This window comes from Onychostruthus taczanowskii, unplaced genomic scaffold (assembly GCF_017590055.1).
Source record: "Onychostruthus taczanowskii isolate IOZ18803 unplaced genomic scaffold, ASM1759005v1 scaffold15, whole genome shotgun sequence".
Classification (NCBI taxonomy): Eukaryota; Metazoa; Chordata; class Aves; order Passeriformes; family Passeridae; genus Onychostruthus; species Onychostruthus taczanowskii.
The window spans coordinates 6,983,752-7,104,984 of NW_024498685.1; the positions used below are offsets into that span (position 1 = coordinate 6,983,752).

Here is a 121,233-nt window from a genome sequence, read left to right on the forward strand (position 1 = left end):
TAGTCCCGCTGGAATGCGGCTGTCCCCCACCTCGCCCCGTCCCTGTGCTCGGGGGGTGCCGTAACCCCGCTCACCTCCCTCCCTTCGGGAGCCCCCCCGGGCCGCGCTCCCCGCCGGGGTTCTGCCGGCTGCGGAGCTGCCGGGGGTGTGCGCGATCCCGCCCGGCACGGGAGAGCTGCGCGCCCCCGCCCCTCCGCTCCCGCCCTCCCCGACGGGAGCGGTGCCGGGGGGCGGGCGCTGCGCCGGGAGCCGGCCGGGCACGGCGCGGGAGGAGGAGGAGAAGGAAGAGGAGGAGGAGAAGGAGGAGGAGGACTGTATCCCTGCGCCTGTGCGCGCCCGGCGGAGGCGGAGGGTGGATGGGGGAAGGACCGCGGCGGTCGCGGTGAGGCGGCGGCAGCAGCAGCAGCCGGCATGGAGGGCAGCGCCCACTCCCGCGGCGGCACGCCGGGGCCAGTGGCCTGCTAGGGACCGGCGAGGGGGGATCTCCGCGGCCGCCCTTCCCCGCCTCCCGCCCTCCCCTTCTCCGCCGCCTCCCCCGCCCGCCTGGAAGCATGAACTGGCAGCGGAGGTGCTGCTCCCCGCCGCCGCCTCCCCGCCGGTGAGAGCGAGGAGGGAGGGAAGATGGGGGCCGTCCTGCGCAGCCTACTCGCCTGCAGTTTTTGTTCCCTGATGCGAGGTGAGCGGGGCGGGCGGCGGCGGGAGTGGCAGGGGGAAAGTTGCCGGGTTGGTGGCGAGGGGCCATGTTTGGGCGTGCGGGAGGGGAGCGGCGAGGCCTGGCTGCCGGCGGGGCGCGGGGCCCGGCGCGGGGGCAGCGCTCCCTCCCTCGCTCCCGGCCGCCGCCGCCTCCCCGGCTCCTGAGCAACTTCCCGAGCCGCGCCGGGAGCAGCCCGCCCTGCCAGCGGCCACCGGCCGCGTCCCGAGCCGCCCCATTGTTGTTTTCAAGTTTTTTTTTTTTTCCTTCCTTTTTTTTTTTTTTTTTTTTTTCTCTTTTAAGGATCCCCCTAAACTATCGCACGCTCCCCCCGTGTCTCTCTGCAAGCCCAGCAGCCCGCGGGCACCAGCGGCTCTGGGGCCGAGCTCGGCCCGGCGGTGTCCGGCTGGTCCCGCGGTGCCCATCGCCGGGCCGGTGCCGCTCCCCCCGCGCTTCCATCCTGCGGGAGCGGGGAATGCCCGGGGAGCGCTGCTGCACCGACCCTCGCTCTCCCCGCAGCCGAGGCAGCGAGGGCAGCACTGAAGGCTCAGCTCTCAGCTAGGCTGGCGCTGCGCTGGGACTTGAGAGAAGTTTGTGTTTCTCTGGTGAGCCACCACGGATGTTCATACAGCTTTAAAGCAGCAGTCGAGTGCCTTACGAGGGCACGTTACTTAAAGCAGCTGAGAATTTTGATTCTACTTCCTGGCTCCAACAGAATTTCTTGTCTTGCAGGGCACAATCTGAAAGAAAATTGGATTTTTAATTTTTTTTTTTATTTTTTTAAATGCTGTAAACCTAACTACAGTAACTATTATCTGTGTTCAGTCTTTCTGGGAAGAAATCCTCTGTGGTGCTTGCATGCATAATGATTCTGTTTAGTTGATTTTCACTTTTTTCATACTAGATGGGCAAGAGATTAATTGCTAACAGTTAATCAACCACATTTTGATTTAGAGAGTTCCTCCCCATTAGAGTGTTTTGATGAAAGTTAGTCTAAAGGTGGTGTAGGTTGAAGTAACTGCTCAGTCTCCAGTTGCTCAGTAATCTGGAAAACAAAGATTTTCATCTCATCCATAGCCTTTTTTTTTTTTTTTTACGCTGTGCATCTGTTTGCCATATTGTATCCTGTTTGCAGAGATACAAATATACTTATTTAAATGGCATGCGTAACTTTTCATACTTATGTTGTGGCTGTTAAACCCCAAATTTTAAAAGTTAAGTTGACTCTTGAGTATAGGGAGAAACTGTTTCCTGATTAGTTTATTTTAATAAATAACAATCATACCCATGCTTAATATACCATGTATTTGGCTTTAATTTGATGTTCAGTCTAGTTCAAATGACAGCACAGAAATAGCTGTTGTTTGTGATGTCACAGAATATTGTTTTTTGTTACTGCAGAAACAGTAATTTCTGCAAATTAGCCTCAAAATAGTGGCTTCTGCAAATTTTTGTATACTTCATGCTTAATGGGACACTTTGAAGAAGCATTAAGTCTATACATCATATGGCTGTCATTTCTTTTCTCATCTCTCACCTCTGTCTGTTGCCAAGGACATTTGTATCCCAGCAGCATTTCTGTTTCTTCTGTGTTCATGGTGCCCTGCTGTTTGATTGCCTACCTGAAGTTGTAATCCTCTGTTTGTGGCACGATAGTAATTTTCCTACTGGCTAATTGTTACTTTGGATAGAGATAAACAGCAGGAAGAGCTGAACCGTGAAGAAACAAAAATCAAATTTTAATGCATACGTCCTCCCTAATAAACAGCATCTATGCAAGTGGAGTAGGTTCGAGTAAGATGTGTTGAGTTCAGAAGAGGTGTCAGCAGTTCCTTAATGAGGAAAAAGCAGTGCCAGCATGAGTATGAATAAGCTTATACATGAAAGTAGAGTTGAAGTTAGGAAGTTCACTGTTTAGTTTGTCAATTCAGTGCTGCAGAGGATGCCAAGCCAACAGTGCTGGGACAGAAACTCAGCAAATGTAGTGATGTGTGATTGCAGCATTCTCTCTGCTTCCAGAGCCAGCCTCCCATTCTCACAGAAAAGGCAGATGGACAGAGGTTTATGACAACTGAACTATTACTCTGAAGAAACTGTGGTAGACTTCCTTACCAGTCTGGAAAGGAAAAAAATCTGTACTCTGGAAATGCATAAGGGCTTGAAGTATGAAGCTCTTACTGGCTAGAAATGGATGCACAGGGCGAGGCACCTGTCTCAGAAATTATCCAAGGACTGCAATAAACCAGATCCTACTGATGTTGTCATGGCAAGTGTTTGAATTTCTGAGACAGGAGGTTACCATTATGACAGCATGCTGTGGAGGTTCTGTGGTTTGGTCTTGGGGTTTTTTTAATATTATAGCTGCTAGAAGAAAGATGTCCCTGCTCTCTGTTCTCTCCTCTTGGCCCATGGTTTGGTTTGGGAGATTGGGTTTCCACCTCTCTGACCAGCAGCGCTTCTTGAAGCCACTCCCTTAGGGTATTCAGAGGAGTGGAGTTAGAGCTGCTCCATGGCAGCTTTGAGGTGTTCTTCAGGAGAGCTGTGAAACCAGTGAGAGAGATGGTTGTTAGATAACTGACAGCTGCAAAGAGGCAAAAGCAGTGTCATCACATCTGTCAGGGCACTACTGTGAAACTGAGCTTTCAACTTTTTCAAAAGTGATAAATAGAGTTCTTCCTCCACCATGACTTGCTTTCTTCCTGAAATAGCTCTCCAGTCAGCATGCAATTGCTGTTTTGTTTTGGCTTTAAACCCTGATCATGCAGGCAGTGCATAAAGCTCTTGCTTGAATAGAAATCTTATAAAGGATATTTGTGCAAACCTGCTGAATGTTGCAGACCTCTGTGTTTAGGGTCAGGTAGTGAAGAAATTAAAATGTCTTTTTGATAATGGGTATTTTCAAACTATGTTTTCCTAGAGTTCAGAAGAGAGTTTGTTTGAATCCATTATTATTGTTGTAATATTGTTATTGTTTCGATTTATTTTAATCCATTGTTTCTGTTTTCATAAACAGATCCTTGGTTTTTTGTGGTTTTGGGTTTTTCTTTTAAGATAGATCCATTTGCATGTTGTTCAGAAGAGTTTAATGTTCAAAACTTTGCTAAGCAGTGGTGTGTTTGAAACTTCGCTAAACTTTGGTGGTGTGTGTGCATATTTTTCTACCAGAAGTCAGAGAAGGGGATAAAGAATAGGTTTTTACTCCTGAAGCACTCAGGTTGGATACCAAATGTGCCATTTCCAGGTAGAGCTATGTTTTTGCATTCAGGTGAAGGGTCTCTTCACCTAGAGACTGTACAATACTATGACAGTAAGACTTGGAAATATTTTTTTTTTTTAATAATCATGGTCTATTTCTTCACCCAAGCTTGAATCAATCATTTTCTAGTCATGTTTCTTCATTGTATGATTCCTCAGAAATCAGTGTGCCCTCGTCTGCCATTTTCCTCTTTCATCTTTTCATACAATAATCTAAAATTAGTGTGATCTAAGGTGTTCCAAAACCCACTATTAATTTTACAGTTTTTTCAATTGCATCTCTGTGATACAGTTTAGTTATCATTAGATTGCTTTAGCTTTTATTTAAAACTGAAAAATTAGGACTTAAAAAGTTTGATGGCAATTTTTGCTGTCTTGAAGGTAAGGTAAAGTAGCATTTTTGACAAGATACAGAGAAGTTCTGAATATGTAGGGAAGGCCTGGTCAGAGGTATATGCAGGTAAAGGATTTCTTGTATCCTTCAGCATGAGTTATATGAAGGTATTCAGGTGGAAAGCTTTGTTTTTGTTTCACAGCAATACTGATTAGAGGGGCATGAACTGTATTCGTGTTTCCTTTTCCCCTATAGAGTTGCTTCAATCTGCATTCCCAGAGTTCTAGGTAAGGAATTTGGCTATAAGCTATAGACTATGTAGAAGGTTTTTGTTTTTGTTTTGGGTTTTTTTTTAAGGATTGGGCATACAGGAGCCTTTCAAGCTCTGTCTTTGGGAGCTGGAGAAATCTGATTCCTTTGGACATCTCTAATTCACCTTTGTGATGATGTTGCATTTCAAAAATGCCAGTTTCAAAAATATCTGCTGCAGTGCATGTAATATGGGATTTACTAAACTAGTTAGTTCAACTAGAGTGAAGATATTTTTACTTCCCTCTGTGGGAGTGGGCTAGGGCAGGAAAAGAGGGAGAAACTGGACTCAGTTTCTGATTTGTCATCGTTCATCTCCTCTGGCAGCAAGTCTGCAGACTTAAATATTATATTCTTTGTCCCCATCATATTTAACCTCATTAATTTCCTAAGAAATGTTAAACACTTGGGTTGCTTTGCTGGTGCCATCTTCCAGAGTTCCTTGTACTGGAGGGAGGGTCCACATTACTGTTGGGTGGTGCCAGAAATGCAGTTGGAACTAAAGCTTTGTTGCACACTCCTGCTTCTGGCTGAGCTGGTGGCTCTGCTGTGTCTGGGAGCCTGCTCAGCTCCTTCTCCTGTTCTCCTGCTGGGGAGCCTCATGCCTCACCCCCCTCACCTGAGAGCTTGGGGCAGAATTTAGGTTGATAAGGAGTTTACCTCAGATGGACTTGTACCAGTTAGAGGTGTAAGTTAGAAAGATGTGGAGGGGGATGCAGCTGCCCTGCAGGCTTCAGGGATGGTTTGTTCGTGTTCACAGGTGGTGCTCCCCACTTAAAACTGAGCCCTCAAGTTTAAAATGCTGTGGCTCAGCAAGGGTGACTGTTGGTGTGTGCACATGAGGTTTGGGATGAGCCAGCAGCCAGTGATTCCACTCCTTCTGTGCCAAGCACTTTGTAGTGATGACTCTTCCAAAGTGTAATTGCTGTTCAGTGAACGAAGTACATGCTCTCCTAATAACCTTGAGTTTTTTCAGCTCACACATCAGGTGTGGCTTCAGAGTGTGTACCACTTGCAGAGTTACAGAATGCACAGTGCTCCAAACTAAGAGGCTGTGTCATTCTTTTGTGGTAATTGTCCAAGGCTTGAAAGGGGAAAGCTTTGGATCTTTAACAGATTACACATAAATGCTGGGTATTGACACCCTAAGTATTAATCAACCTTTTCCAATTTATGTATTACTAGGCAAGCTGACATAGAGAGCCTTCGTTAAACTATCTAGATATCCTTGTAATTTATAAATATTTATGTCAGGACATTCACAATGTGAAAGGCTTATTGTTTGCTCCACATGGACTAACTTACTCAGAACACAGTGCCTGCATTGCAAGTAGAAATTATCTTGTTGTCCTTTCTGCTTTTTGATATAGTCTCTGGTGAAATGGTTATGAAAATAGGGTGGGGTTTTTGTCTCATTATTGTCTTGCTACAGACCTTTCAATTTCCATGTAGTTGGAACAGTTCCCCACCAATTTTGAAATGGAGTCAAACATACCAGTCTATGAATAGAATGGGAATACTGTTAATACCTTTGTCTGTAATACTTTATTCTTAATAGACTTAGGAAACTAACCAGTCAAAGTCTAGGTTAAAAGAGGCAATGCTTTATTTAGTAAAACTTTGTTTCCTTTGCAAAATATTATAAACTACTTGGAGATAGAAGCATGTTAGTTTAAAAGCTGGAATGCTTTTTGAGCTTCAGTATTTATAAGGAGAGAACAATAAGGAAATGTTTTTAGTATAAACAGACATGGAAAATGGCAACATTCATACAGATTTTTTTAGTATCTTGTTACAGGATCACATTACCTAAATAGAATTACTCCCTTGTGATATAATCAGTGCAGCAATAATGGGATTATAGTTTTAATTCTGTTTATGAGGGCCATGTGTGATGTCCAATTCGAAAAGTAATCATATTTGAGACAGAAAATTTTAATCAACTAGCTATATAATTTTGCATAATCAAAAATGGTTTGTTTTCTTCTCTATGATACCTTTATATTTTTCCCGTTATTCCTCCCCTCTCTACCCAGTTAGTTCCCAGAGGAAAAATACAGTTGGTATGTAGTGTGCTGGGGTTTTAAACCATTTGTGCCTCTAGAATTCCTTAATAACAAAGATTCTCCTCTGTCCGTTGTCAGAGTTCAGGCTTATAGAAAGTAGCTGATATGTTTGCTAGAATTCTGGAAGTTAAGGATGACTTTCCTGTGGAAAGTAACAGAAATTTAAGGTGTTACAGAATTTTAAACTTTGTTCCCTTAGTTGTTCTGTCAAAGCAGGGAATAAAACTCCTACTTATACTCACAGTATTACTGTTAATTAAAATATTAACACTTTGGAAATCCAAAAATCCTCTTGTCCATACACAGATTAATACAGAAAGAATATTAGGAATAATAGAGGAGTAGGAATTTGTAGACCTTGTATTTTATAAGGTCTACAAATTATAAGACCTTGACTGTTATTATGTCCATTTAGAAAATGCAGTGATGTTCTTATAACTCAAAAACTTAACTGCATCTCAGCAGTTACCCTTTTACCCTGTAGGTAATGATAAAATGAGTAATGTAATTCCAGGTTGGGTGGTTTTGTGTTTATGGGTTTATTTGTTTTTCTTTTGAATTTCCAGAAATGAGTCCCATTCAATTGGAAAAAGACAAGGTCGTTCACCTTTTCCAAGGGATCCTGCACATATATATATGTGTGTGTGTGTGTGTTGTTTCATGGGATGGTTTGTTTGTTTTTTTTCATATGTGTCATTGCATCTAATGTAAGCCTGTTGAACAATTCACCTTTTCCAAGGGATCCTGCATATATATCTGTGTGTGTGTGTTGTTTCATGGGATGGTTTGTTTGGTTTTTTTCGTATGTGTCATTGCATCTAATGTAAGCCTGTTGAACATGTGACATTAGCAGTGCTGGGATATTAAAAGCATGAGAGTTAAAAGTATGCTACAACAGTTTTTTTCACAAAATGAAAGTTAAATGTCCAATAACTCTCAAAAATTATTGAAGTATGTGCTCATCTTTCCTTACCCATTAAAAATAGTCCATAGCTATTAATTTGAATTGGGGTTTTTTGTGATAAATTCTATGTTCCTGCTTTACAGCAACTTCCTGATAGTGCTTAAAAAATGTAAACTAACAAAAAAACTTAGCCTCAAAACAGAATAAATAAGCTGTTTTGTTTGATTTGGTTTTTACCTGGTGAGACAAACTGACACACTTCAGGAATTTTTTGGGTATCTTTTAGACTGGTGTGCAACCTTGGATAAATTGTTGGAAAAGTCATCTGAGAGTAGTTAATTGCCTCTGAACTTCTTGTCAGTGTGGAGAAAGGCCTTGTTTGTTGGAAGTGCGCTGCTGTTGAGGGTGTGAATTCTTTGATCCATGTGGAACTAAGAGCAGTTGGGATAAGACCCCACAGCTTGGGCTGTTCCCATGTGCTTGGGTTACACTCTAGGGAAGGAGGCGAGTGAGCTGGTGGGAGTGACAGAGAGTAACACTTCCAGGCCATTTCTGACTGGATGTGCACCCTCAAACGTGAGCTCTTTAGGTTGGAAGACATCATTAGCTGCAATTTCTCCAGAGTAGCAGCAAACCTTGGGGCATTCCCACCTCAGCTTGCCAGGGTCGTACAAGTGTGTCTTCTGGTCTTTAACCTTCCTAAAATTTGGGAAATGGGCTCCAGCTGTCCCAGCACTGCAGTGTTGTGTCTCAGTGCTGTCCTTCAGTGGAGTGACTCAGCTTTAACAGCTTCCTGAGGAATGTGATCAAGGTTTTTGGCTTGTTTTCTCACTGTTAGAAGCACTGTAGGAAAAGGTGATGCCAGAAGGTGTGAAGGGCAGTGTTTTGTTTCAGTGTGATCCAGTTCTCCCTGTCTTCACAGCTCTTAGCTTAGCTTGCAGAATACCATCCCTACTGAGTTGTGGGAGTCTCTGTGCTGGAGCCAAACAAGACTTTTCTGCAGCAGCAGAGGTGTTTGCTAACTAACATTTTCATTGAACAGATCGTGTCGATTTAAACATGGGTGTTGCCGGTAGAACTGGGGAAGTATTGCCAATGAGTGTGGAACTGGTGTGACTTCATCTGCAGTGCTGTGTGTTATTCTGACAACTGTTTGAGGGGCTGGAAGAGACTGAAGGAAGATTGAGGACACCTGAGAAAATGAGCTGTATAATGTTGAAGTTCTGGAGACATGAATGTGGGTCACGGAAGTACTTGATTGCACATCCCTAAGGAGCCTTCCTGCTTTCCATAGCCTGCAGTTTGCCCTGGAAAGTGCCAGGTCACCATTGTTTTGCTGCTGCTCTGTATCCAGAAGGGTCATGGAAGAAGGTGATAGTGTTTCATGGCAGTGCAGCTGCAAGATGATGCATCAGCTCTCTGCTCATCCTGTCGTCAGCCAGGTAGATTCAGAATATAAAGTTAGAAAAATGTCAGAGCCAAAGTGTTCCACCCCCATGAGAGTGCAATCAAAAGAACTTCAGAACAGGGCAGTCCATGTTACAGAAAGGTGTACAAAAGATCTGTGTGAGTGTGCTACCTAGCACTGAGAAGAGCCACGCTCTGGTAATCCTGCTGTATGGCTTTGTTGCCAGCAGGATGATTTGGCAGGTGATACCTGCTATTCAGAAGGTTTTTTGCCTATCATAGGCTTGGGACTTCGTGGTGTATTTCAGTCATGAGTGCTTTTGCTATGATCTGGCAGGTCTATTGGCTTTTTATGCCTGGACCTGGTATTTCTGTTCTTTCGTGGAGTCCTTTTTATTTTCTTTTTTCTTTCTCATGTCTCCAGCCTTCTATCTTTAGTAAGGTAATTTTTTCCCTGAATTTAGCAGGCTAAAGGATGACTTACTGCCTCTGTACCAGCTAGCCCTGCAGGATGTCTTGGTCTGTAAGGCTAGTATCTGGCCAAAGGCCTGAAAACAGTAAAGTTTAATGCAGAATTCAAATGCTGTTGTTGCCTAGCTTGGTGTCTTTGCTGTTGCACTGATATGGCTACTCATGTCCTTCACTGGCCTGCTGCTCCTGTGACCTTTTGAGTTACCATAGCCTGAGGAATATATTTAAGGTTAGCTGAAAAGAGGAGAAAAATCCCTTTCTGCCAAGTTTGGGCTGCCTTATGCTTGTTACTAAATTCCTGGTTGCCTGCTGTGTCCTGCAAGTGTATTTGTGAGAATCAGGAGTTTCACAGAGAAGAGTGCTCTCTGTTCACACTGAAAGAGGAATGGGGGGCATTAGAAAGTCAGTTAATTATCTTTATTTAAAAAAAAATATATGGAATTGTGTCTTGTGTGGAAAAAACTGGGAAAGTGCTGTGACAGAGAACTGGGTGCAAAATCCTGGCCTGTTGCTTGCTGTGCTTTAAAACTCTTAAGTATTTCCTGGTGATTTTATTGTTTGCTTGAAAAAATAAACCATCTCTATATAGTTTCTTGAGGCTGGCTCCCTGCTATTTGGAAAAATTTATGTTAATTTTCAAATTGTCTCTCTTCTTATTTGATACAAGTCTCCCAGCCTTTATTCCCAATGCTAAATCAATCTTTTCATTCTTGCTTCTCCAAACTGAGCAGCAAAACTCAAAAAAAAAATTTGCAGAAAATAAATATACAGAATTTCTTAGAAGCATGAGCAGTGATGAAGAAATTTGAAATCCAGGGAGTGAAGGGACAGTCCTCACAACTGATTGCTCCTGAGTCCTTGTGCCAGACCAGAAACCTTTCCTTACTAGTGCTGGTTATCTGTGGGACATCTTGGGGATGAATATTGTATTGCATACAAGGAGTTTTGTGTATTGAATGGTTTTAGGGAGGTTGCAATTAATGTTCTTTGCTGGTTATCTCTATCCATTTCTCTGCTTTTCCCTCTCTCGTGAGCTGAAGGTGAGTGCGTTGTCATTCTGTGGAGGCATTTGGAGTCCTTGCTTACTGTGCCTCATCCAGGTCAGCAGGTATTTGTTTGGTACATCTCATCGCTGTCTCCTCTCCAGTCCTCACATTTGCTGTCCTCATAGCAGTGTGCTTGGCAGTGCCAATTCACTTTAGACACTCAGAGTTCTTCAGCAAGACTTTTAAAAGATGGGGAGTATTCCCTTCCTAGCTCAACGACATCATCTTTCAGTGTGACAATCCAGGGGGTTTCTTCCCGTGACTTCAGTGTGGATATTTCTTTCCACAATGTCTGCAGTTGCTCAGTGGTATCCACGCTGTGATTCTGTGGCAGGTTGCCACAACTTATCAGTGGCCACCTTTGCTGTGAGTCCTGTTCCTTAACTGGAGGTTCATGAGGAACTGGTTCAGCTAATTACTCAATGCTGATGCAGTCCTTCCTTTCCCTGCTGTGCTACTGCTTATATTGATTTGATTTTTGGTCTGAACAGATTCTGGATGATGGCTGGCTAAAAATTACTTTTTGGCAGGTGATGGGGAGAGCTCAGTAGCCTTCTGCTGGTTTAGCTCCCTGCATTGTCTCGCCTGCATTGTGGCACGGGACAAGTGCTTGAGCCAGCGCAAAAGAGGGGTCGGGAACCGACTGCTGGAAGTGAAGCTGGGGAGAAAGGAGATGGCTGCAGCAGCATCTTGAGCAGATACTGCACGCTGCCAGTGGAGGGGGGAGAGCTGCTCCCCCTTCCAGCTCCCTGCTGCTCGCCTTATGTCAGCTTTGGAGTTTGCTGAACCACTTCTTGAGTTGATTCAACTTGCTAACCCAGTCAAACCTTTCGCTGACGTAGTGATTTGAATCAGCTTGGGAGGGGGCCCTTAACTGGGGGAGGGGGTGGAATAGCTGGGGTTTGGGACTGAGAAAAAAGGATTTGGGGGAAATGAGTGTCTGCTAATTGTTTTAGCCAGGCTAAACTGCATGCCAGTGAAAGAGAATGAGCCTGTTGAAGGGTAGCACTGCCCTTGCTTCATGGCACCCAGAGCTGTCCTGAATCACTGACTGTAGAAAGGAAAAAGTGGGAATTTGTGGAAAAGGCCACTGGACTAGTTAAAGAAAAGCATGATAAATTCTGATAGCTTAAAATTGCCACTGAAACACCAAAAAGATCAAAAATTCTTTTTAGCTGCTGAAGTGCTCATTTTATGTTGGTTCGTCACTTTGCATCCTGTGGGCAGCAGCATTTTTATGCCTGTAACAGATGCCCATAAGTCAGATGTATAAAGCAAGACTTGAGTAAACAAGTGCAAAGGAAAGCAGACTTGAGTGTCTTGGGGATTAGCAACTTTCAGTAAGAGACACAGGAGTTGCAGCCAAGAGAAATATGTGGTGTAAGAACTGGAGTTTGGCAGTAGGAAGAAGGATGCTAGTAGAATTCTATAGAATAGCATTGCTGGGGTTTGGGACTGAGAAAAAAGGATTTGGGGGAAATGAGTGTCTGCTAATTGTTTTAGCCAGGCTAAACTGCATGCCAGTGAAAGAGAATGAGCCTGTTGAAGGGTAGCACTGCCCTTGCTTCATGGCACCCAGAGCTGTCCTGAATCACTGACTGTAGAAAGGAAAAAGTGGGAATTTGTGGAAAAGGCCACTGGACTAGTTAAAGAAAAGCATGATAAATTCTGATAGCTTAAAATTGCCACTGAAACACCAAAAAGATCAAAAATTCTTTTTAGCTGCTGAAGTGCTCATTTTATGTTGGTTCGTCACTTTGCATCCTGTGGGCAGCAGCATTTTTATGCCTGTAACAGATGCCCATAAGTCAGATGTATAAAGCAAGACTTGAGTAAACAAGTGCAAAGGAAAGCAGACTTGAGTGTCTTGGGGATTAGCAACTTTCAGTAAGAGACACAGGAGTTGCAGCCAAGAGAAATATGTGGTGTAAGAACTGGAGTTTGGCAGTAGGAAGAAGGATGCTAGTAGAATTCTAGTTGTAAAGGTAAAGAAAAAAGAATTAAAGTCTGGGTAAAAGAGACTGAAGTCTGGACTTTAATACGGCATGTGGTAAACTTAGGAAAGATCTTACCTGAATATTGGAGTTTAGAAACTGTTAGAGGCTCAGTGACCACTACTGTCAGACGTTTCTTACCATGTAAATTGTTTTTGTTGGGGTTGAAATGCATTGAACTTGAGTTTTTGTAACTTTTGTGTTCTTTAAGGAAATACTTTTTTCCCTGCTGGTAGGTGCAAAAAAATCCCTTAGTTTGTAACTAAGCATAACTCTTACTCTGTATTGGGTACTTTAATTAGAAGAATTACCTGCATGTAGACCTCTCAGGTCATAGAGGACATAGTAATAGTTTCCATTCTTGGTTTCCAGGATAGGTGTTTTTATCTTTCATGATAAAACATGCTTCTCTTCAATGTATTGTAGTTTGTGGTAGTTACACTATATTTTGTTATTATGTCTATATAAAGAGAAATAAAAACCTGTAAAGAGTTCAGCTTCTTAAAACAAAATCTGAATTATATCTTTTTGCCCCTTTATAACTTAACTGCCAAATAGTTGCCCAGCTTTGAAAGGGCATGCTCTTGGACTTCTTCCCAGGTTATTAGCAGAGTTCATAACTTCGTTATTCAAGAAAACCATCTCTTCAGTGTCCTGTGCTTTCGAAGCTGGGACAGGGTGGGATCTTCTGGCACAATTTTGCTCTTGGCGCTGCTGCCTGGGTGAAGTAAATGCAGAGATGATACTCGGTCCTAATGCTGCCAACTTCAGTAACTGGGTTTTATAGCCCATTGAAGCCTTAGTGTGTTCTGGGAAGGGCTGGAGGCAGTGGGTAACAAACCTGGTTTTTATTATTTTGGTGATGCAGGCTTCATTCCTGAATGTCGCAACAAATTGGAAAGCTTAACATGCTCATCTGCCAGCCCTTTGGAATGTGTTACAAGTTGAGGCTTTGTATCAATCTGCATGAAGCTACACATCCTAGATGTAGCTGTGTTTCTCCGGAGCTGTCCTTGAGCTGAGCTGTCTCATTGATGCAGAGGTGTTTGTCTGCGGTCCCTGCTCAGCCAGGCTGAGCTCCAGCAGGGAGTGAGTAACCCCTGCAGCGTGGCTGTGAGGCTCAGCACTGCCTCCAGACCTGGCTCATTACCTGGCCTTCCAGTTCAGTGCTGTGTCCATGTTGCACATAATAATGAAGTTTGTACTCACTGGTGTGTGGATTTACTTTTCTCCAAATGCTGTGCACGCTGTCTTACTAGAGAAAGCTGTGCCAGCTGGCTGCACACTCTGTGTGCACTAGATGACACTGAGCTGGCTGTTAACTAGATTTTTTAGGTTACAGTTGTAGGCTTTAAAAAGTAAAGATTTTTATTGTATTACAAATTTTACACCTTGCAGTTTATTGAATACTTTTTTCTGAAACATGTGGTCTTCATAAGCAATCTGCCCTTCAACAAAATATACTGTAATTAATTTTCAGTCTTAGGGCGTGGGAAATTGTGCAAGGAAGGGAAGGAGATAGCAAAGTAAGTTAATAATAAGTTCTTCATATAAAGGTTCTCCATCTTTAAAGAGTCTACCCCTTCTCCATGGGGAGATAATCTCTAAATTTGCATGCTTTTTTCCACAATAAAAATTGCTTTCTGGAGGAGGGAATACAAATACAAATTTGGTATTATTAAAACCAACAAAGTTTCACCCCTCCTCTGCTCTATCTAAAGTTCAACGTAAATCAAGTTATATTCAGTGTTTCTAAATCTAGGATGACATTCTAAGCAATTCAGTTTTCTTAAAAACCAACAAAACTCCCACCACCCCAAAACATATATAGAACTCATTTAATTGCAGGTAGATGAAGGAACATTGTTACTTCTTTCAGCTTCTCCCAATTCACATGTGACAGGGTCTTTGAGAAATTGTTTTGTGATAAGATAATGAGGGGAGTAGTCCAATCTTGGAAACCAGCTTTTGAATTTGCTGAAGTCTGTGAGTATTTCCAGTTTCAGTGTGAGTTTGGCATACAGGGAGCTGTTCCTCTTCTGGCAGGGTGGCCCTTGACATTACTGAGCCATGCATGTCCTCGGCTTTGTAAATTTTGACCTTTTGGTTAGGATATCCATTCTGCTGCACATTTGAAGTGTCCACCCATGCTGAAGAATAAATCTGCAAGATCCCTGTGAAATTTGTGTGGTGACAGGTAGAGGAGCATGTATAGATCTAAATGCCTCTGTAGAGCTCTGGTGCTACAGTTTCTGAGAAATGCAGGGAAAGGTAGAAATGTTTTCTGGTAGTGGGTTTTAAAGGGTGTCATTATCTGCCTTGTACAAATGTAGTATTTTTCTGAACCTTTTGTTGAAGTAGGAATGAGGCTGGAATTTTCATAATGCTATATATAGCTTGTGGTTAAGGACAATTAAGCAGGCATATTACATTTAAGAAGCTGTCTTTTTTCATGGTTACTGCTTTACATTAGTCATCTTAGGTGTTATGAAAAATATACAGACTGTGCAAACTGACAGGGTAAGCAAATAAAGCATATAAAATGAAGGCTTTGTGTTAGAGAACTAAGCAGGAATGGTAGAGCTGAGTTTGAAATAACTGTGTTGTCCATTCCTGTAGAATTGTTTTTCTCCCTACCTCCTCATAATACCTTCAACACTCTAAACCAACATTTCAAGGAATTTTTTATTTTTATGTACTGTGTGTAAAATGTCTAAGATTCATAATTTCAGGTAATATTGACATGCAGGTGGCTCTGATACCTTGACATGAATTAGGTTTCTCTAGAGGTGGGGTGTATATTACTAAATTCTATCAAGAAAAGTGATCCTTGCTCAGGTGAGCCAGTACTGAGTGCTTAGAAAACTGCTTTAGTTTTTCTGATCCTTCTCTACAGAGCAGTGTCATTTGGGCACTTCAAACCTCCATTTTCTTTGTTCTCTCCCTTCTTCTTTAATGTTATTTTAATAATGCACAACCCAGCATAGTGAGCTGCCCATTACGAAGACTTGTAACCAAATTGAAAAGGTCTGAGTCGGTGCTTTTTAGTCAAACCTCAAAATGGCTCTCCAGTATTTCTCAGTTTTGTAGAGATACTCTTAAATCTGTAGCTACTGATGACGTGACACACCGTCACAGTGCAGGCTGTGCTGGACACGAGCGATGCTAACACCCCTGTCCGTGTGTCCCCTGTTTCTGTCCTGTGCCAGCTGCCCCGCTGCTGCTGTACGCGAACCGCCGGGACCTGCGGCTGGTGGACGCTGCCCACGGCAAGGAGAACGCCACGGTGATCGTGGGGGGCCTGGAGGACGCGGCCGCCGTGGACTTCGTGTTCCTCAAGGGCTTGATTTACTGGAGCGATGTCAGCGAGGAGGCCATCAAACGGACAGAGTTCAATAAATCCGGCAGCGTACAAAACGTGGTCGTTTCTGGACTTCTGTCGCCCGACGGGCTGGCCTGTGACTGGCTGGGGGAGAAGTTGTACTGGACAGATTCGGAAACAAATCGGATTGAGGTTTCTAACTTAGATGGATCACTGAGGAAAGTTTTGTTTTGGCAAGAATTGGATCAACCCAGAGCGATTGCCTTAGATCCTGCAAGAGGGTAAGTCTTTTTTAAAATAGTTACAAATATCAAAATTTGTACTATTTATTGTTTGTTGAATGATTTCAAACGCTGTTGTCAAAGTTACCCTAGGCCATTTTGCATCATTTGTTTCTCTTTCTATTGGTGTGGTTTGCAGACTTGTGAAGTTCCATTCGTATTGGTTTGTGAACAATCAGGAATCATCAGACTTTAGGAAACAGTACTAGAAACTTAGTTTGGCTGTAGTGCAGAAGATTAGCAGAAATTGAGACGTTCTAACCTAAAACTCAATAAAATATGCTTTCCTTAAAAAGCTGTGTCAACTGCCTGTGAACAGACAGACTTCTGTCTCTCTGAAGTGTCAGGAAATGAAATTTTTTGGAGCTTTATTCATTGTTGATATTCATGCTTTATTGAAGCATCTGAAGAGATGGGAGAAATCAACATACTGTATTAGTAACAACTTGAGATGTGTTTTGAAGCTTAATCAGAAAATGTACAAAAGAGGCTCCTTTCCCCACCCTTGGGGGAACTCCTGTTTTACAAAACCTGTGTTTTTGTCTCAGCTCCTTCTAGAACTGATGTTGTATTCTCAGCTCCCATTTGAGTCCCTGGATGTGGCTCTTTTTGTTCTGTTCTTGGGACAAAGCAGCGTTTGCCAACAATGGAAAATTCAGTGGAGTTTTGGTGATGTTATGTGAATGGCTGGCTTGAGGTTACCCCAAATGCAGTCATCTGTGACAAAGTGTTTGGGGGAGAGCCAAAGTGGAATACTGATGGAATGTCCTTGGTGCTGTGTAACCTTTTGAAAATATTTTATATCTGTAGTATAGAAAAAGTTTTTACCGTATTTTTTTTTAGCTTGAACAAGCAAGTTAATCTACTGTACTGCCACTTCACATATGTTTTTCAGCCAACTCTTTTTTGGGGGGGTGACAAATTAGTGCCTTGTTTTTTTGGAAAGATGAGGGTTGTGTTTCACTGCTTGCCATTTCTTTGCATTATAATTTTTGTTTGGCTTTTTTCCTCCAAAAGAAGAAAATCTCTGCAAATCATGGCTTCTTTCCTGAACTTCATAGAAACACTACATCTTGAGTATTTTCTTCTACAGTTCCAATAGTTCTTTGACAATTGTTTGACAAACAGAAGATCTGTTTATTTTCCTGTACCTATATTTCAAGCTTTGGAAATAACAAAAGTATGGATGTATGTTTTTTCCATGCATTTGCAACTTGTAAATTGGAAGCAATGATAATGTTAGATGTATTCTATTAGATTCTAAAACCCTTTAAGAGTGTAAGGAAAGTTTAATGTTCTTGTCTTTTCTACCCACCATCCTGAAAGTGAGATAAAAAGGAAGCATACATTTAAAGTGGCTTTGATTTGGCTTGTAACCAGAAAGAAAGAGATTCTTGTTGGTTAGGAGTAAAGCTCTCTTGTGGAGCCAGTTGGTCATTTTTTAGAGCAGTGTTTGTATTTTCTGGACGTGCAGAGTAGTATGCTCAGCAATCCCAGCTTGATGTTTGCATACTCCTTACTTTTTCTTAATACTTTACAGCAAGAGCAAAATACAAGAAAAAAAAAAATGAAATAGGTCAAAAGTAAAGCAAACCTGTAACATTTCCCATACTGATGATCTGTTAAAGCAGTAGGAGTAAACACTCCTAAAAACATGCTGAAATTTAAACCAAAACAAGCAAAAAAAAAAAAAGCAAACACCAAACCACCTTCCACAACTCAAATAAAACTCCTCTAACCAAAGCAAAAAAAAATCCCTCCAACAACTGTAATTTAAGGACAAAATATTTTCTGTCTTCCAAGTTTTTGAAGGTTGCTTTCTAAGTTGTTAGGTGAAGGGTATGTTTTAAGAGGGTGATACAGCAGTCCACTTTCTGGTTTACCATACTGCAGGTGCAAAAATTGCAGTTCTCATGTGCAGTTTTATAGCAGAAAACCTTTCAGCTTTTAATAAATTTGGTTACATTTGAGAACAGCCTCCAAAACTTGAAATATAGGTGGAAGGGTGACATGAGCACAGAGATGTAAATTTAAAAAGAAAAATAATTCCTCAAACTGTTCTTGTATGGATGCTTCTTGCACTAGTATTTACATTTTTTCTTAGTCCTGTAATTGTCTTGTAGTTTCAAGATGTTGTCTGGCAAATAGGGGTAGGAGTAAGCCAGAAAAAATTCTAAGAGCAGTTAATAAAACATGAAACCTGGAAAAGCAAACCCCCTCAAGTTTTCCTGCAGTCTAATCCACCTCCTTTTATGCTCAGATGATGTTTGTTCCAGATACAATTGTTTAAACTTTCAATTCATGAAAAGAAATAAATTAGCAGCAAAACTTAAACTGTACTAATTGGTAAAGATGACCTTAGTATTTCATCAAAGTTAAATTGTGAAAAATAGTTTATCTAACATAGGATGTATCAAGTGTTAAATGAAAAAGCTGAATGCTGATGTAAGTCCCAAACTATTAGTCTTTTCTGGGGTTGGGTGTATATTTATTAAATGTATCTGTCTTGCTGAAAACATGAGAATGCCTACATGAAATGAAATGTTAACAGTATAAGCTAGCAGAGATACATAGTGATGAATGATGCATTATCTTGGAAGTGTCCCACATAGTGAAATTTAGTAAAATTTAAATGTTTCACCAGTGCTCTGGTCACTCTCACAACTGCTGCTGTAGGATACTCCAGGGTTGTGAAGGTCACTGCTTGGTGCTGTGATGCTTTGGAGGAATGTCATTGGGCTCTTTGAGAGCACATTTCAGAAACAGTTCAGGCATTAAAGAATAAGTGGTTTGGGCAGCCTTTACTTCACTGCCAAAACCAGCTGGTGATTGTGTGTGAAGTTCGATGTGTAACTGAGGTGTTGCAGTAAAGTTAGACTTGGTTCCCATGTCTGTTATCAGTAATAAGAAATGCAATGGATTTACTAATGGAAAATATTTCTTATTTGATAACTGAGGCACGCAGCCAAGTCTGGGATTTTTTTTTTACTTACTGTAGGAAGGCATTAAAATCTGAAACATCTGTATTCTCAGTGGCCATCTCCTATGAACATTCTGAGGTTTGAGCTTCTCATTGCTCATGTTCATACACTACAACTTCATTGTTTCACTTGTCTTGATACTCAATAAAATACTCTGTGTGCAGCAGGAGAGAGAAGGGCCCTGAGAAGAAGGTGAGGGTGAATGGGTTGTTAGTTTAGCCTCCTTTTGAAGTGAGCTGGCAGGTTCCAGGAAGGCTTCTTGTTCCTATCCATCCTTTCTGGAACTCTTTTCCTGGCTGGTGTTAAACACAAGACCTTTTTTAATAAGATCTGCAGCTGGGGATAACACTTAACACTTTAGTGGTGGCTTTTTCCAGGAGAAGACCAGGTGTTAGATCACCAAGTGCATGAGAGCACTGTATTTAAGAGCAATTCACATGAAAGTTGAGCAAGTAGTAAAGAGATTTTTCTGCTTCAGCACTCAAGATGAAAAAAAAAGAAAGGCATATCCAGATTATGGAGCAAGTACTGCTTTAAAGTGAAGCATTGTATATTGGTACTGCTGTTTTCTTGTTGTGTTGGGTTTTTTTTGTTGTTGGGGGGTTGGTATATTTTTATTTTTGCTTTTTAATTTGAAAAGCCCTTTTGTCCTTATGGTAAAGGTTTCATCATCATAGTTTCAATTCCCCAGAAATTACCCTGTAGACAATCAACTTTCTTCATAAGGAGCACTATCAGAATGAGCTGGCATTTCTCACTTCTAGTGTATTGTTCACCACAAAGGGAATTTTAAGTGTCTCCTAGAAGTGGTGACTAATTGCTTGCTTTTCAGTACATGTTTTAAATCAAGTGACTATATAGAGTTACCTTAATTGTTAAGGTCTTGTAAAACTTTTGAGTTGTAAAGGGTTTTGGTTAATGAATGGAATTAGAGTACAAAGAGCTACAACACTTTTTATGGCAGCTGAAGTTGATTTCTGGATGAAGTGCTTTGAATGCTGGGGAAGATCTTCAGGTTTAATGGGTAGTCCTCCCCCAGCAGACTTGCATTTTTTTTCATGCAAAATTTTTCAGGGTACATATATTTTTATTATGAACCTACTACTTTTGGTTTTTTGGAAGTTGAAAACTGGTATCTGAGCATGTCAAGCACAAAAGCAACTGTAGTACAGGGCTTACATCTTAGCATTGCAACAAAAGATTTATGGGAACTGGTAGTACTTTTGCTGAGTGGTAGATGTTATACAACAGAATAAGAAAAGAGAAATGGACAGTTCTATTAATAGTTGCAGTACCTTTGATTTGGGAAAAAACATTTTAAAAATAAAAAAAAATCTGAATTTCTCAGTAAATTCACTTGTACAGTATATTTTCGTTTTCAGAAAAGTTAGCATTATATAAAATGGCACTTTGGATGTAAATTCCCAAAATAATGCAAATAACTTAAGATTTTGCTTCATACCTTCTCTTGCTCGATGCCACCTCTCCCTTGAGCAGATGATTTCTGACTGTAAATCTTTGTGCTGCTCCTCTGCTGACAGTAATGTTTAACAGGTGACAGATCAGTGCACTCAGCTGATCGTTTGCTGTATAGCCTGGGCTGTGTACTAAGGAGGTAATTTTGAGGTTTTACAGTTGTCACGTAGGCAAGTGATATGAAATCTGCAGACTCCTATGATTATGGCACAGAGCTTTATAAGGTGTATTTCATCTTTCTTCACCTAAGGAGGCTCTGTTGATCAGATGATGTTGATGATTGCAAATCCATCACTAAATTCGGGTAATAGCTGGGATATGAAACAAACCACAAGGTACTTTTTCATTACTTAAAGATTGCAACAGTTTTGCAGAGGTTGTCCTGATGAAACTGCACCAGGAGTGGCCTACCTTGCCTCTTGGGGCTGCATGTAGCTCTGGGAAGATCCAAAATGCAGCTCTGTCACTCGTAGGTGGGTGATCTTTGCACTGCTGGTTGGCCTTAATCTCCAGGCATGGCCTTTCAAAGCAGAGAAGGTTGCCCAGGCCAGGATTATACTGCCAAGAGCCTGGCACAGCATCTGCAACGTCCTTGCCATCTCCTGCCCCAGAACTACTGTAGCTCCCTTTGCTTCTCAAGTACAAGCTGTTTGGAGTTGGTCCTATGAAGGTCTTTGTAGCCACTGGGAACAAGAGCAGACATTATTCATTTACTGTAAGAGCCTTGAATTTTAACTCTAGGGGGTTTTGTTATTCTTTAGGGGTTTTTTGCTTAGTTTTAATCTCATTGACAGGCAAAACTTTGCAGTTTGTTGAGATTGGTCCTGTATGGTCTATATGGTGCTAGTTTCTAGTCCTATGCTAGAATATTTCCATGTTGGATAGATGCAGAAATTGTAAAGGTGTCATTTTATTGCACAGCTAAAAATGTTAGTTTCTTCCTCATCATCTTCTTTCTCCTCATGTGAAGGAGGAGGTGAAGGAAGGTAACCAGAAACCCACATACTTAAAACAGTGAGGACTTGTAGAGGTGACCTCTCTTGTAAATCTTGCTGTGCTGGTTTTAGATGTTACTGCCACTGTCTGCCTGTCCTCACCCCACTGCCAGAGGTTGCCAAGAACTCAGAGGAACAGACTTGCTAATATATTTTCTTTATTTTGTAGTGTTTTACCTAGTTTTTTCTTTGTGGGAGGAGATGGGAGAGATTTGGCTTGCTCAAAATCAAACCAGAGTGCACAGAATTGATTAGTGCAGGACAAACATTTTTCTTAGAGACTCATGTAACAAAGTTGTAGATGCTTTTAGCTGTAGGCAGTCTTACATCCCTACCTCCTTCATTCAGTTCTTGGGCTAGAAAATGAGACTGTGGAGGGGATCAGTTGAGAGCTCTGCTTTCCAGCTCCTGCAAACCTTTCTGTGAATGTCAGTAGCATCTTGCAGCACTATAGCGTTTGTCAGGACACTTCAGTTCTTTGGCTTTTTGTTCATTTTATCTTTAGTTTCAGACTGTGTGGGTGAGACATGTAAATATGATAGGCAGAGTGATGGTCTATTGGCAATTTAAGGTAACTTTCAAGAATATTATTTGTCCTGTCCTTAACAGATCAGTTCTGTAGTGCTAAGGGTGACAGGAATTAGTTAACTTCATGCATCTTGCTATAAAGTATTCATGTATCAAAGTATGCTTCAGATTTGCATGCAGTGTTTATTAAATAAGTTAGAACGAAGTATTTAAAGTGAGGTGGTAATTTCTGCTCAGCATGAATAATGTCTGGTGATGAGTCCTTGGGCAGGCTTCTGTATCTGCATTTTCGGTCTCTGCAATTATAATTTAGCATCCAAGTCTAGACTATGAAAACCTGTTGTATTTAAAAAAAGAAAAATCATGATTTTAAGCTTCTGTTATGCATTATGTTAATTAAAAATATTTTTTCACACACTTCTAAAAATGAAAATAGTTCTGAGATAACTTTTAATAACAGGACCTCAAAGAGACCATATTAATTTACAGCAGAGAGTTATAGTCTGGTAATTTTTTCATTCCATGTTCTTGCTTGAGAAGTCCAAAGTAGCATTGCTTGTGAAGGAAGTGGAGAGGCTTTAAAGCAAAGTCCATGCAGTTTCTGAGGAAGGGGCCAGAGTAAACAAAAAGTAAAAAAAACCCCAAACAAACGTTTGTAGGGTTACAGAATTTGTAACCCTACAAATAATCCTTCTCTCCCCCAAATGTAACTTAGAGAAGTTGGCAGTGTTTGTGAGGAAATCATCACTTCAGAATCCATGACAGCTGTTACGACTCATAGCCGGGAGCTTGTGATTGCTCAGTACAACCACTGCAGCTGACTGAGCTCAATAATCACAAGGAATTACTTTTATAATTCATCTTGGGAAAACGTTTTGTTTGTAATCTCTTTATTATCTCAAAGCAGGGTATTACAGAGGGGATTTTTAAAGAAATTATGATGAGCTTTGCAGACAGTGTGTCTTAAGGCAGATCTGCACCAGGAGACAAAATTAGCCTTTAGTGATTACAGCTCATTGCAACGCGGTTTAAACTTCTTTTCTGCATCCTGCAACCATCTTCTTGCCTTTCTGGGTGGGATGCAGCACCACAAACATACTTTCTGCCATAAGATGAAATTATACTCCTAGTTCTTGCAGTGCTGTATCAGCCAATGCACCTGTGCAGCTGACCAGGGGCATTTGTAGCCGTGCAGAGCCAGCGTGAGTTGCAGTGGGCCAGAGGAGCTTGGTGGTGTCTGGCCTTTTCATGGGCTGCACAGATGGAAGAAATCTTACATTTCCTTCATTTAAAATCAAAGTAGGGCTGGTTGGTTGTGGATTGGGTGTGTCCTCCATCCATGTTTTGGGGAGTTACTGAAATGTGTTCATTTTAGAGCGTAAAGTTTGGTCCAAACTTTAGGACAAAGGTTTTGGTCTGTGTTGTAAAAAGTGGAGCAGAAAGTTGCCTTTGTTCCTCTGGAGGAGATTGATAACTGGATTTATGTTTTTGACAAAAAAAGATGGATATATGGCTTATTTCTTGAAGAAAGCTGATAAATTCTTTTGCCAGAATGATTTGAAACAGACTGATAATATTCTTTAAGTAAACTTTGGGTTACATTTGTTTAAAAAATGAAAATCAAGCACTCAGCTGTATGAAATTTCGGCATGATTAACAAAGAAAATAGTCTGTAGAAGAACCATCTTTATTTGGCTGCATTCCTGGAAAAAAATAAGACTATCCCTGTGGAGAATGAATGTGTTCCAGTTCTGACATCTCTGTAAAGTGGTCAGATAAAATGTTACAGGATAATACATTGTATGGAGGACATTGAGCAAATGCAGCTTTTGCAGTGTAGCCAGTGAGAAAGGAGGACACACCAGGGACAAACGTTGAGGTGGCCTAATAAAGTACCTAAATAAGCATTTTGAGAACTTGTGCAGTGACCCTGGGACAGGAGCAGATTAGAGCTGGTTCACATTACAGGGTGTCAGGGTTGTTAGTTGAGCCTATATCTGAACAGTACTATTTTACCATTTTAGGATCTGTGTATATTTGTCCTGAAAATCAGCTTGAGCAAAGCAAAAGTCATTGCTTTGGATTTCTGCTTGACACTTGGAGAAAGAAATTACTCCTTTTAACTCTTTGCTGTGCAGCTGTAACCTAAGTTGTGAGTTTCTGGTTAGTCTGTTTCTTTGGTAGTGGATTACCCCTTCTAGGTTGTTTTTAAAGGATCTTGGCCCAGTTGTGGGTGTTCTGTAATGAGGGAAAGCAATAGAAAAAACCTGAGCCTTGTCAGTGGTAACAGAATCATTTCAGATTGGCCAGTGATGCTGTTCCCTGGTATTGCTGTAGATTTTTAGCCTGTGTACTTTAAATGCATATGTGTGGGTGAGAATGTATATGTAATATGTGTTTGTGGTGTCTGTGTCTAGTTAATTGTATCTCATGCTTGAAACAGTCTAATTGTTTTGTACCTTAAAACCTAAAATACAAACAAATTGACAGAACATCTCCTTCCCACCCCCCAAAAAAACCCCAACCAAAAAGCCAAACACAAACAGCAAACCATAAGCGTCAATAAATATGGAACCCTTTTTTTCCCCTTGAACTGATGAGTAGAAATACAAAGAATAGTAACACATTCTCTGGACCTTAATGGTTTAATTAGAATCCTCCTAATACCACTCTCCTAAAAAAAAAAAAAAAAAAGTCAGCACTCTGGGCCTCTCTCTTCTACCCTCCTCCCCCGCCTCCTTTCTTTCCCCAGGGTTGTTTAACACATACTTTACATTTTCATTTCTCATTTTCATTTCTCATGGGAACCGTGTAGTTTCTCACTTTTACATCTTAATTTCATGTTTCAGCATAAAGTATTAGTTGTATTAAGTTTTCTCTGTCACTTCAAGCAAGAAGTAGTAAAGATAAGAAATTGTGCAGCTAAGAGCACTGTTATGTCTAAGAGCTTTTTTCAAAATAAATCTGTTTTAAGTGCAAAACTTGCTTTTCTTACTCAAAGGATAAGCAAGATCTCTGCTCTAGCCCATTGTTTAAAAATTCCTTTAAAATTCAAGCAAACGGTCTTGCTTGTGTGATTGTGTAAGCTTGTGTGATTCTTTTGCCGTGTATTGTAGCAAAGCATATAAATGTCGTTAATTCTCAATTAGAAGCAGATTCTTTTACTGTAAACAAGATGCTTGTCATAGAGTAAAACTGTGCCTTATATAATGAACTAACCTGCAGGTTAAATTCTGACAAATTTACTCTTGTACTAAAAGATACTATCTTGATATTTCTATGATTTTTTTAGCATCTATTTTTCTTGTATATGCTAAAAAAAAAGTTTCTGTGAACTACATGTTTAGATCTGGTTATAAGCCTGGCTAGTCTGGCGTAAAAATTAAGCAGGGGAGGGAAATTACTCAAGAGGGATATATGATTTATAAAGTAGTGGTACTGTAAGTACATCCTGGAAGAACTTTCAGACATGTAAACAAAAACCTGCCTATTTCTTTCTGTAAACACTTGAAATGTGATGGAGCTTGAGCAGTTCTTAACAGTCCAGAGCTGTCTGGTTTTATTTTCCCTGCTTCACCTGATCATGAGATGTCACACAAAGGCTCTATTAGCTATATAAAAAGTACAGGTTGTGCTGTAATTTTACTGTGCCTTCCTGATTAACCAATTTGTTGTTTTATTGCAATAGGATGACACACTGTTTTAATCAGTATTTTATAATGTGCTTACTGTGGCCAGCAGTGGTAGCTGGAGGTTCTGGCTGGGCATTTCTGTTGCCCCCTCTCTACACACGTGTAAAGGCAGTCTCTTGGAGCAGGATCCTTGCTGGATGTGGTGACCAAGCCAGCCCTCAGCGCTGAGCTGGCAGGCATAGGATGGCTTGGCCAACCAGTCTGCACTGTAACCAGAGATTTGTTTTAGTAAAGCTCTGATTGCTGCTCATGACCACTAAAAGCTTTAGCATTGAATAAATTATATAGTCCTAATCAACATTTTATAACTACAAACCAAATTTGGATTTAAATGATGGATACTATGAAAGCATGAAAGTACAATGTGTTCTTGAGGTTTGACAGAAATGCGTTATTTAACTTGAGAAGAATTGTCTCCTTGCATAAAAGAATGTTGTTCTATTTAAAGAAATGAGACTTGGAAAACTGAGTCCTTAATATAAATGTATTTGTTTTAATGTAATAAAAAATGGTGATCTTTCATCAGCTTGTATGATTAGAGTAGTACCCACTATTTAAGTAGACAAAGGGCAGCCTTATTGATAGCCACGAAATATAAACAGGTTCCTCTTGCTTCCAGTCACAAGTTTCCCTGTCTGAGGCAGATTCTTATTAAACTGTGGCCCTATTGTTGCAAGTCCTGTCTTCTCTGTATCCCTCTTCAGAATAAAATGGTTGTCATCACACACAGATAATTAGCTTGTGAAAATTAAGAAAGGAGAATCCAGAATGTGGAGGATTTCTATGCATCAGCAGTTTTAAATGTCCAGCAGGACGCACCTGAAATAGAGCCAAACAGTGGCTGGAAGAAAGGCTTGGTAATTTTTGTGTTTTGGGGCTTTATGGTCATCCATAAAGAGATAGTCTTGATGTTTTCTCCACTATGAATAGGATTCCAGATGCCAAAGGGCCACCTGTGCAACTGGGTGGGAGGTTTTAGATTTTTGAGCTCTGGCTGCTGTTAAAGTTTTTTGTCACTCTTCTGCTTGCAAGGAGTGACCTCTGCAAACAACTGCTGAATATTTTATCTGTAGAGTTCACCAATATTATGTTAACAGTACATACACCAAATGATCTATGAATAAGAAGTGCCTGAAATGTGTTACAGAAGCCAACCCATTAGAAACAGAATGTCGTTGCAGAACAACTTGGTTTGGGTGTAGGTATTTCAGAGTCTACAAAGCTTTTTTTTTATGTGGAAGCCTTCACAAGCATGCTTCCTTGATGCTTGTTTTACCTCACACTTCGTGGTCCTGGACCTAGGGGATTGGAACAGCTATCAGGATGTTTGGAAAAGATGGAGGAGAGTGAAACTCCTTAAGATACTCTAAAAGTAACTTCATGAAGATGAGAAGTAAAATTTGTTGTATTGGAAAATGCTGCCTGGCAGCTCTTTATAGACTAGCAGAAGTCCTATATTTAAGGTAAGAAAACACAAAACAGAAGACAGCAACCCTAAACAATTAAACAGGCTTGATGAGAGCACACCTGAAATCAAGTGGAAAGTCATCTATGAGAATTACTTGATGCTTAAACCTTGCCTAGAGTGCTGCCTGTCTAATCGTAAACTCATGAGTGACTTGGCATCATTCTTCTATTGCTGATTTTCAGGACTATATTTGATTGGGGATTGTTGTTCCTAAATTTACAACTACCTGCTTAACTAGAGAAAATAATGTTTTATAGCAGTGAAAGAATCTGCAGAGCCAGTTATCTATAAACTAAATTTATGGAGTGAATATACTAAAAGTAAAAATTCTGCTAATGGAAAAGCATGCAGTGTTTTGAAAATAGGGTTACTCAGTGAATTTTCTGCATTAAAAAAACCTAGTTAAAAGCAAATATGTGGATTTTGAGGTGGAAGAAGATGAGACTTTTTTAGAATACATATTTATCAAGATCATCTAATTGTGCCATTCTTTCCTTTTCTCCCCTCCATTTACCTCTACCATCCACTTCTCCACCTTTCAAAGTGTGCTTTGCCATCAGCTTTTGGAGGGAATGTGTGTAATGTAAGCATTAGGGCTATCCTTTGGGGTTGTGGCTTTTAACTGCTTTTCTTTCTCAAGTTCTGCTTTCCAAACTATATATAAGATGCTCCTTAGAATCTGTCCTGTGAACTGTCTGGTTTTTCAGGCTGGCTGGTTGTGGTAGACCATGCAGCTTGGACAGATAAAATCACAGTATTAATCATTATTTTGCCATAGCAGTGTTGAGCATGCTGTTTAGGTAGAGAGCTCTGGTTTTGTACAAAGAGTTTGTGGCATTCCAGTGTCCAGACTTGAATGATTGTTTTCTTAGTGCAGGACCCTAGATACCATATAAAACTCCTTTTCAGGATCTGCTGAATATGAACTTCAAGGGTTTTCCCCTTGAGAATGGTAAAGGATATAATTAAACTTTATGTATTTTTTCTGGCCAAAATCACATTTAAAACAGTGGGATGACTGCTCTCCCCTATGCATGTGCCAAAATTGGTTAATGAAGTAGAGTTTAGCTGGGAATTTGAAAAATGCCCAAGCTACGTAACGAGAAACAAGTATGTAATTAATTTTATGCTTGAAATTTTAAAAAATTCATTTCAACAAAAGGAATGTCTACCTTTTTCTTTTGCACACGTATCTTTGTGGCAAATGTATGGTTCTTGTGAACCATGAAACTTGCCATTTTCATGATATTCTGTAGCTTCTAGGTAGGTTTCCTTTGGTGTGAGCATGGTGAAGAAGTTCACATGAATGTAAGACAAAGCTTGTCAAACATATATTGAGTGAATGCTTGACTAATGTTTTTATGATGGAAAAGTTCTGGGTCCTTTTTTACAAAACAATAAGAAAAATCTATGGGAACAATTAGCCTTTTTATGTCTGACTTTGAAGATATTACATGACTTGTTTCTTCATTTCAGCCTGTCCCTCTGGAATTACAAAGTTGCTGGCATCTATTTTCTCAATACTGTTGAGAGCTGTGTACTAATCTTCACAGAGATAGTTTGGTGTTTTCTTTGTGTCGCTGACTGTGAAGTTTTAAGGATGTAAAAAAAACCAGTTTAATGCTCCAAAATCATAATGGGATATGATTCATATATTGATGGATATATCCAGAAAGTCAACAGAAATTCTTAGGCAACCTGTGTACATAAAGCTTTTGACTTTCAATAGTTTTATTTCACCTAGAATTACCCTGTCTTGCATAACTGAGGACAACACCATTTAAATGTAGTTGTGTTTCCATGCCTGATGAGAAATCATGTATGTTGAGAAAGTGGTAATTTAGTACCTGATGCAGTCTCCACCTAGACATTTGTAGACTGAGTTATGCAATTCACATGCCCTGTTATATAGTTAATTTGGTTACAACACCTTATTCAGTGTTTCAGCAGTAGGAACTGTTTGACAGGAACGGCCATGCCCAGTTTTATTTCAGAGTGTCTTATTTTTCCTTGACTTTTTTGTGGATAGACTTGTTACCGTCTTTAGGATTCAAGGTGCTTTAAGTAGTTTTCAAATACTGAACTTCTCTGTAGTCAGCTGGTGATTTTGGAGACAGTAGTGGGCATGGACAGCAGTCTGGCTTGGGGCAGAGTTGCTCTTTGGTGAGGGTATGACTGCAGTTTAATGGTGGAGTTGAATTGGCTCTTTTACAATTCAGCTTTATTTTAGTCCTGGTCTATTTTTCACAAGTTTCACTGAATTTAAGTTTGTCTATTACCATGTTAAGAAGTGGGAAGGTGTGAAAGTGGAGTGAGAAGATAGGAGGTATTACATTAAATAAAAATAACTAGTAGTGAAGGTAGTGTGACCTGATAAAGGTGTTTTTCACAAACATACATGAACACCAAGCTGTGTTTTTCCTCCTTTCTACCAGTTCTTTTCAACATCAGTGTTTTGCTACTATTCCTTTTGTGAGAAGTAGGGTTGCTTTCACATATCATGAGAGGAAGCAAACTTTTTTCTTTTTTTTGCCAATCACTTTTTAAGAGTTCCCTCTGCTCTTTCAGCCTTTTAGTCTGCATTGCTGCATTGTAGTGTTTTGTCTGTGTCACTCTTGACGTGTTCCAGAGTGCATTGGATCAATTTGTTTAGAGAAGCAGTCCTTTTATTTATCTCTTTGGAAGCACAAGAATGGGCAAAATGTGTCAGCAAAAGTAAGCTGAATGATCCCCCAGACAAACTTTTGTTGCTGCCAGAAGAAAACTACCATTTGATTGAATTGGCATTTTGACATGTATTTTCAGTCATAAAATCTGTGACCATTGCCAAGGTGACTGTGAGGTAAATGTACTCTACTGGGAGTGCTGTTCACATAGTCTTAGGCACTTTATTTTTTTTAATGTAGGTTCTTTTTTGCATAGAGACACTTAGCTGTGTGATTTGTGGAATGTTTGTGTTAGTAATGTGTACACCAACACACAGACATGGTGGCTGCTGGGCTGGAACCAGGGTCCACTTGGAGGCATCTGTTGTCACATGCACTTGGTTCTGAGTTGGTGGGTAGTGGTTTTACATCAATGACAGCTTAAAAATCACAGCACAGCACAAAGCCTCAGACAATTGCTTAAGGGAGCATTTAATTGATGGTTTGTCACCCAAAGGGCACAGGCTGCGAGGTTTTGGTGTTGTAAAGGTCTAAATGTAACCTGGGAAATGAAGTCAGGAAATCTAGCAACTGAATATTTTAGTTGATGGTGAGATGCTATTTAATTTAAGCTAAAAGCTGTCAAACCACTTGCATAGATAAATAGATGATGTCTCAAAGGAAGGTTTCTGTGTGCAGCTCCTGGTATAATGAATGCTCAGCTCCTGTGATTAGCGGCAGAGTGGGCCATGATATAAAATATCAGGCATCCAGACAGTATAGTTGTTCTGAAAATGCCAACAGCTGGTTTCCACAAGGAAGTCAGTATGTAGAAAATAACTGTATATGGTAGCATTGCATCATTTGAGCTTCAGAACTTTAGATAAGGAATGTTTAGGTACTGATTAAGTTGAAGACTATATATCCTGAAATGGCAATAGTTAAAAGCATGTAAATTTACAAAAGCCTCACATATTCAGTGGTGTAATATGTCTGAAAAGACAAGAGCTTTAGTAGTGGTGCAGTCTGCCTTATCACTATAGTTGAGTGGAGTGATTTGTGTATCACTGAGTAGATACTCTGTGTACTGCAACATTTTTCAAGGGGTGGATAACTGAGAATTTTGTTTCTGCTTCTTTTTTGTGGTGTGTTGTGGTTTTGGTGGTTTTTTTGATGACAAATCTTGAGCAAATCACTATTTCTGACTTAAGTTTCTTTTTCAAGACATTTGATGTTATTTAACTGGTTTGTGAGCACAACGTGGTTCTCTGTTTTTCTTTTTCCTGTCTTCCACTCCTGCAGATTCCTGCAGGAGGAGGTACTGAGATTCTCTCTGCCTAAATGGGATAGACCTGGGCCAAAGCTGTGCCAGCCTTTTGTGATTGTTATAAAATGTGTGGAGCAGCAGCTGTGCTGTTGTATACTCGTTCTAACAACACTGCTTGTCAAACAGTTAGATGAATTAGAAAGGCAAAAGTAGAAATGTGTTTTGAAACCTAGAATTAGTGTAAATACTTTTGGGAATGCTTTGGGAGATTCCGAGATGAACTCTAGGAATGTTTGTGATAAAAGCATTCTTCCCCATTTCTGCATCCTTAAGACTAAAAAACATGGTGCTAATGTGCTGCTGAACTGTATATAAAGAAACAGAGGTGCTGACCTGTCTTAATTATATGATTTATCTTTCCTCAATGAAGTGATAAATCATATAAACTGCATTAAATGGTGAAGGCTAACACTTTCATTAAAGGATTTTCAGTTAGTTGAAGTTGGTGTAGAATTATTTGACCATTTTTTTTAGTTGGAATGCTGATTCATCAAAATTGACATTTTTAGTGAAACATTTGTTTTGACAGCTTTCCATAAGGCTGACATCCTGGGTCACATGGTTGGAGCTTTGAGTTTCCTATAATCTTTCAGTCATTCCACAGTGGGTAGCTGGTAAGGTGGATGAGGATGTTCAGCTGTAGCAGCATTGTGATCTTATTCTTCTTAGGTGTTTCTATCCACACAGATCTTTCTGTTTTAAATGTTATTGTCACATGCTGTTCCACTGCAGTGACAACTAAGCAATGAATGCCTACTTCTAAAAAAACATACTGCCCTTTCCACATCCCCAGTCCTCGTTCCTTTGTCAGCTGTTCCTCATTCTGGCTCTGTGGTTTGTCCTACACTGTGTGTTGCCTCGATGGAAGACAGGATCAAGGCTTGTCAGGCTCACCAGAATTTTTATACCCGTCTTGTAGACCCTAGAAGGCAAGAGGGTGATAAAAATATAGGTTTGAGGTCTTTTTTCATGAGATAGAAACAGAACGGCTTAAAAGAGATGGAGCCTCTTCCTTGGCAGAAGTTTTAGCTTCCTGTGCTCATTGACCTGTTTACTCCCATTGTATAATCTGGTTGACATACAGGAATGGTATTTTTCTGTTTGCTGTTCTCAGAGGCAATCTTTCTTTTAATAGGTACTAAGCTGTCATATCAGTTTTCTAATTTTTGGTCACTGGTGGTTTTTCTCTAAGGTTGTTACAGACTTGAAGACACTTTAGTTACGTGGTATCCCTGTTTAAAGGTCTGATTTTTCTTGTTGTTTTACATAAGTCTACACTATGAAATGCAGAAACATCTAACTTTATTACTTGTCAAAAGCAATGTCATTAAATTGCTACAGCAGCCTTCTATTTCACTCTGTGTTTTTTTTATCTTTTGTCTCTAAGCAGCTTACTTTGTATTAAGTAAGTATTCTCCTTAAATATAGGAACGGATGCAAAAGAGGAAATATATACAGTTATTAACAGACCCTTTTTATCATTTGGTAGATGTTCTTGCTCCATCAGCTTATTCACTCTGTGGTTTTTTTTCATCTTTTGTCTCAGCACTCAGCAGCTTACTTTATACAAAGTAAGTATTGTCCTTAAATATAGGAACAGATTCAAAAGAGGAAATATATGCAGTTATTAACAGACCCTTTTTATCATTTGGTAGATGTTCTTGCTCCATCAGCTTCTAGCACAGGATGCATTCTTGCTTCTGTAGGTGGGACTAGGAGAACAGAAGAGAAGTAGCATCACTTTACTGCCAAAATAAATAGGTCATAGGCCTCGTGTACCATTCCAGTCTTGTCAGAACAGCTGTTAGCTGAATATTTGAGATGCTTAATGGTGAAGTGGCATAGTTAGTGACAGGCTATTCTGCAAACTAATACCTCTTTTCTCTGATAATTTTGTCTTAAAGATGCACAGCTCAAAAACAGTGGCACAGATTAGTGCTTCCCGTGGAGGGTTCAACCAAAGAGCAGCAAGCCATTCCCATGAGAGCACTACAAGAGCTAATGTTGCTCTGTCCAAAAAGTTTCATCAAGAACTCTGCTGGCTGTCCAGCTTTCCACATAATTAATGCATGGATGTCTAGAGCCTCTTGCTACCTCTGCCAGTGTGATTAAAAACCAAATGTTGTTAGTTGGTGATAGATGGCAATTTTCACTCCTGACCTTGGGTCAGAAGAGTGCAAAGGAAAGTGTTGCTGCACACCTTTGTGGTACTCTTCACTAGCTCCTCTGAGGTTACAAGTTTATGCATCTGAGGTTTGTGCAGCTGAGAAAAGCAGTATTCACAGCTTTTCACACTGAGTGTATGAGATTGGGTTGTGTTAAACTAACACTGAGCACATGCGTACAATAAGCCTGATGGATCTGGGAGCTGGCAGTAGCCTAAAAATAGGGATAAAAGCACCATTAGTAGCTAATATATGATGCATGTGTGAATACCGCACGTATCTGTGTCACTCCCAATTTGACCTTTGCAATTTGTTGCTCAATTTTGGTCAAGCTGGGCCCCAGCTTCATCTCCCAGTGGCCTCCCAGTCCGGTGGCATCCTGCATGTTTGTAACAGGGCACCCATATGGGACAGGCACTGCTCTGAGTGCTGCACCCGCTGGATGTGCTTCATTTAGTGCTTTTGTTTTCATTAAACTTCGAGGAATCTAGCTTGATGTGCCTCTTTCTAGGTGATCAAATTTTCTTCCTTCTATTGTTCACAGAGAAAGTTCCTGTGGGCTTTTTCTGTTTGTTTTCAGGGGTTTTGCCATTAGTCAACATGAGTCAACATCCACTTCATTGCAGGGGATGCACAACAGGAAAAGCAATACATAGATCTCTATGTATAAACCTGCTATGTTTTCTTGTAACAGTCTCTTTGTGTGAACTTTATTTAAATGATCTAGGAAAAGTTTTCTCGGGTTTGGTAAAACCCCCTAGTCTCTGTCTTGACAGAAGTTTCAATACCTCTCTAGGAGGAGCTACCTACAGAGGAGATGATGGCCCTGCTTAATTACAGAAGTTGGTGACTTCATTTAATCCAGGTATAACTGCCTCAGTGACATCAGTTTGGATGTCTCTCTTGCCTTTGGAAAGAACAAAAAAACCCACGTGGTTATCTCTCATTAGGATATAAATGAAAGTTCAATTCTTGCCAAACTGAGCAAGCCTTATTTCTTTCACAGTTATCTGGGACCTCAAGAAAGGCACAAATCCTATTTTTTTTCTGTTTGACAGTCAGAAAGCAGTTTTTGAGGGGAGATATTCTTTTGCCAAACTTAGGTGCCCAACTGCCTGAGCTGAGCTGGCCCCTCAACTCCCTTTACAGCCACCTCAGTTGCCTTTACAGTCACTGGAGCAGGGTGGCTTTCTCCTTGGGCTGAGTCAGAGCAGTACTGTAACCTCTGCAAAAAGCTACTTCTTTTCACCTTTTGTTTGAGGAGCCTAGCTGGTGAGCTCACCCTTTGAAATTGGGTTTTAAAATTGGACCTTGTGATTAATCCCACTTAGCCTCAAAGGACTCTGATTATTTAGAATTAATAACTATTTGTTTCAGTGCCAGATTTGCTGAGCAGAGTTTCTTCTATGGACTGTAAAAATGATGGATGAAAAATGTATGTTCTTGTTTTGAAAAATTACGATAGTTAAACAATTGAATTGCAAAACTGAAATGCCCCTACAATAAAGCAAACACCATAAATGTGAGTTTATGGTGTTGAGACAATTTCTTAACGTGATGTAAAAGACTGAACAAAATGGTCATCTTGCTTTCTTATTCCTCTTCAAGAAACTGGAACTTCCCAGACAAACAGGAGGAACTGGAGATGTATGTGCAGCCCAAGGCTTTGGTCTCATTGCAGTTATGGGGATGTGGTGGGACAGCTCCTGTGACTGGAATGCTGGCATGAAGGGCTGCACACTGTTTGGGAGAGACAGACCAGGAGGGAACAGTGGTGAGGCAGCACTTGGACTGTGTTGAGCTGTGTCTTGATGAGGAGGATGAGTGAGTCAAGAGCTTGTGGCTTGGGACAAAAGGACAAGCATGACACTGTTGTGGCTGCGTGCCACAGGCTGCCCAGTCAGGAGGAGCGAAGTGGATAAGGCAGCTAGAAGCAGTCTGAAAGTCACAGTCCTTGGTTCTTTCTGGGGATTTTTAGCTGCCCTGGAATCTACTGCAGAAGCTACACAGCAAAGCACAAACAGTCCAAGAGGTTCTTGGGAAGCCTTGAGGATAACTTCCTGTCAGTAAGAGGATCCCACAAGGAATGTGTGGTCCTCGACCTCATACCAGCCAACATGGAAGGCCTTGCTGGAGATGTGAAGGTGAGAGCATCCTTGCCTGTAGTGACCATGAGATTGTAGAGTTCAGTGTTGAATGAAGAGGTAGCAGGACAGTAAGCAAGATTGAGGGAACCTAACTTAAGCCTCTTTGAGGATATTCTTGGAAGAATCCCATGGAAGTAGGCCCTGCAGTGAAGAGGGGTTCAAAAGAGTCGGTCAATGTTCAAGGCTCACTTCCTTCAGGCTCAAGAATTATGCATTCCAGTGAGAAAGAAAGAAGTCAGGCTGAGGGTATGAGAACCTCCGTGGATGAATAAAGAGCTCCTGTAATTGCTCAAGTATAGGCAAAATGTTCACAGGAGATGGAGGCAAGGCCAGGCCACTTGGAGTGAATATAGAGTGGTAGTCAGGATACGTAGCAATGAGACTAGAAAGGCCAAGGCTCATCTAGAATTAAATCTGGCCAAGGATGTCAAGGATAACTAGAAGGACTTTTTCAAATACACCAACAAAAGGAAAATTAAGGATAATATGAGCCCATTATTAGGTGACACGGGGTGGGGGCTTGGTAACAGAGGACACAGAAGAGGCTTATTGAATGCTGCCTTTGCATCAGTCCTCACCAGTAAGACCAGCCCTCCAGGATCCCTGACCCAGGAGACCAAGGTCAAGGAACGTCAGGAAAAACTTGCCCTTGGTTAAGGAGGGCTGGGTCAGAGAACACTTAAACAAACCTGAATGCACAAGTCCATGGGCCCTGACAGGATGCATCCTTGAGTGCTGAGAGTGCTTCACCATAGTGAAGCCACTCATGATCACCTTGGAGAGGTCATGGAGATCAGGAGAGGTGCCTTGAGGACTGAAAGAAAGCAAATGTCCCTCCAGTCTTCAAAATGGGCAAGAAGAAGGGCTCTGGGAGCAGTGCCTGGGGGACAAGAGGGCCACTGGAACCCTGGGCTGCATCAGGAAGAGCAGTGCCAGCAGGTCAGGGAGGGATCCTGCGGCCTGAGCACTAAACAGATTGTACAGAGAGGGTGTGGAGACTCCCCATCCGCTTTTTATTAGGAGTCCTTATGGTTGTTATGCGCTGATGTCTGAATTTGCTTTGGAAAATCTTATTTTAGGCATTGCAACCCAGTGTAGAGGAGCACTGAAGAGCTCTGATCCCCTTTTTATTAGGAGTCCTTATGGTTGTTATGCGCTGATGTCTGAATTTGCTTTGGAAAATCTTATTTTAGGCATTGCAACCCAGTGTAGAGGAGCACTGAAGAGCTCTGAGAAGATTTTTATACAGAAAATCTTAAGGGGATAATAAAGTCATCAGTATGTACAGCCCTGTAATTTTATGTATTACTTGGAATTTCAGCTTCTTAGTTTCCCTGACTACAGAGCATGGTATTGAATACCATCCTAGAAAAGGGCTTGTTTACAGAGTGAATTCTTGCTGCACTGGAAAAGCCCTTTCTCAAGCAAGTAGTTATGTCAGCTCGCTCAGTTGATCCTGTAGAAATAAGTCAATTAGATTTGAGGTGGAAAAAGTACCTTGATACCCCTATCCCCCTTTCTTCAAATTTCTGAGTTGTGACTTAGGGATTGGCATTGTTACTGGTGTCGGAAGGAAGTTGATTGGAAGAAACTTTTAGGAGGTGTCTACTGCTGTGGGTAAGTCAACTCTCTTTCCTCATGTTGTGACAAAGCTGCAGTGCCTGTTTTCTTGGATTTTTAATTAGTAAAGTTAAGCTAAATATGCATTTGTTTCCACTACCAAGTAACAGAATTACTTTGTGGTGTAGCCATCCCTTTTATACAATTGGTGTGATTCTCTCAAGCTGTTAGTGGCTGGTGTTGAGGGAAGTTCCCTGTTGGACCATCCAGGACCACTCTGGCAGTCACTCTTGTACCACCTGAGCTGGACCAAACCTCCTTCCAGCTGCAGCCCCACACTCACCCAGGCAGACCAGGTTTCCCATAGCACAGTGTCACATGCATCAATCCTTAAAATAATTTTCTCTTGGTGCAGTAGCTAAATAACAGCTGGAGCTGGGTCTCTGAGGCCCTGAACAAAGGTAACCCTGGCCTTTTATAACCTCTCAGTCTAAGAGCAGGAAAGTCTGGGGGCTGTCACTGCTGTCTCTGAGTGTCTGGTCACCTGGCTGTGTCACAGGTCCCTGTGCCATTTGTTATCTGAAGGTCGGTCCTCTGTCTCCTCTCTGCTAATCCTGCAAAACCAACCTATCCTGGCAGCTCACGGCAGTACACGAAACAGAAAAGCAGCAAAGTTATAGTTAAGTCTCTTGAATTAACCATCTATATTTCTTCCACACTTGAGAGAAATTCTTGCTGTTGCTACCACTTGTGTATATTATTAGAAATACTCTGTTTGAATTGCTTAGTATAATTAATTTTCTAAACATATTTTTGTCCTCAACGGTAATTCTAAACTCTGGGTTGTTTGTTGATTTGTTTGGGTTCTTAGGGTTTTTTGTTCAGTTGCAGAACTGGAGATCCATTTTACTACAATTCAGAGAAGAGTAGTAAAGAGTTATTGTCAATAAAGCAGATTAAAGCCTTTGGTAAAATTGGATAACAACCATGAAGGGATTACTGTTCATGACTTATAACAAAGGAAAGTATTATCTGAAGCAGACCATGGAATGGACAGACTAAAAGGGGACCTGATATGAAAGGAGTAAATTAAATGTAGAGCAAAAGACAATTTTTTTGGAAGTGTATGCAGTCAGTTTTCAGAAATTGTTTCACTTGAGATTTGATTTGATCACTGGTGGGCATAAACTCAGCTCCTGAGGAGAAGAACATCTATACAGATGCACATATCATGTGGGATTTTGTTTATGTTTTTCTACAAGCACTGGCTGAGCATGTTACACATTTCCATGAAAGATGTAAGCTTAAAGGGAACCCCAGAATACAGATGTATTAACCATACTTTGCTTTTGGACAGAAACAATATACAGCAAAACCTGTAAGTTATATGGTAAGCTATATAGTTTGGTTGCAAATCTGAAGACTGTGACTGTAAGAGTCTTGGAATGCAAGTGCTTTGTACTCTTCAATGAAACAGTACTAATGCTGTCCTGATTCCAAGAGTGTGAATCATGCTTGCTTGGTGGACTTGGATTGATAGCAAATAGATGCTGGGTTCAGTCAGCTTGAGAAACAACTAATTTATAGTGGAGAGGAACAGTGTTACACCGAGTGCTAAAACATCTGCTTTTGGGTGTAACAGGGATATAGTGGGAGAGAGATAATAAATAAAGTGAGGTTTGAGGGATGAGAAATTTGACAATTTGTATCCTTCCACTCAGTCATCCCAGTAATGCAGGCCTGTAGTGGAAAAAGGACAGCACCTCACCATTGTGTGTCAGTGGTCAGGAAGGAGTTCTGTGGCACCTCTGTTGCTGCATTCACACCCTGGGGTGGGGTACCATTGTACCGTAGAGAACAGTTCATCTTTTCTAGCATAAAGACTACATGGCAGACTGAGACACAAGTTTATGTATTGGGAAATGCAATTTCTCTGCAAATTAAATTACTAATCATTGAGTTGGCATTTTTTCTGCTTAGCTTTCCCTGTTGAAGTGCAGTTGTTCTGGGGGAGTGTATCAAGATGTTTTCAACGCAAGATCGTCAGTAGCGATGCCTCAGGTTTTAGCTTTTATATTTTTCAGATTCTGTACTGCTCTAGTATGTAGTTCTGAGCTGGGGACCAAGGACAACTGATCCAAATGTCGGGCCCAAGAGCATAAACAATGGCAGATGAAGAGAGAAAAACAAGAAGGATGGGACTTCATAACCTAAAGCTATAATTGGACAATTAACTCCAGTATGCTAATGAACCAGAACTTATAAAAGTGAGAGACCTCATGACCGGTCTTTATATTACCATTTTGGTTCATAATGCTTTTTATTACCATTTTGGTTCATCTTGGGTGTAGCCCTGGCTGGGCTCTTGTACTGCCCAAGGTGTATTCACCGAGGCCTTTTAACAAATACCTACTTTATTCTTTAATTCCATCTAGCTTCTGTTCTAGATCAGTCTTCACAAGGCATCAGTAGTACCAGCTTTTCACAGAATATTCCCAGTTGGACAGATGCACAAGGACCAACCCCTGGCCCTGCACAGACATCCCGACAGTCCCACCCTGTGCATCCCTAAGAGGATGCACACTCTCTAATGGCTTTGTGTCTCTGATATTGTGGCACCCAAAACTTCACACAATATTCCAGGTGATGCTGCCCCAGAGCAGAGCAGCGTGGGACAATCCCTGTCTGGCCCAGCTGTGCCTGATGCCCCCAGGACAGGGATGTCCCTCCTGGCTCCAGGACACTGCAGCCTCATGTCCAGCTGGCCATTGACCAGGAGCCCCTCCAGGTCCCTTTCCCTGGCACTGCTTTCCAGCCTCTCATTCCCAGTGTGTCCAGGGCTGCCCCATCCCAGGTGGAGCATCCAGCACTGTCCCTTGTTGAACTTGAGAGGGTTGGTGATTGCTCAGCTCTGTCTAGGTCTCTCTGCAGGGCCTTTCTAAATGTGTTAGATTGCCACTAAATGAAGTATCAAGTTTCACCAGAGAGCAAAATGAAAACTAAAAAAAAAAAAAAACAACCAATTTGCAACAAGGACTATCCACATACAAGCAGAAATGCCTTTCCTTGGATTGTTGGCTTAAATCCTGCATTTTGTGAGAAGGTGGCTGTTCCCCTTCCCCTTTGATGGTGACCCATAGTGGTGGCGTCTCCAGTGGCCTGTTCCAAAGGGTAAAGTACAGTGAATATATATTATTCTTACAAAGTGAATTGCCCATCATTGTACCCACAAAGTTACTAAAACCACAAATGTAACAGGAACTATTTTTTCTTTTGGGCAAGCTGTAACTTGGTGGGTGTCATTTTTTTCCTTTAAAAGTCTAAAGCATACAGGACCTGTAAGGAGCACAGTAAAAGAGGCACTGTTAGAACTCCCCTCTTGCAGCCTATTCAAACAGGGTTAGTGCCTGGACTCCTCCTGTGCTCCTCAATTTCTGCAAGCAGATGTCTCCCACTGGCTCAGGGCAATAAGAAATTTTCCCCTGCCTGTGCATATTGGATTTTGAAAACTGTAGGGAGAAAAGCTAATGACTTGGGTTTAAAGCTGTGTTAATTGATTTTTAACTTCAGAATTCCAGGTGTGTAATAGCTGCTGTAGAATGCATAGCCATTTTTTCCATAAAAATTGAATCCAAGTACTTAATATTTAGCTGTTTACAGTAGGAATGGAAAACTAGAAGCATTCTTACTTCCTTTATAACAAAATCTAACCTAGAAAAAGCTTGAGTGAAGTGTCAGACATCGCAGTTAGTTTATAATAATGTTTTCAGTACAGAAATGAAGTGGTGTTTGTTCCATCTGAGTACAAAGCCTTTGGCCAGTATTCAGACCACATCTCGTGGACCTTTTTAAATGCTCTGGGCATTTTTTCTCAATAAAAGCCAAGTCTACCTATGTTTGTATATCCAGAATTAGGTCTCTAACCAAACCTTGTGTAATGTAACCTGTCTCATATGCATTAATTATAATTCATCTCTTTATTTCTGTTCTTCTTACCTGCTATAGAGAAATCTCTCCTCTTCCTCCCACCCCCTTTTTTGGTGGTTTGTTTTGTAATGAATATCTTGTAGCTTTTGGTTAAAAACAAGGCCATATTTCATGTAATTTTGTGGTGTGAAAAGATTAATTGGTGTGTGCCACTTTCTTATAAGAGAATAAGTGATTTAGTGATTCTGGTGGAAGATCAAAGTGGCATCAGGTTGGTTTCCATATCAACAAACTGATAAATCACAAGGACGGGAGCTGAACTGAAAATGTACTGAACCCCTAGATGACGTGAGTTAATTGAATTTTAAAAAAAGCCTAAGGAATGATGGTTACGTGTAAGTAAGCCTGATTTACATAGCAAACAATAGGATGAAAACTATGAAAGAAGAATTAGCAGGGTGCTGAAATGTGATATGGAGGGTAAGATTCAGCATGGCTTGGCAGAACATTCAAGTTCTGTAGGGCTTCTTGGAGGAGTCAGGAATCAAGAACTTAAAAATCATCTGGTTGGTAGCTGTGTACTGAGAGAGGGGCTGGCTGCATAACCTGGAGATATTTTACTGGTTAAAGTCGTGGAATGATAAAAAAGAAATCTCACAAAGGAAAAGTTGCAAAAAAATCTCATGATACTGAACATGCTGTTCCCCAATTTCAGTTGATGGTAGACACATCATATCTCTGATAGTTTTTTTTGACCTAATCTTCTCTTGTTCCTGGCTGTGCTGTCCCGCCCATCCATGTTTTAGCACAGGTACCCTCTTGATGTTAAGGTGAACTGCAGCTGGGTTGATGGGACTCAGACTAGAATAAACATCCATTAAATCAGTTGAGTGAGTGGTCATGGTTAAAAACTGTTCTAATTGAAAGATGACTCTGCATTAAGGATTTCAGGGATGGTTAAAACAGTGTATTCTGTTTGCTGGGTGTAGGTGATGTGTCTGTGGAGTACCTGGAATGGAGGAGTTCATAACTCCAGGCCTTGCACGGCTGTGGGCCATGCCTAGATTGTTGTTTCTGAGAAACAGCCCAGAATGCCAAATGGCAGATTTTTTATCTCTTGCCCTCATTCACTGAGCAACACAACTGGCATAAATGACTCTGCTGTCTTGCCATGGAGAAGTTGAGGGGCTTCAATTCTAGAAGTTTTAGGGCTTCAATTTAAGTTATAGGGAAGAATCTTTCTGCCCTTCCTGCATTCAGGATGTATAGGGAGATATGGAGAACAATTTTCCCAGGTTTTTTATTGAAGTATAAGAAACAAGTTTGGTTATGACTGAGCTGAAAAACTAAGGAGTGAAAAATTATTGTAGCTGCTGACTTGTCTAGTTTCAACCCAAAGCTCTTTGAAATTACAGAATTCTAAATCCTCATTTACCAACTAAATATGTGCAATGCAAATGTTTATATCCTTAGTGGAAGTCCCTGTAAAGAAACAGATTATTTTCATTGTACGAAGAAGGTAAATTTTATCTGAGAAATATGAAGAACTGTGATCCCACCATTTTCTCACTGCTTTCCCCCACTTGTAATTTTAAAGTAGCTAAATATTCTTTTGTACTAGCTTTCACAATTTTGTTCAGTTCACAGGTACATAGAGATCTGCACCTTTTGGTAGGTTCTTAAAGAACTATTTTGAAAGTGTCTTTCTGTGTATGTGGGCTCCTCCTGGGCAATTCTGGAGTCTCTGTGAGACTCCTCAGCCCTGCAGAGTTACCCAGCACATGTTCCTGGCTCAGCTTCTCTCCTGGCCTCTTGAGAGACTCTGTCACAGTTGTTGGTTTGTAGTATTTTTTGTTTGTGTGCTTGTTTTTTTGAAAGTCTGTTGAAACTGCCAGCTGGTTTTCTTTCCTCTATTTTCCTGTTATATTTGAAGAACCAAGGTAGGTTGGAAGGCAAGGAATTTTCTTCTTTTATTTTGTCTGTCTCCTTTTACATTAATAATGCTTTGTTTTTCTGTTGGCTTACCTGCTGTGTGAACTTGGCAGGGTCTGGTGTATAATATCTGGAGTGGTTCCTGTGCAAGGGGCTAGCTGGAGTCTTCCAAAGCACATTTGGATCTTGCTTCTGTCTTGAGGTCAGCAGGGGTCTAGGGATGGTGTTAATCAGAAGCAGAGAGAGGAAATTTTATCCCTCTCTATTTTTTTGGCATAAACTAGGGAAATTGTTGTTTCAAATGCTGCTAAGTTGTGACAAGCTTTATTTCCTACTTGCTCTGGGAGAAACCAAGAAATAGCTTTTGTTTCCTAACTGTGGAAGGCATGTCATTAGACCTTTTGTGTCAGGAGATAGCAAAGGTTAATTTACAAGTTCAAGGAGCAGGAGACCTTTCCACCTGCTCAAACAATTAAAATTCTGCCTTTGTGAGCATTCAGCAAAAAAAATAGCTGTTTCTTGTTTTTTAATGAATATCTTTCTCTTTTTCCTGGGGATCTGTGGCCAAAAGGACAACCATATGCATGGGACTCTGCAGTGCATCAGTGTATGTTTGGTTTGACAGCTAAGTCAAACCTTACGTCCTACAGACCCTCAGAAATGTCTGAGTGAAAATGAAAAACAATCTCTCTGTTTTGTTAGATTGCCCAGCATCTTCCTTAAATTGGAACACTTGAAAACAGAGGCCATGGTAACTAGCTTGAACTGAGTTGTTTCTTTTTGGTTATAAAATGAGAGTATCATGTAGGTTTATGCTTCTTATGAAAGACTTTCAGTGGCTTTTCTAAAGCATTATTTTCAAGGCTTATGAATGCCATCTAAAAAAATCTCATTCTAGTTTTATACTTTATTCTTGATACTGAGCTAGAGACAAAGCATCACCTTTTGATCTCTTCATCACAGCTTTTCTTCATTCCAAAAGTGGAATGTTTGCATTTATCCCTTATTTTAGAAATGGATTCCAAGAAAAGGGAAGGTCTGGTGATGATTTTATTTCTCCTGCTAGATAAGGTCTGAGTAGGGGAGTAAAACCAGCTCCAAAGTGGAAATCCTCACATTTCCATTCTGGTTACAGACAGCTTTTGCTTGATTAGTATCCTGCCTGATGTCCTAGGATAAATGCAGACGTTTGCATTGAAGTGCTATCACCAGAACAGCATCTTCATCCTGAGGGAACCAGTATGGAGTATACTGGGCAAAATATTTCTATGCCTTACAAAATATAAATCCCACTAGAGCTTTTCCTGGTTTGTATAGTAGACTTACACGTGGAATTTTACACATGGGTTTCTCCCACTTGTCAGTCGAGTCCTTTAGCATCCCTGACAAGTGAGCTGCAGAGGCTGCAGTAATTTATCCACAACGACCCCTGTTCCTGTACAGGTTAGCAGTGGTGCCATATTGAGGTGTCCCTGTCACAGATCATTGTGTTCCAGTCATGGCACAGAGACCCCTGTCTAGGACTGATGCTGATGGTCTGGGCTGTGAAATTCAGTAGCTGAGATCCAAGCACCTATGCAGTTGTGCTCAACCTCCACCCTCCCCAAGGTGCAAGGGATGGGGATGGAGGGTCAGGGTGAGGACAATTGCAGAGACACTGCTGGGCCCACTGGTGCTTGCTCATCAAGATTTTCAGCGCATCTGGGTTGTTTAGTCATTTATTAGACACACTGATGCCTTGCAGAAGAGTGAAATAAAAAAGGCTTGGTTTTCAGTGTAAGAAATCTTGGTTTGATTTTGTCCAGTGTACATAGCAATGCTTAAGGCAGGTGGTTCAGAGCCAGCAGTGCCTGCCTGAAATGGGAAACTGCAGCTCTCTTGGGAACCCTTTGGGTTCTGAACCCAAAACAAGGTTAAAAAGTAAAATATTCAGTGTGTTAGCGTCTTAACAGTTCCCTGCTTAATTCACATCCATTTCTCACATAGCTGCTCTTAGTATGTGCAAGAGTAGTGTAGAGGCAACCAAAAGGCTGCAGATAGGGTAATTTGCACAGAAAATTATGTTGACTGCACTGAATATTAACATAAGATATTATTGTAAAGCAGCTCTGAAAATTACATTCAATGAATCTAGTCAATCAACTAATATACTTATTTAGAGAGACAAGCTATTGTAAAAGAGCACAGTTCTCAGCTAGCTAAAAACATATTTTCTCTCATGTTTATCTTGATTGTATCCCCAAAGGATATTTCTTCCTCTCTTTTATGAAGAATTATTTCCATATTTAATTTATGTGTATAGTTTTTGCTTTTCCTGGAGGACTGAAAATATTTTCTGACTTTTGCAGTCGGTTGAGAAACTTGTTATTAAAACCTTCCTGTCATACTTTTAGACCCCTTATTTGAAAATCCATTTTCTGTGTCTTTCATTACTGCTGTGTGCTTCTGGATTGCAGTTTCCCTCCCTTTGTGAACTTGCCTCAGAAAGAGTCTCCATTCATCTACCTGGAGGGTCGCTTGATTCAAATGTCTTTGTAAACGTCTGAACATTTCTTCTCAAGTCAAGAGCTATTTTCAATAACCAAACATACTTATTGTGCGTAGTTTTCCTGAACTACTCCAGTGCCTCGTGTTTAGCTGTGTATTTACTGGTTACAGGAGTGCCAGTCCTGTTTGGAGCTGGAGCAGGCTGTGTTTCACAGGGTCCACTCGGAGTTGAGGAGTTCCACAGGGGCTGCTGCAAGCTCTGAAGTTTGGCAGCTCCATGTAGAGCTCAGAAGTTCTTAGGGCCCTGAACCAAGCATAATTGCAGGGTTGGGGCCTTCACTGTGAAGGACCTCACCAAATAATTAGCTGCCCTAATTAAGCAGCTGAGTAACATTCAGGAAAGTGAACATTTGTGGATGAGAAAGTTGCAAAGCTGATGGGTGCTGGCAATAAATTTCTCTCCTTCTCTGCTTACTGTTGGAATTGCTGCTAAATTGTAGCATGTGATCTTGGCATGGATGGCCTGTGAGCTTCCTTCTCTGGATGGGGGATATTCTGCCATCAGAGTGCCTAGACTTTATGGGCTGTTTGGAAAAAAGCTCTGTTACTTATTAGATTTGTTCATCAAGCAGAATGAACAGTGACATGCTGTTTCATCCTGTTGTTTGGTTGGGTTTTTGTTTTCCTATGCCAAAACCTTCTATTTGAGGCAAATCAAAACTGTGAAGTTACAACTGTACAGTGCAAAGTGGCCTCTTAGAAGGAAGTTTTATTGCCTGGATTCACCTTAGGCACCAGAATGCAAAAACCAAAAAATGCGAGATTTAAAGAGGCATAGAAAACAGCTTGTAGGGAAAAACTATCAAAACTCTTCCTCTATCTGTTTGTAATTTTTAATGATGGGATAAACTTGAACATAAACCAACATTTTCGGCCATAGTCAAACAAAATACCAGCTAATATTTTTTTCTTAATTTTATTTAAGTCTAAGAACCTTCCTCTCTTCTATAAGTGTATATCAAATATTGGATGTTCCTTAACTCTTTGGAGGGGAGCATGACTCTAATACTGAAAGTTACAAGCACATGTAAAAAGAAATACACTTTGTTGTTGTTGTTGTTGTTTTTCTTCTGCTTTTAGATTTTATAACAGCTCACAACCATTTCCAGACTCTGATGGTAAAATTAAAATCTAGATTCCTGGATTTTAATTGTATTGCAAGGTATAATTAGATGATTTAGCACAAGACATTACTTTTCTCTTAATACTTTGCTCTATCCCATGTATCCCATGAGCTTGGGTGGTGGCTTCTTTTTTTCTTTTTTTTTTTTTTTTAATTGAAATAGTAAAATGTGTTTGAAGAGGATGGGGAAGAGGGAGAATGGCCCTTACCTTGTCTGCATGGCTGTCATCAGCTGGAGCATGGCTGGTTCCAGAGATTTTTAATGGAGACATTAAAACCCACAGGATTTCAAGCAAGTTGGAGGAAAACAAATGTGATCATGAAAAAACCCAAACTGTTGGAGAAAGTGCACAGAGGTCACTGGAGCTGATTGGAAATATTACTGACTTTTAAAGCCAGTTGTGTGTGTGTGTCCTCCTCTTGACAAATGAAATAGGGCTGGTTCTCTGATGTCTGGGAAGCCTTTACTTTCTTACCAAACTACCTTTACTTGTTTTTGCTTGAGTAATTGCAGCATGCATGAGAGGTGAGACTGAGACAGGGAAGAATATGAGGCTGTACAGCAATTAATGAGCAGTTTCAGCCCAAAAAAATCAGTCCAGCAGGCTGGTCAGAGCCTTGGAACCTATTAACCTTGATTTGGAAGTCTAAGACTTGACAGCTGGGGCAAAGCAGGGCTGTGTTAAAGAAGTTAAAAGTAAAGCTCTCTCTTTTCTTTCTCACATGCTCACTGGTGAAATGCTGCCTGACTTTTTTTAACATTTCTTTTTTCAAGTGTGATTTCTTATTGTGTAGCTTGACTAGGTGCCTTGCTACTGTGCTACCTATCTAAAAATTATTTGGGGCTTATCCTTCTTCCTGATGAAAAACCAGTTTATCTAAGGCACTTGTTTATGCCTACAGAAATCTCACATATTCTCTTCAGATATTTTTGTGCTCTGTGTTAAGATAAACGTGTTGCTCCATGAAGAATGACTCACTTGGGATCAAATAGGACAAATTTGTGTTAATCAGCTGCATTTCTGTCCTCAGATTTTGCTGCACATTAAAACAAACGTGCTGTAGACATGAATTAAGGGGGAAGATATGACATGGAATTTCCTGACTTTAAAATAATAACAGTAAGAATGAGAATAAGAATAAATCTTTGCCAAGAAAAACTTCATCTGCAAGTGTTTCTTAAATGTGTTGCACATTTGTTTTTCTTTAGAGGATGGGTGGCTAGGGCTCTTCACATGTGGCTACCATATACTGACCTGTTGTGGTTGTGTGATGGTCTGAGTTTGATTAAAGGCTTCAGGTCTTTCCTAATCTGCATTGTTTTGACTGAGCCAGGCTTTGGAGCACAGATACAAGCAGGTAATGCTGGCAGATGTCATGAGGTTATGAGAAGCAATTTAGGACAGTAGTCTGTTCCAGCTGCAACAACAAAACAGAGCCAGCACCATGGACACACTTTGGCTGATCTGTTTATATTCTGTGTTACTTCAGTTTAGTTATGCATTCTGTCAACAACCCACAAAAGTAAATCTGTTTTCTACCACCTGCAGAAAAAGGACAAATATTCTTACTCCTTGCAGAAAAAGGACAAATATTCTTACCCCCTGCTAGTCTCCAGCAAAAATAAAGTGATTTCCCTTGATTTGCCTCAATGTTAAATGCAACTGAGTAGCTTCCCTCTCCCCACTACTTGTTAAATAATGTTTAAAAATTGATGCATGTTACATGTTTTAAAACTTGCTTGTCCAGTCTTAGAAGGTTTTACGGAGTGTTTTTCGCAATTACTGGATGCAAGCTGTGCTTCTAAACGTGTTGACTTAGCTGCTTGTCTCAGGATTTCTCTGGAAATAAAAGGACATGAATTGATCTTCCATCAAAACCACTTCGCTGCATCACATGCAACTATGTCTGCTATAAGTCTGCACACCTTCTTCTCTGCCCCCCTAAATTCTGACACTTTTATGACAATTTGTAATATCTGCCTTTGCTGTTTAATGATGAATTTTGAGATGGTGGTTGAGATCTGTTGGATATCTCCAACTTTATCCTTTGACCCAAGGAAAGAAAGAAACATATGGAAGTATAACCTGATATAGTACTGTGGGTTTGTCTTAAGTTGTTTTTCTTCAGCTTTTTGTAAACTTTGCTTTGTTTCACAGGGTATGTCCCCCTTACCCAGCAGAGCAGAGCTCCACAGACATTGTCTCTGCTGAACAGAGTGAGTCTTTGTCTTTAGTGAAACGTGTAGACTCATACATGATTGCTTTCTTTTTTTTGTCTTTTCTCTTTTCAAATAACTGTAGGTTCATGTACTGGACAGACTGGGGAGAAGCACCAAAGATAGAACGAGCTGGGATGGATGGTTCAAGCCGCTCCATCATCGTTAACACGGACATATATTGGCCGAACGGACTGACGCTGGATTACGAGGAACAGAAGCTCTATTGGGCAGATGCTAAACTGAATTTCATCCACAAGTCAAATCTGGATGGAAGTCAAAGGTAAGAAGTTTTTGGGTTTATGGGTGTAATGTGGGGATTTTCTTAGAAGATGCTGCCTAAGGAATATGGTAATCTCTGTTGCATCAAATTGTCACTTTAGCACTTAGAAAATTTTAAGCAGACCAGTGCTGTCAGAAACTTTTGTCCTTCACCATCCTCACCTTTCCAGCACTGTGAAGTGGAATGTGTCCTTCTCTTCAGGGTATCCTGTAACTCTCCCAAAGACTTTTCTCAGAACCACTTCCATTAAAAAACCCTCAAATCCTGCTCTTAATAGTATATGACTATATAGCAAAATTGTCTCTTTTCAGTAGGTCTTCTGTGCAGTGTTGCTGTGGTATTCAGAAATGTAGAAGATAATATGAGAAAATGGATCATCATATATTAGTATTTCAGTTTCATTAATTCTAGGGGCTGGGAAATTAGTAGAAAACAGTCTTTAAAGGGGAGCCGTGTTAAAATGACTGTTTTCCTTGAACAGATTTATAGCAATTAAGTGTTTCTTTTTGATCCAATCATGACTACTTCTTAATGAAGGGTATGACCGGTACTTTGTGTATATGTGTTTATCTCTAATTTGAGTGATGACTCTCTTCATTAGATGAGTTTGACAAGTACTGCTTGCACACACTAATAAATCACAGCTTGTGCCCAAGGTGTCATATGGAGCGATGATTTTTCGTGGGGTTTTTCTTTGCAAATTTTTGTGATGTTTCAGCTAGTTTAGATGAGCGTGAAATATCCTTTCTTATGCTCTTTGTTCTGGCCTCTTAGGGACTTGCCCACCTTTCACCACAAATGTTAATTTGACATAAAGAAATTAATTTTCTTGATAAGATCATTCTTTTGTGTGGACTGGCAAGTAGGACCACAAGCAACATGCATGAAACATGCCCACTGTCTTCTTTTAATATTTATTTTGAGCTCCACAATGACTTTGTAAGGCTGGTTTGAAAGGTTACATCACTTTTCTCCCAAGTTCTGCCTTTTAAGTGATCACAAGTTCATGCAGTATGTTTGTAATGGTGTTTGTTCATGGAAAGTACCTGGAGTTGGATGCAGTTTTAAATTTGTGTCTTTGGATATAAGTATTATGACTAGCTTGATTAATACAAAACATGGATTGTGGATATCTATTTTGAAGTAGTCCTTCATTTGCTGTTTGTTTGACAAGAAATAAAAAACCTTAGTACCAAAAAGAGAGAAATATTTCATTGAGATTCTTTCAAAAAAGAAGACTGTCACATAGGTTTTCAAGTAATGGAGAGCAAAGGATAGACATTATCATATACAGTAGAAATTTGAGTATATTTAATTTTATCTGGTGTCTCTAGCCTTTCTTGTTCCAGAGCTACTTCAGTGTTTCCTGCTGGCAGTTCTACTTTTTCAATCCTGTTTTGGTACTGACTTCTTTGCAGTTTCTCTCTTGCTGGTGATCTGTTGCACAGTGGTGTAAATATACTTGCGTTTGGTATTCCCTTTTTATTTTCATGGTGTTTATTCCCTGGTCTGCTGTGGGTTAACCTGGAGAATGAGTCTGAGGAGGTGCTGAATTTTCTTGGTGCAAGGGGCTGACCAGCCTTGTCTGTGCATACACAGCTGTGTCCAACAGCTGCCTCATGGCACAGAATTGAAATCACCTGAGTCCCAGCAGTTATCTCATTCCACAGTCAATTCTCTGGAATTACTTAAGCCTGGAATAAGGACCTGTATAGACAAGTAATTTAGATTTTTAGATCTACGAATTCTTTCTTATACAGCCATTAAAACCAAAGCAGTCCAATGCTTTAGGTTAAGTTTCTTTTTCAAATTCATACATTTCAGTATCAGGAATATGTCGTGGCAGTATGCTAATATATTACTATTGGGGGCAGAAAGGGAACTCATTCCTAGAAAGGAAAGCACATTTGACTTCCCTTAAGCACTCAGAGGCACAAACCAATTCTAACAGCACCTGTTTTTCCCTAGGCATGTGAGAAAGTTCTGAAGAGTCAAAAAGCAGTCAACATCTGTATCTAGGCATTTCGGTTTCATTTTTTATTCTTTGCAGTTGCATCATAAGCGGGGGAAAGAAAGAACTGCAGAAGTTAGGCTGTTCTACAGTGGGGTTTTATGGGGTGGTTTTTTTCTGCTGTGACCTCTTAGCCTCTGCCTGTATTAAGAAAAAAGATCTGGGGCTGTCCAAAGTGTTGGGTTTTTTTTTTTTTGTGTAGATACTGTCTTTGGCTATCCAACAAATTGAGCTTTTTCAATGTGATGTTTTACAGCTGTAATTTGTATTTTGTCTCTTAATTACTTTGTTCATCTTTTTCAGTAACTAATTCACAAATACTAGAAAAGAAAACACAGTTTCTAATTCTGCAGCTAATGCAAAAGCCTTTTAGATTTTCCTTTTCAGTGGAAAAAATCACCCCGCTGAACCACCCAAAATCCACAAAGCCTTTAGTCTTTTTTCCTAGCCATCTCCAACTCCTCAAAAAAAAAAAAAAAAAAGTAACCAACAAATAACTGCGCCTACAGTTCTCCACCACCACCTCTTAAGAGGGCTTATCAGTTAGGGTTTTTTTCCTTAAGAGGGAAGTGTGTGGGAAAACAAGATCATTATCAAGTGCCTAATCTAACTTAAACCAGACTCTGGTTTATTTAGAAACTGCCAGTTCTGATGATTTTTTTTCTTAGACCATTTTTCTAAATTGCTGTTTTAAATTTATACTTAGTTGGTTTGAGGTTTTTTGTTTCTAAAATTTTCTTGATCAGAACAGATTCTTTTATTCTTGTGATATGTTACTAGTTTTTCTGGTGCCTTATCTAATATCACCATGTCTGGGAAAATACATGCTTCTGGAAGCTGGCACTATTGAAATGAAAAAGGCAAATGGGTTACTGAAATACATATATCTTCATAAAAATGGAGTCTTCTAGATATGGATAATTTTGGTAACTTAGAAAAGGAAGCAGATGAGTAAAGATTTGATCTGTCACGTTTTTTACTGTTGCATGACAGGAGGTGGGAAAGAGCCTGTAGCAGGTAAGCAACTGTAAAAGCTCCATGTAAAGTAGGATGGCATAAGTTTTAATTGCTTTGGGAGAAATATTTGGTAGGAAGTAACATCCTTCTATAACAAAAAAAATCCAAACAGTTCAGAGAAAACTGACTTTGTGGAAGGAGTTCTCCCTAGAAATTCATGATATATTTCTAAATCTGTAAGAAACCCAAAACTTTTTTGTTCTTTTCATCTTACATTCTGAATATTAGCTCTCTACACCTGACACTACACAATAATTAAAACTTTTAAGATTTATGTCTCAGAGAAGTACTTCGATCTGAATCATAGAATATCCTGAGTTGGGAGGGACCCACAAGGATCATCGAGACCAACCCCTGGCCCTGCACGGACACCCCGACAGTCCCACCCTGTGCATCCCTGAGAGCGTTGTCCAAACGCTCCCGGAGCTCTGGCAGCCTCGGGGCCGTGACCATTCCCTGGGGAGCCTGGGCAGTGCCCGACACCCTCTGGGGGAAGAACCTTTCCTGATATCCAGTGTGAGCCTCCCCTGAGCCAGCTCCAGCCGTTCCCTGGGTCCTGTCCCTGGTCCCAGAGAGCAGAGCTCAGGGCCTGCCCCTCCTCTGCCCCTCAGGAGAAGCTGTGACTGCCATGTCTGCCCTCAGTCTCCTGCAGCAGAACAGACCAAGTGCCCTCAGTTGCTCCTCACACGGCTTCCCCTCAAGGTCCTTCACCATCCTCGTGGCCTTGTGACAGACATGAATCCTTGCTGTTTGCAGGGGTCTGGAAAGTGAAAGAGTACAATAGGCTGGTGGGGGGATTATGTAGAGAGAGAAATTAATGATAAGCCTTTATTTTGGGGTTTGGTGGAGTTTTTGTCACCTCTTCCAGTAGGACCGGAGTCACAGTGAGCCACTAAAGCTGTGTGCAGCATGACAGCTCTGGCAGTGTAGTACTCAGTTAAATATGCGGTAGAGTCATAAATTCGTGAGAAAACCTCTCTAGCAAATTTTACAGGGATGATTATGGTTCATTACCTGCTAGCCCTGGGATTTACTAGCCCTAGCTGCTCCAGTGTTGGGCTCATTAGAATAAAGACGAAGAGCAAAGAACGTGATGACTAATGCCCTTGATTTGCCAGTGAGAGAAAGGAACGAACAGTTTTTCATGTCAGAATGCAATAATTACAGAACAAAATTGATGCATAGAAGAGGTGGTTTTGTTTTTTTGCAGCTCTTGCCCTGCTCTTATCAGAGGGAACAGTTACTTTTTGTGGGACTAATTAAACAAAACTGAAATGCAGACAGCTCTCCTGTGAGTAGAGTCCCCAAGATAGGTTGGCCTGCTAAAGCAGTTCTTGAATTAATTTCCCCTTCCTTTACCCTGCAGCAGCAGTTCTAATTAATAAGTTAACACGTTACTGGCTGAAGGGAAATGCACTTACAAGGTCCCCCAGGAAGTGTTTGTGCTAATGAGATGGTTTTTGAGGCCACTGTAAGAAAACATACTTTCAGCAACTGTCAGAAAGCTGGGAAGCTCTTGCAAGAGGTGAATGTCTTTAAGTTTGCACTTAAGCATTGATTTTCCTAGCTCCTCTTTTCAAGCAGCAGCTCATGTCTGTCTGCCAGATGATTAGTTGCAGATGTGTTGAAACACTGAAAATACTGTATCCCTGCATTTATAAGAGGATTTTTTTCTGTATTTGCCTATAATGTGTACAGTACATGACATTATGTATGAGGTATAAAATCTCATGTTCTGTTTATATCTTTCTGTCTATTTCTGTGTGATAAAATTGCTTAACACCTTCAAGCAATGAAGAAGAACCAGTCAGTGGTGAGAAGCCTGTTTCAATAGCTCACCAACACAGGCCAGTGCAGAAGTCAAATAATACCCTAATTAAAACTGCAATAGAATCCTGCATAAACAGAATTAATTAGATTATTTGGACATAGAGCTAGGTTGAATTTCTTGGTTCTTCCCCAAGGTACTTCTGAAAACAAAAATGCTGGAAAAGTGGAGCTTCAAAATATCTGTTTGCCTGAAAAATGACCCACAGAATGACTTCATTTCTCAACCATAATTTGATTTCTAATTGACTTTTTCAGACTTTCATTGCAGGTGGGATTTGAAATGTCACGGCTAGACCTGTTTGTTATATATTCTTTCTGGAAACACGTGGCAATTGTGGCTTAAAGAAGTGGCAAAAGGCAAAAACACTTCAGTCTGAAAATAGAGCATTATATCCCACAAATCATGTTTCTTGCTTAGCTAATTAAAAGCAGGCTTGTCTTCAGATAGGAATATTTGGACAAGCAGTCATGGTAAAAATACATACAAATGCATGACTTTTCTGAGTTTGTGTTGCAAATGTTTTTGTTAGGTGGGCAGGAGAGGAGATCCTGTGAGCTGAGGGAACCAGAGCTCCCTGCCCTCCTTGTGGCAACCCTCGTGTAGTGTTTTGTGGGTGCATCTTCATCTTTGATCCTGCTCCATCTGATTCATGCTCTGAGTGCTTTGGCCACTTGCTAACACTTCCACTTGTCACAAGCTGAAGATGTGTAATTCCTGCAATTTTGTTAATACTCAAAGCATTAAGCATTCTGTAGATGGCAAATAAGGTTTTGTTTAAAATATTTTAATTTGCTTCATGCAAACTTCTTATATGCTTTCTTTAATGTTTTGAGCACTAAAAGCAGATTTTTTTCCCCCTTTCTAATAGCCTGGGAGATGGTAATAGGTATGGGATCACCCATAGGGACACTGGAGAAATGGAGTGAAACATAAATGTCAAAAATGCTTGCACCCTGCCCTGGAGACAGAAGACAGGCAGCCTCAGAGGTCACCTGAAAGGAGTTTTGCTGCTGTGAAGCTGCAGTGTTAATGGTTTAGAGACATACAGGCCAGAACATCTAAAGTACCCCAGGTTTTCTGCAGGTGTTCTGATCAGGTCTTGAGATTAGAAAACTGTAATGCAGCAAGAATAAAAGGCAGTTGGTTCATGGATAGTGTTTACTTTTATGGAGAAATGCTGTTATGCTTGGATATAAAACATCTGTTAATATTCTAGGGGAAAAAATAGTTATTATATTTTAAATCTAAATTATCCTGATTATTGCTGGCTTTCTTTTGGTGACCTGAATTACTAAATTTCATAGTTATAACATAGCTTTGAATGCCAGTATTAGTTGAAAAAGAAATAAAGGCAGACTGAGGAAATCCTGGTTAAAATAAAGGGTATTAATTTAATATTTTGTGGTCATTTTGCTGTTAATTTTTATTTCAACTGAGTTTTGTCTTTGTCTGAAATTCATATTATCCTGAAGAAAAAGCTTTTTTGACATTGTTTATATAAAATTGGATAGACTGTCTATGAAGTTTCATGTATCCTGTTTCAGAGTTCGGTAACTCCCTTTGTAATTCCTGCTTAAACTTGTTTATTGTTTGTTTCCTTTACTTCACTAAGTTTTTCACAGGACTCTTTACCAGAATAAGAATGTAACAAAGGTGAATATATTTAAATCAGATCTATATTTTCTCCAGACAGTAGAAAACTCTACCATAGCAAATATTTATTGTAATGGCATCTCTGATTACCATGATGATAAACAGTTGTATTTGGGAAAAATTATATTTAACACAGACTGAAATTAATTTCTGTGGAAACTGCTTGTTTTCGCTCTGTGTTTCTCTCCTCACCTTCCTTCTCTGCTGTCCCTTCACTCATTTCCTTCCCAGCCAACTCAATAGAGACTGTGGCCTTTTAAATGTCAATCACCATCCAGATTTTTAAGGCAAATTTATGTGATTATATGTCTGGTGCAGGGAAGATTATTAAAGTTAGTGTGTGCTTAGTTCCATCTAATATAGAGCCAATTTGCATCTTGCTGAGGCCCTGGAGATGTCTCCTGAATGAATAACATTGCTTCTTATCCCCAGCTCTCACTTTCCCATTGTCTCTGGCGTCTCTTTAAACAAGACTAATGACACAAGTGCAGCAGTCTGAAGGAGCCAAGGAGCTTGATGAAGGATAATAGGGTGGAGTGCCTTTTGCTGTCCTGTCTGTCACTTGTTGCAGTGAAGCCTGGCCTGGTAGTGTAGCTGCCAGCAAGGAGCTGTCAGTTCCCATCAGCCCAACTGCACTGTACCTGGAACCCATCAGGGCCAGGAATGTGGAGACCTCTGTGCTCCCTGACCCTGTATGGGTGCTTCTGAACCACCCTGGAGGTGGGAGGCACCTGCTGCCTTCACATTTTAACAGCAAATAATCGGTCTGGGCAGAAGTCAGGACCCCTCGTCTTGCTCACCACAAGTAGAGCTCTGCAGTTCCTAGTGCAGGTCGTGCTGGAGTACAGCTGTTCATAGCCACCATCAGAAGGCCATTTCTTTCTCCCTCTTGTCTTCCTTTTCTTGTTTTTTAATATCTGGGCTCTCCAGCCTCTTCCTCCTGCTCCTCATTTAGGGTGTGGAGACTCATTGAGCTCAATTCAAGCCACTGTTTCCATGCTGGCGCACATCATGGGGCTGCTGTTGAGCAGGGCTGCAGGTGGGGCCTGTGGAGGATTTCCAAGGGGGAAAAAGCCCTGCTAGTTTTGCTGGTTGGAAGTGAACTATCACCTTGTACTAGCCTGCTGGAAACAAAGATTACAGAGTACATGTTACTGGTAATACTGATCTTAATGAGATGTGAGAAATACACACTTGTGTTTGGGCCCAAAGCCATCTTCATGCATTGCAACCTTATATCTGCTGAGAAAAATGATGCAAGTTGAGGACTAATTGCTTCAAGACTGTGACTGACAGCACAGTCAAATGAAGGGCTTCTGAATCTCTCCAGATAAGGGCTGGTTTAAATAAGGGTCACAGTTCACCTGATGCATTGTCATATGAATAGAGGGTTGTCTGAAATTTAGGAATGTTTAACAGCAGCTATTGTACTCAAAGATTTATTCCCACTACTGGTGGGTATAAATCACATGCAAAATTCCTCTTTGTGTTTTTGTTTTTTTGTTGTTTTTTTTTGGTTGGTCAGTTTTGTTTTAAAGTTAGTTAGTCAGAATGCTTCATAAAAATGTGGCTTCTCTTGTTATGGGAATGCTGTCTTTGGTGCAGGTTTGGTTATAAGTGAGAGTTTTGGTTTTTGATTGCTTCTGTTTCATATGACAAAATGTCGTATGTGTCATTTGTCAAATGTTGTACAATATGTCATACATAAAGACTTCATCTCCTGGCCTGCTCTAAGCTAAAATTCAAATCTGAAGATATTTAGGTTTTGGGGGTAGGGTTGGTTAAAATGTTTGCAGGTTTAGGATGCCTTTATATTTGGTATGGTACCAGAATATGTTGTGTCATTCTGGCTTCACTGTTTGGCTGGCAGGTTTCAGCTTTAAATTATGTTACAATGGTCTTTTGTAAGATGCTAAGTTGGTGCATTTAATTAGAAGCAAATATATACCTGACTCCAGATAGAGATAAGAAGGAAAAGATACTATGTCCTACTTTTGAGTGCAAAATACCAAGAAATAGAAGATTTCATTTCCTGTAGAATTGGAACACTAGAGTGATAAGCAAGGGAATCTATAGGAAAAAAAATATAAAAGCTTTCAAGATAATGCATCTTTTTCCAGAAGCTAAGGTGAAAGGACTGTAATGACTATAGCTTCTTTGTATTCAGAAGACACCTTCAAGCTTCTTGCTTTAATATACTCTTCTGTTACATTTTAACAGCAAATATTTGGAAAATAAGAGTATTTTTGTCATCTGGTAAACCACTTTAGTTAGACTTATTTCCAGAAGTCATACCTGTGGTGTGGGGGTGTTTTCTCAGTAAATGTATGGATGATTACTGTCTGCCCTGCAAGAAGAAAAATGGGAGGCTGGTGTTCATAGTGGGCCTCACTCTGAAGGAGTAGCAGGGCTGTGTGTCAATCCCTTGTGCTCCAGTTCAGGACAGGGATGGTGATCCCCACTGTTCAGAAGGACCTTGCCTAGGTGGGAACACACTTCCACTTAGGCAGTTAAGAAGAAAGGAGGTGAGAAGAAGCACTCCTGTAAGTGGTACTTGTGTGGTGGCCATGCTTTGTGTTGGTCCAGATGACCTCTGTAGTCCTCTCCATCTTAAACTTTTCTGTAATTCTGAATAAAATAAAAATAAGACTTGAGCTACTTAATTCCTGTTCTGAGGATTTTAGGTACAGATAATTAGTTTCTACATCACAAGAATCTGGAAAAAGTGTCTTCAGTAATGTTTGTGCTGCATTTTTTGTGATGGCTAATGAGCATGTCTTTGTATATATACATAAAATATATGAGTATATGCTTTAATTTTGTTTGTGAACCTGGAGAGAGGCAGTGACCCAGTTTGCTCAGAAATTATATCATTACCGTGGCAGAAAAATCACTAGAACTCTGTTTAATGGCACTGCTTGTAGTAAAAACAATAGCTTAATAATTATCATAATAATGGAAGTAACTTTAAGGATTTCTTTAGAGTGAAAAACTACTTTGCAGTATTTTTTTGATGGTTGAAAAGAGGAAGTGGAAGAGATGGATGGATAGCTAATTGACCAGTTTGTCTCAGTGTGAAATCTGCTGAGGCTGGAATTGGTGGACATGGTGTACCAGCAGGTAGCAGTCAGACTTGCATAAAATCAGCTGGGGTTCATGTGGTGGCAGAGAGCCCTCCAGGCATGGACTGTTCAAGAGATGAAAAGTACCAACAGATCTCTGTAAGGATTTCAGTTAGCATCTCTTGGGCTTCTCAGCATCAGTAGGCAGCCTGAAAATAGTATTCCAGTGTTGTTCCTTCATATCATTCCCCAAAGCATTTGTTTCCCAGAAATAAATAAATACAAAGTTCTGATCAACAGTACCCAAACTTCTTTTCACGGAAGCTTTGTTCAAGCAAAACTGTCACATGAATTGTGTCTGAGCATTCATTTTCTCCCTGTGCTCTATTAGGCAAGCAGTGGTTAAAGGCTCCCTTCCACATCCCTTTGCTTTGACACTGTTTGGGGACACGTTGTACTGGACTGACTGGAACACACATTCGATCTTGGCCTGCAGCAAGTACTCCGGGGAGGACCTGCGTGAAATCCATTCCAACATCTTCTCTCCCATGGATATCCATGCCTTCAGCCAGAAGAGGCAGCCAAATGGTAAGCTGTCTTGCTGTCCTTTTTTAATTGCAATCTGGAACTGATTTGCAAAAATCCTAATTAGTCTTTCTGTATGGCGCTGGGTGGCTTCACCCACGTCATGATGCAATTTTTCCAGTGCAGAGAACAGCAGAAGACCCAAAGGGAAACCAGATATTCTCTACATTTTTTGCAGGGATTTTTAAGTGCAAGAAAACCCCCCATCTCTTACTTTTTTTTTTTCTGCCTGACACGTTTATGCTCTTGTATTTTTCTGTTTCCTGTACCATAACTACAGGTAACACAGTATTTTTATTTTTCTAAGTGGTAGTTCCTGAGTGGAAAGTAGTGTTAATTTGGCAGATGATATTAAGCAGGACTAGCTCTGTGTAGTAACCACTGTCTTAACCATTGTGTTAATTTACTGTATTTGTATTTTGTTTTTATATATACATTCAGCACCAGTATGCTGAAGAGTTTGTAAAATGAGAAGAGCAGAGCTGAAACAAAGTTCTTGTTTAGAGCTAAGTGCTACTTTCCCAAGAAGGGAAACATTCAACATCCCTGCATTTTGGTACCATAAGTACCCCACTACTCAACACTTGGAAGTAATTTTTACTTGTTCTGTGTTTATCATTTCCTCCTTTAATCTGTGTTGCTGCCACTGATTCTACCACTCAAATGCTGTTGTGTCTTAACACATGATATGAGGTCATTCGTTATCAGAAGCATTAATCTGTGTGATTTATGTTTAACAGCTACAAACCCATGTGGAACTAATAATGGTGGCTGCTCCCACTTGTGTTTGATGTCTCCTACCAAGCCCTCTTATCAGTGTGCATGTCCCACTGGTGTGAAACTTCTTGAGAATGGAAAGACCTGCAAAGATGGTAGGCTTTGTTTTTAAAAAATCCTTTAGATTAAACACAAAGTAGCTATTGGAGGGAAAGGGGTTCTTCTAGTTGCACTATGTGAATGATGCACATTAGGGGTGGCAAATTCTGAAACTATGTATGCTTTTGCAGTACAGATAAAAGTGATTAAAAATTCCCTCTACATTTTAAAAAGGAAGAATTCTCGTGACCAAAGGGCAGGTTATCTCCAGTTATGAAATCTAAGTTGCAGTTCTGTCTCTGTGACTAACTCCCTGCAAGTTTTGGGGGGCTCTGTTGTTGCTTTTTCTTAGAGAAAAAGATACCTCCGTCCCTGTTGTCTCTAAAATATTTCTGACATTGATCATGAAGTATTTGGCTAATTAGATTGTACAACAAGTCCCTTTTATTTTTTTTTTAAAGTCTGATGTCCATTTATTATACACACTTATGCCTGACATCTCTCTGAAAATAATGACGTGTTTTTAGAGGTGCTGAAAGCCCTGAAAGTCAAGACATGATCAAGATTTGGGGCTGCAAGCTCTGACCCAAAACTGCTTTTAGTTTCTCATTGTGGGCTAATATACATGATTTTAAATTGTTATATTTTGTAAGTGTAGGTCTTGTGATGTGTTGTGGTTGCTGTAGTACACTAACAGGCTCAAAATTAACACTGGGAGATAATTAGCTGGATCATAAATAACCATCTTTCATACAGATCATCTCCCTAGGACAGAAGTAAATAGAGGAAGAAATGATACAGCAGAGCTTAGTGTAAATAAGCCAAATAAAATGGGTTCAGAAATACTATTTTAATTGGAGTTTTATATTTTAAAAATTATTTCAGGTTTGTCAGCTATGTTCAGAATTTTCTTTAATTTCATGCTATTTCATGCTCTCTGTTGATTATTTTTGTGTGTCTCTGTGAACCTTGTTAAAATAAATTGCTGCTTTTATGTGAAAAACAGCTCCCAATTTAGCCTGGCAGGATTGTTTATAAGACTTTCCCAATACACAAACAAGATGTTTTTCTTCCATTTCCCTTGGTGTAAGGAGAAGCTTTAATAATACTGCTCTGGGTTGGTTGTATGTATTGAGAATGTGACACAAATCCATGTGCTTTTTCAAAAATACTTGATATGCACAGATAAATTCCAGTGTATCAAAGTAAATTATGAAGGGTAAGTAGAAGAATGGTATTAAAAATCCGCCCCAGAACCTTATTAAAAGGATTTTTCAAGCAGAGATATTCAGAATCATCAATTCACTTTTTTAGCCATTTCTTATGTCTCAGAATTTATAACTGTTGCTCTTTTCTCCCACTCCCTGAACACGAGAAACCAAATTTTATGTTCCCAGTCAGCCATAATATGCATTTGATTTACAGAATATAAGCCCCCACTGTACTAGAAATATTGTTAACCAAGTTGCTACAGTATTTTGTCCAGTTGTATGCAAAAAACGTTATACAGGAACATTTCTCTTATGCTTGTCAATATCATGTTGCATTTTAAACCATCGTTCTGCTGCTTTATCTTTTGGCACATTCTGCCTCTGCCTTTTCAGAAGAAAAAGGGTGGGAAGAGGGGGGAAAATTGAGACTGTTTATTTAACTCGGTCTTAGAAAGGAGACAGCACATAACCCAGATGAAACAACCTACTCAAATTATTCATCAGGTCCATTGGTTTTGTGCAGCTTTGATCCTGTGCAGGGCTAATTTCTGACACACTCATGCAAGAAGTTCAGCATTTAGAGCTGAGCATGCCCCAAAACAGTGATTTTTTTTCTTTTTTTTCACTCCTCTCTCCCTGAGGGGAGGTGCAGATCCCTAAGACTTTGGGCTTTTGTGAGTGACCTACAACTTTGCAGAGCTCTTCAAGGCACAGATCCCCTGGAACTCCTTCCTGTAGGTGCAAAGGCTGCAATTATTGATTTGGGGGAGGGAGGAGAGCATGGCACTTGAACAGAGGCAGAGTAGCCATAGAGCAGAGTTCAAGATGTAAATGTGGACTTGTCTCTGTGGGAACTTCCTTTCTTAGGCTCCTCCAGGACCCCTGGGAAGTAAATTTGTTTTCTCATTTTCAGGCGTGCAGAGGTGGGGGATTGATTCTGGTTTCTTCGGCTGTTTTTTTCTTCTTGTACCTGCCTGTTCTCTGTATCTGCTGTGAAAGTAGAGTGGAACCCTGAGAACTGAACATTTTTACTTCAGCTAGTTTCAGTACACATCTGTAATGCTGCAGTGCTGATTAAATCTCCATATGCAATTAGAATGTGTACATGACCACCGTGGGAGAGACTGGTGACTGATAAGTGAAGAAAGGTGAAAAATTAGGCTGAGTTTCTCTTATTTAAGATGATTTTGTCTTCTAGCAGTAGACTAAAATCAGACTGGTTCCTGAACCAAATTGTTTCATGGTGAAATGAGCCTCTTTGAGGAGAGAGCTTTATTTCATGCTGTGCTGTGGAGAATACTGGGCTGCCCTGGAAGGATTTTGATGGGTGAATTTTGAGTGTGTGTTTGTGGTGTTTGCAGTGCTTTGGCATTGACAGATGATGCTGGCAGCCAAAGGTGAGGCTGGCTGACCCTCCCTGAGCAGTTTCCATGACAACCTAGCATTTTTGAATAATCTTGGTTTATAGGAAATCTTTTCCTCCCTTGCCTTTCTCCCAGTGCTAGTTTCTCCATTTTTTTTAGGGCTTTTTTTATCATACCTTCGAGGAGTTTTACTATTTCTGGTAAGATCTGTGAATACAATAACACACACACATTCCAATTTTGAAAGATTTCTCCACAGTGTTTCAGGAAGGAATGATACCTCAGAATAAAACTAACTATTTTTCTGATACCTGATAATACAAACCAAAACAGTGAAGTATACTGAGATGTGGGCTTCTAGCAAGGTTTTAGCTCCCCCATTGCCTAGGTGAAAGTTTGTAAATCCCTATCCCTCAAGCACAAGAGAGGCAAAGTAAGTTATTTCATGGCCAGATAGTCCTCTATCAGTAACATGTGGAGCAAAGAGTCTTTTCTGAGCACCCAGACAGGACTTGGGTCTTCTGCTAGTGAGCTTTTACCACCTTGTGTCATATTCTTGGTAATGTATTGTTCTTCTGCACAACATACTGGAATTTGTTTTTCAGTATTGTGTGTTCTGCTGTTCTGAGTTTGGCAGTGCTACATTCAAATGATCTTTTAATAGTTGTAAGACAAACCTGAATTTTCTGATATAAACGAGTTTGTCATTGGAGTTAGATTCTTACTGGTGCTTGAAGATCTCTGTCCATGTGCTCAGCTTCTGTCTTTCCCTGTAAGGAGTTTGACTTGTGTCCTACAGCTGCTTCTGCCAATAGTGAAAGGTGGTTTAAACTGAGAAAACCAGTGGTGACTTCAGCTGAGCAAGGAGGTGTGAGTTGCTTCACGAAGAAAAAGCAGTGCTTCACACTTTGATTTCAGCCTTGCTTTGGTCATTCTGTTCTCTTCCAGAAGAGTCTTTAATTTGCCCATCGATACTCACATCCTGTTTCCCTGGTAGGCCTGGAGGCAGGAAGCAGGATTTTGCACTTCCTTTTGCAATTTAGGGCTGCCCACTGCCTAATTTGCTTTGTCAGAAATAGCCAGGATTCTGATTTGACAGCACAGATCAGGATGTTAGTTTCACACCTTAATTCTTTAATTTCTTTTAAGGGAAATAAGAAATATATAATTAATTGCAGATGCATATTCTTTTGCCTTTGTAGTTTTAAGGTTGAGCTTACATGAAAAACTCTTGTTTATATTGCTGTATCAGGGACTCTTTCACAATAGTGACTTCAAAACTGGAAATATTTAGGAATTAATTGTTTTGGTCAAATGTGAAGTAATTCTATTTGGGATGTATTAATAATCGTGATTTCTCAGATACAGGGAATGCATTATACATGCCTTGGGTCTAGCACTTCTTGTGTATGCATTCCTGAGCATGTGTCTGTGTAGCTCAGCAACCACTGATAGTTTTAAAGTTCAATAACTTACAAATGACTGAGGCCTGTATATCATTGAGAAGATGTAATTAATTATAAAGGTTAGAAGGGCATTGGACTTAAAGCTGTGCCCTTGCGTGTATCTTCGTGCTTGCTCTGATTCACCCTTTCTCCCCTTTCTCTTGACTTTAGCTATCACACAGATTTAAATTATTTAGAATTTTAACAGTGAATTTTTGAGGCAAGCATTAGTTCCAGTACTAATGTAATGCACCGTCTGTGAGCTTGTAATCCCAGCTTTCAAAGTGCTTAATAAAAGTAGGCTAAAGCTCTCAAAACTAAGAGTCTGGAGTAGTAAGGCTTATATGTCCATATTTAGACAAGTAAGGGACTTGGCTTTCAAAAAATTGCTAACTCTCTTGAATATCCTGTGACTTGAGACACTGCTAAAAAGAATTTTGAGCTTAGTCCACAAGTTGAATGGTTTAGAAACAGAGAGAAAACTGCCTCAGGTCTGCATATGTGTGTGAGATCAGAGTTCTGGCTGCCGCCTCCATGTGCCCTTTGAAAGCATCTAAGCCAGCTGAGGTTTGAGGAGTTTCATACGTTTGTGACTTGTTCCAGTTCCCCTAATAAGTGCTGATAATTTTTTTTAAAAGCCAAAAATAAAGTTATGCTTGCATGCAGCCTGCATTGTCTTTTTCTTCTTTCGAAATACGATTCTGTACTCATGATATTCTCTCCCTCATACTCATCATTAGAGGCTTGATTTTTCTTAGGCAAGGCAAGAGGTCTGGAGATCCTGCTGTCATCTTAGCTTTTGCTTCATAACTGATCTTTGGAGTAGAAGTGGACAAAATTGATTGGTTTTGTCATGTGCTGGCGCCCTCGAGCATCTTCTGAGTGGTGATCAGTGGCTATAGCCAGGTAAACTTTGCACAGCTGGTGTTTGCCACACTTCTGAGACCACCTGGAGTTCTTTTCCCCGCTGTTATCAAGGCGCTAATGGGATCAGTCTATAAATACGCCCAGCTCTTGCTATTGTCAGGACAAGCCTGGAGCTATTCAGGGCGATCTTTCCCTCAACCTGCCTGGAGGTGTGGTGCTTCTCTGCTGCTCGGTTTCTTTTTCCTGAGCAGAATGACTGCTGATCTAACTAAGCAGCTGAGGTGTTGGTTTGCAAATGTTTGGGTAATAGCTCTGAAGCAAGCTTTAAACTTTTTATTGCCTGGTTGGAGGGCTCAGGGCTGGTGTTTGATGGAGGGATTGGAATGCTGGCAAAGCCGCCAGATAAGGACCATGAAATTCTTAGCTCGGGGTTCCAGAGTCCAACACGGGTTAGCTGAAAGCCAGTCATTTCCCAGTGCTGAATTAAAGCTTAAACACAGTGGGTTGTTTGACTAAACCAATGTTGCAGGCTGAAAGCAGCATACTGAAGTTGTTGAAATGGGTCGTCTTTGGGGAGAATGGGAAGGTCAATTTCAAGGGTGAGTTCGAGCAAGGGTATGGCTATACTGAACTGAGTCTTTCTGGAAACCTGGCTTTGGCTCTTTAAAATGAGTGTCGACTTCAGCCAGAGCACACAAATTATTTTTAAATTATGCCGTACACTATTTCTGTATATGGTAGACAATTTATATATTTTGAACTCTGAGGTTAGGGCATTTGCTCAACCTTAGGTTTACTTGATAATGCAAAAAAATATAAAATATGTTTGTCATTATTATTATGTTTATGATTATGTTTAAAAATCAGGTTGGATAAATGACTTTGAAGTTGCTAAGAAAATGTAGTAGAGGTTTCTTTCTTCCTTCAACCTAAATTGTAGGGATTAGTACATACTAAGACTTTCTGTTAACATAGTGCACCTGTCTGCTTGAATCTTGATGCTGAATTTTTTTGTTGTACATAAAGACTGCTATGTCAAGATTAATTGCTTCTGTAATTATAAAAACAAACCCCCCTCTAACTGACCTTTTTTCCATTGGCTGTGTCTCATGCTTTACAGTATTTTGAAGGATACATAGGCATGTAATTACAGGTTCCCCTCTCCTGATTAATTAATGCATAAGAGTTACTCGCTGGAAGAACAGTTGAGTAGTGTGCACATATATTTCTGAACACAAGGTGTTTTAGGGCAGAGGGTCCCAAAGCTGATCTTAGTGCATTCTGGACTACCAATCAGAAACACTTGTAATAATATCCTCAACTTCAGTTGTTGAAAGGTGCTGTTTCCTGCAGCACTGTGAAAGTGTCTTAGAGGTTTTTAACACCTAAAACTTGCTGTAAATGAAGCAGTGGCTGCCTTGGCATATTTCCAAGGTTTAGCATGCAGTGAGGTTTCAGCTAGCACCGACATCAATCACTGTCTTTTTTTTTTTTAAAACAAATTTTGCATCAGACACCAAAATTCTTCTTTCATCACCAACTTACTTCAGTTTTAGCTCTTTCAGTCTTCTAGCTCTTATTTATCCCTCTTACACATCAAAATCGGGACACGGACACAATGTGGCTTGGCGATTGATCCTTTTCACTGCATGTTCATGCATTTGTTTTCCTAAACCTTCTCCACCCTCCCCCTCATCCTCCATCAGTCCTGCCAAAGCCCGTCCTCTCACTCTTTGAGGAGAGCCATTGCATCACACTTTCCCTGCAATTATACATGCATTTTTCACCTTAGCCCAGGCTTCCCTCGGGCCTGAGCTGCTCTTATCTCCCTAGGACTCCAAACTGATAAGCCAGTTTAATTGGAATGGGGTGTGGTGGTTGTTTATCCTTCATTACCTTGAAAACTGGGGACATAGAATAGAAAATTAAATGAAAATGAATTAGATTAGACAATAAGTGCAACTGCCATTGACAGTACCATTAAACATGCTGTGTTGCCTATGTCTGCAGTGCAAGCTGATCTTGGTCATTTATTGTGATTCTGACTTTTGACCCAAAAACCAGCAAGGTTTTTGTGTGCTTTGGCTCAAAATTACCTTATAAGACACTGTTATTTATCTTCATGTCTTCAATAAGCTTATTCTTAGCAAATGTGGGAGAAAGTGACAGCCCTCCTGCTCTGCATAGTCATGGCACAGTGGTCTGTTCCCAAATCTGACTCCTCCAATTAGAGTTTCTCAAAAGAGGTTTACTCATGGTGTTCTCTGCTACATGTTGAAACATACAGCTTGTTTGTCATGGTTGTCCTCTCACCAACAGCAGCAAACAGTCAGTAAATAATTAATTTCTCATCTAAGAGGTTGCAGGCCATCTGTTGATGTGCATAAAATAACAGCATAATTGCTGCATATCTGTTTCAGTAATTTGGAGGGAACAATATGGGTAGAGAATATGTGCAACATGATACATTCTGGGAAAGGAAAGGACCACTGAATTTTCTCTGTAAACACATCTGACTTGTTCTGAAGAAGAATGAGCAGAGACATTGTGAGCAGCTTGGAGTGGAATTCTCTGCTGGTACCCAGCAGTTTGGTTAGGTCCTGTGAAATCAAGGTAGTTAGACCACACTGTTGGGAAAGAACAGACTGAGGTTCCCTGTTTCCAGACCTCTTGCACAGTGTTTCCAAGGAGTTTGTTTGTCCTGTTCCTGCAGGTGCCACTGCGCTGCTGCTCCTGGCCCGCCGGACGGACCTGAGGCGCATTTCCTTGGACACGCCCGATTTCACGGACATCGTGCTGCCGCTGGAGGACATCCGCCACGCCATCGCCATCGACTTCGATCCTCTGGAAGGATACATCTACTGGACGGACGACGAAGTGAGGGCCATCCGCCGCTCCTTCCTGGACGGCTCGGGCAGCCAGTTCGTGGTCACGGCGCAGATCGCGCACCCCGATGGCATCGCTGTGGACTGGGTGGCCCGCAACCTGTACTGGACGGACACCGGCACGGACCGCATCGAAGTCACCAGGCTTAATGGCACCATGAGGAAAATCTTGATATCAGAAGACCTGGAAGAACCCAGAGCTATTGTGCTGGATCCCATGGTTGGGTGAGGAGCTGTTTGTGAGCATTTTTTAAAGTATTGGTCACGCAAAGAAGATACCTTTGTCTGCTTCTGTGTAGATCATGGGGTGCAGTGATAAACTCCTGAGCTTTCCAAATGAAAATACTGGGATTCTCTGAAAGTTAAGGCTCTGAGACACAAGCACTGCTGCTCTATTTTGACCTCCTGGGTGTCCATATTTTATTATTTTTAAAAATATTTTTGTGGACTGCGTGAATTGACTTGTTTATTCTAGCTAATAGCACTGATTATATTGTCTTTCTGAGCAGACTGATACAGGAATTTTGTGTGTTTACATGCCAATTCTTTCTGAATGGTTTAGGCATTCTTACCTAGCTAAGGAAATATTTTTGGATTAGGGATGTAATTTTCTGCATGCCATGTGGTTTTGGGGAAGAGTAGTCCAGAAGAAGCTATAAGAATAGTGGAAGTTTGGATTAATAAGGTTTTGTTTCCTTTGCAGGTACATGTACTGGACTGACTGGGGAGAAATCCCAAAGATTGAGAGGGCAGCACTGGATGGCTCAGACAGAATTGTGCTGGTGAACACCTCGCTTGGCTGGCCAAATGGGTTGGCACTGGATTATGCAGAAAGCAAAATATACTGGGGAGATGCCAAAACAGACAAAATAGAGGTTTGTAACTGTATCTGCATTTTTTATTCCATGAAGTTATAGAATGAAGTTTTGCTTTTCTAGTTGTTCATATTCTGATACAGCCAGAAAGAGTGATGGGATGGTGGTTGAGTTGTGCTTTAAGAAACAACTCTGTTCTTCTCAGCCTTTGGGCAAGTTACTTGCTATTCTTCCCTCATTTTTTTGGTGTAAAATAGAAATTATATCCATGTACTAGAGCTGTCTTTGTAAGTATGTGTGATAAGGACTTGTTAAATAAGTCAATCCTTAGGTCATCAGGGGAAAAAGCTTTTTACTGGGATTAATGTATGTAGTTTTAAAAAAAATTATCCTTCAGTCTTTGCACTGCTCAATTCAGAGCCTAGTAAAATACGTTTTAAAGAAATAAATCTTCATTCACATATACTTATTTATACTTCCAGAAATCCTTCGTACTTTGCATCTCCCTTGTTTAATTAGAGTTTCAGCAAGAGCATAGATTTTCTTTTTTTCCTGACATGTCCAGTTGAAACTTTTAATTAAAAAGAAAAATACTTTTTCTTCTCTCCCACATTGAAAGTCTTGCATTTATTTTTGTTGTGTAACAGTTACAAAACAAATTTGGCATTTATTATCTGTCAGTCTTTGAGAAAATGGTATTGTTTAGTATTTGATCAGTTTGCTGTCAAAAGCTTTTGCTGGAAGACTTGACTGCTCCCTGGTGCACAGGTCTGCCTGTGCTATGTCCTGGTAGATTTGCCTTCCTTTGAGGAATCAGGGCTTTCCTTGTTGATTCCTAACCATTGCAAATAACTTTTAGCACTTATCATATTAGGCACAATCATATCTTTTCTAGACTGACAAAGTTCTTTTTACTCATTTATAACTACAAATAAGTCAAGGTGAAGTCATAGTCATGTGCTGGAAGGTCACATAACATCAGCTCTCCTTTAGAGCCAAAGTAACTCCAGTCCTCCAAGGTGAGTTGCTTGAAGCAGTCCTTGAGAAAGCCTCAGGGAGCAGAGTTTTCTCTGTCCCGAAAACAAGGTTTATAGTCTGTAATTCACCTAATATTACACCAGCTCTGAGAAAAGAGGAGAAAATAGTCTTAGTGATGTGTAGAGATTTATTGATTGAGCACTTCAGTCCTGACACTGTCTGAGCCTTGAATGTGTTTTGCAAAAGGAAGGTTAGGCATTCTTCACCCTCATGTTTGCCAGAACACTGAGATTCCTTATTCATTAATAATGGTTCTATTCAGTGCTGGATCAGTTTGTGGCAGAAATTTTCATCTAGATCAGGCATGAGCTCACTGCTGCAATTCTGTCAAACTGGCTAGAACACATCATAGAATGTTTATGTCGACATTACAGACTCTGTGGCAGGACAGAAGATATCTGATTTGGCACAAAGGTTTTTTGGGACAATTTCCATTTCATTGTTCTTAAATCAGTGTAAGCCAGCAAAATTAGTTTGTTCCAGGTTGTCATGTACCATTTATGCAGGGCATCAGAAAAGATTTATCACTCTTAAGATTTCAGAATTACTAGTTATTTTTTCCTATGAGTCTCCAAGTGTTAGAGTTATATTACTGCTGCTGCTTTTTATAAAAGTTAACATTTGTTAATTCTTATCAACTTGCAGTAAATCTTGAAACAGTCAGGCTAAAACCTTAAAAGCAACAGAGAAGTAGTTTTCCCACAGTTTTTCTTCGGTGCTTTTGGATTTTAGTTTTGTTTGAGGATGTGGGTTTGTATTTTTTGATTCCTGAAGGTGTTCATTTAGGCATATGTGACGTAGGTCTATAAAATTTTGTGTAAGGTGACCAACACTTCCCACACACCTTTTTTGACAGAAGATGTTGGTCCTTGTAACTAATTTTAGGTAGTGGGTGCAGAACAAACAAAAGCAGATGTTGTAAGTTGTGGAAATGTTTGTAGATGTTAAAAGTTTGCACATGTTACTAGGAAGACTGGATAGGTTTGTGGAAGGGAATTCCCCTACAATTTAGTGGCAAATAAAATTGCCTCTGAACTACAAATCACTGAACTGTAAATTGCTGTAGAAGAAAGGATTCTTCTCGAAAAGTTTCTGTATGCATTTCCTTTGTTATGCAGTTCTGTGAGTGTGTTGATTATTCTATAAGATACTGGGATGGGTAGACCTTTGGATGGAACCCATACAGCCTCTCTCCTCCTGCGTTGGGGCCATTCTGTCATGTTCTTCCTTAGATGCAATGTTGTTGCTTGCTAACTGCACTTCAGAGGGGCAGCAAGGGGTTCAAAATCAGTGACCCTGGTAGTGATCAGCACGTATGTTCAGTGTGGCTTCTGTAGTTAGTAAAGCATGGAAGGGCTTTATAGGAGGAAGTGGGGGTGTCCATCCAAGAGAATGATTTAGTCTAAAGGGGATTTTTTTTTTTTATCCACACCTGTCATGATTAAGGAATGGTGCTCCCCAGTTTAGTGCTCCCACCAAGACTCCAAACCACACACTTCCCACTTCCCCCAACATGATGGAGAGGAGAATGGAGGCACAAAAAGCAAAGATCCCTGGCTGAGATAAGAATAATGTACTCAAAACAGTGATGATATAAGAAAACTAACAGTAACAGCACAATAGTAATGAGAGAAAGAAATTGTTCATTCAGAATATTCCTGACAATAGAAAAAACCTGGATGGCTCCCTCTCCCCCCGCTGTGTTTCCTCAATTTGAAGGAAACCCTTGTCCCTGGAAGAGAGTCCTTTCCACCACCCCCAGCAGTGACTTGAGGGGGTGCAGAATAACCTCCAGGTCCTGGCCATGTTGACTACTGCAGAAATGAAACTTGTCCTGCCCAGAACCAGGACATGTCCTACCCCTTATTTTATACCAGGTACATCATGTCCAGGTCCTACTCCTTACAACTATATACATTTATATATCCATACAGACACAAAGTACAGCTCTCATTTCTGTAGTCAATGGCCATCCCCCCAAGATGTCTGTTGAGTTAATTTAGTCCATGGCTGTGGGTTCTATCTGTCCCAAGTGTCTTCCAGGGCAGGAGGACTCTTGTGATGTTGGCTGGTTGCAGATTACATCAGGAGCTCATGACTGTTGTATCTGGAGCAGTCCATCCTCATTGTCTATGGAGTTATGGCATGCAGTGGCAGTGTCATTCAGCAACCAATATTATACAGCTGAACATGCTGTTCTCTCTCAAAAAATAAATCCCCCTGAGGTACCCATTTTGTATTCCCATCCCTCTACATCACCCACCAAGTGCACCCCAATCTTGACCAAAAACAATCCCGGGGATGGGTTTGCCAGGGCACTGACATAGGTGCAACAAAGAAAGGTATTTATGACAGATTCCAATGATGAAACTTGGAATTTGACATGAAGGCATCAGAATAAAATGCTTGGTCCCTGCTTTGCTTCATGTGTTTGTGTATAGTTGAAAAGGGGGATAAAAGCAGGAGAAATGCATGTGTGTACTTGCCTTTATTGCCTTTAAGTAGTTTTTTCATACATGATTTTACATACTTTGTGATTTTCTCATTTTTCTCGCCATTGCATGTGGGATTTCTCAGAAACGTTATTTAATTGCAGGGGTACCGAACTGAATGTCATTCTTGCAAGCCACGTTTCTGGTTTGTTTGTGCTACGTAGGAGCTTTTATTATTTATTTTTTACCCACTGATTCATGCAATGCTGTTCTGGAGCCCCCAGACGATAATAAAGCATCAGCAGGGGTTAATGGAGACTGGCAGGGGGTACAGCAGGGAGCTTTTGTTCCCATTTTATCTGGCAGCCTGCAGCAGGCAGAAGCAGGCTGTGGCTCAACAGCTTCGTCATTTATCTCGGTCAGGTTTCACTGCTGATAAACTTCTATTGAAATGGATGGCTGCTATTGTGCTTACCAGTGGGGAAGATTTCTCATTGACTTGCTACAGGTTTAAAGCATTTTCCTGCCGTGCTATGAGGTTAAAAATGTATGATCTGCTCTGTTGAATTGGTCTTGTGTTTTCCTGCTCTAGTGAATATTTGTGTTCTTGGCACGTACGCTACCTGTTTTAAGGCATAGTTTGGATTTTTAAATGGTCAGCAAAGCTGGTATTGATAAAGCAATTATAAATGGCTGCATGCATGTGTGGCTGTGTATGTTAAGGGGACGTCATGTTGATATGGCTGATTTCTCATAGTTTTTCAATCTCTGCTTCATTTTTCTTTATTCATCCTCTCCTATTCTCCATTCTCAGAGCCGGAGGTGACACCCACTAACACCTACTAGTGGTGAGTGTAAAGAAAGGATGTGCCTCCTGCTCAGATCCAACCATTATCTGGTGATTTTCGAGTGCAGCTCCAACTTGAAGTGTTTGTGCATTCCCAAATCTATTAGCCGTGCCTGGCATTACTGTCTCTAATCCTCATGATTAATATGGAAAGTATTACATCCTGCTGTTTTTCAGCTTAAGTACACACCAGTGTTCAGAACTCAGCCTTGCTGGACAACAGAAAAGCAGATGCCGCTAAGACTTTATAGAGCACAGAAATCTTGAACAGAGAGGACATTTTTGTCTTTGACCTAGGAGCTAATAGTCTGGCATCTAGAGAATGCTCTAATTCATATTCTAATCCTGAAATTGCAGGGCTATATTTTCCTCCGATGACAACTGCCTCAATTTTACTGCCACCCTAATAAGGAAATTTTGTTTTCTAAGTATACACCAATTATTTTCTGACTGAGAATTTTTGTCTTATACCATTAGTCTTTGTACTGTGAAATGCTGATGACTTGCAAGCCCGGTTACTGATCCTACCCCCTCCAGCCTACTTGAAGCACAGGTTTGAAAACTGAGAAGTAGAATCCATTCCATTCCTAGCTCTTGAACACAGTTGCTTTTGTGTACTTGCATTAAACTTTTGCAGGTATGAGAAGTAAGGTAGTTGAAACAAATACCTGAAGTTGCTGTGCTGTTTACTTTTGCCTTTGGATAGTTGTGGCACTTGGGAATTTCATTCAACAAAAAACAAGTATGTACTATAGAGGGTAGGGACAGATCCCTGTACTCCATCCCCGTTTCAGAAATTTGAAGCTTACTTTGTTGGGTTATTTCCAGCTATTTTTTAACACCTGCTAAATCTGTATTAGGAAAAAATATAGATTTTTGAAATTAGTAGTAGAGTAAGGCTTTATTTTTAAAAAAATCCAAACCAATATTAGTTTATACTTGGTGTAATTTTCATTTGAGAGGTTTCTTTTGAACTTCTGAAGGAATTTTGTGATGCTGACCAAGATAGTTAAACTTTATTAAAAAGCAAACAAATAACAGCCACAGAACACATATTAGTAAGATCTCCTGGCTGTTGCGGAGCTGGATACAAGGATTTGAATTGGTCCCTTGTCATGGACTCCAATGCTGAGTTAGGACCTCCTGGCATTGTAAGCTTGTTACTCTGTATTAAAAAAAAAACCCTTTTTTTTTGCTTTGACATTTGAACAAGAGGCTACAAAATTGTCAGTTAGAGATGTACCTTTTCCGAGAATCATAGAGTTGTAGGGGTTGGAAGGGACCTGTAGAGATCATCTAGTCAACCCCAGGTGATTTAATGCAAAAATAAAAAAGAACAAACATTTCTAACATCCATGCTAGTTTCAAATTTGGAACATTAAAAGTTAACTTTTTATTACTTTTGATAAATTGAGATTACCTAAACAGAATTCAGATATGAAAAGTATGATTATTGAGACCTTACATTACAAGCCAGTTGTGCTGAGGAGTTCTCCAAAAAGTCCAGAGGGATCTGCTATCCACAGGCTGTCATGCTTCGTGGGACAGGGAGACCTTCCTCTCCCAAAGGCCAAAGACCCTACTGAGGGAAGCTTTTGGGGAGATGGAGCCAGAACTCCTGCCCAAGAGTAACTTGACTGTCTGATCTGAGCGCCAAACATGGTATTTTTCTAAGTGAAATTACTGCCCTAAAAATTTTGTGGAGAAGACTTTGGCATTCAGTTTTCAAATGGTTCTTCTGTCATAGATTTGCAATTCATCCTGAAATCTGTAGTGGGTTTCACCTCATGAGATGTAGATACATTCAGCTCATTTAAGTTCCCTTATGTTGCTTTTATAAAAATGTTGGAAATCAGCACTTCCACACTGAAAATGTTTAGAATAGATTAGATGAGTCCTACTCTAAAAGCTGGTTTTTTTTCTCTGTTACTGGTTTTTTGTTTTTTTTTTTTCTGTTACCTCTAAGGAGAGCCTGGAATTGCTGTGTCAGAGGCACACTCGAGACACATTTGAACAGAAGGTTGTGCTGACTCTCTCACATTGGGAATTCAGAGACATTTATTACAACCTTTGCTAAAAGATGAGCAGTCCTGGTTTGCTGCTGATAGCTCTGAAAGCCTCATGGTCCCCATGGCCCAGCATGCAGCTGATTGGAGTGTAACTGTTGGATCTACATTTATATGTCGTACATGCTTCCCAGATTTTTCACATTGGAGTTAGGAAATTGTCGTTTGGTTTACACAGGTGTCTCACCTAGAAAGCAACAAGCCTCTGCTAGCAGCCAGTATCGGTTACCTAAGGAAAAACACTGAAATCCCTCAAACCAACACAGCCGGAGTCATCAGCTCACCTGAGTCTGACATACTTCTGATATTTCATGGCAAGCTGGGGAGCAATGTGAAGAGATACTGAGCTATTATCTGTGTTTCTGATTCAGCTGAGTACTGTTTGTCAGTCCACTGTTATCCCTTAGTCTCCAAAATTGAGTTTGTTTTTTTCCCCTTTTCACAAGCTGAGTTGCATTGCTGTGCAAAACTTTGTGCTGATCTTGGACCTGGGTTTCTTTGGAAGTATCCACCTGACTGCCAGTCGCTCTCAATAATGATTTAGCTTTCTTCACACAAGCTTCTTACTTTCCTGTGAGATTTTGTAGTCTTTACCTGAACATCTTTTATGGTGCCATGCATCATCTTGTGTGGCAAAAAGTCTGTGGAAAAAGGTGGAAAACCAAGCTCTTGGACATGCAAGACTCTTGGAATTGAAGTGATTTAGTGAATAGGAGCAATTGAATCAACTTGAAAGCTTACTGCCACCAAAGGTGAAAAGTATCTCATAACTGGCTGAGTCTCTCACTGCACTATTCCCTGAACCACTTGGACTTGGTAAAACAGTAGAAAACTTTCCACATTTTTTCCCCTCTATTAAAAAAACAATTATAGTTGCTTACTAAAGAGTCTGGAAAACATCAGGTTAGGTAGAAAACAAATGAAAAATAAGTTTATGGGGAAAAGCTCTGAAAGAAAGAACCTTGGGAAAGAAGAGCACAGAGGCTTTTGCCATGCAAGAGCATCAGGAATTATTGCTATGCTGAACTTGTAAAACTGTTCCCCCAAACCCACTGTGAAGTTTCAGGTTGGACTTGGCTGGTCTGCTTTACATTCTGCAAAGTGTTGTGTGTAGCTGCCCACAGGTCTTAGTTGCTAAATAGTAAGTTGCAAAATGCAGTCATGAGTTTCCTTTGTTGCCCCCACAGCCTATGCCAGGTAACAGAACACTCCTTGACTGCTGCCACTCCACCCTGTGGATTACATACCAAAATTATTCTCCACAGTAAAGTGTTTTTAGTCACCTGTTTTACCACTGCATCTTTTTAGAGGAGCTCCTTTTTTTTCCCCCATGAAAATCTCTCTTCTCATCTTATTTGTCATTTTGGCTCATTTTTTAATCTTAGCCTGTTCTTTACAAATACAGGGTTTTTTTGTGTTGCATGTGATTGCCTAGGAAATGTCATCTGTGATTGTCACAATGGTTGTAAAATATTTTACTTGCCTACTAGTAACTTTACCTGACTTTAACTATTTAATTAAAAATTGAACCCCTTCTTTCTAAAATTAAATTCCATCACAGAGAAAACATTTCTGCTGTTGGCATTGGTCAGTGAGCTAAGCAAGTTGTCCTATTGTGAAAGAAATGAGCTTACAGCAGTGTGTGTAGCCTGATAGAAAGGGTGTTTATGAAGTTAATCTCCGTACTGTTTGTACATACTTATCTTCACGGCAGTCCTATTAAGAATATTATCCATGCTCAGAAAAAATATATTTTGAATTCTTTGGAAAAATTGTTAGCGCTCTAAAGGAAACTGAAAGTGCTGAGGAACTGTTAAATTAGGAATTTTTAATGGCTATTATAAAACAATTAACAGTAAGAAATCATGGACTTGGCTGGAGGCATTTGGTTTCTGAAGCAAATCCAAAGGGTTCCAGGGATCCCTTCTGCTGATTCCTCAGGATTTCACCACAATGAACAGAGGACTTCCCATTTCATTCCTTAATGGTTTAGAATTGAGGAGAAATACTGTTAATAGTATAAGTAAATGGCACTGACAGAATAATTTCTTCAAACTGAGCTGAAAGCGTCAGTTGTTCGCTTAAAGAGAGTATAGTTGATCAAGACTTTTTTTAGAGGGAAGACTAATAAAACTGGATATTTGGACAAGATCTCTTTGTTTCTCTCTTAGAACAACTGTTTTGCAGTAAATACATGTGTTAATTATATGATATTGCTGCAGCCATAACAGTGAAATCATTCCAGTCTGTTTTATGTTGCTTAGAGAAGTTGAAAATACATTATTCTTAAACCCAGTCCAAAAAAATGGAAATATAATGATTAGAAGGCATTCCAGCTATCTTTTATAATTATTTTTGAGAGAGATGCTGCTCAAGATTCTTTTCTTTAACCAAATAAATCTAATTCATGTATGTTTAGGTAGACAATGAACAGTCATATCCCTGATTAGCATTGCCATCAACTGAGTTGTTACTTGTTGCATCAAACCGCATGTGTAGGTATTTACCTCTGGATAATCAGGGCTGAAGTAACTAAGTCTTGAATGTCAATATTCCTAAATTATTTCAGGTACAATGCAAGCCTTGCTCACCATGATATGTTGGAATACCTTGGGCATTTGTACTGCATTCAGTATTTCAGGGTGTTCTACAGTAATGCTTCTTGCGATCATCTTAAGTAGATCAGGTTAATGATCAAACTCATGAAAATTCCCCTTTTTACCTCATTGTTCTAAGTTGTATAATTGTGAAGGTGGTAATGCTTTCTGATTATTTTCTGCTGGTTTTAAACTACTGGGAGAAACCCAAGTTGTTACTTTTTTTTTTTTTTTTTCCCCATCATAGAGGCCTGTGCCAAATGTCTGAGGTTTTGTGCATACTGTCAGGTAAACCATACCTTATATCCAGAGTATATTTCAACATATTCCAAGGAAACAACAAGCTAGCGTGTTGTGCGCTTGCAAAGCATTGCCACGGTGTCAGAAGGCTTTTTAATTCCTTATCCTTCCAGAAGAAAGATGAATGCTACAATTGCATTCTTCCTGTGACTCAGTGGGGGAAGATGCTTTCCAGCTGTGATGCCTGATAAAAATTTTGTAGAGCTGTAGAGTGATGGCAGTAGTATTTGAGCAGAGCAATTGAGGTCCTCCATATTAAGTGAGGTCTTCTGGCCTCTCTGAGGATGAGTAAGGTGGTGCTGGTAAAGGTGCTGAAGTTCAGGAATCAATAATGGCTAAGGTATCTGTCGTTCATCCGAAAACAGGCTGTTGATTTTAAAAATCAGGGCTTAGGTTCAAGTATTTGAAATTAGAGGAGCTTATGGATTTTACTGGAAGAGTTGTTTGTTTTAGCGGGGGGTGGATTTTTGTTTTGCTGATGCATGTCTGAAAGAAAAAATGTTTTGGCAACATCTTGTAGTGTAGCTGGGGACTTACAGTCCATCACAGAGGCCTATTCCGTACTCATAAGTAATATATTTTTTGAACATAGTGTTACAGGTGTTGATTATAAATTTTCATTGATTGTTGATTTCCTCTGCTCCTGTCAGCCAGAGAAAGAACTTAGCACGCATGATATTTAACCTGCTCCCTGATCATTTAGAAGTATATCCAAAGAGGACCTGGGAAGCTACAGGCCCATTAGTTTGATTCCAGTCCCTGGAAAGAGTTCTCCTAGAAACCTGCAAGCCAAAGGAAGCAGGTGGTTGGGACAAGCCAATGCAGGTTCACTGAGGGCAAATGATGCCAGTGTGCTGCTGTACAGTGAAGGCAAACAGGATCCTGGGCTGCATCCATGGGGACATTGATCATCCCACTCAGGGCTTGTCAGGCCATACCCAGCTGTGTCCAGCTCTGGACCCCAAATTCAACAGAGGTGCTGGGAGAGTGGAGAGTGCCTAAAGGAATGATGAAAATCCACCCTGTGAGGAAAGACAGAAGGGGTTTAGTCTTTTCTCCATGGGGAAGAGAAGGCTTACGTTTTTTCAGTACTCGGGGAGGAGGAGGGAGGCTCTCCTGGTACATGGATGGTGCCACACTGGAGAGGACAGGGGCAACTGGTACAAGGTGCCTTGAGGGAGGTTTCATAAGAAAGAAATACTTTACTGAAGCATATAGTGGAGTCTCTTCCCTTACTAGAAGTTTTCAAGGTGTAGCTGGACAGGATGCTGGATAATCTTATCTAAGCTTCTTTCCCCCCCCAAAAATGGACCAGATGTTCTTTCAGGGATTCTTCCAATCTGGGCTGGTCTATGATTCTGTAGTTCTCTACTGAACATTCAGCTATGCTTATGAGTTAAGATGAAAGATAAAGGTCTGCACTCTGTCACCTTCATCTTAGTCTTGACACCTTGTAGGACTGGGCTCTTAGTTTGGTATTGATATCAGCATAGCCTGATAGGGACAAACCCTTTCTGTGAGGGCCATCTCCTCAGCTCTGTGCACATAAACCTGTGCACATCTGCTCAGCCTCTGCTGCCCCTGCTCTTGGTGCCCTGCACCTGAGTGCTGACCTGGGACTGCTGGTCTGCAGTTCTGCCAGGGTCCCAGCACAAGCTCTACGCAGAGCTGAACATGGTTTTCATAAATGACATAGATTTAGCTCTAGAGTTTCATCATTAAATCTGTCAAGTGACAAATTTAAACTACCATATATTTAAATCCCAGATTATCAAAAAGGTAAATTCACTGCATTAGCCTATTTATCCCAGTGATTACTGGTACTTAGAAGTGAAGTGAATGCAAGGTATCTTTCTAACAAGAAAGACCCTTAGAATATGTCACTGTGCATTCCAGTCTGTAACTTTAAATTAGAAGTAGTGCTTCAAAGTTATTTTATTTTTCCTGCTGATCACTGAGTGCAGCATTTTAAAATGTGACTACATTTTCAGCAGTAATTGGCTTACTTTGAATAAGCTGTATGTTCATGTGGCTATAGGTTTGCATTTATTATTGTTTTAGGATAAACAAGGCCCTTTTTCTCCAAGCAGGATATCTGGTATTTTGTCTGAGGCCATTTAATTTTTGCACTTTAAAATTTTTTTTTCATGGAACTACTTGCTCTTTCAGTAAAGGTGGTGTTTGTGGTTACACCACATCTGTTTCCTGTTGTAGCTTATATTCTCAGTGTGATTTGCAGTATTCAGAATGGCCTCAGAATGTGAAACTCACACCACATTGTGGTTAAAAACAGCATAAACCTCTGGAGACACTGCCTTGTAGCAGCTGAAGGTGGGTTTATTGTGCGTGGGATTCTGTGGGGCTTCACTGTCAGGAGCCTGATCCGTGTGGAGCTGGGGAAGGGGAAAGAATCCAGAAAGGATTATAGCCTGGGACTTGGTTGTTGTCTGAGTTTCAGCATGTGAAAAGATGGTGCTGAAATCCCTTGAAACTGGTTGTTAAGTGATTGTTCCTTCTTGCTTTATTCTTCTTGTACATATCACTCCTGCATCCCTTGCCACTTCCCTTCTGCCTTACACCACTGTTTGATTCTGTAGCCAATGGATGTAATTCTATTGAAATCACCTAACACGCAGCCAAAGTCAGTGCAGACAACATGGTGACATGGAAATGTGTATATATATATATATGTTTGAAATATACATACACACACACATATATGGCTGCTATCCTATATGTGTGTGTGTATATATATGTATATGTGTATATCAGGTAAAATTCTGCCATCCTATATGTGTGTGTGTATATATATATGTATATATGTATATCAGGTAAAATTGCAGTGGGAGCAGAGTGGCAGGTATATGTAAATACTTTCAGAAAGGTGCATGTTTTGTCTAGGAGATGTAAAGCTGTATTTCAAAATAGCCTTTATATGTCAAACCAAAAATTAATTAAAAGCAGATAGTTAATCCTTAAGTCCCTTCTCTGTTCCTGACCCTTTTCCATATAGGGGGAAGCTTATTTGAACACCTCTTAAAGTTTGCCAAAGAAAGTTCATCTCACACCACACACCTTCCAAGTAATTTTCTTTCCCAGTAGTTAAGCACTCCCTTAAATAGAGAATTTTCTTTCTTTTATAAATGCAAGGCAAAAAATGTAATTTTAAAAAATGCTACTTTGTGATGTTTTATTGCTTATTACTGTGTGGTTTTAGTTGGTTCATTTTTCAACATCTGTCCATTCTGTGTATCTTCTTGGTCTGCTCAGCAAGCATTAATTGCCATGTATTAATTAGTTGCAAATAAATGGCTTATCTCTGTAGTTTGAGGGGGGGGGGGAAACAAGTCACCACAGACAAGTCATCTGTTTTTGAGATACAGATGCATTAGTGCATTTGTAGGAGCATGCTGTATATTCTGCTGGGCTGAAGGGGTTTGGTAAGCTAATTCCATAAAGTAATTATGACCTTTCTTCAAAAGTAAATGTGGAGCTTATTCCTACAATCCAGCAAATATGCAGTGTCCCTTTAGGAAAATGAGCACATAAAGATTCAGTTCCTGTTTTAATATACTAAAGTGCCAAAGTGTTGGGAAGTTTGACAAGGTATAGTTTCAAGGAGAAATTGAATTATTGGTGAAGGTTATAGCATTTCTTCCACTTTTTAAAGGGAATTTATAAATATTTTATTATACTGTGTCCTGGGAAAGGTGTGTGTTTCAGTTCCATTTCTCTATTCCTTTCCTCTCTTCTCATATGTGCATGGGTAGGAGTTACTCCAAACTAGCCTTTACATTTCTTGTGATCTGGGAAGATATTTTGGCCACCAGCTATCATCAGTCTAGTCTGAGGTACTAAACCAGTTGGTCCTGAAGGTTGTCATTGCTTAAATCTTTGGGTTTGAGCCATGGGAAGGATGGGAAGCCATATAGATTTGTTTGTGGTTATCTCAGTTCCATAAGTGAGAGAGATTTGAAAACAGTCGTTTAATAAACCACCCCTTTTCCAGTCATTTACTTAGAACATGCTTGGGCGGTAGGAAGGATGCTTTAATGATTCAGGGATTAATATGCTACCTTGGATTTTATGAATCACATTGTTTCTGAAAGTTTTTGTATTAAGGTTGGTTGGAGGTTTTTTCCTGGTTTTTGAAGGCTGGTATACATACTGTAAACTTAAGCTATGGCCTTGAAACAAGTAGAAATATTTCAGAAGGATTTTTTTTCTGAAAAATTGCAGCACTGAACCATTTCTAAGCTTGTCTTAAAACATAGGACTCTTTACTCCTGTCAGTATGGTACATTTTATAATGATACTTGGCATTCATAAGGCACTTGATCACTTGAACATGCATACATATGTTTAATTAATCCTTTCAGTGCCTCACTGAGGAAGTTAGGTATTACTCCCTTTTAGCAGTAGAGAAAAATGACACAGTAAATTCAAGTGTCTTGATCAAAGGCGTGCAATTATTTACAGACTACAGCTGTTCCTTGTAGTAAAAAAAATTACTGTACTTAATTTTGAGGAATGTAAAACTGGTTCCTTATTCAGACTGGGGAATATAAATGTACTCTGTAGATCTTCACTGTTTGCCTCCCAGTATTTGTGTGGGGTCTCCTTTTAATGCTCTCTGTAACATGGGCAAAGCTCACTTGGGAGAGACTGTGGACTAGAAGATGCTGAGCCAGAACTCATTGGCCATTATAAATTTGTCTTCATTTGTGTAAAACACAGTGACTCCTCTTTAAAACTTAACCAAAACTCAGGTCAGAAATGAGAGTCATAAGAGGAGTAACTATTATTGCATAATAATAGTTCCTAAAGCAAAGGTAATGAGTGTTGTGTCATAATTCCACATTACTTACGAGACTAACCTTCTAAATAAGGCTTTTAGAGTAAGTGCCTGTTAATAAAGAGGCTCTTCTTTTTTATTAGGGCACTGTGTAACATTGATAGCATTATAATGCATAGGAGATTATTTTTTAATTTGAAGTCTGAGCATGAAGCAGCTGGTTTGTTAATCTGCCAAATAGTGGCAGGTTTATTATATATATCTAAAAAGTTTGTCTGTATTCATAGGTCATGAATGCTGATGGAACTGGTAGGAGAGTCCTGGTGGAGGACAAGCTGCCTCATATATTTGGATTCACTCTGTTGGGAGACTACATTTACTGGACAGACTGGCAGAGGCGCAGCATTGAGCGCGTGCACAAGTGCACGGCAGAGAGAGAGATCATCATCGATCAGCTGCCCGATCTGATGGGCCTGAAAGCCACCAACGTCCACCAGGTCATCGGTGAGTGGTCTGCTAGTCAGCCAAGGGACAATGGGACAGAAAATGTCAGCAGTGCTGTACTGCAGAGTTTTAGAAATGGGCACAACTCGGTCCTATGGCATGATGACAGCAGACTGCAGCTTGATAGGGTGGGTTAGGTGTTCTGTGAGGACCTTCAGTTCTGTAGCTTGGAAGAATGTCAAGCTGAACATGTGCTCCCAGTATGCAAAAACTAAGAATGAGCCAGTTTTAGTCCGTTCAGTAGTTTTTACGTTAATATTGGAAAATTATCTTTAAAAGTACCTAGAAGTTCTTGCTGCCCTGTAGCGTTTGTGGTGTAAAAAAGCAGCACCTAGCTTTAAATTGCCTATCCTAGGCTGTCCAAGCACTGGTAGCAGTATAATTGTAGCATCACAGAACTCATCACAGAACGTGAGTATCCTGCTATGTGGAGAAGGCTTGCAGCTTCTCGCTGTCCTGTCTGGATTGTACTGCAGGAAAGGAGTGAAATGTAGTTGATTCGTATGTTTGTGTGGCTGTTGTCCCAAGGTACGTGTGTTTTGAATGCAGCCCTCTTTCCAGTTTGGCCAATTGAACTCCTTAGTGCCAAGCCTCTCTTAGTTCCATTTCCAGCATGTGCAGGTACATAAGTGAGTATTGCAAAGAGCTGCTTCGCTTGCATCCTGGAGAGACCATTGAATGGATGTGAAAATAGCTCTGCGCGTTTTTTACCTGCAGGAATGCAAGGGGGTATGTAGCTGGACCAGGGTACTGTGAAAGGCAGCAGAACGTACAGGCATTCAGTGCTTGTGCTGTGAATTGGGATCATCAGTAGCTGTTGAAGCCCAGATCCCTTTCCCTAGTGCTGGGTTTGTTTCTTGCATGAGGAAAACGATCACTGGCTTTCCAGCCAAGGAGAGTAAGGTCTAAAGGATTACAGGAAATGAATGAAAAATAATTTGTTCAGAGAATACAAAGAGAAAAATGCATGTTTGCTTGGAGGACTCATAGTGTGGCTGATGCATGTGAGGACTACCTTCACCTTTCACCTGCAGTCAGTTTGCAGTGGTTGCTTTTCCTCTCGCTGCCTGCTTAGGTACAAACCCCTGTGCAGAAGACAACGGCGGCTGCAGCCACCTGTGTCTGTACCGACCACAAGGCCTTCGCTGCGCCTGCCCCATCGGCCTGGAGCTCATCAGTGACATGAAGACCTGCATCGTGCCAGAAGCTTTCCTGCTCTTCTCCAGGAGGGCAGACATCAGGCGCATCTCCCTAGAAACCAACAATAACAACGTTGCTATTCCACTCACTGGAGTCAAGGAAGCTTCTGCTCTGGATTTTGATGTGACGGACAATCGCATTTACTGGACTGACATTTCACTGAAGGTAGAGATTTAGTCCATGTTGGCTATTAAGCTGCTACATGCTCCTTGAGATTTTTAAGAGTAGGTTGATTAATGGGGTTTACAAAATTCAAGGGATATGTACAAGAGTTTCATTTTTAATTACATTTTCTGCAACTGACTTGAGACATGTGCCAACAATAACTTATGGACTTTTGCAATTGGAGAATCATAGTAGTTAAAAACACAGAGTTTAAATGAGTCTGCAAGAGGTGACTTGGCTGAACTCCCTAAGCATGATATTCTTTTAGCGGTGTAAGTGATACACATAAGACTGATCTATAAACTGCCCTGCTGTCACAAACTGGCATAATTAGCAGGTTGTGTTCAAACTAGGAAGTAAACCAAAATCAGGGATTTGTTAACTTCTCATTAGTTGTGAGTATGAGGAGTATGTGCAGATAGGAATATTGAGGACATGGAAAGGTAGCCCATGTTTGCCACAAGAATTCTGTACTATTCTAACGTTTTCAGGCTTATCAGGGAATGCCTAAACTCTAATATATTATTAAAATGGAATTCTGGCTGTATCTGCTATCACAGGCTGATCCTGATGGCAGGATAAAATGAACAAAAGTCCAAGAAGAGATTGTGCTTAGTGAAATTAAATTTAGCCATCAGTACTGAAGCTACTGAGCTCATCAGTCGTTTGGTTGTTTTCTTCTATTTGCTGTTCTGTCCTGCACTTTTTTTTCATTAGGCTGCTTTAAACAGTGTTTCGTGCTATAACATTGCTGCTTTTGTATAGTCCTGGGAGAGCCAAAATATTTCCCCCTCGAAGTTGGCACTGAGTTATTAAGGTCATTTTGTCATGTAGATGCTTAATTCAACCAGACTAGTTATCCCATTTATTTCCCCAGTGAAATGCTATTGTAATTGACACAGAATACATTCACAGAGTGCAGTAAATCATTACTTCTGAATAGCAGCATTGTTTGCTTTGCAAATAAGTAGCATATTGTAAGATCCTCTTTCCTATGAGATGTCTAAAATCTGAAAGTGTTTAAAATTCAACAAAGAAAACAAGCAGCCCAGTGACAGACTGGTAAGTTTTCTAATTTGCCTGTGTATCTTTGTATCCCCGCAGACCATCAGCAGAGCGTTTATGAATGGCAGCGCGCTGGAACACGTCGTGGAGTTCGGCTTGGATTATCCCGAGGGCATGGCTGTGGACTGGCTGGGGAAGAACTTGTACTGGGCTGACACTGGCACCAACCGCATCGAGGTGTCCAAGCTGGACGGGCAGCACCGCCAGGTGCTCGTGTGGAAAGATCTCGACAGTCCCCGGGCACTGGCACTCGACCCTGCCGAGGGGTAACTCGCTGATTTCATTCTGTGTTTATGAACAGTGAAAAACAACACTGTAATGCTTCCTCTAGGGCATGGTAGTTAAGCACTGTCTGTAAACCCTGAGAGGACTGAGCTGGGGAATACAACCTGGTAATTTAGAGAAATACACTCTTAATGTCCTGAATAATCATTAAAAACACTAAAAAAAAAAAAAAAAAAAAAATCAGAGCAGCTCATTAGAGTGGGACTTATATTTAGTTTTTTAATTAAGCACAGAATCAAAGTAGTTTTAGGTTTATGAAATTCATTAATCAGAAAAGGACTATAGCATTGAAAGGAATATATTTATCGTTTTAGAAGTTAGGATTCTTTTTATCACAAGTTGGGGTCCAATAAAGGTATTAAATGATTTAATTTGAGGGTGGGAGAGCGGAGTTTATAGTCTGAGCATAAGGAAGATATTTGTTGCTTCAGATAAGGAAACCTTTTATTTTGCACAGACAAAGGAAGAGGGACAGAGAAGGAGGTGAAACAATTATATTCACCTATCCCAAATGAAAGATTTTCTGAGAAGAAACTTCTCAGTTGGATTGAAGTGTAACAGCAAAAGTAGGGCAATAAACAGGGAGAGGGAGGAAGGAATGGGGCAAGTCAAGCTAACTATTCAGCTTCTGAAATAGCTCTTCTACCCCGAAACGCTCACTTGACAGTAACTAATTACTGCAAAAACTTTTTTAGGTTATACCAATATTGCATTATTTTTCAAATGAAGGAACTTCATTTGAAGGGGTTATGACATTATCACAGTTCCCAGTCACACTGTGAGAGCTATAGCAGCTCAGAGAACTTGAAACACATTCCTTCTGCTTTATTTCAACAAGCTGGTGGCAGTGGTCACCTCCAGTGGGATTCTAGATTGGATTCAGCCCTGATGTGCCAAGGGTTGCCTGGATGAGAATTCAACATCAGATTCTTAGATCCAGTTACTCATTTATAACAAAAGGCTGCTATGGATGATTCTGGTTTTATGCTGGAAGTAGGTTTTTCCCAAGGATTATCATCATTCAGTGCTCTGTCTTTTCACCACAGATCAGAAAAAAAACTACTTGGTCAGAATGCCTGTTTTTCCTTACAGCAATAGCTGTATACTTATATATGTATGTATACTTATATAAATATACATACAGTACAGTTGTACTTTAAATGGAAGTTTTCAAAGCATTGCTGCCATGGGGGCAATTGTAACACTTGGCTCCGTTCTGTGTCCAACTTGCAAAATTTATACACAAAGGACTTGCAAAATTTTAAAGAAAAATTTGCAAGTATTCCTGGTGTGTAATGAATTTCTCCCCATTGATCATCAGATTCTGAAGCAGTCTTTCCTATTGGGCAGTTGGTTGGAACTGAAAGACTTCCCAGGGGTTTGTTACTAGAGTTATTAAAACCCAAAGGTGTAAATATTGGATAGCTGCCTCTCACTTTTATTTTGGAGTGGTATCAGCTTCATATTTTGGAAGAAGTGACTAACTAGCTATCAAATATATAATATACAAATATGCATCCTACTCTACTGTGCAGTGCCCAAAGAAAATGTAAACATGTGCAAGTCTGTCCTTCTTCCAAATGAGGCATAAGCTGGCATGTGAGTGTGTAATATTTGTATTTTTGCTCCAGTAGAAATGCCATACAGTTTTGTGTGTCTTGGCTGAGATGAAAGACACTTGTGTACGTGTCTGGTTAACTTAGTTGTGTGGACATGAATAGTGGCACCTATTAACAAAAGTACCCTGCAGATCTACCTTTTTGTGTTCCTTCATTTATGAGACAACTGACTAGTAACAGAAGATAAGTGCTCTGGATAAACACCCTGCTAAATAACCAGGTATAAATGAAGGTGCCTGACTGCCAGCCTCTGCCTCTTAAATGACATGCATGGATTAGTTACTGGCAAAGTCCTGTCACACAGAACTTGCTGGTAAAAATCCAGGCCCAAGTGGGAAAGAATCATGTTGGAAGCATTTTGGAAACTTGACTCACTTTCTTGCCTCCACTTTAAAAAAAAAAACAAAAAAACCAAAAAAAACCAACAAACTAATTTAGCACAATGGGTCTTTATAAATGCTTGAATTTACAGCTCTTCTTTTTCTCTTATGCTTTCTAAGGATTTTTCTTTTGGTTTTCCTCTTGAATTCTGTTGGATTGAATGCAATTCTTTTTCTTTCTTCTGTTGTTTTAATCAGGTTCATGTACTGGACTGAGTGGGGTGGCAAGCCAAAGATTGACAGAGCTGCCATGGATGGCAGTGAGAGGACCACGCTGGTCCCAAACGTGGGACGTGCTAACGGCCTGACCATTGACTACGCCAAGAGGCGCCTGTACTGGACCGACCTGGACACCAACCTGATAGAGTCCTCCAACATGTTAGGTGAGCCCCAGAGCCCTGGGCAGCATCCTGAGGGCAATGCTGCTTTTTGCAGCCACAAATTGTGGCTTAAATAATGCAAAGATACACATCCTAAGAGAAAAATAAAATTTCCCGACCTCGCACGCCTTTAGTGTTTGCTTCTATAGTTCATGTTCATGTAATACTGTGCTTAGCAAGGCCTCGATTTTCTTGTAAATGATTGGGTTGCTCAGAAAGTTAAAATTACCCAAGGTGTACGTATTTCCAGTTATATGTAGGACAAAGATGTCATCTTGCCTTGTTTTGGAGGGTCTTGTTTTGCTACTCTCAAGAGCACTAGAAAATACATAAAAAAGGTAGAAAGAAAGTCAACAAGAAGATAACATCTTATTCAACATGCAATTTAATGCAATTTGGTTTTATATCTTTGTTAGTATCCTCAGGCATTTTCTCCCCCTGTCTTCTGCATGTTAAGGACCTTTTCCTAGCTAGTGCTTATCAGCAGGAGAGTTCTCTTGTGCTGGGGTCTGTGATGATTTTATAAACCGGTTATTGCAGCTAAATGGAGGTGGAATATTTTATTCTTTCTTTATTTCTGTTCCAGAATACTGTGTAGGACCTAGGCTCTCACAAATTTGCACAGTACCTTGTTTTAACTTCTCAGCACCCATAGGAGTGAACTGACTTGTTGTATGCTAAGTTATTCAGATTAGCATTAACAATAGCCAATGTTTAAGCATTAATAATTAGCCAGTATGTAATGCTAAAGGAGTTAGTCTGCTTTAAACAGTATGCTTGCAGTAGTGGAACAAAGCTAGAAAAAGATCAAAACAGGAAAACGCAATATGGGAATTACGTGTGATAGAAAAGCTTTTCTTCAGCTTGTCATATATTTTGGTGTGCTGTGGAGGCCTGCTCCATGTTTCCCTATGAAATGTGGAACTGGAAACGATATTAGAGCTTCTTTTTCCCTGTGCCTGTGGCTGGTGACAGCAGGGTGTGGAGCTGTGCATCCTTGACCTCTGTGTGCAAAGAGGGAATGACTTCGTGCTTCATAATCTCCTGTTCATTTTGTGTGACTACATAGCAGGAGGTACCATGATAATGAAGTGGTTGATAAAACAGAATTGAAATAATTTCCCCTGCCATGTCCTGCTCCTTAAGATCTCTTAACATTTCCACGATATACACAATTAGCTGTTCCCTTTCCTGACTTTCTGGCTGCTCTGGAATGTTGTAACATTCCAGAGACAAGTTATTTTAGCCTTGTACATTTAATTTTTCTCATAATGCAATGTAGTATTTCATTAAGTTCATAACAATTTTCTTTTTATAAGCAATGGGAAAAGTGTGGTGCAAGAGATGCTCAACTGGAAATAGTGTCAGGATCCTGCATTACATTGAGAGGCATCCTGTTAGTTTTGGGAAGGAGGGAAAGGACAGAATCTTTCTGAGAACCCTGAAATTTGAAATTTTTTCTTCAGTAAACTACATTTTTTCAGTGAATGGCAAGCAGGATTAGCACATTTCTGTGATAGGCTCCGAGATTGCTTTTGACTACTGTACATTACTTCGTAATTTACTCTTGTAATGATGAAATAGTAACTTTAAAGTAATTGCATGGCAACCTTTCTGGGCAGGGGACATGTTCAACAGTATACTGCTTGTGCCCATGTAAGTCCACTTTTCTCTCCCTTCTTTTTGTACACAGGCCTTGACCGTGAGATCATAGCTGATGATTTGCCTCACCCCTTTGGCCTGACCCAGTACCAGGATTACATTTACTGGACAGACTGGAGCCGGCGCAGCATCGAACGGGCCAACAAGACCAGTGGCCAGAACCGAACCATCATCCAGGGCCACCTGGATTACGTTATGGACATCCTGGTCTTCCACTCCTCCCGGCAGGCGGGCTGGAATGAGTGTGCCTCCAGCAATGGGCACTGCTCCCACCTGTGCCTGGCAGTCCCCGTGGGAGGCTTTGTCTGTGGCTGCCCAGCTCACTATTCCTTGAACTCCGACAACAGGACCTGCAGTGGTAAGCCATGGGGAATGAACAGGAAATGCACGAGCACATGTGTTTAGTGACCTATGCCAGCATTGTACTTGGAAGAAAGAAGAGTTTTACAGTTTTCCAGTAGTAATATCTTACTGAGTTTTCAGACAACATAGGATGTTGAAAGCAAAAAAAGAAAAAGAAAAAAAAAAAAGAAAATAATCTTGCAACATAGCAGTATCTTAATTAAATAAGAAGAATGGCTGTTAGTGAAATTTTCCACTGGCTTGGCTACGTCAGTGTAAACACAAAAGCTAAAAATGTTTTGGTTCTGTGTCTCTGTCAGACCCTCTTCAAGTGCTTACTTGCTTATTTATCTGCTTATATATTCCTAGTCTTGCCTGCCATAAAGGATACGTGATACTTTAGTCTGGATTCTAGATTTTGTGCAGCTTTTATGGGGTCAGGATTTCATTCTGTAGCAGCTGTGTTTGCTGGCTGATGAGATGCTGAGGTGGGCCACTCTCAGACCTCTACAAGTGTTTTTCCTCAGTGAGGATGGGTTGGGCTCCATGGCTTCCCCAGCAGTCTGGTTCCTGATCTCAGTGCAGCCAAGCCCTATTTTTCTTTATTGTTGTGCAGAATACAAACCGCAAGGCCCCTCAGGCTGTGTGTAATTAGTTTCTAACCAAATAATTTATCCATCTCTCAATAACTGGCTGCAGTGAAGCTCTCATAATTTTGGCAGCAACTCTGGATGGCTGATTTCCACTGGTGTCATTCACATTAGTCAGTGGGTGAAGAGATTCCTGGTACAGAGAGACAGATTGTATCTCATCCACATTATGCATGAGTAGAGACATCCAACTGTTGTCTTAAAGCCAAAAGCTGGGCAGATTGTTGCACAAATGCCACCTCCTGGCATTTTTTGAAAACCATGCTTTTCAAAAAACTGTGCTTTTCTACTCCCCATGTGTTCTGTACTTCTGTACTTCTCCTCTCCTGGGCTCTTTACGATGGCCCCTTGCATGACAGCTGTATTCTTGCACCCTGGTACTTTCACGTGTTTGTGCAAGTTAGAGGCACAGCTGGCATTTCTCTGATAGTGACTGTGATCTTCTAGGTGCAGGACTTTGACTTCCATTGGAGAAAAAGTAGCAGAATGATCAAAGGTCATGTTTTTCTTGTGAAAATGCTCCTGGAAACAGAGCAAGGAGCAAAATATAGGAAATACATTGCGAGCAAATAGAACCATTTCCCCATGGCACAGTTCAGGGCTCTTTGTGCGGTATTAGGAGTTTTCCTCTGCCATATTCAAACCTGGGAAATTTCCAGCTTCTCATTTGTAGCTAATTGATAGTGACTGTGATCTTCTAATCACACTTTGACTTCCATTGGAGAAAAAGTAGCAGAATGATCAAAGGTCATGTTTTTCTTGTGAAAATGCTCCTGGAAACAGAGCAAGGAGCAAAATATAGGAAATACATTGCGAGCAAATAGAACCATTTCCCCATGGCACAGTTCAGGGCTCTTTGTGCGGTATTAGGAGTTTTCCTCTGCCATATTCAAACCTGGGAAATTTCCAGCTTCTCATTTGTAGCTAATTGGAGATTTAGGCCTCTCTGTGTATAATTTAATTCCTTTTTTTGGACACTATAATTGGAGCGTGAGTTGTTTTAACTTTCTTTTGCCTGTATTACTTGCTTATGATGTACCTCCTGAACATTGTTAGTCCAGGCCCTGTCTAGAGGTCCTCCCTTCCAGAATACCCTGCTCATGAATGCATAGGTTCTTTTAATTATACTCTGGTGAGATCTCTTCAGACCTACCACGTGTCATGAAGTTGGAAGGCAGGGTTACACAGGAGACATACTCAATGCACTCCATTTGCCTGCTGCCAAAAATACAGTTAAAATATGTGACTATTGGGAGAGAGAATGATGAAAACTGGAAAGGGATTTCTGAAATTGGTACTGTTTCAGAGATGTGGAGTCTCAAGGGGAGACATTCTGCTGTTGCTTTTTATAATGAGCCATCAATTCAAAGTTGTAAGCCAGGCAGTCTTAGAAAGTGAGAGGGTATCTTTGGGGAAGAGTAGAAATAATTTTATGTGCTTAGACGTTTACCTTAAGTTTTTTCCCTTTCCATTTCTATCATAATTTCTTGGTAAGAATTCTGATGTTTCTGAATCCATTATTTTGCTGTACACATTCATAGAAACTTGTCTTCGCTTCTTTTTTTTTTTTTTTTTTTTGCTTTCGTACACGGTTTAGAGCCAAGTAGAAGGCAGCTTAAATTATTGCAGAAACTTGTCTTCGCTTCTTTTTTATTTTTTTTGTGCTTTCGTACACGGTTTAGAGCCAAGTAGAAGGCAGCTTAAATTATTGGAGAAGTGCTTGGAGGGAAAATAGAGATTTTCCAGAAAACAAAAATACCTTGCAATTAGGCCTGATTGTTATAAGATGTTAGGAGAGAGTGCTGGTTTCCAAGGAAACTCCTCCCTGCCTCTTTTCTTTCCCAGCAGTCCGAATAGCTGTTCAAAGCTATGCTAAAATAACAAAGCAAGGTGATGATGTTTTCTAGGAGACTTTTGCTTCCTCCCCTTTCCCAGGTGCTGCATTACCTGTTTTACAGGCTGGTAAATGAATGCAGTGTCCCACTGCTAATCTCACTACAGGCATGGGCTGTAGAGAATTGATTGTACAAACTTCAGGGAGGCTTCAACTGCATTTCTGGCAATTTGCTCTTGTACCATCTTGCACAGCAGTGGCTTCGGGTAGAGCATTATTGAAAAGAGTGCTCTGAAAAAGGAAAATGCTTTCACTACCTTCTCTGATTTCTTTCCCAGTTATGTAATACAGAGATAATTTTTCTCAGTGATGTATTAAATGCTTTTTGAACTTACTGTAAGTTACAGCTGGTAAACTACAGCTGTATGGGGTGTTTAAATCTTACCTTTTGCTCTTTGATGGTATTTCTAATTACAAAGAACAAACATTTGTCCAGGAAATTTTTGCAGAGCAGAATATCAGACTTCTTTTTCTCATTGCATGTTGTCATTCCCAGATAACCACCTAGAAATAGTAAAAATACATAGCTTTGAGAAGAGCAAATGCATTTTTCTCCAAAAACACAGCCTCACACACAGTAAAGAAATTTTCCTGTGAATTACTTGTTTCCTGTACAAGCAGAAAAAGGATTTGTAGGAAGAGGACTGAACCACTGTCAGTCTCTTCTCCCTGAAACATCTAAATAAGGAACCAGTGCTGGCTTTTTCTTACTTCCTCTGCAAGTAGGAGTGCGCCTAGCAAAGGGTTCAACTTCAATATAGTGGAGCTGCATTTCCCTGAGACCCCTTTAGAAAGAAAATGGGCAGTTCTTTGAGAGGCATAACTGACCATTCTTCTTTGAGATGCTTTTGACAGAAGTCTTCGCATTCACTAGTCCTGCCACTTAAAAAATCTGATCTTTGCCTATCACATTCACGCACAGACATTTATAGTAAAAAGAGTTAATTTGAAAGGCTTTTCGTAGTCATCAGAGATTAGGATTTTTATGTTTTGATTTTTTGTTTGGTTTTGTCAAAGGAAGAGGGAAAAGGGGAATGAAATAAATGTCTGGTTATGGATTGCAGTTGTCATTCATAAACATAAAAATGCCCAGTGTTAATTGCCACATGTAACCCTTTCAACCCCTTTTTTTTTAACCCATCCAGCTCCTACCACCTTTCTGTTGTTCAGTCAGAAGAACGCGATCAATCGCATGGTGATAGACGAGCAGCAGAGCCCAGACATCATTCTCCCCATCCACAGCCTCCGCAACGTCCGCGCCATTGATTACGACCCCCTGGACAAGCAGCTCTACTGGATTGACTCCCGGCAGAACATCATCCGCAAGGCACAGGAGGATGGCAGCCAGGTATCCTGAGGGGGTGGAACTGCTGAACGTTTGGCATGCCTGTGCCAAACAATGACTGCTTGTGTGGGGATAATTTAGATGCACCCCTCGGTTACTGTCCCTTGTGTCCCTTGGCAAAACGACTGTCATCCCGAGTTTTCTGGAGTCCTCAGTCATCTGAATAAATCCCAGTAATCCAGTAAATCTGGAAGGTGCAGCAATAAATAAAACATGGAAAACCAAGGCCAGCTTGAGCATACTGTTGTTCCCAGCACATTATTTGCTCAACACTGTCTTTTGTCTGGAAGCTGTTTGAAGCCCATATTTGAGATATGAAACATGGAAGGGAAGGTTCTTGGGAGAAGCCGGGGGTGTGACAAAGGTATGTGAGCAGAGTGCAGGGGTAGATCCTCTGAAACGAGGAGGCTGAAGCTGTGTGAGCACACTGCCGTGTCTGGAGCCTCCCAGGTTCTGGAGCAGATAGGAAGAGAGATGTTGTAAATCACAGGAGTGACTAGACTGAACCTGTAAAACATGTAGCAGTCTTGGGAAAATATATTTGACTGGAGAATACAGAGAAAATAGAGTAGGGTAGAAGGCAAAAGGTAATACAGGCTGTGGTGGTTCAACCCTGGCTGGAGGCCAGACACCCACCTAAACCACCCTGTCACTTCCCTCCTCAACTGGACAGGGGAAGCAAGATACAGCAAAAGGCTCATGAGCTGGGATAAGGGATTACAGTCTGTTCCTCACACTTTGTTCTGCCACTGTTTCCTCCTCATGGAGAGGAGTCTTTTCCCTGCTCCAGTGTGGGGTCACTCCCACCAGAGACAATATTCCATTAATTTCTGCCTCCAAAATGAGTCCTTCCTATGGGCTATGTTTGCTTCATGAACTGCTCCAGTGTGAGTCCTTCCCGTGGGGTGCAGTCCCTGAGGAACAGGCCCTGGGTTCCTGACAGGGTCACACATCCTACCAGGAAACCTGCTCCAGTGTGGGCTCTTCTCTCCATGGGGTTTCCCATGTGGTCACAACCTCCTTTGAGCATCCCCCTGCTCCAGCAAGCACTCCTCCAGGGGCTGCAGTGGATCTCTGCACCCCTGTGCCCTCCATGGGCTGCAGGGGCACAGGGGAATCCTGGAGCAGCTCTTGCCCCTCCTTCCTCACTGCCCAAGGACTCCTCCAGGGTCTGCAGTGGATCTCTGCACCCCTGTGCCCTCCATGGGCTGCAGGGGCACAGGGGAATCCTGGAGCAGCTCTTGCCCCTCCTTCCTCACTGCCCTTGATGTCTGCAGGGCTGTTCCTCTCACATATTCTCATTCCACTCTTCTCTGACTGCAATTGCTTTTGCCCAATAACTTTTTTCCCTCTTAAATATGTTATCCCAGAGGTGTTACCAGCATCCCTGATTGGCCCAGCCTTGGCCGGTGGTGGGACCATCCTGGATTTGGTGGCATTGGCTTTGCTGGGCATGGGGGAAGCTTCCAGCACCTTTTCAGAGAACCCATCCCTATAGCCCCCACCCCCAACCAAAACCTGGTCATTCAAACCCAATATGCAAGTTCAGTGAGGTTAACTGTGACCAGTAACTGCTTATTCAATTTTTCATTTTAAAATAGATCTTTTCTTACTGATTTTTTAAATGTGGGACGAGCAAGAGACTAAGATGAGCAACACAACACAAGAGAGGTGCTATATTCAGCTGAATTTTAAGAGTGTGGTTTCTGGTGGTGGGTGTGGTAGTAGTTGGATCCTGCTGTATGCCCTTCAGCCTTAACTCTTAATTTAGCAATGCTTTTAATTTTGGAATATCTAAATAATAGCCAAAACTAGTCAAAGCCACCATGTTTTTGCCAGCTTCAGCAGAATAAACAAATGGAAGACTTGCAGGCACACCGTTTCATAGAGGTGACAAGCCAAATAAAGTTAGGCAAATTTTCTGGTGAAGTTTAATTTGGAGATGAGAGGGTAGAGGCTGCTCACTTCATAACCGTGGCTTCAAAAATGTTTATATAGGCCATGTTTAGTGATTTATTAATCCTCTTCAGAATTTTAGAAAAGTCCATTAAATATGTTGATGAGGTTCTTTCTACAAGTAATAATAATTAAAAAAGAAGAAAAAGGCATGCCAACTCCAGAAGTCTAGACCAGTAGAAGGCAAGACCTTGAACTAGTAAGGTGTTAGCTGGAAATGCTCTGAAGTCAGTGTTGTACACTAGCTGATGTACTTTCCATCTTTGGCAGAGCTGCCTTCCATTTGTTAACCACCCTCATGTCCTCCAACTGAGATGGCAGCAATGGTGGACAAGAATGAGGCCAGCGTTTCAAGTGCTGTCTGGCCTCACTTTGCCTTTGTTTTTCTCTGCTCAATTGCAACTTTGGGAATTAGTGGTGGTACATTTCTATTGTAGAGTGTTAAATGTGCTGGGTTTGGGTCTATCCAAACTGAGCTCTTGAGCTGTCACAAAAGTAGAGCAAATACAGGAGCTGACTCTGGACCCTGAACACAGAGACAATTTGGACTTACTGGTCAAACTTGCAAAGTCTTACAAGCTGCAGTCAGCTTGTGTGATTGCCATTACAGCAAACCATCAGGACTAAGTGTCTCTCTCTTATCAAAGGTGTTGATGTGGCAACAGAACCTGGGTCTCTCCTTACTTTATGCTAATATTTTGGCTGTCTCCCTTTTCTGAGCAGTAGTTAGACATGGTGCATCCATAGCAAATAAAGTTATTCACATTAGATTAAGATTAAATGTTCTCCTGTGTGTTGTTTCTCTTTTCTTTGCAGAGCCTCACTGTTGTGACAAGTCCAGTTCCCAATCAGAACCTGGACATGCAGCCCTATGACCTGAGCATTGACATCTACAGCCGCTACATCTACTGGACCTGCGAGGCCACCAACGTCATCAACGTGACCCGCCTGGATGGGAGACCCATGGGAGTGGTGCTCAAGGGGGATCAGGATAGGCCCAGAGCCATTGTGGTGAATCCAGAGAAAGGGTATGTGGGAAAACTCAGGCCCAGGGTTTTGAGAATCAAGTTGTTTTCTTGCTGCAGCTTGTTTTCTGTTTGTCAGAATGAAAAACAACTTTGACATTTGTTAAGATGTCTTGGATTTATAGCAAAAATGTGGAAAGATCAAATGAACCTTTTTTTTCCTCTAATCATTCCTGTTCCAGATACATGTATTTCACCAACCTCCAGGAGAGATCTCCTAAAATTGAGAGAGCAGCATTGGATGGAACTGAGCGAGAAGTCCTTTTTTTCAGCGGTTTGAGCAAGCCCATCGCCTTAGCTGTTGACAGCCAGCTGGGCAAGTTGTTCTGGGCTGACTCAGATCTGCGCAGAATTGAAAGCAGTGACCTTTCAGGTAGAGTAGCACCTTAATTCAGTGACTCATTTGTGTGGTGTGGGTGTGGGGGAATGCAGAGAAAGGTGTCATCTTTTCCTTCCTACTATAAACAGTCTGTACTATGATTCTAATCACTCCCTGAATTCCCAGCCAGGGAATGTGCATGATTCATGCAGCGTGTCTTTACAGTTTCATGACTCTGTGATTTGCATTATTAATTGCTACACATGCTATTTACTTTGGTTTCTCACTGCAAAACCTTCGTGTAGTTTCCCAAAGTCAGCTGATGAATAAATAGCAGCAGTTTTGGAAAGGGGAGAAAAAGGGTTGTTTTTAAAGGCATTGCTTTTGGTGCAGTAATCTGTCAATCAGAGGAAAGTTCCCTGTTAGTGGAAAAATATGTCCTGCAGAGTTGAAGCAGCAGGTGTCCAGTTACTTTTGTACCTGTCATATGGGGTGAAAAGATGTGAGAAGGATAGAGAAGATGTAACATCCCTGTGTCCTCAAAAGACAAAAACCTTCCTCTTCCAGCTGTGGAATTCTCTGCTTGCTCCCCAAGATTGGTTATGCTGCTTGTCTGACCTCCTCTATGAGTTCATTCAACCCATTTAACAATAACCTAACAAGATTATACAGAAAAAGACAAATAGAGAATGGTGTTCTGTTGGCTTGGAAAGCTGCATTGGTTCAGGACAGAGTCCAGCAAGCAACCAGAAGTGGAGCAAGAGAAGAGGGGAAAATTATATGGTCCAGATTGGGTAAGAAAGACAAATGTCTTTCATTTACCAGCCTAATCCAGCAAAGTGCTGGATCAGCTCAGCTGCCTCATGTAGCATCAGTACTAATTTGTGATACAGATTGGGCTGGATGTTGTTGCTGGAAGTGAGAGCTGAAAACATAAAAGGAGTTACGACAGTTTGCAGTAATGTTTGTGGTAATGTCTTCCACTTATGACATGGTACCTTCATTCAAAGTAGCAGCATGTAACCCTGTTGACACCACTTGAATTTTCAGCCTTTTTTAAAGTTCCTAGAATAAGCTTTTGGTTTGGAAAACATCTTGTTTTTCCTAGATGGTTGGAATTTAAGCTCAGAAAGACAGTAATTTTTTTTCAGTGGTGTGTCACTGGAAGATGCAGGGTCACTACTGAACTGTGATATGACGATTGTTTACTGTTTTAAAATGCAAGACACAACCTGAGTTAGTGAATTGTTAAAGAACAAATAAAAAAAAATGCTGTGGTGTTGCTTGGTACATTCCAAGCTGTCCCAGATCCAGGGTTTGCATGAGTAGAGTAACAGGCAGGAGAATATTACATGTGCTTTATTTCTCTCTTTGTCTGTTATCTTCCTGAAATTAGAACACCAGACAAGGAGATGGGTCTAAGTTCTAATTCAGTCTAGGTTTAATGATTCTGCTTCTTTTTTTTTCCTTAATGATGTGGCTGCTGGATCACCAATGTTATGTAGTAAGAGTTTTTACTTTACAAACCATATTTCGAAGAGCACAAGAAAAAGCCATTCCAAAACCTCCCTTGCTTTTTGGCATTTGCACCACAAATAGATTGCTTTAATCACCACAATAAATTGCTGACTGCTGAGATGCATTCCCGTGCTTAGGAATGCTGATTAATAAGCTCATTGGACCAGCTGAGTAATTTTTCTGCATGTTAGCTTCTTAAAAACATTCAGTCTCTTGCTCTGTCAGTTCTGTGGATTCCAGTACCCATAAAGACAAGGACAGCTAGGATGCCTTTTATGTGATGTAGTCCTTCTTTTCCTCCCTGTCCTTCAGGCATGCAGTTAGGACTTGGTTATTATGCCCAAATGGGAGATCCTATTGAAGTTAAGCAGATTCTTCACATGATTAAGGGGTTGTTTATGAAAAGATGACTGGAATTAGCTCCCTGCCATGGAAACTATTTGGAAATTAGTTCTTCTATTCCAGAATAATTAGTGTGATTTGGAAATGTCTAATGATTCTGGAATTAAGTAATTTTTATTTGGAAATAGAATGAGCTATGGGTGTGTCCTGATTTTTGTATTTATTTGGTTGGTTTTAAGTCTTTTTTTGTAAATGGTATTGCTGGAAAGGGGATGGTGATGCCAGGAGACAAAGCTCCTCTTAATCATGTCTCCCTTTCATCTGACATTCCCAATAAAGGAGACTAGCACCCTGATGAGTCAGCTTCGGGTTTCATTGTTGGTTTATGGAAGAAGGGATTTAATGTCTCAATTTAGTCAGAAATAGTCAGTTACACTTGGTCACAAATATTAAAAAGAAAGATTAAGACATTAAGGCAGTGAAAATATTAAGCTTCAGAGTTTTAGGAACATACTGCAAAATCCATGCTGATTGACATGGGCATGGCAGAGCAGGGCATGTACAGACTACATTTGGGTAGGTCAAGGTTTTAGCTGTTGTATTCCTTCCTGTCTTCCTTGCATTTTGCCCTATTCTCAGCTTAACTTTATTTCTCAAGATGCAGGTTTCTGTTTCTTACCTTTTCCTGACAGAATTAGTCATGTTATTGGAGTTTAATAGATGGTTGCAGTTATTTAGGTTGACTTACATCACTCAGTCTATTAATTTCTACATCAGTCTGGGTATAACCTCCTTCAGAATTCGTCAACGTCTTTTCTTAATCAGATCATTGCTGGTGTTGCTCCAAAGTGGTGGTGAGAGCCCAGCCTAGCTGATTTGAATTCCCATGTTTTCCTTCAGGTTTTAACGCTTGGTAAATATTTGGAAGGTTACTTAACTTCTGAGCTCTCTGTGCATTTAGTGAAAAGGAGATAAATACATTTTTCATAGCTGAATTTGTTTCTAAGTCATCATCATTGACATAATGTTGATTAAATTCTCAACAAGGAAAAAACACCTTCATGCTACTAAACAAAGCAGAGAGGGATAGAATTTATTCAAAGTACAAAATCATGAAGTACATGTGTCTTCTGTCCTGTAAAGTTATCTTGGGTGGCTAAGGTAGATTTTCTTCCCTGGTATTCAGTTATTCTAGTATATTTGTACAGAACAAAAATATAAAAACTTAGGGTAAATCATTCTATGGTTGAACAATGTAAAGCTGTAGTAGAAGTGAAAAATAAGCACAGTAGTGAGCTCAGATATCAGAAATACCAGGATTTAGAGGTAAATTTTCAAGCTTTACCTTGACTTGTGTGATCCTGTTTCAGCTTTTTGAAATTGAAGCAGATTCCATGTGCTTCACAAGTAATTTTGTGCTCAGAATCTGATCAACTCACTGAATATTTGACTGTTAATGAGCACGTCATCATGTTAAATAAAGGAAGCATGAATTAAGCCTCCCTCCTGAGCCCTCAGGTTTTGACTAACATTTTTCTTCTGTGTGAGTTACAAAGTCTTCACTGTCTTCAGAGTTTAGTGATACTTTTAAATCAACTGCTGGCTGTGTTCTGTTCATGTGGAGAGTTAACCATGAAATGTGACAGTTGCTCTTGACTGTATTAATGCCAGAAAATCTGGCATAGAAATCAACAATTCAGAGGTGTAAGGCCTCTTGTCTGGTGATTGCTAAAGGAACTCAGGAAAGCAAGTCTTTGCTAGAAAGAAAGGAGCATTCCCAATTTAGCACGAGCAGCTTAGCGAAGGTAATGTAGCTGAAAGGAAAGAACATGAGGAAGTCAGAAGTGTTAATCTCATCATTCATGTGAGAAGTCCTAATTACCCTGCTTTCACTTGGAATTTATCTTGTATGGGTTAGCTGAAGCCAATAATCCATTTTCTTATTCCCCGTTGTATGGCAAGACAAAGCAATTAATCTCTCAAAAAGGGAAAGAAGAATGAAAAGAACTACTGATTTCCATCATATTGATAAGAGACTCATGAGAAAGGCTCATGAGAGATGACCCCCTCCACTCCAGGTGCTTCTTAAATACACTAGATATTTTTTGAGCACAAAAACTCTCTTCTTGGTGAAAGCTGAAAAAAATTTGATCATCTGTCTGCAAAATGCATTAGTCTTGCATCAGAGGACCCAGAACTGCCTGGATTTTTGTAGTATGCTTACCTAGTAGCATAAAAGTAGTGAAAAATAATGGTGTGAGTAGTGTAGGAGATGTTTCTGACAGTTTTGCCTAGTAGAACCAAAGCACTCTCTCCCTTCTGCAGGTGCTAACAGGATCGTTCTGGAAGACTCCAATATCTTGCAGCCTGTGGGACTAACTGTCTTTGAGAACTGGCTGTACTGGATTGACAGGCAGCAGCAGATGATTGAGAAGATTGATATGACCGGTCGAGAAGGACGTACAAAGGTCCAGGCTCGTATTGCACAACTCAGTGACATCCATGCTGTGAAGGAGCTCAACGTGCAGGAATACAGTGAGTGCAATCCCTGCTTGCAGGTGCAAACAGGGCCTGTGAGACTCGAGCCAAGAGACACGAGCCTGTTGTGCCTTGTTGCTGATCAACATCAGTGCAGATGGAGGGGGTGAGAAGTTGGTATCGGTGCTGTTAGGTTGTTTCCTTCAGGCACTTGGCAACAGACTGGAATTCTATCACAACTCCAGCATCATGTTTTGTTGCTGATGACAACTTGATTGGTAGTCCCATCCAGGCACCTGGCATTTGAGTGTCTCTAGACACAGTGGAAACATCCTGTTATCCCTAAGAGAGGACTTTCTGGATCATGCTAGTGCGTTGCTATTGGGTGTTCACTGTTTAGGCAAGCACAGCTCTCAGGGCCTGTCACCAGCTGTCAATGTTTCAGTGGACTGCCTGCCTTGAAGGCAAAGTGAACAATTTTTGGTTGTGGTATTTCATACCGAAAGGGAATTGACAGAAGAGCAACGTTGCATTGCACAAAGGAAGTGTGTATTAAATAGCAATTTGTGTTGATCATGGCTGCACGTTAAAAAGTTTCTGCTTACCAGGCCTTTCCACACACACATGCTTGAAGTGGTGGGAGATGAATGGTTAAAGCAGGAGAGTTGCTGTCATCCTGGAGGAAATAGGCCTGGTTAGTAGGCTGTGGTGCATGCCTTGGAGAAATATGTAGAAAAATGTCTGGGGATGTTTAATTAAAACATCAGTGCAGACTACTACTAGTTTTGTGTGCTATTAATCTCAGTAAATCTGTCAGGAGTTCCAAGAGAAGTATGTTGTCCTTATTAAACATTAAAATGAAGAGACATATTTATCTAGAGCATGTTAATTTGAGTTTCAGAGATTGTGTGGAAGCTTCAGAATTTGTAAATTAGAAAAGTTTATTTTTTTAATGGTCTTTGGTAGAGAAAATGAAGTATGGAATCCAAGACATCTTTTTATATTGCTAATGTGTGATTTGCTGTGGAGAACTACTGCTACCTCACACAAGAAGCAAAATGCTTTGAGTACTGTTTTAGTATAAATTCTTAGAGTAGTTTCAGATCATGGAGAGTTACCAATGTATAATTATAGATGTGTGTAAAGGGAGAAATACACACAACAAAATACAACATTAACAGAGATTTTTCATTAATCCTCTCCCCAGGAGGTAGGGGGTAATGAAGAAATGACTGAAAGGTCATAAAATAGTTGGGGATTTCTTATCAGTCCCTGTCTTATTTTTAAAATCCTAGGACAACATCCGTGCTCTCAGGATAATGGTGGCTGCTCCCACATTTGCATTGTGAAGGGGGATGGCTCCACGCGCTGCTCTTGCCCCGTGCACCTGGTGCTGCTGCAGGATGAGCTGTCCTGCGGAGGTGAGTCCTTCCCAAGTTCTGTGCCACTGAGCTCTTAGCTTTGGCCTTGGGGAGGGTCTCCATCTGCAGGGATGGCTTCTGAGCCAGAGGAATGTGACAGTGCACCAGGTGCTGTTACACACCTGTACAGACTCACCTCTTTCCCTCCACCCTCCAGCTAAATTTGCAAGTATTGAGAAGGAGTTAAGGGAAGAAGAAAAAAAACCCGTAACTGTTGAAAAAGGATTTCTGTTCACCCTTTCTACTTCCTCAACTTATTATTTCAACTTGATTCTCTAATTGTATGATTTTTATTACTTTTTGCTGTCACTCCCCATGTTCTGCCTTTTCAGGCAGTGGTAGATTCTCACATTCTGCCACATTGCACAGCCTGTGCTGTTTTGTTCTTCTCTGTTGTCCTCCCCAAGCTCACCCTGTGCGTGTCTTTCTGAACTGCAGTCCCAGAAGGGCAAGTTGCCTCCTTCCATGGAGATATGGCCACTGTAGCCCACGCCCTGGTGTCTCCAGGGGTGGGGCTGGAAGGGGGGAGAGGACAGGCACTTTGGTGCCACTGGACTGAATGGATTTATTATGCAATCATCTCGCCATCGAGGCGACGTGTGGTCTCACAATGGAACAAGAGCTAACATAATCCAGATATTTTCTCAGAGCAAGTTTAGTACCAGGCCAAAAAGCCGCGGGAGGAAAGGGGGATTAAAAAAAGGGAAAAGATCCACACTTACTTACTGCCTAAGATTAACAGTTAATGTAGTAAATGTTAAATAACAGCTAACAGATGTGTTGAGGTAGTGGAACTTGCCTAGATGGAGCAGTTTTTTGTTTTAAAATAATTTTGACTGAATAGAGCTGTGAAGGGCACATAACTAGACACTGAGTCACAGTGCATTCATCTGCAGCAAATTACATCCTTTTAACATCTTCTATACAATGTCTGTCAAACATGAAAAAGAGAGTAAGCAACTGGCTGTGTATACAGTGGTGTTGCAGGAAAGGGAGAGTTGAAGAGAGTGATGACTTTGACTTGAAGTCTTACTAACAGAAAGGTGTGACAGTCTGAAGTGGGAAGGGAAGAAAATAAATGTGTTTTGAGTGTCCATGTTTCTCTGTTCCTCTTGTTCTTCGTCTGTCAAGCCTTCGTTGATGTGAGCCTGCATCAGTCACACTGGCCTCAAGGTCTGCAAAGGTGGCTGTGAACGCAGTGGCTGTGGAAGTGACCTTGTGGCACGTTGTTCATCAGCTGCTTTGTATAGGAAAGCAGCTGAGCTCTTGTCCTGTCCTGATCTGCTGTTTGTTCACCTGGATGTTTAACTTCTATTTGTTTGCTTGATTTTCAAAGAACCACCAACATGCTCCCCTCAGCAGTTCACCTGTTTCACAGGTGAGATTGACTGCATCCCGGTGGCCTGGCGCTGCGATGGGTTCACTGAGTGTGAGGACCACAGCGACGAGAAGAACTGCCCAGTGTGCTCTGACAGCCAGTTCCAGTGTGAGAGTGGGCAGTGCATAGACAGTGCCCTGCGCTGCAACGGGGAAGCCAACTGTCAGGACAACTCGGACGAGAAGAACTGCGAAGGTACGGAGGATACTGCCAAGTGGGATGGAGATGTACCTGTCACAGGGACACTGGGAGGAGTACCAGTGTTATTGCTGAGTAGGATTTGAAAAGATCCAAAGTTCTGCTAGTTTTTAAACTGGTCTGTTAAACAGAAGTTATTTCATAACTCCATACTTTTCGTTTCTCTACCGTGAAGTGGAAATTAAGAGTGATCTCCATCAAAGTGGCTTAAATGCTGTTTGTGAAAAGTACTATCAAAAATGGCATGATTAAGCTCTAAAAACCTAGTATCTGGGAGCAAACTACAAAGTGGAGCAAATTCTTGTCATGGCTTTTTATGTGCCTTGTAAAAGTTTTGGGATTGTTTATTTTACAACACCTGAACAAAATGAGCTTTTCTGAATAAGCAGGAGTGAGAGACAGAGGAGATTGCTGGAGACCTCCTTCTGTAGAGCACAGAAAAAGAGAGAGTATTTAAGCTGTCTTTACAGAGGGAAGTGCTGTTGCCAGCACAATGAGAATTAAGTTCATTTTGGAAGGGACAGGTTTTGCTGGTGAAATCTGAGCTGCTCCACCACTACAAATCATGAAATCTGAGCAAACTCATTCTTTCCCAATTGCAGATGTAGTGAAGAGTTGTAGGGACAGCTTGTAAGCTTGAAAGGATGCTTCTTCTTTATATCTTTTCAGTGCATTTTCCTTCTTTGAGGAGACTGTTGAAATTACTTTAAATCAAGGCTAAATTCCTTTCCCAAAGATGTGCTCCAGCTCAAACAAAAACAGAGCTGAAATTCCTGTGTGCTGAAAGGTGATTATTAGCCAGCTGAGATGCTGACATCTGAAAATGTGTTGTGCAAGTTAGCTTCCCAGTTGTCATTCAGCAGCTGGAGATGTCATACTAGGGGCTGTTTATCACCTTCAAAGTGGTCCTGTTGCTGAGAGTATTCAAGTTCATTGCAAATCAGAAAAGCCTTTAGTTTAACTTCTTAATTCAGCTGAAGACAAAAAAGTATTTCTGGATTTACGAGAAACAGGAGGCAGGAATACGTAGAAACAGCAGCAGCCAACACCTTGCCTGCAGCACCTTTTATTTTTTCAGTGTACTGGCAAAGCTTGAGTTTTATATTTTGTTCTTTGTTTCAGTTTAAACACATAATATCAAGTCAATTTATTGTCTCGTGATTGAGGACTTTTCTGGTTTACAGGAAGAGCACAAGGACATCAAGAAGGACATTTATCTTTCTTAAACAATTTTATTATCATGGTTTGGCAGATTTATTTTTCATAACTTTATTCTTCTCTCTTATATTACAGTAAATGCTTGGGTTTGGAGATTCTTATGGTAATATTGCAATAACCATGTCGTGGGATAAGTGCCTGTCTTCTCAATGGCCTCTGAGTTATTTTAGATGAGGGTCACTTTATCTTGTAGTGTTCCTCCTGTAAGCAGGCAGTAAAGGCCCGGTACCAGTGTGCACTGTCCTCAACAGAACACTGAGTCACTTGCTCTGCATGCTTCACGTGACTGACTGACAGTGTTCCACTGGCTGCTTCCAGAAATGAAGCTTGCAGCACTCCAAGCTCTCCCAAGATACTCCTGATTGTATGCTTTGCTGTCTTTATTTCTTAATGATTTTCAAGAGAAGTTTCTGGTGCTGACTGTTGGCGTGGGGGTTCTTTGCAGTGCTGTGTTTAACGGATCAGTTCCGCTGTGCCAGTGGGCAGTGCATCGGGAAAAGCAAGAAGTGTGATCACAACCTGGACTGCAGTGACAGCTCTGATGAGCAAGGATGTTGTAAGTGTACTGCCTGAGACTGGAGACTTGGTTGCAGCATCCAAAATTTGCTTCTCACCTTTCCTACGAGTTTGATTTTATTCTGCCAAGCAGACTGAATTAGCTCTTCCCAGAATTAATGCTTCATAACTGCTGTCATGCAATTAATGCCCAATGTGGTGGAATAGGAATAACAAAAATAATTAGTATTCTGAACAAGTAGTTTCTGAGGCAGAGAATGCCTGTTATGTTTCTTCTTACTTTTTTTTAAATTTTAAAAGAAGTAAAAGGTTTGTTTTACATATAATGTTTATATGCTAAGTTGGTGCAATGTTAAAAAAATATTTACTGGCATGGGGCATTCATATATAACTTCTCTGCTTCGTGGTTCTCTCATCCAGAGAATTAATAGCAGGTGCTTTTAGAATCAGAGGAGCACTCTGTTTATAGAGTAAACCTTCTAATTTTTATTTTTTTTTGATCTTGAAAGGATGTAATTCTGAGCTTGATTTCTGATTTGTAACATGTGATATCCCCTACCTTGAAATCTCCAGGGCTCTACAAGAAAGCCACTGCCTTTAAAATTCTAACTCAAAAGTTCACTTTCACTGTTGGTGCTTTAAAAGAAATTGTAAATAGGGACATCTTGTCTTGTGTTAGAGATCCATATACCACAGCTGGCACACAGATAATTTGAAAATGCAAAGCCAGAGTTGGACCCTTGATCTTAGGAAGGAGTATTAAGAGATGATCTGTCATGCTACCAAGTCACTAGTGACATTATCACAGGCTTGTGTAGTTCCCTTTGTTAGATTTTATATGTTCTCCAGTTTTTTAACAGAGGATGGAAAATTGGCCCACCCAGAATAAGATGGCAGTTGTCACCATCCCTCTTTCACTATGATCAGAAGTCTGTTTACTTATCTCTGTAGACTGTGACAAGCTGGTTCAAGTGTGGGTTTGGTGTTCAGGGAGAAGAAAATGTGTTGAGAAAAAAACTTTCAGTAATGCATAAGATGTAAAACACTGACTAGAACAGAAAATACTTTAAAGTCTGCCTTTCTTGTCAAATTCATGAGCACAGGCAGGGGGTTGTCAGTTACTCCCAGAAATGTCATTGCTTAGAATTGGTCTTGTAGGGAAAGCCACTCATTTTGACTGTTAAATAATTGTTTTGGGTACAGATTCCTTGTAAGGTGGCACCTCTCAGGCTGATGCTCAGCTGTATCTGTAACCATAAGTCTAGGACAGATGTGGAGTAGTTTGGGTAGTTTAATAAACAGCAGCAACCCCCAAATTCATCACTGCTGAACAGTCACGGTGGTGCACCATAAGTGATTGCCAGACTGCTGAGAAAAGTCTGTTACCCTGATAGCCGAGGTGTGACATGAAAAGCAGTTGTTGCCATCTTCGGTGACAAGAAAAGCACAAGAGGAGTCCCCTGCACAGTGTCATCTGGAGATGTGGCTGCAGGTGTTGTTCATCAAGTTCAAAGGAAAGCTCTGCTTGTCAGCCTGAAGCAAGAGCAGGGCCATCACTCCCCCTGCACATGCACGTTCTTACTACTTATTTCCTGTTATTTGTGATCGCAAAAACCTCATGGCATGTTTGGAGGTCATCTTGGAGGCTGCAGGTAGCCCTTATGGACACTCAGAGTCTTTGAACAGACCTGTCCTAGGGCCTGTTTGTTCCTCCCATATATTAATTTGAAAGTTGTTGTCTGCCTACAGAAGGGGAGGAAAGTGGAAAGATGCAAGAAAAACTGATGTTGGTCTAAACTTACATGGTCTGATTTTCCTTTTCCCTTTTAGACACAACGGAGGAACCTGCACCACAGCCCAACAACACCATAGGCTCCATCATTGGTGTGATCCTGACAGTCTTTGTGGTGGGAGCAATGTACTTCATCTGCCAGAGGGTGCTGTGCCCACGCATGAAGGGTGGAGTGCCAGTCTGTTACCCTGATAGCTGAGGTGTGACATGGAAAGCAGTTGTTGCCATCTTCGGTGACAAGAAAAGCACAAGAGGAGTCCCCTGCACAGTGTCATCTGGAGATGTGGCTGCAGGTGTTGTTCATCAAGTTCAAAGGAAAGCTCTGCTTGTCAGCCTGAAGCAAGAGCAGGGCCATCACTCCCCCTGCACATGCACGTTCTTACTACTTATTTCCTGTTATTTGTGATCGCAAAAACCTCATGGCATGTTTGGAGGTCATCTTGGAGGCTGCAGGTAGCCCTTATGGACACTCAGAGTCTTTGAACAGACCTGTCCTAGGGCCTGTTTGTTCCTCCCATATATTAATTTGAAAGTTGTTGTCTGCATACAGAAGGGGAGGAAAGTGGAAAGATGCAAGAAAAACTGATGTTGGTCTAAACTTACATGGTCTGATTTTCCTTTTCCCTTTTAGACACAACGGAGGAACCTGCACCACAGCCCAACAACACCATAGGCTCCATCATTGGTGTGATCCTGACAGTCTTTGTGGTGGGAGCAATGTACTTCATCTGCCAGAGGGTGCTGTGCCCACGCATGAAGGGTGATGGGGAAACCATGACCAATGATTACGTGGTGCACGGGCCAGCCCCGGTGCCTCTGGGCTACGTGCCTCACCCAAGCTCTCTGTCAGGGTCTCTCCCTGGTAAGTAAAGGGGGTGATCCTTGTCCCTGGCACCCCACAGCTGCACTTGAGGATGCTGTGCCTCTGTGTACAGGAAATGTCTGCTCCAGATGCAGTTCTTGGAAGCAGTGGGAAGCCAGGACTGCCAAGGCTTGTTGCCATCCTTCTTCACAATAATGAACTGCTATTGTACCTGTGCTGTTCACAAGCATTTAGGTACTTAGCAGAATCTAAGCTTCAATAAATGTACACATTGTGCATTTTCTTCTTTTGCTACTAAGGAATCCCCTTTCTGGGCTATTGTAGCACCAGCAAAGTTTCACAACGGTACAGGGTAAAGTTACACAGAGTTATATTCATGGGACTTTAAACATTACGTGATCATTTTTGATAGGTTTGCAGTCTAAGTTTGTATGCTTGTGAGACTTCTTGCCAAATCTGTAATGATCAGCAATAACTTTGGTCTCAGCTTATTTCGTTTAACGATGAATTTTCCAGTACCAGTCCAAGCACATGATGCTACTGCTGTTTTAACAGTAAAACTTAACCACAACATTCCGCTTCATCTATATGCATTGCTTCTGTACATATTGATTAAATATGTACTGTAACTTGTGGCTTTTAGATCCAGCAGGCTCCTCTCAGAGCATAATTTGGTTTTAATACCAAGATAATTAATTTTGGGTTTGCAAGTTGTGCTTATACTGCTGTTGTCCTCTAGATTATTTTTTTAAGCTTCATTTGTTTGTGAATTGAGGAAGAATTGAATACTGACATACATCTCTGTTCTTCAGGTATGTCTCGAGGTAAATCTGTCATCAGCTCCCTCAGCATTATGGGAGGGAGCAGCGGCCCACCCTATGACAGGGCCCATGTTACAGGAGCCTCCTCCAGCAGTTCTTCAAGTACCAAAGGCACTTACTTTCCTCCAGTAAGTCATTCTGTTATTCATAAACCTTTAATAACTTCCAGGGAAGTGACAGTGTCTTTCTAAAGGTTAATCAATGGACAGATTAATGTTTTCATATAGAATTCTAGTCTAATAAACTTGTTTGGATATGGAGTAAGTGATTTTGAAAGGGAAGAGGATTATCTTTTTCCAAAATGGTCTAGAAATTTTCACTTAATTAAAAAAAAAAGTTGTGAGAGAGCTCAGTGCCAGGAAGAAAGACATTAGATTGAATGTCAGGAGAGATGAAAAATTCTCTGTAGATGTTGAGCAGCTCTGGCACAGAGATCTTCTTTCATTACACACTGCCACGTGCTTCTGAAGGTAAAACTAAGGTTGATTCTGTACAGACGTTTCAAGGAATTAAAATGAAGCTTTGTGTCATCTGTCTTTACAAGTGGCAGGTAAATAAGTAAACAAGTGTTTTGCAGCTCCATAACATCCCTCCATCACAAATGTGCAGTGTGCTGCACTAGTGCTGTGTAACAGTTGGTGCCAGCCCTAGAGAGCTCCCTGTCTCTTCACTTCTGGCATCTGTGCTGGTTGGTTTGGGTATTTTTATGGAGCTCACCGAGCCACTGTCGAGTGTTAAAGAGTCCCATGCTTGGTCAGTGAAGGCTGGAATCTTCAACTGCTGGTTTTCAGTTCTGAGAATCAACTGATCAGGCTTCACATCTGCTTTAAATTAATCCAAATACATGGAGTAAGAACATGCCTGCATAGGGAAGGAATGCTTGCCTTGGCCAGCATGCTGCAAGTATTATAAGCAGAGCAATACTGCAGCTTGCAGGAGCAGAGATCTGCCAGTCTGCCTTGGACAGTGGTGTCCCTAGTGACAACCTAGAATTGAACAGCTTGCTGCAACTTTACTTCTCAGCACTGGCTATGCCAAAATAACCAAAACAGTCAGTGTTTTTTGAGAAGAGCTTAGTAGTAGCCAATAGGAGTGGCAACAAATTGCATTTCCAGGGTCTGCTTAAGAGCTGGGGAATAAACAGGAAAAAAATCCTGTTTGCTGGGAGGGCTATGTATGCAGTTCTTTACTTAAGGTTCCCATTAGACTGTACTAAAAACTATAAACTGGTGTTTCTCAAGTTCCCTTTGTAGCTTTCCTTTTTAAAAGTGCCTTTTTTCCTTTCTTACTCCTTAGATTTTGAACCCACCACCATCACCAGCTACTGAACGTTCACACTATACCATGGAATTTGGTTATTCTTCAAACAGCCCATCCACTCATAGATCCTACAGGTAATTACTGTTACAATAGCCTCTGTCAGGATCAAAGCAGTTAGTGTAGAAAATGCAGAATAAAGGCAGCCTCTGCTCTGTAAGAATTACAATCAAAGCCCTAATTCTGCAAGCACTAAACTGGTGCTTAAATGGGCTCACGTGTACCATGTCACTGCTGCCTGTGTGGAAGAGCAGCACTGTTTGAGGTAAATCATGCACTAAGTGGGCAGTGATACATCCCTGGGGTATATTCCTTAGGGAGAATGACAGCACTCATCACAAAACTAACTACATGCCAAAAGAAATGCAGTGCCATGAGTATTTTTGAGCCAAAAAAAACTTACCCTGGAGTGAACCCTGCCTTTTTTAGGCTTCTGCCATAAATAATTTGTTACGTAATTATCAGAAATTATAAGCAAATACCCTGTGGAGGAAAAGTTGGCAAGATAAAGGCTAATAAGTCAGAAGTACCATTAATGTTGTTGTCTAGATAAAGCATAGAATTTCTAGTTTGACACATTAAGGGTTAATATCTGGAAAAGATTGCTAACCTTTTGCTTTATTTTCTCTTGACTAGCATATTTATGAGCGTGCATTTTATCTGTTTGAATGTATTTTGCTTACCTTCCCTGTAAGAATTCTGGAGTTAGTTATGATTTTATAGCAAGTTACCAAAAATAGAGCAACAGACCCCTGCTACCCAAGGGTGTAAAGGTTCCCCTCCCAAATCACCAGTAGATGTGGTCAGTGAGAAGAGAGTGCTGTGTTTGTGTGAAAGATGTCCCTCCCTAACACAGAGCCTTTGGGGGCTTTGGGTAATGAGGTCTCTGGGGCTGAACAGACATCTCTTCTCCATTAGCAGAAAATATGGCCTCTGTTGTGCAGAAGGTCAGACCAGATGTTTATAATGATCCCTTGTAGCCGTATGAAAAATCTTTTGAAATTACAAGTAATTTTCTAATGAAAGAAACCAAATTCAGGCACCAGCATGGGTCATCTGCTGGTTAGCTGATGTGACTTTCAGTATTATAAATTATATTAGGGAGGTAGCATAGGGTTTGGTATTTTCCAATTGCTCCCCCACACAAAAATAAACACTGCTCTTGCTGCTTCTGATCTTAGTTCTCTCCTAATATTCTGACTTGACTATAGAGGAGCTGCATCCCTCATGTTCCCAGCCACTGACTGTGATGCTGGGAGTTGTAGTTACCATGCATTTCCCTTTCTAATTTGTTTCCTTGAAACTATCTTAGGCTCATTTTAAAAGATGTTTTGTGATAGCAGCCTTTGAGAATTTCATCCCAATTACTTCTCTAAGGAATGTTTTTCCTGAATGTTATGAGTGTGCCCAGTAATTTTCAGTCCTTCTGACGGGCCCTGGAAGTTAGTATCCAGAAACTGCCTAATGGAAACAGAATTATAATTGCAACACAGCTGTTACAGAGGCACATGCACACCCGTGCCCTCCCTGCCCCGCTGTCTTTGGAGCAACTTTTTCTGCCTCTATCAAGCCCTCAGGGAGCCTCTTGTGTGAGAGACTGTTCTCAGGCACTGCTCCTTTCTGTGGCACAGCACCAGCTCTTACAGGTGCTCCTTACATCTCTGAGCAGGCAGTGCCAGGGTCACTGGAAACATCTGGAGACTGGGAAGCACTGAGCAAACCTGGGCTCTCCAGTGATCTTGGCATCAGGGAGTGCTGCGGGTGGGAGGGAACTTCAGCCCATCCAGTTCCACCCTCTGCCGCGGGCAGGGACATCTTCCACTAGACCAGGTTACTCCATGCCCTGTCCAGGATGGAGAACTAACAAACACTATGGATTAAATTAACCCAAAGGGGATGATAGAATACTTACACCAGACGTGGCCCACTGTCCAATTCCAGCAGTTTGGAGCACAAAATTCATTTTCCACGAGTAAAGCCCAACGCTGTAGCCCTTCAGCAGGGAAGCTTGGCGAGGACATGCCGTGCATTACTGCAGAGGTTGCCCTGCTTTCTCTTCCCGCCTTGCCTTATCCCCTTTGAGGAAGGAAAAGTGACCCTTTTCCCGCTCCATCTCCCCGCCGCAGCTACCGGCCCTACAGCTACCGGCACTTCGCGCCGCCCACGACGCCCTGCAGCACGGACGTGTGCGACAGCGACTACGCCCCGAGCCGCCGGCTGCCCGCGGCCGCCGCCAAGGGCTACACCAGCGACCTCAACTACGACTCGGAGCCGGTGCCGCCGCCGCCCACGCCGCGCAGCCAGTACCTGTCTGCCGAGGAGAACTGCGAGAGCTGCCCGCCGTCGCCGTACACGGAGCGCAGCTACTCGCACCACCTGTACCCGCCGCCGCCGTCGCCCTGCACGGACTCGTCGTGAGGGGCAGCCCCCCGCCCCGCGCCCGCCGCGCTGTAAATACGGAAGGTTCCGCTGGGGACGGGGGGAGGGAGCCGCGCCTGCGGGAGCACAGTGTACAGTCCAGTGTGGGGAGGAGGGGCGCTGAAGGTGTTTGTACAGAAGAGTTTAAAAAAAAAAAAAAGAAAAAAGAAAAAAAAAGGATATTTATATATTTTCTTAAACAGCAGCTGCTGCTTGTGCCATAAGAAGAGAAAATTTTTGTATAAAAGAACCCAGACGTTTGTACAAAAAGTTTTTATTTTTGCAAGCGGAACACAAAAACATGCCTTAATCCAGTGAAGTGACTGAGCACATAAGGAAATGGAAGGACTGGGATATGTCTCTTGTCCAGTGAGGTGATACGTGGGTTTTGTCAATACCAAAAATGTTTAAAGTAATTAATAATAAAGAAGTCCGTCTCAGAGCAGCATACCATAGATACTTGGAAGTAGCCAAATAACCTCTATGTTAACTGCAGAGGGCCAGCAACTGAAGTTAAACTTGAAAATGCAGTCAGGACAGATATTAACCTTACACAAAGGGCTTTGTTTTCTACAGGAATACAGCAGTCGTAGCAGTGAATCCAGAAAATCAATTGCACACTTTTTTAAATGAATGCACCTCTGTTTTTCCTTAATGCATTTAACAAATGAGAGCGTTTAAAGCTTTCTCCCAGCTTCTGGAATTTCAGTTATTTTTGTTGGGTGTATCTTAAAATTTGGTTTTTAACCCCAGTTAGGTTTTCTTGTCTTTTCTTCATCCTTTCTTCCTGCCCGTGTCACTTAAATTCATGATATTTCTATTTAAAGTACTGCTAGAACTGGGCTGCTGTAAATGCCGGGTTTTCTCCTAATTAGCCTTGTCGTGCAGTGATTATCATGCTATCCATTACCCTCCTCGTTTTGCCAGCATGGTAGGACTCTGTTTTGTACCAGGTCAGTACGATTCTCACATCATTGACAAGGGTAATATGCATATACCTGAATGATTTTTAGTCCCTTAAAAAAGAAAATCTTATTTTGACCTAGTGCCCACAAAATGTCAAATATTTTTATACCACATATAATATAGACAGCATATTTATAATCTATAAATTTAACCATGAATTGTTAGTTTTACTGTAAATGAATGATATATCCTTGCAGTACTTTCAGTGTATATTGATATCACAGTATACAAATCATATATATAAATATATATATTATTTTTTCCTAGTAAGGAAGCATTTAACTTTCAGTGGAACAACTGTCCGTAAGAAAAATAGATGTTTTGATCATTGGAAAGGGTTCCCCTGCTGTATTAACTGCTCATGTTTTCTTTGTGTTAGGTAAAGCCAGTTTTTCTCAGTATGATTTTGACATACCTCCTCTTTTGCGTGGTGTGAGTTTAATACTTAAGTATTAACCGCTGTGAATGTCAAATTTTAAGATATTCTTAACCAAACCATTTTATATTCACATCTCTATTTTTGTATATTGTCATATTTAGCCCCTTCTCCCATCAGCCTCACCACGGTGATTTCGATGGGGAGATTATTAATCGAGTGAAAACATCATTTGTGTAGTTTAAGGGGCAACCTAGGATATTGTTAACTCCTATTGGACTCCAGTGCAGTGCTTTGAATTTGTAGGTTGCAGCAGAGCACAGAGTATACCTGGTCTGAGATGGCATTGTGCATTTGCACCTTCTTTTGACATCACATCCACTGAAGGTGCTCCGTGCCTTCACAGACTGGCCCTCTGAGTCTTCTCTCTCAAAACAAAGGTCCTGGGAGCTCCTGCCTCCTCACCTTTGGGTATGGAATGGGGATAGCAACTTTCCAGAGGCGCCTTTTGGGTTTTATTGTTCTCTGTTGCTTCCTTCCCAGCCAGTTTCAACTAAAAGAGAAGCTATCTGAAAAGATGGCATGGGCTTGCAATTGATGGTGTTGACAAAATTAGTGACAAATTATCCTTGTTAGCTGCCACCCATGTGGAGTACTGGATCCTCATTTGGTTTCAGCTCCAAGGAAAACTCTGGCATTGGGATTCCATCTGTAATAAAAGGGTTTTTCCTACTAGTGCAGAATACCTTAAACAGCCTTGGTGATCTCCAGGCTATTGCTGTTGGTCTCTGAAGATGGCATACTAAGGGGGTTTTTGCCCAGCTGCATTCTAGGTTTCTAGGAATTGTGGTAGCTGTTCTTCTGGCTCTTCCTTGCTGGTGGAGAAGCTTCCTTGTGTTGTCCAGCAGGATGGATGTTGAGGAGGGTGTTGTGAACTATAAGGGAACTGAAAACCATATATATGAAGGGGGGAGGGTGGGTGTGTCGGGGTGGGGGTGAGGCTGGCACACCGATGAGAATTAGAATTTCTCTGTTGTTTACATTTTTTCATGTGCAGCATTCCGTGTGGGGTTCACATGTGGAAACTTGCACTAATGAACTCAGAAGAATATTGTATTGTTGTATCTCAGTCCAAGTGCTTGTACTGCAATGGCAATGGTCTCTTCTTGCAAAATGCTTTTTTCTCACTGTGCCAATTTCTTTTTGAAAAACTCCAGGATGGTTGAGCTTAAGGAGTGGTATCCTCTTTCTGGTGCAGCTGGACTGCCTCACTGAGGCATCCCCTTGGAGGGAGCTTCCTGCAGTCAATCTGTGTGTTAATTACAAGCAAGGATTTGTTTAGAAGAAAGATATTATCTGCATATGGCTCGTGCTGCCTCCTGTGCTGGTTTACATCCACATAACCCAACTGAAGTCAGTGGGGTTGCCATAGAATTCCATGTAGGACTTGATCAGGTCTTTCTGATACAGATGTTTCAATTTGTGCATCAAATATTTTGGGTACCTCTGGGAGGTTCATGAGAGGGGAAGTGGACAGGCTGGGGTTTTTCACTGAAAATACCCAGCACAGGGAACAGGCTATTCCTGTCTGAGCAGGAGGCTGTGATATGGTTTTGTAAATACATGTATTTTCTCAGTAAATCTGGAGTAAATTTTTGAAAGATCTGCTGATCTGTGAAGCTCCTCTTGGGCAGATCTCCAAACTATTGATGCGACCAGTACCCACAGCTGACACATTCCCAATGGATAAATGCTGAGACTGAACATTTTCTCTTTGTTCCCCTTTGGCACCGAGCCAGTTGTGATTCATATTCTCTCTCTCTCTTAGTGAGGATCATCTTTTCTCCTGCTTCTCCAGTTGACTGAGGTATTGGGACTGTAGATAACACAGACATGCCCATTCAGGAGATTGCTGAAGTGGGTTTGTAGCATTAGCATGGAAGGGATCTCACTGATGGCAGTGGAAATTGTTCCTTGTCCTTCCAGTTAAGCATAAAGGTTCTTATCCTACAGCATCAGGTACAGCAGGGCATTGACACAGGGACCCTTGTGTACTTTTTCCTCTCTGTAAATACTGGGCAGTTCTAGCTGGCTGGTGATGGGAATAGCTGGCATGCCCAGTCTGTTGTAGCTAAAACCAGAACATCACAAATTACAGCATAATTTGTTGAAAATTAATTTTGCATGTTTAAATGGCAGCATTAGTGAGACCTTAGTGTACCTTTTAAAGTTCTACCTGGCATGTCATGGTGCATGCAATTCATGGCTTCCTAAGGGGCACTCTTCATTTCCCCACTGCTTTTGGATACCAAGGTATTTGTTAGGAAATAACTTTGATGTGATAAATGGATCATACACATGGCATCTGCATTTGAAGTAAAGAATGGTTTCCATGAATACAAATTCATGCAACCTGTGCACATACATTAAATGAAATATTTACAGAAATGCAAAATACATAAGTGAGCCATTTGATATCAAAGGATTCACTTTGCTGCGAGTTGAAACTTTCTGCACCGTAAATTCTGTATTTCTGCCCCAGCATTTCCCTCCCCACGTGCAAGTACAAGTGCATGTGCAGGTACCCAAATCTTTTGATAATGGGCATTTACCCAAAGCTGATCATTTTCTCTTGTGCATAGATTCAGCCTCCCTGGCTCCCAGAGTGCCAGTGCTGAGTGTTGTCCTGCTGTGTCTCACCCACCCTGGGCTCCTTTTGCCAGGTTGTACGACAGACAGCAGAACACCTGAATTCTTAATGCTCTGTCAGGCCAGGCAGCAGAGGAAGCACATTTCTTACACTGTTCCCCTGCTTCTGGAGTCCATTTTGCAGATGAGTAAAGCTCCTCTGTGTTTTTTTAGAGACATGAAAAGCAGTCTGCTGCAGCCCTAGCCTAATTATGAAGAAAATTGCACCAAAACTGCTTGACATGGCAGGTGCTGCAGTCAGCTGCAAGTGAAGGTGCATGTGGAAAATCCCTGTCATTCCTATTTATTACTCTGATGGGCCTTGATGGTGTTGTGGTCTCCAGCTCTGCATTGCTTCTCTATTTATTCTCTAGAGATGGCTTCATTGGTAAGTTCTAAACACAGTTTAAGCTTTAAAGTAGTTAAACCTGTGCTAAGATGAAGAAAAGGCCACTGTCTTGAACATCATTTCCATTCCTGATTGCTTGGCAAATGTCAGATTAATTAATTAGGACCATTCTGGGGGGAACTGCTTGAGCTACAGAACTCCCTGGTCACACATGCTGTTGGATCAGATGACTTCTTCAAAATACCTCTTAAGAAGAAATCAAACACTTTTCTTTTCCTGACCTTTTTGCCTTGAGTGTGTTTGTCACACAGTATTGTTAGTGACAGAATGTGCTTCTGAACCTGTACTGTGCAGATTGATTATTAGTTCTGCAACAGAAAAATAACTGGCTCATTGAGTGCAAAAATAATTTAAGCATTGCTATTCAGAAATTGTTTTCTTATCAATGAGATTTTTTTAATTGCATTTTGGTGTTAGTATGGCTTGAAAGTTAACCTTTAACTTAATGGCAGGTGACATATAAACGTTGCCAATAAGTTAGGAATGAACTAATAGCTTGAAAAGGGTTATGAAACAGTCAGTTTCTTTTCTAAAATAAATCAAAATACAGTAGTGATTGATCCAAAATTTTCTTTTCCATCTTTTAAAAGGGAAGAGATTTGTAGCATTTATAAGGACTGGTGATTCACAGCAGAACTGTGCAGGGCAGGGTAAGTAAAGTGTTGGTGTTTCATTCAGGATTGTCCTAGCAGAGGGCAGGGTGGTTGTTACAAACTGTTGGAGAGGCAGTGTTCCCCTCTCTGGATGAACCAGGAGCAGCTCTGAAGTCCTGATTAAAATTGCTGCAACCTTAAGCCATGCAGGGGAGAGTCAGTGGAAAAGGGAAGTGTTTTTTTGTAAAGAGGATACCACCAGGCTTAAGCTGAACTAGCCTTGTTTGCAAGTGAAGGATCTGGTGCTGCTTTCAGATTTTAACTCTTTGTTTTGTTTTTGGTTTGTTTTGTTTGTTCTTTTTTTTGTAAGCTTTAATCACTGTTTGTCATTGTCTTAAAGCCAGCTGGTGTCTCTTGTTCATCAACTTCAGTACGATGGTGCTTTGCAAGGATGTATTTATATTATAATGGCCAACATTTGGCCAGCCCTATTCACTCATTCACTAACTTTTTTTTTTTTTTTTGTAAAATAAAGTGCTTTACTTGTACGGTGTATATAAACCTTGTACAAAAATCCTTTCCAATTATTACTATAAACTGAGTTGTAACAAATGAAATGTTGATTTTTATAATAAAACTAAGAGTGAAAAAGGAGAAGTATGTTTCGTTTTATTTCAGCATCTAGAGAACAGGTAATTAAAGGTACAATGTGTGTCTTTGCTCTCCATAAAAGTCAGAATGGGCTGAGTTTTCTAATGCTGCAGAAGGTTCTGCAGACACATGGATTTGCAGTGCAACTGACGGTATTTTAAAGCTTAAAGTCTCAATTATTGATCCCTGAGATTGGTTTACAGGATAATGCCAACCAGATTGTTTTACCAAATGAATCTTTATCAGGTGCCAGGTGACCGTTTTGGACACTGCTGATTCTTGAAATCTCTGTTGAAATGTTCACCAAGAGAGAAGCGTTTAACTTCAAAATGTACAAGAAATTCCCCCAACCCCTCATCCTGTTGCTGTAACAAGAATTGGAGAAGAACCAGTTCTGAATTTACAAACTCAGCACAGGAATTCCCTACTCCACTCGCATCCACTGGTCTTGGGAAAAAATACATTTTTGTATGAGTTTGTATCTGGCTGTACTGAGACTCTTTTGCAGCTCCAATTTTTCTGCATGGAGGCCTGGACAAGTCACATACCACTTCCCTGTCTAAGTCAGGGTCTGCCCTTATCCATCTCACAGGGCATTGTAAAAACACCCCTGTTCCCTCTCAGCCAGGGGGCTGCTGTGCTTACTTTGTTTCAAGGTGTTACATTGACTTTGCCTTGGAAAACAAGCCATTCATTTGGAGCTGCACGGTGCTGTGTTTTTCTCTGAAAAGGCCAGTTGGGAATTGCTGCTGGGCTGCAAAAGGCTCAACAGCCCTTCCTTTTTTCTTTTTTTTTTTTTTTTTCTTCATTTAAACGGTGGTGGCTGCATTTAGTGTCTGTGCAGTTGTAATATGTTGTGTAACAACAGAGAGGGGCCAGCTGCCAGTGCTTGGGGCCAGCCAGAGGGGAGCAGGCAAGCTGGAAGAGGAGATGGCATCAGGAATTATCTGAGAAACCTCAGCAAGCCTTCTTCCTTCTCCCAAATTTCCCCTGTGAGCTGCACCTGTGTACAGCCTCTTTCCTGCCTTGCACCTCGCCTGCCTCTCTAATGAACACCAGACCTTGGCCTCTGAGGGCATTCCATGAGCTTTTGTGGCTCCTTCCTTAGCACAGAGCCATTGTCCTCGCTGTGGAATCACACTCCTGGGAATGCTGCTGGCACCGACTCTGCTTCCGGTGCAGAGGGAGCAGCAGGGGAGTCCTGACACTGATCCAGGTTTTAGATAAACACGTCCTGTGCTGAAAAGTCAAGGAAGAAATTACCAGAACGTGACACCCACTGTGGACAGGAGGAGAGTTTGGAAATTAATTTTTTATTTAAATGGCTCATGAGGCAATGGATGCTTTAAAAATATAAATCCATTGGTGCGTTTTTCCTAACTTTGTGGGTTTTGGGAATGCTCTCTTTGATATAGACAAAGTGATTCCTCCCTAAATGCCACTGTATTCTTTCCATCCTGCAAATGTTTTAAGAAACCCTGTGGCTGCAGTATTGCTGTGCAGATGGCCTAATGTGGGCTGATGTTCTGAAGCACAGCTGTGAAGGGTTCATTACTTGATGCAAGAAAACCCAATTTCAGATGCTTCTAATAAAAAACTGTTCCTCCAGCAGCACTAATAAAGAAGGCTGATGTCCTTGAAAAAATTCACTTCTCTCTCTTACTTTCCAGTGTGATGGTAAGTGGCCACAGGTCCACTCCACTCTGTTGCAGCTTGAGTAGTGGAAGAGGAAAAACAGATTTCCTCAAATTTTGAAAAATGAAGGGACGGGTTACCAATTGTCTCCTT

The 121,233-nt window shown here is 40.9% G+C and overlaps 1 protein-coding gene across 1 annotated transcript; it reads left to right on the forward strand.

The window, feature by feature from the left end:
• Positions 1-290: 290 nt before the first annotated feature.
• LRP6 (LDL receptor related protein 6) lies at positions 291-118,770 on the forward strand. Its single transcript, XM_041398578.1, has 23 exons — positions 291-676; positions 15,687-16,080; positions 48,897-49,094; positions 59,060-59,256; positions 59,994-60,125; positions 67,670-68,066; positions 68,545-68,716; positions 83,019-83,235; positions 84,311-84,600; positions 85,705-85,931; positions 88,148-88,332; positions 90,023-90,349; positions 94,023-94,225; positions 96,995-97,206; positions 97,386-97,576; positions 101,708-101,917; positions 103,156-103,281; positions 104,618-104,854; positions 106,521-106,637; positions 109,015-109,245; positions 110,019-110,155; positions 111,324-111,421; positions 113,471-118,770. The coding sequence occupies exons 1-23, from the start codon at positions 622-624 to the stop codon at positions 113,760-113,762; spliced, it is 4,845 nt and encodes a 1,614-aa protein (XP_041254512.1). The 5' UTR covers positions 291-621; the 3' UTR covers positions 113,763-118,770.
• Positions 118,771-121,233: the final 2,463 nt, after the last annotated feature.

Coding starts and splice junctions, on each gene's coding strand:
- LRP6 (XM_041398578.1), top strand. CDS start 622: ATGGGGGCCGTCCTGCGCAGCCTACTCGCCTGCAGTTTTTGTTCCCTG. Junction 97,207..97,385: donor GTGGTGAATCCAGAGAAAGG/GTATGTGGGAAA, acceptor TTCCTGTTCCAG/ATACATGTATTTCACCAACC. Junction 106,638..109,014: donor TGAGCAAGGATGTTGTAAGT/GTACTGCCTGAG, acceptor TTTCCCTTTTAG/ACACAACGGAGGAACCTGCA.